The 144,179-nt window shown below is 35.7% G+C and overlaps 3 protein-coding genes across 5 annotated transcripts; 1 reads left to right on the plus strand and 2 right to left on the minus strand.

The window, feature by feature from the left end:
• Nucleotides 1–4,355: 4,355 nt before the first annotated feature.
• LOC131073317 (cx9C motif-containing protein 4, mitochondrial) lies at nt 4,356–47,352 on the plus strand. Of its 2 annotated transcripts, none has more exons than XM_058009726.1 (2): nt 4,356–4,534; nt 46,997–47,352. In XM_058009726.1, exons 1-2 carry the CDS (start codon nt 4,452–4,454, stop codon nt 47,103–47,105), a joined length of 192 nt encoding a protein of 63 aa, XP_057865709.1. In that variant the 5' UTR covers nt 4,356–4,451; the 3' UTR covers nt 47,106–47,352. The 2 variants fall into 2 exon arrangements, 1 of the variants encoding a protein (XP_057865709.1); XR_009112860.1 differs by lacking the exon at nt 4,356–4,534 and adding an exon at nt 4,567–5,093 and having other exon boundaries at nt 46,997–47,213.
• Nucleotides 47,353–86,314: 38,962 nt separating this feature from the next.
• Nucleotides 86,315–88,025, minus strand: LOC131073269 (uncharacterized). 2 transcript variants are annotated; one of them, XM_058009677.1, is made up of 3 exons: nt 87,466–88,025; nt 87,187–87,235; nt 86,315–86,530 (listed from the first exon to the last, which is right to left on the minus strand). In XM_058009677.1, the coding sequence occupies exons 1-3, from the start codon at nt 87,618–87,620 to the stop codon at nt 86,510–86,512; spliced, it is 225 nt and encodes a 74-aa protein (XP_057865660.1). In that variant the 5' UTR covers nt 87,621–88,025; the 3' UTR covers nt 86,315–86,509. The 2 variants fall into 2 exon arrangements, with proteins under 2 accessions (XP_057865660.1, XP_057865659.1); XM_058009676.2 differs by lacking the exon at nt 86,315–86,530 and having other exon boundaries at nt 87,048–87,235.
• A 20,385-nt stretch (nt 88,026–108,410) lies between these two features.
• LOC131073270 (uncharacterized) lies at nt 108,411–110,276 on the minus strand. Its single transcript, XM_058009678.1, has 3 exons — nt 109,695–110,276; nt 109,388–109,441; nt 108,411–108,674 (listed from the first exon to the last, which is right to left on the minus strand). Exons 1-3 carry the CDS (start codon nt 110,100–110,102, stop codon nt 108,612–108,614), a joined length of 525 nt encoding a protein of 174 aa, XP_057865661.1. The 5' UTR covers nt 110,103–110,276; the 3' UTR covers nt 108,411–108,611.
• Between the last annotated feature and the right edge of the window lie 33,903 nt (nt 110,277–144,179).

Genomic DNA, 144,179 nt, shown 5'->3' on the forward strand with positions numbered 1-144,179 from the left:
AACCGATTCAATATTTGAATGGGGATCAACAAATTTACCAACCAAAGAGCATTCCATAGCAAAGATACCCTTATCCACAATGCAGTTTGAAATCAAAATAGAAAAAACCCCAAAATTAGGATCAAAAGAATGAATCACAAGGGAAAAGGAATTCTTTCCTTTCAAGCACGAGCCAAAAAGTTTTGACCACTTCAAATTTTGGTTAGCTGACAAATCTTGAATCTTCCACTTACTAGCATCCAAAACAATAGAGGAGGGGTCTTCAAAAACATTACCTGCAAAAGACGGCCATGGGATTATGGTCGAGACACATGATCACTCGTACCTATACCATTGGGTCCCACATCGGCCAAAATCATAGAACTTTGTCTGAAGCGCTGGCTTGCTATTGAGAAAATGTGCGTCCTCTACTTGGTACCTTGTAATCAATTGGATCAAAAAGTCGTTACCACCTTCTGTCCCCATGGTTGACACAACATCTACACCGTTCTTGCAATCTTCCAAGATCCTCACCTTACTTGAATTCAAATTCTCCTTTCCTCCAAATGACAACTCCATTGATTCATGCTTCCATTTCATATATTTTGATTGTTACTCACTACTACATCAAGAAATCAATGATCAATAAACCAAGAACTATAAAATCAAAATAAACTATTTTAACCATCTCATTTTCAATTTAATTTACAATTTGAACTCTTTATTTAAATCTAATTATATTTATTATTTATATAAATAAAATTAGCCTCACAATTATATTATTTTCATACTATAAATATAGATTTATTAAAAAAAAGAAGAAGCTTCAATTTAATAATTAGATTATTATGCTGAAGGCGTACCTTATATGAGATGCACTACTTGACTTTTGAAATCTACAATTGAAAATAAAAGAAAACCAATGCAAGACAATTGGAAGCATATCCTTCGTTCATCACTTTTTTGTTATTTTTTACTGTCACATTTTGTGGTTGCCTTTCACTGTTTTGCTTTCTATTGGTTTTTCGCTTCCTCTTTACTTCGCCCACCATTTTACATTGTTTCAAGTGATGCTTGTGTTGGCATATATGATTTCCAATACATTTATATACAATTTCAACTACTTTAATTGCTTAAAAATAATAAAAGTACATTGAATATGCAAATCTTTAAAATGTCAAAAGAGCCTTTGATTGGTTTAAATTGTCATTTGTAGATTCAACTTTAATCCTTTGCATTTTAGCCCTTTTTTTCAAAATGTAAGGCCAAAAATATGCGATGGGTAGCTTGCATAAACAAAATTTTTCAAATGCACCAAGCAAAGTTTTTCACTCTTGCCCAAAGGATTAATGAATTGTTGTGTCTACTTTAAATTGGACAGCCCATAGTCTAAAATGGTACTCCAAAGTTTCTTTGATCTAATGTATCAAATACAAATACAAAATAAATGGTTATGGAATTTCAACAAGCTTGAGAGGACTGAAAGGAAAGGATAAAATTGGAAAGTACATGAAATTCAAATGGTATAAAGTATATTGGCAAATGTACTCTTGTAAGCAAATTTGAACCCTCACTATTAAAAGAGCATTAGAAACAAATGTAATTAAAAAAATCACTTTCAAAATAGTGTCATAAAAAATTAGATATAATTTAATTTCAAACATATAAAGAATTGAGTTAATAGAGATTTATATTAAATTATTTGAAATGAAAATGAAAGAGATTAGAATTTAAATTTTATTTGATGGAGTGTTTAATATAAATTGTAAATTGATTTCAAATTAAATAAAGGAGGTGATTGAAATTAAAGAGGTGACTATTGAGAATACAAGTGACAACGATCTTATCTAAGGTGAGAATTGATCTTGAATTTTATGATTATATTTTGATCATATTTAATTTTTTGGTATTTGTAATATTTGTTTACTTGATGATAATTGAAATAAGAAAAAATATTGGTGGTGCTAAGGAGCACTCTAGAACTTATATGCAAAGATTGAAATCTAGGTTGTATTTACAATTTAGCTAAGTCTCGAAATTAAATTAATAGTAAAAATGAAAGCTATAAAAGGTGGCAATACATGTCAATTTAAGATCTTAATGAATGTTGTTGAATTTTTATTTAATTGTCAATTGTTTATATAAGTTGATAAATGACTATGTTCTAAGAAGCATATTGAATTTCGCTTGATTATTCGTTGAAAGGTTGATTATTTCTAATGTTTGACATTGGGCCACTGATCATTGGTTCACCAACTAAAGAAGGCAAGATTGCATGCTTTTGTCAATGTTGTCCAATCATTATGTGATTATTGGATCTTCACATCAGTTGAATCATTATTAATTGTTAATTGTTGATTGTTGATATAAGTTGATAAATGACTATGTTAGAAAGTGTACTAAAAGTGTGCTTTAATATTGAATTTCGATTGATTATTGGTTGAAAGGTTGATTATTATTGGTGTTTAAGAAAGCATCACTAATCATGGATCCACCTTCTAAATGAGACAAGATTGTGTGCTTTGTGAATGTTATCTAATCATTATGTGGTCATTGGATCTTCACATCAGTTGAATCATGATTAATTGTCATTTGTTGATTGTTGATGCAAGGCCAAGGAGATGAAGTTCTCTCTCTCATGCTTTCTCTCTATATAATATTTAATTATACATTAATTTAATATGTTTAATTTATATTTATTATTATATTTTATACAATAGAAATTATTCAATATAAATATAAATATGGAAAGGGAGAGTGAGGGAGATAAATAATGAGAGATGGAGTGTGATTGTAAGAGAAAAAAATTGGTGTTTAAGAAAACAAGAAAGAGAGACCAAGAATTCTTACCTTCCCTCTTTGTCTCTCCCTCTTTCTAAATCTATTAGAAACCTTCGCTTCTCCCCCCCTCTCTCTCTACTATATTTCTCTACTTAGATCCTCTATCCTCTCTATTTATCCCCTAGTTCTCCCTTCCAATCTATCTATTTATATATATCTATTTGCATCTCTTTCACTCACACACACAATTACTATTTCTCCCTCCTTATCTCTCTTTCTATCTCCCTCTTCTCTCTATCTCCTCCTTTATCTCTCTTTTACCCCCACTATCTCTATCTCCCCATGTCTCCCTCTCCCTCTCTATCACTATCTCTTATTCACTCCATCTATCACTCTCTTTGTATATATTTATCTCCCTCACTCCCTCTATCTTTCACATTTTATATCTATCTCTATCTCCTAGTTCCCCTATACCTTCCCAGCTCTCTATATAATTCTCTACCTCTCTCCCTCTCCTTCTTCCTCTCTCTATATTGATCCATCATACTCTATCTCCCCTCTTCTCTCTCTCACCCTCCTCTAATTATCTATCTCCCTTTCTCAACCACCCTTTTTATCTCCCTCTTTCTCTCTATCTCTCTGTATATCCCCCTCCCTCACTCCCTCTCTATCCCCTACCTATCTCTCTATCTATATGCTTCCCCCTTTCTCTTCTCATATATCTCTATCACTCCCTCTTTCTCTCTTTTTCTCTCTATCTCCCCCAATTTCTCTCTTCCTCTCTCCATATATATTTTTCTATCTCCACTTCTCTCTATTCAAGTATCTCTCTATATTTTTGTATATCTCTATCACTCACTACCCCTATATCTCTCCCTCTCTCTACATCTCTCTATATATCAGTTCCTAGATCTCTATCTTTCTATCTATCCCTTTCTCATTCTCTTCCTATCTCTCACTCTATATATTTATCTCTTCCATCTCTACCTATCCCTCTCTCCTCCCTCTTTATATATTCCCCTCATTTCCATATCCATCTCCATCTCTATCTCTATCTTCCTCTTTACCTCTATTTCCTTAAATCCCTCCATCTCTCCCTTTTTCTACCCCTACCCCTCCATCTCTCTATTGCAAACATAACATTAGCCTATTGGTAATGGAGCTTGATTATCTTCTTAATTAAGAGGTTTTGCTTTAGTTATTCTTATATCCCTAGACTACTTGTATAGTTGATGTGAAGATATCATTTCTCAATTGAGACCTTTATTGCACAAACAACATCATTTTCTAAACGGTGTACCAATTGATCTCATATACTATAAAACTGTATGCAAAAAATATACCAAATTTTTTCCTAATTGACATTCCACACCTCTTCGACGTACCCATTACACACCGAGATGCAATTGCTAGTAAATATTTTTTATATTATCTAAAAATGACGACCGAATAATCTATAAAACAAAAACAAAAAAATTATTAACAATATTACTTTATATAATATCCATTGTCTTTTTTAATCTTAAATCTTCTCCTATAAATATTGATAATAAAAAAAAAGCTACCCGTTTTATCTAATCTCTAATATCTATAGTTTTATAAGCAATATGTACAAGTCTAGAAAGTATTTCTGAGGGTAACCGTAAGCTATATATTTAACCTGGGATGGTTATTCTTCTCAACGACTCAGAATGCCAAAGGACAGGGAACCTTGCCAGCGAGAGGCGTGTGACATTCAATCTTGTCTTACCAAGAACAATTTCAAGTCTGAGAGGTAAGTAAATAAAATCCACCTTTGCAAAATTTCATATTCTCCATTTGATTTGTGCAAATTTGAATACCATAGAACGAAAATTATAAAATATATCATATAGGTCAAAAACACCAGTAATCCATGGAATTACAGGACGCAAAATATAGCACATAGCAGACCAATGAGTAGATTATATCGTTGAATCAATACAGAGCCAAGGATACACAAAAATGTCACCATAAAAGCAACCCAAAAGTCCCACAAGATCTTCCTCATTTCCATATAGACAACTTACATAGGCTGTAGCTGTTTACTTTTTAGCATCATAAATCTTTTCTTCAATACCCTAGAGAATGGTCATATAGGAAGCACTTTCCTTGTTGATTCATGTGACAGGTTCCCAAATAATAATTTCTCGCTGTAAATTTTCTCCATTATCAATAAGGCTCTTTATTTTCAAGGAGACCTAGTTTGGTCTTTTGGCTGAGGACCTATATCTGCAAATGTGAAGTTATGAGTTTTATTCAACTTTATCCCAGTGTGCACATGTTGCATCGAAAGTTACTACTACCTTTTTCAGGTAATGCTTGTAAATGAAGTAGCTGAAATTAAAATGTAATTGCTTGTAAAATTAGGCAAGTGGAAAAGAAATGGAACTTCACATGCCTGCATATCAGCATCTCATATTACCTTGAGTCCTCCATTGTAAAAAATGGATGCATGTTTATTTGTAGGCAAAGTAAAACTAGTCTCTGAGGCCTACCAGGCATCAACAACTGGTTATTTGGCAATTGATCATCATCGGTACTTTCTGTCAGAAAATTGAGTTTACGTGGCAATTGATCATCATCGATTCGTCTTGTAAGAAAAATGAATTGGTGGATGCAAGCACTGACTGTATACAGTTCATTATCCTCTCAACTGGTCAATATTATTGGCTTCATTCATCTTGCCAAATATTTTTTTAAAGGACAGAGAGCAAAAACTGGTCAATGTTCTAGAGGGTGTCTGTTTCTGTAACCCCAAGTAACTGGACTTTACTATATACTTTATTAGATGCAAAGATTGTTATGTGGCCTAGACTACAAACATCCTAAAGGACACTTGGCTTGTTAAAGCTGGCAATATGAGTAGATGAAGAATTTGTTGATGTGTTGCAGTCTGTCTTCAAGCTTCGTTTAATCTTATACTAACACAAAGTTGCATAAGTAAATTGACAAAAACATTAGGTCTGAACTGTAATGCTACGCTTCTATGGATTTAGTTTACTTGCATATTTGCAATATATTACAACCCTTATTGTAGCTTTGAATTAGCATCAAATGAGTAGTAAATTGCATGGAAATATTACTAAACCTGAGGGCAGATGATTAAGAAAAGCATTCACCATAAAATTGAACAAATATAGCTTAAGACCCTAGTGTGGAGAAAATTAGCCTGACAGGATCTTCATGACTTCCTTAAGTTTAATATTCAAGTACAAAGTGGCTAAAGTGGCTATGGCACTTCGTGTAAGCAATAGAACTGAATACTTCATAAGGATTGCTCTTTACATTTTTCATATTTTGCTTTACTTAACTTCATTCATAAACTCTCAAGAACATGAGGAAAAGTAATGCATCAATTCCAATTTAAAGTAAGGTGTAGAAGTCGGAAAGCCAACTAAGTGACCTTTTCTCCTCCACATTTAACCTGGATTAATAGACAATGAAGTTCGTTGTACATTCAACTTGCATGATTTACATCACATTTACATATTTAGATGGGTCTACCTAGAACATACTTCCCATATGATGAGTTTTTTGTTCCCTAAAAATACTGTTGGACTAAAGGTGAAAAATAATTCCATCGTCTTTCCCTTGTCCATCCGTTTGGCTTGTTTGGGGTGTTGTCCCTTGGGACTTACAGGCCAATGCTCTTTTTCCACTTTCCTTGATGGTTGCTACAGGTTTTGGAGTAAGGTATTCTGTTCAACAGGTCTATAACTATCTCAAGCCAAATCATCAACATTAGGTAAAAATTTGCTGTTCATTCTCATCAAGCAATGTGTCATAGCCTCAATCTGACATACAATGCACAAAATGAAATTATCTTACAAAGTAAGACTTCACAATTTCATCAAATCGTGTATCTTGTTACAGTCGCCATCTCCAGCAAGTCGGGATATCGCAGGCTGATTAGGGGAGACATTCAAGAATGAACCTCACTGTTAAGTCTCATTTCACAATCAATCGGGTCATTAGTACTAAGTAAGGAGCGTCGATCTCTGAATTTTATACATCAATACTAATTAATAGTCACTTCTGGAGGCAGTGGCAGTATTAATACTTACTATCTTAACTAAGTCACTAAGTCATGGACAATTGATCAAGGCAGCGATAACTACATAATTAATAATCATGATCTTTAAGGCAGCGCTCAAGTTGAATTAAAAGCCACGTCTCTTGGGAAAGGAGATCCCCATCAAAAGGGGTGCAACACTTCAATTGGATATAGACATATAAAAGGAAGATATATTATAGGAAGAAAGGGCATCGAAGGAGAAAAAGAATAAAAGACATGGAGTCTGTATTTAGAGGAAATCAGGATTAAAATATTATCAGCAGCAGAGCAGTAGACTGGTATGCTGTATTGTGCTTATGATCATATACTTGTTCATTTATGTTGTGATATGTCAGCCCTATATATAAATGTAATACAAGTTATTGTATATTCTGTTATAAATACATACAAAGAAGCATTGTCAATAAGATTGCATTTGATCATAAAAATAGATTAGATTTATACTTAATTTCTTATACATTCACAATGCATGAAAGACTATATTATCAATGGCCTAGTCTTTAATCATTTGCTATTGCCTGCGAGAGGATAGGTTGGTGTGTGTAGGGAGAGGCAGAGTAAATCCTCACAGGATAGTTAAGCCCAAGATGGGGTATGGACGGAGTCCCAAAACCTTGAGGGAGCCTACTTGTAGACTGGCTTCCAAGCGCCCTATGACAGTAAATCCCTGTCCTCCATCAGGGTTAGGAAAGAAGTAAGGATGGGGCTCAAATATAATAATTATTGACTGTATTATGAATAATTTTTTCTCTAGTTTTAATAATCTGATTGAAGGCATGATAAGTGTGGTGATATACGGTTTAATTATGGGAAACAAGCTTACTCCCAGTAGGGGACATTACACAATGAAGGTTGAAACCATTTCAAATCCTTTAGATTTATAATTGAACGTATATTTCTGTGTGGGGGAAAATAAAGTCCAAAAGCATTAGCACCAAACCGATTTACTATTTGAAATTGGCAATTATTGGCAGGCATATTTCACCAGCATGCCATTGCCAATTTCCAAGGAGAAGAAGAGTTGATCAAGAATTTATGATGAACCTGGCAGAGAGATCACACAATGAAGAAGAAAAGGGTGCGCTAACTATGGGATAATTGAATTGCAATGAACATGTGGACTATAGCTAAATGCCACTTGCTATGAAGATCATGAGACTGTTGCCCTATAGCTGTTTGTTAAGGTCAGGGATTGTTTGAGGGATGATCCCATGTGTAGCTGGTGAAATCCTAGTCACCTAGGATGCCTATAAATATCCATGAACCTTCAACTTGTATGGCAGTGATCAATGGACCGACTGATTGACTAAGAGGTTAACATGATTGTAATGCCCCTTTTTGTAAAATGCCCCAGTTTTCCCTAGATTACAACTCTTAGTTATTAAGGGTGGGTTAGAGAGGTAATTCCTTTATCTCTTTAATGAAAAACAAACCCTACAAACAAGTTAGGAAATCAATCTATAACATATAAGTGATTAATAATTACAAACATACTAACTATAAAACAAAGAAAGACTGATTATGATCCATAAAGTAAAGAAGCACTAACTATGATGAAACTGCTGGAATCAAGGAACACTGGGAGGGGGGAGGGTGAATCAGTGTTTTACAATCTTTAACATTATTAATCTGATTCTTCAACCATTTGATGCAAATCAACAAAAGAAAGATGCAAACACATACAACAAATATCCACAACACCATAACACAAGATTTATATGTGGAAAACCCGGTCAAGGGAAAAACTACGGTGGGATTGAGACCCTCAATATTAATATACTCTGTCAGAAGTATAGAAATATTACATAAGGGAAATGCACATGCATTCAGGCACACTGCCTAGAGCTCACTGCTCAAATTACAATAAGGGCTACAATCCTGGAAGGCTCACTGCCTTACAAAGTGATTACAAAAGATAATTGGGATGTCTGAACTGATAAACAGCATCTGCAAATGCCAAAATATAGTTTCGGTTAAGCACAAAGTACATAATCTTACACTGCTCTGCTATGCTGCTCTGTTCTGCTGTTCTGCTATATTCCGGAGCACAAATCCTTTACTTGCGCACAATCGCTCAAAAATACTTTCCACACTACCACCGATATAAAAAATGACAATATCAATCGCTCTTATATATTTGCAACATGAAATTAGGTCTTCTACATGTCAGCCCAAAAATGCATAACACACAAATGAAACGTGTTCTCCAAGTTGGCTGAATCCGAACCAAAACAATCATGTGGATCAAAAAGAATTGTCCACATGCTACCAAAATTGTCTAGCAACGTGCCACGATCACACAACTGAGCACCAAAATCAATCCACATAATCTGCACAATGATTATTTACACAGGATTGCTGATGAACACTGTTCTGCCTAAAAACCTGTATACTGGATCTTCTAACTCACTCCAGAATCAACACCAGAGGCCACAAACTTGGAATATGGTAGATAACATATCCATAATGCTTCCCTCAGATCCGCAACACAAAATATTCAATAGAAATGAAATGCCAACCAAATTACTGCATACTGCCGGATGACCTGTTCTATCTCACAAGACCTAACCAAAACTCAATCACTCTTCCGGTATGAACAAATCATGAACTGCAGATGCGTGCATTAGCATTAGTTGCCATCAATGACAACATCTGACTACCTGTGTAGTGTCTCTTGCCAACAGAAACTTAAATAATTTTGCAAACAACACTGTAATGTAAAGATCAGGATTCCTGGGTCATAACCATAGGAATCCTCATTATCTTGATAGGGTGCCTTAGTAACGGTTCTCCCCAATCAAGTCACTTTGTGAGGGTGCCTTAATAACGGTTCTCCCTCAATCCTAAAGAGGGTGCCTCATTAACCATTCTCCCTTTGTCTAAGAGGGTGCCTTATTAATCGTTCTCCCTCTGTCTGAGAGGGTGCCTTAATAGTGGTTCTCTCTCTAGAGATAGAGTTTAGCAGTATCATAGATCAGATTCATAAACATGAATATATTGCCAACCAAATATGCAGAATGTTATCAGCATCAGTCATAAATATGCAAGGTATTAATACTATGAATATATAGATATTATCATGCAAAAATTACCATGTAATTCATCTACAGTTTGCTATATATAATTCCTGGAATTCATACTAGTTTGGATATCTGGCTGAGTATATTTGTGGCAGGTATTAGGCTTTTGTCTTACTGCTTATTTCTTCCTTTTCTTTCCCTCGATTTGCATGGAAAGTTATGTCTTTCCAAAACGGTCACTATCCTTGCAAAGGCAGTGACTCCTCATATCGTGTCTTTTGCCTTAACTAATTAATCTGCTGCTGATTATTGCACCTAATCAAGGATTATTAATAATACTTAATGTAAACACAGTTCTTATTGTTTCCTTAATCCATTTGCTAATATGCTAATGCTGTATTGATGTATAATAAGATCTCTGCCTGGGTTGGCATTGCTGCTCTGTAATAATTAAATGTGCCTTTTTGTATAGTGTTTGTTGTTTTTAGATCATCCTATGCGTCACCCTTTCACCAAGAGACTCACCCTTTCACATATGCCTTTGTTTGAGTATGGAGACAGCCCGTGAACTTCATAATAGTTCTGATCTGATATGATCAATGATGCTCTCACTGGATGCTTTGATTCCTTTCCTTTATATCTCTCAATGAGAGGGAGGGGTCACACCTCTTCATCATGTATGCCCTTTGGCAAAAGACTCACCCTTTCACCATCAGCACCCTTTGAAAGAGTGCAACTCTTCATTATTTCTGCCCTTTCAAAGGGACACAACCTTTCACAACCAGATCTTCACTTCTTATTTAAATCAGATCTGCACTTCTGATTCCCAAATTATCCCCTCTCAAATGAGGTTCTCTTCTCCCTTTTATATCCCATGTTTGAGGGAATCACAACTTTTCATTCCATGTCTTTTGACCATTCATTAACTTAATTAAATTTTAATTATATTTAATTATATTCTTTTATATTTGAATTTAAATTTTATTTAATTTTTGTTCTTTTCAATTTCAATTTTATTATTATTATCATTTACAATTAAATTCTATTTCAAAGTGGGGACATTACAATGACAATACAGATTGGGCATCTTTGCAAGTAGACTATAAGCATTGATAGTGAGCTATATATTAGTCTTTCATAGATAATGGAATTGTCGCCAATTGTGGTTAACACTGTAAGCCTCAAGTCATGGGTGGAGAATAATAGACTGATATGTATAGTGACCGATCACAGATTATGATCTGTCAAAATTATGGTGGATATTCCATTTTGTAGTTACTCACATCATAGATTAACTTGGAAGAGAACTGTAGCATCGATGAATATGAACATGAAAACATCAAACAAGCCATAAACACAAAGACAACAGATTTATTCTGGAGAAACCCATGTATGGGTAAACTCTAACAAGAGTGAGTTCTGATGGCTCCGCATTGACTATCTTCATAACTGAAATTAATCTTAGGCCTTGTAGGGGAACTGTCACCGGTCTGAACAACAATGAATTCAGTCCCTAAGATCTACAGTTTTGTCAGTCCCCCTGTGTAGATTTCAACAAACAGTATTAATACCCAAACCTGGGTGAACAATGCATGGTATAGGGCCGACTAGGGCAGAGGGAAGTTAGGGCCGACCTAGGGATTAAATGGAAATAATAAAAATCATGGGCTGACTCGGGCTGACTCCCCTCCTGAAGCTGGCGCCCATTTCTGGGAAGTGTTTTTTTAAATTAAATAAAAATATCTAAGCTGGCTAACCCCCTAGATGCAAGCACTCGCCTTGGCAAAGTATTTAAAGATAATTAATAATAATTAAAAACATATTTTGTAATGTTGCTGGCCAACCTATTTGAGGAGCTGAAACCTTTTGTGAAGAGGTGCTTTATTGGCAGGTATAAATAAGAGATGTTTGAGGGGTATTTCAAGAAGAATTCATGGAATATCATTCCTATTCCAGAGCAGATCGAACTACAGCAGAAGCACTCATTCACAGCAAACCGATATGAATGGCAACATATCTGTTCCTTGTGGTATGCAGAGATAATTGTCCCATAAATATATATGTATTTGTAACAACTATACGTGGATAAATGTATATATCTAATTAATTTATCTTGTTGTATGCAGAGGTAATTGTCCCATAAATATATCTATGCATCTATGCATTTAATAATATATGAACAATTATATGATTCTCTACTGCAATAATCGATCATGATAGGGTAAGGGGGGGGATGCAAGGAGGGGGAACGGCTGTGGATCTCTTACTGGGTACACCACCTTATGAAGATGGTTAAGGACCACATGAGGCCAAGGGGGACGGAGTTTCTGCCCTTGGGCCTAGGGTAGAGGGTCATTTTAAGGGCACCCTATTGCAGTCTCCCCTACTAACCCTATATTGATCAATTGTTGAGGTGAACTAGAGGGGATCCTCAATCATAAAACGAGAGAATGATGGCATGATAGAGGGGAAAGACATACAGGCCTCACTAGGTACACCACCTCATGAAGTTGGTTAAGGACAACATGAGGCCAAGGGGGATAGAGTTTCCACCCTTGGGCCTAGGGTAGGGGATATTTAGGGCACCTTATCATGTCAAACATCTCAACACTCATTATGGTTGAACCCCCACCTATTCATTTAGATTTGTTTAATGTTATGTATTATAAATATATATATTACTTAACCCTAGAAATGGATGTATCTCATGAATTATATCTACATTTTTATCTAACTCAGTTGTAGGTTTCCAAACAAGACCTATCTCATCTTATTCTTGAGCGAGGATTATATCTCTGACTATATTATGCTCTTTGCTTCGTTTTGGATTTGGGAATTTAGGGCAAAGTATAAGGTGATCCAAGAAATGGACATAACAAGTTTAATCAGTAGCATAACAACATTCTCTTCAGTTTGCGACTGTTTGTACAACAAATCGGAAACATATTCAGAATATCACAATAGGCATCTCATATAAATGGCCTCTAAATGGGTCTGTAATGGATCTTCCAGGATCTTTGGGGCTTATATGATCATTCTGCCTTGTTCCTTGGGTTCACACAGGATCTTTCTTGACTTCCATGATGTCTGGATCTTTCAAGACCTCTAATGGAACTTAGATGCACAAGTATCTTCCTCTAATGCTTTCCCTCGCCTTTTTTCTCGTCCCTTATGGCATGATATATATATATATATCTGCACAAACCCAAAGGGAAACTAATAATCAAAGGAAGCAGTTGAACGAAGTGATCTAGAATTACACAAACTGTTGTCATCACATATTGAAACTGCTGCTTTTGAACAGTTTAAAAACCGCCTTGGCAATTTCTAAACCACTGCTTCTGAGCTGGAACGGCCTTGGTCGTTGTGAAACTGCTGCCTATGCAAGACTGGCAGGTTTCCACAGAAACCAGAAACAGCTTATTTTTGAGATTTCTTGATTGCCAAAGCTGGTCCTGAGATTTCCCATTCTATGCAGACACTCACCAGCAGCATTAGCCTCAGGCGCTGTCCAAAATTTTACTTCCTTCACCTGGAATGTCTTCATGAACTATGTTCTCCTTCATTTACAGCAGTACTGCATCTTGAGCTCTTTTCTAGGACTCTTTTTTTTGGATCACACCTCCTCGATTCAGGTACTCTTGATTCTCAAAATCTCACTTTGCCACGGAAATGAGAAGTGGCCTTTAAAATGTAGTAGTTGCACCCAAAGTCTATGCACAAGTAGATGGAACTGCTCTGGTACCACCTAATCTGTTAAAACTAGGATGTATATTCAATATTGTAGTTCCCTACATCTCAAATTGACTCGGAAGAGAAGAAGAACTGTAACAGCAATGGAATGAACTTGAAAGCATCAAAACAAGCCATAAACATGAAAAACATATTTATCTCGGAGAAAACCACATATGGGAAAAACTCCAATAAGAGTGAGGTCTAATGGCTTCCTCATCTACTATCTCCATAACTGAAATTACATCTTAGGTCTGATAAAGGGTGCATGACTAGCCTGATGTCATGCCCCCTCCTTGATCGCTATATGTATCCTAAAAGAAGCAATTATTATTAACAATTAATATAATAATTAAACAACAAATGATTATTTGAGATTTATTTATTTATTAAATATTATTATTTAATTAATATTTTTCTAATAATATTCTTAAAGTTTTATATTATTATTTGATTAATATTTAATGGTTCTGGAGAATTTCCTCTGTTATCTTTTGGTATTACCAACTATGGGAATTCTACAATAAATGATTCCTCACTGCAGGCAAAGTATCGAGCTATGCTAAAAACCAAATCTCCTTCCGTATACCACCACCAAAGATTCATCCGATGAAGACCCGTCACATACATGGCTGGAGCAAACTGGCTAAGCATCGATCGTCATACATATGTGAAGGTCCCGGTACCGAATTAGTATTGATAGGGAACAGTGATTATGGATAAATACATTGTAATCGCCAGAAGATCAATTAACGTGGCACGGAGGAAGGTTAATAATAATCCTAGCAACTCGTATAAGCTATCTAATCGATAAATAAACTCATCAATATAATGCAACGTTAGTATTACCAAGCATAATATTGTTACGAAGAAACGCAATGTTAATGAAGGAAGTGCGATTACGGAAGGAACATGCCCATTCCAACCAATGGTTGCAACTGTCCGATAACCACAAGTTATATAATGAGAATCGATTGGGGGAGAAATGACTATTTTATTTTATTCTAGCAGATCGCTCAAAAGGAGAATATGGCAGTAACAGGCAGTAACATCCTAATTCTCGGGGATATGCATAGGAGAGGTGTTTAGTATGTATGCTTAATGTAAAGCTTGATAATATTCTTATGCAGAACTTAGTAGTAATATTAATAATATTAGTATAGACTGCAATATGTATGACAGTCATTCTTAATTCTGTATACAGTGGCAGACCAGATCCGACACATGTCAGATCTGTCTGCTCTTACAACCACTAAATATAGTTAGTGCTTTTAGGCAGTGGTAGAATTAATAATTTATATGATAGGTTATTAGATAACACATAAATTATTGGTAATATTGTTTAACTCGTCTACTTATTTATGTATATATCTACTCAAATCTAAATAAGGAATAATATAAGGATTGTAAATATAGATATTGATAATAATAAATATTAATATAATAATAATTAATATAATAATAATTAATACAGTACTTCTATAAATTAGTGATAATCCATATAACTAGTAATTAATAAATACGAAAATGATTTATAAATGAATCAGAATAGGATTAATTATTTAGTATGGTAAGTTAGCAAGTACTTGATAGACTAAAGAAAGATAGAACATCACAGATTGGATTCATGTTAAGAAAGACTTGACCATTAATCAAGTTAGTATAAGTCATAAGTACTTTGAAAATAGATTAATTATGGTTAAAATCGACCAAACCCTAGTAGGGGACATTACACCTGAACAACAATGAATTCAGTCCCTAAGATATGAACCTCAAAGCCACTCTCTTCTGCTCACTACAGTTTGTACAAAACATTGGAAGCAGATTCAGAAGATCACAATTAGCATATCATACAAATGGCCTGTTAAATAGGTCTCTAATGGATCTTCTCGGATCCATGGGACTTTGATCTTTGCAGCCTATACCTTGGGCTTACATAGGATATTCCCCTGCCTCCATGATCTTTGGATCTTCCAAGGTCTCTAATGGACCTTGAATTTACAGGTATCTTCCTTTAATGGTTTCCCTTGTCTATTTTCTCCTCCCCTCTACTTCATGGCATTTTAAACAGATATATGGACCTGCACAAACTTAATGGAAACTAAATAGTCAAAGGCAACTGAGCTGTTTTTGTTGAATATTGAAACCATTGCTTTTGAGAAGGCGAAAATGTCCTAATGGTTTTGTTACCACCATGGCGATTGTAAAATTACCATCTATGCAATATTAGCAATTTTGCACAAAAACCGGAAACATCTTTTTCAAACTTCTTGAGTGCCAAAGTGGTGTCCCATACCATTCTAATCTTCTCCAATAACCTTATGCTATAATTTATATATCATTCTAATGTAAGGTTATAAAACCTTATGCTATAAAGCATATACCATTTAATAATTAACAATCTAACAAACTATTAGATTATTAATTATTTATAAATGATAGTTTTGAATTTGTACATCTTGTAATTCTCATTTTATTTATCTTCCATTCTATGTGTGATGATTAATAATCAAGATCCTAATTTTTAACATGGTCTCTAATCTTGCTTGAGTGCCATCCCCTTTATTTGTCTTGACCCCATTTTACCCACCATTAATAGTTGATTTGAGAGATCTACTAAGTGGGTTTCCAGTGTTTTGTGTTGTTTAAGGATTTTCTTTCAATATGTCTTGATCTACAATCCTTAGTAAACTTGTTTTGTGGGGTAACCCTACGGTCAAATTTATCTTTGTGTTGTGTTGGTGGTATGTTTGTTCTTCCTTGGTAGGTTCTTGGACTCTCACAAGACTTGTGTACTTTTACATCAGGTCTTGATATTCCAGTTTACCTTGGAACCTCATTTCCTGCTCCCATTCTTCCCCCTTTTCCTTAGTGGGTCTTGGGCCCATGGGTGAACCTTAGATTTTGGCATTCGATCCCTTTGTATGAGCTCCACTTGATGATCCACCTCTTGCATTCTCTCCTCTTTGTGTGCTTTCCCATGCGCCATGGCATTTAGTTTCCTTGATCTTTGGTTCTTCTTGTGCCTTGAGCCCCAATTCAATCCAAAGGGGGTGATTTTCTTAAATGTTGGTCAGAGTTTTTAGATGTTCAAGAACATCTTGAGTCTTTGGCAAGGTTCATAGTTATTCAAAAACTCTGACAAGATGATATAAAAAGAAACTAAATAAAAGTCTCTTAGCGAGTTCAAATTTCCTCAAACTTCTTGTCAAGTTCAATAATAGGCTAAAACTCTGACTTGGGGCATGAATGAAAAGAAAGCATGAGAATTGGCTAAGGAAAATGCAGTGTTGGTGGGTTTAAGAATTATTGAATTTGCTGATGTGGTTCAAAAGTGTTGAAGTTGTTGACATAGTTCATAAGAAAAAGAAGATGAAGACAAGCTGGGGAGTTTACAAGTTCTTGAACTCCCCAAATCTCTGGCAAAGTTCATGAGTAACCAAAAGCTTTAGTTGATGCTTATGATGTTTTTTGGTTAAGAGGTTACAAGGTTTTTGAACCTCTTGTCCCCCCTGGCCCCCTCAACCAAGGTTCAAGACATGCCCCTATCCCTGCTCTCCTCTCATTCCTCTTCTTCGTTGGGTGTGGACCCTAGATGGAACCTCAATACCTTAGTCCTCATTTGATCCCCCGATCCATGACTTGATCCTTCCTCCATCCTCTCCACCTACGTCCATAGTCCCTCTTGGGACTCGACCCTTGGCCTTTCCCTTTTCCCAACTTCTTTGTGCCAATCCCTCTTGCACCTTTTGTCCTCAACTCCATTCATTCGTTAGTTCTCGTTCCTTGTTTCCTCCTTAGGTTTGAACCTTGATTGTACATCCTTTGGAGTTGATGCTTTAAGCAACTCCAGGGTCTTACGATTTGAGATGAGCAGATCTCCTAGATTATCAACAATAGGAGCGACTTGAGGTATCAAGCTTTCATGATTAAGGAAACCTTCAAAATCCCTCAAGTTCTCCTCCAGGGTTTGTATCTTATCAAAGGGGACCCTAAGAGTAGACTCATTGTCAACAATGGGAGGAGACTCAGAAGGGGAATTTGCTTGAGAATTAGATTGAGAATTTGATGTCGAAGAGTTCCCAAATATTAGTTGAGAACCAAAAGGATTAGGATTTCTAGAGAATGTTGGGCCAGGTCTAGTGGAACTATAGTGGTTTGGAGGTATGCTAGTGTTGATGTGTATTTTGTACACGATCAAACACAAAATAAAATACCTAAAGGTACCTTATCCTCTTTTGAGCAAAGTTCCCGACTGCTGAAGATCTCGCTGAAGGATCAGTCGGAGTAACTCCAAGGTTCTGTTATGTAGGATCTCTACGTGTGGATAAGCTCTCTGTGGTATGATGTGATTTTGCTGGAATCATAAGGGGACTTACACTTGACGACCTAAACGTCTGATTTGCTTTGAATATTGCTGGAACACGGGATTTCACTAGCCTAGATTTTTTGAAAAAAGGAAAAAAGGATGAGGGCGAGGGAAGGATCTAATTCTGATACTAAGAATGTAGGAGCAATGAATGACCTTTGATGAAATTCTAACTAAGTCTTGTCTTGACATCCCAGGACCATCTCCACAAGGTTAGTGCGATCTTCGGAGGAAAGCTTTATGATGTTCAGATCATCGCTACGGGCATAGACACCATCAGGCTGATGCATATCAATGAAGAAGCGACAATTGAAGTTAAGCTTAAGCTGAATGATTCCAGTTGACTACACAAGGCAAGTCTGCAATCAACAAACTGCTAGTAGTATGGATATACAAATTTCACCATCAATCAAACACATTTCTTCCACTCATCTAATAACATGAAATCAAATCTGAGAAGTATAGAGACCATGCAAATTGTTGAATCGACCCATAGATTTCACCATTTCTTCAATGAATTTTTACAAGTCTTTTACAACAACATCTTGGCAACAATCTTTGCCTTCTCTTTCTATTCTACTTTAACTGCTATTCTATCAACTGACTATTCACTATTAGCTAACTATTCACTTACCATCAACTATTGACTAACTATTCGCCTTTACAAAATGAAGAGCTAGGCTTATATAGTGCCCACCATACAATTCAATGGCTTAGATCAATTTGAGATCAATGGCCGAGATTTTACAATGAAAACCCTAATTAGGGTTTGTTACAACAAACTTAATTCTGACCAATGAAATAATTGCATTATTTGGACACACGTCTTCTCTGGAATATTCAACCAATGGATAGCCGGGGTAGGTACATCGAAGTTAGTGCCATCTTTTGATAAGTTAGGTACATTGAATCTAGACATGCTGAAGTGGACTAACTCGACTGGAGGAGTGATGACTGGGATGCCACCTTGTCTGACACTTGGTTGATGCTCAATTTGGTGATGCTGAGAAGCTAACTTTAATTAACTCTTCTGGAATTGTCTGCTTCTTCAACAAACCCTTGCTTTAACCTCCTTTGCCTTCAATGTGAAGGATGGATGGTGTACCTTTCCTTCAAATGCTGGACTGGAAGAGGCCGTCCCTGATGATGCTGGACCGGAGAAGGCCGTCCTTGATGACGCTGGACTGGAGAAGGCCGTCCTTGTTGATGTTGGACTGGAGAAGGCCGTCCTTGTCTTGGCTTGATCTTCTTTCATCTGCAAAAACAAATCAAAAGATGATTAAGGACATAATAAATTCATTTCAACATAGTATTTTACACCTTAAGTCATCAACAAAAGATATTAAATGGAGCTTGCTCAAGATTTCCCAGGGATAGGCCCTATAAGAATTTTGCCCTGGACCCTCTGGAAGGATCAGGAGTGAAATTTGCATTCTTGGCCAATTTACACCTTTTTTCAACGTTACCTCACAACCAGCTCCTTGCCTGGCCCAAACAAGGTGAAAAATAATAGTTTCAAAAGATTTCGCCCTGGACCCTCTGGAAGGGTCAGGAGTGAAATCCAAGCTTTAGGTCTCAATTCCTCATCTCCTTCACTTCAATTCATCTTGCAGGGCAAAGTAACATCATTTCAACCTCAACTACGCGTTAGGACTCCTAGTTTTGACTTGACACAAGGAGGAAATAGGCTGATGAAGAATTTCGCTCTGGGCCCTTTGGAAGGGTCAGGAGCGAATTTCTTGTTTGTAGCTCATTTTTTCATCATTTCAACTTCAATCCACCTCACAAGGCAAGGAAACACTTTTCTTCTCTCATCCAACCCAAGTTTATCTTGATTTTGCAAGGCAAAATAGGTGATTGAAGGATTTTTGCCCTGGACCCTTTAGAAGGGTCAGGAGCGAATTTCCTCCTTTGGCCTAAAATCATCACTTCTGGAGACAACCATCAACTCAAGGGCAATCACAAGGGCATCTTTTACCTTGGTCTAGGCATGGTTTAGCACAAATTTGAAAGGAATAGGTAGATTTTGGGATTTTCGCTCTGGACCCTTTGGAAGGGTCAGGAGCGAAAATCTTGTTTTAGGGTTATTTCCTCATCCTTTCAACTTCAAATCACCTCCAAGACTTAGAACACCTTGCCTCCCTCCTTTCTAGGCCATAAAAATCAAAATTTTACCTTGCCTTGCAAAGAAAATAGGTGGAATTGGGATTTTCGCTTTGGACCCTTTGGAAGGGTCAGGAGCGAAAATCTTGACTTGAGCTTACTCCTTCATCATTTGTCCTCAATCAACTTCAACAAGGCAAGAACACCTCTCCTCGCACCCATCTAAGCCATGAAAACCTAACGTTTGACTAGACTTGCAAGGAAAATAGGTGGTTTTAAGATTTTCGCTCTAGACCCTTTGGAAGGGTCAGGAGCGAAAATCACTTTTTGGCCCAATTCCTTCAAGTTTGATAATTATTGACCATTCAAGGACATGCCTAAGGACACCTCCAATCTTGACCCACACCAAACTTGGCATAAATTTGAGGGAAAAGATAGGTTTTGCAAAATTTCGCTCTGGACCCTTTGGAAGGGTCAGGAGCGATTTTCCTTTTCTAGCCCAAAATCATCATTCTTTCAATCCCAATCTTCTTTACAAGATACATTTCATCATTTTTCCTCCAAGGAACAAGGATTGAAGCCTAAGCAAGGTCAAAAAACTAGGTTTACAAGGAATTTCGCTCTGGACCCTTTGGAAGGGTCAGGAGCGAAATTTCCTTTCTAGGCTTGAAATTTCATCTTTTGTTGCTTTCCATCATTCCTCAAGGCAAGAATATGCTTATCCTTCCTCCAACATGCCTTGGACACTAAGGACTTGGTCTAACAAGGAAGACAATGAGGTCCATGAAGATTTTCGCTCTGGACCCTTTGGAAGGGTCAGGAGCGATTTTCATGATTTGAGCTTGATTCTCCATTTCTCCAACTCCAAACCACCTCAAGAGGCAAAAACATGCTATCCCACTTCCATCTACGCCATAACAAATCAAAACTTGATCTTCTTCATTGCAAAAATAAGAGCTTTTAGGAATTTCGCTCTGGACCCTTTGGAAGGGTCAGGAACGAAATTTCCCTTTTGGTCCAAAATCCTTCATTTCTCAACACTTTCAAACACTTCAAAGGCAACAAGAATGTCCATCCTTCCTTCCAAGATACCCTGCAAATAAAAAATTAGCCAAACTTAAGAGGAAATGAGCTTCAAGAAGATTTTCGCTCTAGACCCTTTGGAAGGGTTAGGAGCGAAAATCTCATTCTAGGCTAGATTACTCACTTTTCAAACTTCGAACCACTTCAAGAAGCAAACTTAGATCATTTTCCACTTGAGGAAGAAGGTTTCAAGGTCAAACAAGGTAGCAAATGAAGTTTACGATGAATTTCGCTCTAGACCCTTTGGAAGGGTCAGGAGCAAAATTCTCCTTTAGGCCAAAATCTTGTTCTTCAAAATCAATCAAACTCCCTCTCAAGGCAAAAACATACCCATTCATCTCCCATCAAGCCAACGCCTAGCCAAAATAAGGAAGAAAACAAGAGTTATAAGGATTTTCGCTCTGGACCCTTTGGAAGGGTCAGGAGCGAAATTCACATTCTTGGCTAAAATCTTCACCTCATCCACCTTTACTCACCTCCTAAAGTTAGAACATGTCAAGACACCCCCAAACATGCCTAAGGAACTATGAAATTGGTCTTGACAAGTGATAAATTGAGGTGCACAAAGATTTTTCGCTCTGGACCCTTTGGAAGGGTCAGGAGCGAAATTCCTAATCTTGGCCAAGATCCTGACTTCATTTTCACATTTCTTCATTCAAACAAGCGTTTTTGCCTTCATTCAAGCCTAGGAATGCATTAGTTCTAGGTTTTGGTCAAAGTAAAATGTCTTATGGAGAATTTCGCTCTGGACCCTTTGGAAGGGTTAGGAGCGAAATTTGACATTTTGAACTTTCCGTCAAGATCATTTTATGGAATATAACATTTAAGTATAAGTGATTTAAGTTATATTCCATATATACTTTCAGGATGTTTGAGAGTGGTTTTGGACCTCCAGGAGTTATATTGCAAAATCTAGTTTTTGGAGGATTCTTTGGTTTTCCAGACTTAGTCAAATTTCAGGATCAGGACATTCCAGACTTAGCCAAATTTCAGGATCAGGGCATTCCAGACTTAGCCAAATTTCAGGGCATTTGAAGATCAGGATGACATTCCAAACTTCATCACTCACCAACTCGACCTAACTCAGACCTTCAAGGATGATACTCACTCACAAAGCAAGACACAATTAGCAACAAGATCAAAACCAGGCCCTAAGGAAGACTCTCAAAGAAACCCTAATTCTGGGGCCCTGTGGACTCACCTTGGCTCAAGCAAAGCCTGTAATCCAAGGATCCCCTCGACACTCAAAATGCAAAGGCTAACAGACAAACCCTAAACACCTAGAAAGCGAACCCCAGAAAGCAAAAAAAGTAGGGGTCCCCATTTGCAATGGGGTGATGTGTGAATACGTCACAACAGCTAGTTGTCGAGCTTCTTTTAATTACGTGTCTAGAAGTTGTAGACTGGGTTGTAAATCTCACAGGAGAGTATCATAGCGTGCAATCTTGCAAACTTTAAAAAATGAGAGAAGAGGACGCAAGAGAAACAAAGAGTTTTAAAAGTTTAATTGTTTGAAATTTTTTTTGCAAAAGGCGAGTTCACGTCGGGTGTACCAAAATGTAGAGTATGAAAAGTGAACTGCTACAAAGGATAATGAAATCCTTTAAGGATTCAAATCTCAACCCTCCACTTAGACAAAACTTCAAATAACTACGACCTTCAAGTTTGTCCACTACTTAACTAAATGTGTGTTTTAACTAAGCATATAAATTATCTAGACCCTTTAGACTTCAGAAATCGGAAATACAGACCAAAGAGGTCTCTTGGGCAGCTCGGTGAGCTCTTGGTCTAGGACGAACATGCGGGTCTAGGATGAACACTCTGGTCTAGGATGACAAAGCAGCATGCTAGCGTTCTAAACAGACAAAACAAAAGAGCTACCACAGAGAGATACAAAATGATTTGTATAATGTCTCATTGTCTTGAATACTAAAGACTATAAAAAACAGTGCTCAATGAATATGAAAGACTTAAATATAAATACTAGATAAGATTAAATAAGGAGAGGTTTCAAACAAAGTTGAAATACTCGGACTCAACAAAAACTCCGCAAGGCTTGAAAATGCAACTTGGCAACTTAAAAAATTGCTTAAATTTCATTAGAAACATTTTTTTGTTGTTGCAAATTTCAATGAGATGCATCCCATGAATCAATAAACGAGTACATAAAAGAAACAAGCTAAGTCGTTATATTTGATTGATTTAAATGCAAATTGTGTACAAACCTGGCGGTCCCTCACACACCTTCCTTCTAGAAGTGGCCCTACCCTTCATGAGGGTGTAGACCAAGATTTAGGACTAGTTGCCATTTGAGCTTGGTGTTTAGAATCTACACAACTCTAGTTGGTCACACACTATAGGTACCTCTTAACTAGCATGACCATTTGACCAGGAGGTGTATTTGATTCATGTGAATTGATGGTTGCATGCAAATTATTGTGCCACCTTGGCCAAGGTTTAAAAGTTGCAAGCATGATTAACGTGCTATCAGTATTCACCACCCTTACTTGACTTGAACATTACACTCGAGCCCAACTGACTCACTGGTTTACTAATCAACAAGATAAGCCAACTACTTAATGTCTACTGATACTAACGGCCATTAACGATCTTCAAAGGAACAATAACCACTAACAAGCCAACTACTCAAAAGTTACTCACTCTAACGATTTCATTGTCCATTAAGAAAGGTTTCTAACTAAATTAGTAGATATATCATTATTATTTTATTGACATTCTTCTCATTCAGCTGAACATGATTTAACCACCATGGGCATCTCAAGTCTTAATTGTTTGATTTGTAACGACAATGCATTAGATATCATGAAGACAAATCCGTTAAATAAATTCATTTATTTGAGCAAATATATGTGATTGTACTGTGTCTAGGATTCAATGACCCTTAAGATAACGTTTATACATTTATAGAGAGGTTTTATACTCTTCTATCAATATGTCTAGATGTTGTGAGCCCGATCGGCTCTGCAGAGTTTAATGACATATACACAATATTAGGACTCAGGCATCATTTCTTTCCAATTAACCAACGGTACCCTATTTGGGTTTTTTAACGAAATACAAAAGTTTCAGAGTCAATGACTCTCCTTCGATTATAATTATGCTGGACTCAACATGCATGGTATTACAATGAACAAAAATAAGAGATCGATCCTAGTGATCTCACATACAATATTCTTCCTTTTTAATTTCTCTTACATTGACAAAAAAACAACATACCCGATCTTACGATTCCAAAATTGAAAGATTACTAAAGGCTTGAGTGTAAGATATAAAGGATTCAATTGACTTGATTATTATATGCAATCATTCGATCATTGATATATTGCAGGCTATGATTGAAGAATTTACAGAATAGGCATAAAAGTCTAATGGTAACTATTTAAATACTGCACAAGACAAAATGCAACTTGCTTGGTTCTTGGCTGAGGACAAGAGCTATATAGTGAATGCTCCTTTCACGTCCCTTCATCCCAATTACTTATATTGTTACAGTGAGTTAATGAACAATAATGATGGCTCTACTTTAATTTTGCAATATTGAAAAATGTGAATGATTCTTGTGTTGAGAGCATAACCTCTCATACATTTCTGAACATCCATAAATAAGCTTCGACCCCCCCAAAGTAACTTACGATCTTGGTTGTTACCCACAAGGGGTGGTTGTTATGTTGCAAAATTACACGCAACATAACAAAATTTGTCAAAGGTGTTAGGTTGTCAAAGTTGTCAATGTTGTGAAGGTGTAGGATGATGTTTGGAATTGATTATCAAGTGAGTAATGGCAAGGTTGCTTGCAATTCCGTCAAGAATTGCGAGCACAATGCCCTAACGTCATGAAGTTCAAGTTTGTAGTTGTGTAGGACCTAGGTAGGCAAACGAGTGTAAGAATTTGTCTGAGTAAAGGATCAACCCCCTTGTGGCATGTACACATTTGTGCAAGCTCTAGTGTCAAATGCGCTCCTAGGGTTAAATGTTGTGCTAACCTACACCTCTTATGCGCTCATAGGTTAACCTCATGGCATACTTTGTGCAACCATAGACTTCATACTGTTAATTTTAGTGATCAGAATTAGTTAAACTCAGAATTTAACTAAAATGTAAACACACAAGAGACACAACACCAAAATACCCTGGGAAAACCTCCCTCTTGGAGGAAAAACCCAGTATCAAAGATCCAGATCAAAATCCTTTAATCATGAGCAAATTACAAGTACATTGAAGATCAGATCACTTATCTGATTAAGTCACCAACCTAGGGCAGAGCTTTGCCCAATCTAAATCACTGATGTGCAGGCCCTAATTTGCTGATCCCACAAGTAGGGTTTCAGCACCACAGAAGAGGATGATCGCTGCTCTAAACTGGTGAGTTAGACAACTCAATATCGCTCAGCATAGTCGCCCATAATTTGCACAAGTCTGCTCCACAATGGTGATCAAATTCGGGTCTGGAATGGAGCTTAGAATGATCAATAGTTCCCTCAGATATAAGGTAGATTCACAACTCAGATTCCACACTAATTCGCCCAGCCACAAGAACAGATTCGCATTAATTAGGATGACAAATTCGCTAGTAGAAGACCACGGATAGCAGAGCAAATATTTGCTGATGATGAAATTGTATTTGGTTGACAAGATTGAGTCTTGTTATTAACAAGACTCAATCAATCCTTTGCTCAAGTCGGCTGGCCTAATTTGGCCGACTCAAATTCATATTTCCTTTTTCTATATTGGCGCCCAACCTTGGGATAATAAATTGATTACACATTACATTGTTTTCCAGTTGGGCCCAGCCCAATAATTTACAAGTAATTTGCTCATGATAATATTATGATTTTTACAATATATATTTAAATTTTTAATTGCCACTTAGGCAACATTAAAAATTTAATCCACATAATCCGATTCTAGCTATCAAATTTCAACACTCCCTCTTAGCTAGGGAGGATTATAGCAAAACACATTATATTGTAATAACACATCATGGATCTTTGCGTTGTATCCACCTTGCATTGCCCGTAGAGGGTGGAGGAGGTCTTTCACCTCAACCTTCTCCTTGCATTGCCCGCAGAGGATGGAGGAGGTCTTTCACCTCAACCTTCTCCCTGAGAAGGATCCAATGTCACCTTGCATTGCCCACAGAGGGTGACTCCACCTTGCATTGCCCGTAGAGGGTGGAAGATGCAACTTAGTGCATCACTGGGAATGAGACTCCCTCTCAGCCAAAGCTGTGTTCTCAACAACTCCAAGTCTCTCTCTGAAGTACTCAAACTTCACTCGAGCAAGAGGCTTGGTGAGATTATCTGCAATTTGCTCATCAGTGCTGACATATTTCAACTGAATGACACCTCTCTGTACCATATCACGAACATAGTGATAATGAGTTTCCACATGTTTTGACCTGTCATGAAACACAGGATTAACAAACATTGTAATACAACTCTTATTGTCACAATGAATGACTTTGGGTTCCCAAGGTTGTCCAAACAACCCAACAAGAAGCTTGCGAAGCCATACTGCTTCTCTTGACGCCACACTTGATACAATGTACTCAGCTTCTGCAGTACTCAAAGCGACTGAGGACTGCTTCCTGCTGGCTCAGGAGATCACGACAGAACCCAAACTGAAGCAAATCCCTGAAGTGCTCTTCCTATCAGTTACACTTCCTGCCCAATCAGAATTAGAGTAGCCTTCTAGGGTGATGACACTGTTGATTGGATACTTCAGCCCATAGCCAACTGTGCCTCGCAAATATCTCAGGATATGGTTGGCTGCAACAAGATGAACATGCTTCGGTTTGTTCATGAATTGGCTGAGGCCACTCACTGCATAACAAATATCCGGTCTAGTGTTAACTAGATACATCAAGGATCCAATCAATTGCTTGTACTCAAATGGATCTGCAAAATCAGAGTTAGCTGCAGATAAATTCAATTTCTTCAAGTTAGTTTCCATAGGAGTAGACATAGGTTTGCAATCCATCATTCCAAATCTTTTCAATAAATCAATAGTATATTTTTCTTAACTAAGGATAGTTTCATTAGATCTTTGCCATACTTCTAAACCTAGAAAGTAATGCATTAGGCCTAGATCCTTCATTTCAAATTTTGTAGCTAATTCTTTCTTACATCTAATGATGAGACTATCTTCACCAATTAGAAATAAAAGATCCACATACAAAACCAGAATTAACATTTCACCATCAAATACTTTAAAGTAAAGGTTAGAATCAACATCATTCTTACAAAATCCTAAACTAACTAAATACTTATCAATTCTTTCGTACCAAGCTCGAGGGGCCTGTTTGAGGCTGTAAAGAGCTTTCTTCAATCTGCACACATGATATTCTCTATTATGAATCTCATATCCTTCTGGTTGCTCAATATAGACTTCTTCCTCAATGACACCATTAAGGAAAGCAGTCTACATCCATCTGATGTAACTTCTAGCCCTTAGTTGCAGCAATAGCTATAATAGTTCAAATAGAAGTATATCTAGCAACAGGTGCAAATGTTTCCTCATAATCTATGCCTTCCTTTTGAGAAAAACCATGAGCTACAAATCTAGCTTTATATTTCTCAATACTTCCATCAGCAGTATGTTAAATTTTAAACAACCATTTAGAGCTAAGTTACCAGTTCGGGTTTAGATTCAAGTACGGATTAAATAAATTCCTTGGGTACGGGTACGGGTACGGGTACGGGTTCGTCCATATATATATATATATGTTTGAACATCAAAATTATAAAATATAATTATATAATTTATAAACTATCAATACCATTATTGATTATTACAATGATACAACCCATACAAAAATGAAATATACAATGTGACTGCTGCAATGATATATTACAGCAGTTATAAACATATCAGACATTACAGAGAATAATATAATACAACATCATTCAACCATGAAAAAAGGATCTTGAGTTACAACACGACAGAGATGAATAAGAATAGAATTAGGACAAAAGGATGAACAGAATAAGGACATAAATAAAAGCATATCTGCAGTAGTCTAGAACAACTTGGTGCGATAGAACAAGAGAATATATGAGCAGCCTTATGTAGAGGATAAGACCAGAATTCAGAGCAGACTGGTGAAGCATATTGGAGAAGATTAGAGAGACATAGGTTTACATGTTAAAAAAATATTAAAAAAAGTGTTTTTTTATTGGTTTTTGTGTTTTTATGACCCATAGGCCCTGTTTTTGGGAACCCATGGGCCTTGGTTCTCCTGGGTCTGCCCGAGTTCTCCCTGGGTTCTACCCAGGTCCTGCCCAAGTGGATGGGTTCTTTGTGGGTCCTTCGTGGCAGGACCCACATAGAACCCATCCACCTGGGCAGAACCCGAGTGGAACCCAGGGAGAACCCAAGGAGGACCAGGACCGGGCAAGAACCAGGACCCGGACCCAGTCTAAAAATTTAAGAACCGGTATCTTAGATTTAGAGGAAACGACAAAATTACCTTTAGGTCTAGGCACAATATCCCAGACATCATTCTTGATGATGGATTGATATTCTTCGTCCATGGCTAGCTTCCATGCTTGTTGGTTCATAGCTTCTTCTACACTTGATGGTTCAGTCTCAATAATGTTGCACATCATTGCAACATAGTTTGAGAACTTCTGAGCTCTCCTGCTTTCTCTAAATGTTCTTTGGGGAGCTGAAAACTTTTGAGCTTCTTGAATTGTGTTCCTAACCCAAAGTGGTCTCTTCTTGCTAACTGCAATATCTCTGGGTCCATCAGTTGGATCCAAAGGCTCAGAAGGATCACCATGCTCAATAGGTTCAGGAAGCTCAATAGACTCCCTTTGAATCTCAGGGTTAGTATCAACATCCATATCTTGATTACCATTAACTTCTTTATCATTATCAGTAAGGGAACCTTTAGATTTCTTAAAAGCAATATTTTCCTCAAAAGTAACATCTCTACTTACCTCAATATACCTTTGTCCTAGAACGTAGACACATAATGCTTTGGAAGACTCATTGTATCCAATAAGAATACCTTTCTTCCCGGATGGCTCTAGCTTAGTTCTCTTTTCCTTTGGCACATGAACATAGACAAGACTTCCAAAGATCCTTAGGTGACTGATGTCAGGTTTGACTCCAGTGAAGGCTTCTTCAGGATTCATGTTCTTCAACACTCGATGAGGGCATCTATTCTGAATATACACTGCAGTCTTAGATGCCTCGGCCCATAAGAAGGTCTGCAGATCCTGATCATGAATCATTGCCTTAGCAGCTTCAACAATGGATCTATTCTTCTTTTCAGCCACCCCATTTTGCTGAGGATTGTAGGGAACACAAAACTCCCTCTTAATCCCTGTCTCTTCACAAAAGTCATGAAAACTACCTGAGGTGTATTCACTTCCATTATCGGATCTTAACACTTTAATTCTTTTTCCAGATAGATTTTCAACTAAAGCTTTAAATTCTTTGAACCTACTTAATACTTCATCAGATTCTTTAGTTTTCAGAAAGTAAATCCAAGTCTTTCTAGAGAAATCATCTATGAAGATTACATAGTATAAGAATCCACTAGGTGAAGCAATAGACATAGGTCCACATAAATCAGAATGAACAAGTGCTAACTTTTCTTTAGCCCCACTTTCACTTTTATGAAATGGACTTTTAGTATTCTTACCTAAAGCACAACCTTTGCAAGTATTATCATGAAGGTGACTCAGTTTAGGCATACCTTTGACCATCTTCTCAAGTGAGGGAAGTGCTCGGAAGTGTAGATGACCAAGCCTTCTGTGCCATAGTTCGCTGGACTCAGGAGTCTTCATGAATGAGGGCTTGAACTGGACGAGTTGAAAGCTTATATAAACTATCATATCTATTACCAATGATACGAGCAAATTTAAAACTAGCTTTCTTATGCCATGCAAGTACTCTACCCTCAGAAAATGCTACTTGACAACCCTTATCTTCTAATGCAGAAATGGAGATAAGATTCCTTTTAATTCTAGGTACAAATAAGATATCACTGAGATGTATAGAGAAGCCAGAATCTAAATTTAAGGAAGTATTACCGAAACCTCTTACTGAATATCGAGCATCATCACTAATTACCACATGAAGGTTAGATTCTTTCTGTATCAAATCTGAGAGGTGTTCTCGATATTCCGTGATGTGCTTAGAAGCGCCACTATCTATTAACCAAGTGTTGCTATCAGTCGACACATTGCTTGATAAGGTAGAAATGAAGAGGAAATCTTCATTATCCTTTGGTTCTACAACTTCATTCAGGTTTGCTTCTCCTTGCTTAGGCTGATTTTGACATTCCTTCGCATAGTGACCAAACTTGTCACATCTGAAGCAATGAATGCGTGAAAGATCTCTTGGCTTCTTTCTTGAATCATGACTTGCTGAAGGTCTGAAATCTCTATTCCTCTTGAAGTTGCCCTTCTTCCAATTTCCACCTTTCTTCTTGACTAATTGGGTTGCAAGCATGTGATGATCTCCTCCATGAGAGCTTTTAATTGCTCCCTTGGCAGCCAGTCGAGATTCTTCTTGAATGCAATCTCCCCTCAATCATTCAAACTTGGGAAGCTCGATCCTAGCATTGATTCCTTGAATGAATGGTTCCTAAGCTGGAGGAAGACCATTGAGGGCAGTCAAGGTAAGATCGCTGTCTTCAACTTCTTTCCCAATTGCTGAAAGTTGATCATTTAGATCAGTCATCCTCATGAAGTAGGAGGTGATGGATTCTCCTTTCTCCAATTGGATGTGAGTGAGTTGATTCCTTACGGCAAGAATGCGGCTAGTGTTGTTGACTTCGTACATCTTCTCCAATGTGCTGAACATCTCTCTAGCGGGCTTCATCTTGGAGATTGATGACACAATATGATCTTTGACGGAATCAATGATCAACCTTCGAGCCTGAAAGTCTTTCTTCTTCCATTCTTCCTTTTCCTTTTCATCAGTAGGTTCTTCAGCATCCTTGCTAACATATTCATCAAGATCATTCAAGGCCATCATCATTCTGACCTTCCATGAGGTGTAATTTGCAGAACCTTCCAACTTGTCTTCAGCCCTAAGAGAAAAAGCCATGTTGTCTAAACTTTGAATGGTAGGTTAGACTAAAAGACAATAAAATTGACAAATCTGATCACAACTATTTTACGAACCAAGCTCTGATACCATGTTAATTTTAGTGATCAGAATTAGTTAAACTTAGATTTTAACTACAATGTAAACACACAAGAGACACAAAACACCAAAATACCCTGGGAAAACCTCCCTCTTGGAGGAAAAACTCAGCATCAAAGATCCAGATCAAAATCCTTTAATCATGAGCAAATTACAAGTACAATGAAGTTCAGATCACTGATTTGATTAAGTCACCAACCTAGGGTAGAGCTTTGCCCAATCTAAATCACTGATGTGCAGGCCCTAATTTGCTGATCCCACAAGTAGGGTTTCGGCACCACAAAAGAGGATGATCGCTGCTCTAAATTGGTGAGTTAGATAACTCAATATCGCCCACCATAGTCGCCCATAATTTGCACAAGTCTGCTCCACAATGGTGATCAGATTCGGGTCTGGAATGGAGCTCAGAATGATCAATAGTTCGCTCAGATATAAGGTAGATTCACAACTTAGATTCCACACTAATTCGCCCAGCCACAAGAACAGATTCACATTAATTGGGATGACAAATTCACTAGTAGAAGACCACGGATAGCAGAGCAAATATTCGCTGATGATGAAATTGTATTTGGTTGGCAAGATTGAGTCGTGTTATATACAAGACTCAATCAATTCTTTGCTCAAGTCGGCTAGCCTAATTTGGCCGACTCAAATTCATATTTCCTTTTTCTATATTGGCGCCCAACCTTGGGATAATAAATTGATTACACGTTACGTTGTTTTCCAATTGGGCCCAGCCCAATACTTTACAAGTAATTTGCTCATGATAATATTATGATTATTACAATATATATTTAAATTTTTAATTGCCACTTAGGCAACATTAAAAATTTAATCCACATAATCCGATTCTAGCTATCAAATTTCAAGACATACCTGCTCTACCTCAAGGTGTGCATGATCAAACTTTGTGCAATGATAACTCTTGAATGTGCTCATAAGTTGTGCACTCATACCCCTAATTGCCACCCAAGATTGTGTAAGGCCACCTTGCTTTTGCACTCAGGGAGGAATGTGGAAAGATTTTAAGTCAAGATGGCCAAGATGAGATCAAGTTGTTTAGACACCTATCTTAGATGTACTCTGCGCTTATTTTATGCACAACTACCTCTTAGGTGCGCTTACTTCTTGCCTATACTTACACACACCTAAATGCTGCTAAGGGTTTTTGTGCAAACCCACAACTTGAATGAGCCTATCCTTCAACTTGTGCAAATACATGTCTAGAATGCGCCCTTGCATTGACTTGTGCACACAACCTACTAAAACCCGCTCAGGATACTCAGTGTAACTCCTTCAAATCTTGTCCTACACCAAAGTTGTGCAATGACACCCTGAGATTCTGCCCAAGGATAGGGCTTGTGCTCGAATGTTACCTTAGTGTGCCAAGATTTTTGTGCATGTAACCATCCAATATGCACCCACTTTCAACTTGTGCAAATACATGTCTAAAACCTGTTGTGCATGCATAACCCTCAAATCCACACATGTTGTGCAAAGCAGCCCCTAGATCCCGCTTTCTTATTTGTGCACTCATTCTCCTTAGATGCGCTCAGCAATCTTTTGTGCATCCAAACCCTGTAAATGCGCTCTATTGAGAAATACTCATATGCGCTAAGACTTTGTGCAAGAAGGGCTTTCAAATCCACTCAAAAGTCATGTGAGAATCAAACTTAAAAGATGGAAAACATGAGCAATCAGTCCAAAGAAGGTTAAAATCGGTCACAAGGAGATGAAAATCATAAATGCAACACATAAATCAGACCTAGAATACAAAATACAGAGCAAAGTACTTGATGTGAAGGGGATTGTGAGTTATGAGGGTAGTGCTTGGCCCTTTTATACCTCTTGCTTGGTGCAAGGCATACTTAGCCGACTTCATCAAGGGAGGTAACAAACCTTGAACTCAGCCGACTCACTATGCTTATCATTTTGTGCACATAAACCCCTAAATCCCGCTCAGCATTGCTTGGACAAACATGGTCATGAGTCCCACCAATGCAAGCCTAGGGTCTGTTTGCGCCCAAAGAGAAAATTGGAAGAAATTTGTTGAAGTTAGGTCGGTTGTCACAATTCAAAAAAATGTTTCAACACAAGATGCAAGGTCAGCCTAGGTTGAAGGGGTGTGACCTTAATTTAGATTGTCTATATAAGGGGGGGTTGCAAAATTCATCCTTTGACATCAAAATCAATGCAATCAAATGCAGTTCAAGACAAATAGGGAGAAGAGATTTAACATGTAGACAAATTGCAGCATGGTAGAAGGGTGCGAACCCAATAAAGATGAAGTGCAATCAGCAAATACACAAGTTCAGATCTGAGTGAATTAGAACTTGAGGATGGAAGGAGATTGGACTTAAGGGATAAATTTGTTTCACAAATTATGATTTTATGCAATGTTATTGATCTAGCTCGCAAATGTTTCTCTTTCTTATGAAGTTTCACAAGAGGGAGGCAAATCAACATTATGGAGGACTTGTACAAGAAGGGACTCACCAATGTGGAATTCAGGATCAACATCAAGGATATGGTTCACCTTCCAAGAGGCAACATCAATACAAGGATCACATGGAGAGGGAGATCACAGGATAGGATGGAACTCATTAAAAGATGCACATTCCGAACATCCATAAAGAAGACATGGTGGAGAGCATCCTAACATTAAGATTCAAGTATTCTAAGTTTTCACTACAACGTGAGGATGATGAAAGCTCGACACATTTGAGGATGAATTTTGAAGAGTAAGAGCAAGATATCACAATGATAATGAAGGAAATGTTCCAATCATCTAGAATTTCCTTCGGAAAGGCTCTACATCAAAGAGTCACATCAAGACAAAGACTTGAGCATCATCACTTCAAGGTTACAATCACCACATGGAGGTTGTCTTACAATGTCTAGATGTTCAAGGCGTGGTATTGAAATAAGGAAACTGTACAATTATCTTGAATATCCTTTGGAAATCCAAGATTCAAAGCCAGTACAACATGGAGATACCCCACATCAAGGCAAGGAATTCAAGTCTAAGAAGAGATTCAATATAAGGTTCAAGGTGAAATACTATACAAGGAAGAAGAATTCCCGAGTGTTAGAAGATGAAATGCAAGAGTGATCAAGGAATGCAAATAGTTTCGAAAGAATGAATCAAAGTTAGACGGTTTGATTACTTAAGATGATACAATTGGGGATATGCCTCATCATCATCACATTGGGCTTGGAAATGTTGAGTATCAAGAGATATTGCCCCAACACAAACAATTCTTTGTGATGGTCTACAAGACAATGGGCTGAGGTGGCATCACCTAATCATGTTGTGCCACATCAACATGTCCATGTACATTGAACCTGATTCATCTTGTGAAGGAGCAAGTGGCACTTGGCAATGCATTGAAGATCACTCAAACATACCTAACCTCATTTCTTATTGGTCCATATTCAACTAAGGACATGTGTCCATTGCAATGTAATTATATCATTGGTCAAAAGGAAGTTAGTTGTAACCAGCCCTAATTAGGGTTTTTATCATGTTATCTCTACCATTGATCCTGAATCAGTTTGAGCCCCCGAATTGTATTGGGTCCTCTATATAAGGCTTAGTCCTCTCATTTGTAAAGGTAAGTAGTGGATAGTTAGCAATTAGAAGTAGAGTAGGAGGAGGAAGCTCAAAGTTGTTGCCAAGACTTGTTGAAGTTAATACATGATTTCTATTGAACCATGGTGGATCTTTATGTGTTTTTCTACATTTTGCATGGTTTCTTGTTACTTCTCAAATATAGTTGAAGTTCATTGATCTTAATGGAGAAATGCAATGATATGTGATGAATTCTTTGGTTCATACTTTTTGTGGTTTGCTGATTGTAAGCTACAGTGTAAAGTTAGCTTGAACCTTATTAAGCACTAGTTCGGTTGTGGATGTTCACTTGAATTGCACCAATATTGGGTATTAGAATGAATATTTACAATAAGAAAATTCTTCATTATCCTTTGGAGATTGCATCAATTTTGTGCAGTTGTTTTTGTATGGTGAAGCAAGGCTTGATTATGGAATTTGTCTATCAAAGCATCATCTATTATCATCATTGTTCTTAGGATTAGATTAGATCTCTTAACCTTTCCCTTTCGTCCTTTATTTTCCAAGTTAAGTAAGACTCCATGTTCCAGCTATGTTCAAAGCGTAAGTCCCTTTGTGATTACCAACAAGATCACATCATACACTAAGTCTATCCAAAAATTAAAGTCGATTGTTTGCATTGTAAACCTTGGAGTTGTTTCATTTGATCACATCGTTTAGCATATGAGGTTTGTTTGTTCAAGATAGGATAGAATACTTGGTATTTTATTCTATGTTTGCGATGTCCTAAGAAACACATCAAGCTTGCTTAAAATGCATCAATAAAGATGTCTCGACTATAACAACCGTTGTTTGCTTAATCCCAATTCTTGCTCAATATATTCTTATGCAATTATATAATAAAAGGTTGAATTTATATAATGTCTTGTTTTAGTTCAATTTTTACAAGATAAGTTTATGGTTTCGATTCTTTATATTTTAAATCATTAAAGATGATCAAAAGAATAGACCAAGAACCGACTAACTGACAAGGTCACAACTTAACTACCCTTACATAAGGAAACAATAGACCCTAACCCAAGGCCAACTTATTTCAAGGTTCATGGCTCGATGACAATTTCGTCCTCTTCCAAGTTCTACATTCCTCTCCTTGATGATACTTTCCCTCCCTTCCAAGGGTGTTAGTTATCTAGCATCCACTTAGACACAAAAAAATGTAGTTAGGACAAATCTTAGCCTTCCAAGATTCCTTAAATTAAATAAAACATTATCGTCAACATCATTATAGATATTCATGCCAATAATTTCATCTATTTGATGTTCATATCAACTTGCATATGCTTGCAATATAAATCTCTAAAACAACATAAAATCATTCATAGTAAAGAGGGATGTAACACTATTTGAATTTAAATTTGAACTTTTGAAGTTACCTTCACAATCTCATTAGCTCTTTGTGCAAATAGGTTGTCGAAGACTATTGCATGCAACACTTTCCCCTTCAAGCTTCAATGAATAAGTTGAGTCTAGCCATACTTGATTCACAAACATTTGTTTCAAAGCTGTCAATGAACCAAGAATGCTTTGCAACGTTAAGAAAATCGTTGCAAATCTTGTGACACCTGATTTTACTATGTCTTTCCCTTGGGTGTGTTCTCTCATCAAGTGAAGAACCTAAGGGTGATAGTAGATATATTTTGTAATCCTCCTTGCATCTTGTACAACTGGTGTCACCCAATCAAGTTTTCCTATGTTCTCCAAAAGAAGGTCAAGGACATGTGCTGCACAACGTGTCCAAAAAAGGGAGATGGCTATTCTCCATACAAAACGACACTTGATCAAAAGCACAAAATCTGCAAATCACAATGGATTTTTATGCAATTTCTACTTTCTCGATCTTCTTAATTTGCCTTCGCAATGCTGTAAAAATGCAAAAAATCTGTTGAAAAACAATTGTGTTATGCAAATTTGTGTTTTTACAATTGTGCCATTTTGTATGGAGTATAGCCGTTGCCCCAAAAAAGTGTCAATGAGAAGTTAATGAATGGTCAAAAGACATGAAATGAAAAGTTGTGACTCCCTCAAACATGAGATATAAAAGGGAGAAGAGAACTTCATTTGAGGGGGGATAATTTGGGAATCGGAAGTGCAGATCTGCTTGTGAAAGGTTGTTTCCCTTTCAAAGGGCTGAAATAATGAAGAGTTACACTATTTCAAAGGGTGCTAATGGTGAAAGGGTGTGTCTCTTGCCAAAGGGCATACATGATGAAGAGGTGTGACCTCTCCCTCACATTGGGAGATATAAAGGAATCAAAAGCATCCAGGGAGATCACCATTGATTAGATCAAATTAGAACTGTTATTAAGTTACTAGCAGTAATATCCTTGTTCTTGGTGGTATGCGTGGGGATGTGCTTAATATGTATGCTTAATATATGAAGCCCGATGATGTTCTTATGCAGAATTTAATAGTAATACTATCATAGACTGCAATATGTATGAGAGTCATACTTAATTTCAATTGTTTACATATTTATTCATAATACATTAGAAGTGTATTCACAAACTAATTACTTAATCATTTCTAGTTTATTAAATATGGTTATCTAGTTTATTAAATTAATTTAAGGCATGATAATATTAAGTAATGGGTGTTGATTATTGGGAAATTGGCATCCTTCTAGTAGGGGACATTACAGTGAAACCAGTGAGTTTTCGTCTACTAATCCGTACCTTCAATGTGTTTTCATCCAAGAAGGAAATGTAAGGCATAAAGCTTCTATAGAAAATTGTGATGTAGAAATGATCGGATGACAAAATGTGAGTGAATTGCACATCTATATAATTCTTGGCCAAATTTGGGTGCCCAATTCCCAATGCCTCTTGGAGGGAAATTTATAATAATAGTAAATGTTGTATTTCCTACTTCCAAAGTTGCTGGTCAAAATAATCAGAAACTCCACTACCAATGCCTTACACCTTATTTGGAGCATGTCCCAATAATATTGAAATTATCAAATTCCATCAGAAATATAAATAAATATTGAAATTATTATTTCGCTATTAATTTACTCTAGCCCTGAAAATATTGGAATGGACTATTTAATTTTCTAGAATAAATTCTTGAAAGGGGGCATGACAAGTCTGCCCTCCCAAAGTTGTTTGTCCCCAAGCAATGCAAATTTGGATGCTCCAAAATCTCGAGCTCTTCCCTTGTAGCATCTCTTGTAGGCAAATTTTTGCAACAGATAAGATATTCTATTATGCTTCTTTTTCTTTTCCTTACTTCGGTATCAATCACAACTTTGAGAGTCAAAATTAATCTTCATCATCTAAAGGAGGCAAATCAATTGAAGGAACAACATGCAAACTAAGTGACTTTTTCAAACATGAAACATGGAAGATATTTTGAATTTCACTGCCCTCTAGGAGTTCTAGCCTATGTTACATGGGGATGCGTCCCCTGCTCCAAAACCTGGCGTCCCTATCCCCTGCTGTTTTGGGGACAGGGGGACGCCAAGGTGTTTAGTCCTTAATGTGAGGTTGGTAAACTCATAGATAAAACAAAGATATCCCCCATGTACCAACAATTCATGTAACAAAACATTCATATATATCAAAGCATGAGTAACAATAACAAAACAGCTATAACAAAAGAATGATATCTTTATTGAATTCCCAAAATATGCCAGTACAATACCATCCTTGCCGAGGTTCCATCCATATCATATATAGACTCGACGGTTGGCCAAGTTGCCGACCATCACTAACTACCAACTACCCCACGGGAACCTCTCAGCGACTCAAACATAACAAAACATAAACACCCAAACCAACTACCAACTAACATATGTTATTGATCCCTAACACAAGGGACATCCCCTTGCCGTCCTCACTTGACCAAAAATCCCAGGAAACACTAGGAAACGTCCCCAACCATTTGGGGACAATTTAGTTGTCCCCGAGATGGCAAGGGGACATCCCCTTGGGGTCCCCCCATCCTCAAAACAGCTAGCTGTCTCTTGTGACTGGGAATGATTCCAGGGTTACAAAAACAAAAACAATAGTTTTTTTTTTAATTTTCTTTGCTTCTATTGGTCTGTGGGGGGCCCACAAGGACTTCTAAACCACAAAGGAACCCTAAAATGACATAAAGAGTTAAAACCAAACAAAACACTAACCCCCAAAAAATGTTGGTGTCTTCCTAGTGGAGTATCATGAAAAGCTCTCAAGATTTTCTCTTTGGATTTGGACTCAGCCCCAAAAAATTCTATTTTGTAAAGGATCAGCCTATCCACCCGTGTACCATTCATCTTTCATCACCTCATCAAGAATATTAGCAGCAAATTTGTTCTTAGCATACTCAAATATAATAGAAATTTTCCATTCAACAATAGAGTGAAGAGAACATAGAATAGGCTCTTATAAAGAGCATTAACTACAACATTTTTCTTTCCCTTCATGTACTCTATGTCAAAGTCACATGCTTGTAGCTTACTTATCCACTTCTATTGGTAATCATTCAAATCCTTTTGTCTCAAAAAAGAATCTCAAACTGTTGCAGTTAATTAACAACAAAAATACCACAAACCAAATATTGTCTAAATTTCTCCAATGTAGGCATGATGGCCAACATTTCTTTGTCACAAATAGGATATCCTCTTTTTAGATTATTTATTTTCCTACTTTCAAATGCTATGGGATGCCCCCTTTGTGATAGAATAGCCCCAATACGTTCCTTGAATGTATCACATTCTACTACAGAAGGTAACGAAAAATCGGGGATCACAAGTACAGGACATAAACTCATTAACTCTTCAAGATCTTCAAAAGTCTTTTGGACTAATCCAGACCATTGAAAAACTCCATTCTTTATCAAATCTGTTAGAGGGGTAGCCAGTTATGAGAATCCTTTTACAAATCTTTGATAATAATTGCATAATCCAAAGAAGCATCTTAGTTGTGTCAATGTGGTAGGAGGTGGCCAATCTAAACTAGTTTGGATCTTTTGCTGGTCCACTTGTACACACTTTTACAGCTTTGGCACTAATGGTATGACCCAAATACAATATTTTTGTTAAACCAAACTCACATGTGGATGGCTTAGCAAAGAAATATTGTTTTTGATTAGGGGTCAAACAAGTTTTGAAGGGACCTGAAACCCATTACAAACGGATTTTGGAAGGATCCGGAACCAACAAAAAGAAAGCTGCAAGAAGATGGATCATAGACAAACAACAGCCACTAAAAGAAAGCTGCCAAAAGATAGATCACAGACAAACGACAGCTAAACAATAGCCAACCAACAATAGAAAAGAGCTTTTACAATATCAAGACTATAACCAAACCATTAACCAGCTCAAGGATACAACCATCCTGAGCCCTAAATATAACAAGAAAATCATTAAGAAGCATAGTCTTTTAGTCGCCACTTTCCTTCAATGCAAAATCACGAGACCTCCAGTTTCCCAAAGCTCCTCCTTTATAGGAGCAACAGAGAGAAAACTGAAGGCACCACTTGAACAAAGAGCGGCAGCAAACCCGTAACTGTAAAGAATCTCTTCACTTGTAATACCCGTCTCCACCTCAATAGGAAACAAAACCACCTCTATAGGAAGGGTAGAAGAAGATACAATAACCAGCTGCCAAACCTCGAAATAGCACACCTTATGGGGATTGGAAGATAAAAAGCTCAAGGAACACTCCACCTCTAAAGGAGTAAGCCAAGTTAGAAACATAGGAAGCTTCCCCATATCCACCCCCTAACCAAAGACTAAAACCTGCAATAGGGCCAGAAAAGATAGTGACGACCATTATAGCTAACATGGAAGACACATCAAGCAAAACCAGGGAGACAAAAACACTCAACCATCCCCTCAAAGCAAACAACACGAAAAATAGGGTGAAGTCATAAGATAGGCAAGAAAGGACTCTACCCTCCAAAAACAGGGCAACAATTTTAGGCACCAAGACATGGGGGGCTCTCAAAGAAGCAAAAAAAGCCCCCAAAAGGCACAACAAAATAGAACCCAAAGCTAAGGAAAGGGTCTCCCAAGCAAAGGAGAACAACATAGAAAACCAGACAAAAGCACAAGAAAAGTCCTTCCAAGTAGCAACGACCAAGCTGAACTGGGGCAGAGAGGAAGGGGAAAACCAATAAGAGAAACAATAGGCCCAAAACAGCTCACATAACCCCACTAAAGACCCCCTTGAAACCAGCAGTAAACAAACTGTTTACAAAATAGCACACCGCTCAAACCACATTTGAAACCCCCACACAAATGGAAGGTCCAACTCAAGGTGACAAGACCCAGAAGACTCAGAAACAGGATCCCTTTGGTGTAGCAAACAAGGGGGGAGAAGCACCCACCACAAACGGCGAGATCCACACACCATGCCACTCCAAAACCTTTGAAAATTCTGCTGTAAAAACGCAAAAGAAGGGAATGTCTTTGCAAACCACAATAGGCAGAGGACAAAGAAACACAACCACCACGAACACAAGCCACACTGACCAAGGAGGAGGGCGGCCCCCAAATCCAGGGCAAAGATCCCATGCCACATCATAGTGATCTTAGTGAAAGGAACCCCTTCACCAACAACCGCCAAAGGCAAAACCAACCCCATGAACACAGGGAAAACCGTGCAGTGGACAGCAAGAAAAGCGACAAGAGCGTAAAGGGAAGAAGCCACCATTGCCGCATAAAGCACACCCAATGAGGGATCATCATCATCGTCATCGTCCCCATCCTCCCTTGCGTCGGCACCTCCTTTCGAAACTGTAGCCCCCCCTTTACATGCGCTCTCCATTAGCAAAGAAATATTGTTGCTCCAAAATGCCCAAAACTATATCCAAGTGCTTCAAATACTTTCCTCATGTTTTACTATAAATCAAAATGTCCTCAAAGAAAACTAGCACAAATTTTCTCAAATGCTTGCCAACTATGTGGTTCATGCATGATTAAATGGTGGTTGGAGCATCAATAAGTCCAAAGAGTATAACCAAAACCTCAAAGTGTCCATAATGAGACCTGAAAGTTGTCTTTTTCTCATCTTCTCTCAGCGGATATAGTGATATCTTGATCTCAAATCAATCTTGGAAAAGTATACTACTACATGTATTGTCCTTTTCTACAAGAACCATTGAAGATGCAAATGGACTAGAACTAGGCCTTATGTAGCCCATCTCTAGGAGTTCTTCTATAGCCTTTTCAATCTCCTCTTTATACCTTTTTGGTTGGCTCTATGGAGTAGTTATGATAGATTTTGCATCATTTTTCCAATTCTATAATGTGTGCATACTCCTTTTTGGTGGTAATGCTGGTGGCAAATCACTAAACAACACACTATGCTTATCTAAAATCTTTTGAAAATCAATATGATGAGATTTTTTTTATACTTGTGTAAGAATTTGTGGGTATTATCGCACAACTTATTGCTCATGCAACTTGGCCTTTGAGATGAAGGACATGACCAGAGTTCCTTATGCAAGTGCTCTAGGTAGTTTGATGTATGTTATGGTCTATACAAGGCCAAACATTGCCCAAGTAGTGAGAGTCCTTAGTTGATTTATGGCTAATCTTTTACAGGTGCATTGGGATGTGCTAAAGAGTGTTTAGATATTTATGGGGTACATTTGAGTATTCATTGTGTTTTCATGGTTATTCTACCGGATCTCAACATTTCGTGAGCATTCGTGGATATGTGGATTCAGATTGGGTAGGACAAAAGAAGATCCACAAGTAGTTATGTGTTTATGATGTTTGGTCGTGCTATTAGTTGGATGACTAAGTGGCAAGTTGTAGTCGCTTTGTCCACTATAGAGGTAGAGTACATGGCAATTACTCATGCTTGTAAAGGGGCCATTTGGCATAAATGATTGTGTTCAAATATTGATTTTCATGTTGGATAGATTACTGCCTGTTGCGATAGTCAAAGTGCCATTTGTTTAGTAAAGAATCCTAACTTCCATGCTAGAACAAAGCATATTGATGTACAGTTTCACTTTGCTCGTGATGTGGTAGAAGATGGTAAGGTGAAGTTGGAGAAGGTTGATACTTCGGCAAATGTTGTAGATGCACTGACAAAGCCAATGTGCACAAAGAAGTTCAGACGGTGTTCTATTTCCATGGGCCTTGGGGCCCTAAGCAGTTGATGTAGTTGACTCTTGATAGGTCTTCAACAAGTGAGATAGTCCTAATGATGATTTATTTAATTAGGTGATTTATATTGATTATATCCTAAGTTGCTAACTTTTATTTTGTCATATCACTTTGTGGGACCTCTTGGTGAGGTGGGATCCTATGTGGTTGGTGATGACTATGGCAGTTCGTATTTTCTAGGAAGTTGGCACCCATCTCGGAGGACCTATATTTTAGGTGGCAAGTGTCATAAGTTGCTATGTCGGTTCTATGATAAACTATGACAACCTGCCATAACAATTTTATGAGCTGTAAGAGTTAATTGTGCAAGTTTCTAATTCATGTTAGGAATGTGTAAGAGTTTATATTTGGTAGCTAGCTATGTGCAAAGGGAAATGTCTATTCTTGGATTTAGCATTTGCTATGTAGAAGGTGCCTTGCATGTGGAAAGTTGACCGTTGATGAAGAGTCAGGTGTTAGTTTTGGAAATTGCTATGCGCAACATGTCTTGTATATGACAGCATGCTGTTTTGGACTCCACTTTACCACCTAGGTATTGAAGATGGCTTTGGAAACCATGGGTGCTTACTCTTCATGTGTGAGCTCTATAAATACTCAGGGCCTTAGAGTATTTTGTATGACAGGTTGAAGCTTTTTGGAGACGTTACATTGCTGGAATCGCTCTAGAATTCTTTGTTGTTGTAATTTCTCCTGTAAAGCATTGGCTCTGTGTATTGTATTGTAACTCTTGTTGCTGGTAATAGAATTGAGCTTTATGTTTTGGAGTTTAGGTTTTTTCCTGCATAAATTTGGTGTTATGGTTTGCATTGCTTTTAATCTATATTTTTTTTTATGCATCTAAACTGTAACTGTTAAGGGGTTGTAAGAATTTTTGCATTCACCCTCCTGATTTGGTTAGTGTTGGAAGTGTTGTCCACATCTCAGCTTCCTTTCACTAAGACCATCTCAAATCAGCCTGACTTCAGCAGCCCCTACAGAAGGAGAATGCCCATATTTATGCTAGCACAGTGTTGTTTGATCTTCCCGCTAGTGCAGGAAATCCTTTACCTGCTACGTTTTTGTAACTGAAGCTCAAAGATCTTATGACGCTTCAGCTTGTATCTATGTGATTTCTGATTAGCCAGATATTTCTGGAACACCTTTATGAGCCACTAATGTGAGACTGTCAATCTGCAGGGTTTGATGTAAACTGACAAGGTCTTTCTTGTCTTTGATATATTGTCCTCCGAATGGCTTCTTCACATATCCACTCTGTCTTGGTTTATCCTCATCATTTGAACTGTTTCAATGTGCTTTCTCAGAGTTGGAATTTAGTCCCTTTCTTTGAAATGTCTGCTAATAGAGGGTGAGCTCTTCTGAACAGGGCATTATGTGATTTTCACCATTTTTGTTGGTAGTTTTGTATGCATTCAGCATGAACTCTTGTTAATGGATGCGTCCTAAACCAGGCTGTTTTTCCTTGGATGCTTCCTGTTTGATATGGCAGCAGGAAGCTCCTGGACAAGTTTAGAGTACTGGATCCCAAACCATTGCTTCACCTTGGAGAGTGACTTCAATAAACCAGATTTTGAAGGGAAGATTTATTATCACATTTCAACAACCTACTTCTAATTTTGTGCCTCAGCAGCATTCTGTGAGCTTACAGTTAAGGCTTCAATTCAGTGGCTTGCATTAACTTTTGGCTATTCCTTTGTCTTAAACAAGATTTTCAAAATGCTGTTTCCTGTTCATACAGATCACAATTTGGTAGACTTGAAAATGGAATTTATGCTTCATTTTCTGGACTCGTGCATGTTGTTGGGGGTTGGATTATCTGAACTTGAAGTGATTCTGAACTATAAGCCACTAGTTTAAACTCATTTGATTTTTTGATATTTTTTTCTTTCCAACACGGGTAATGGATTGTTTCGAATTCTGTGGTCTTGAAATATATACAAAGATGGGAATCAAATTCTCTTGGAGGACTTGTTCATAAACCTGCAATTGTAGTCTCTGAAGCATAAGTTTAAGTAGATTAGGTCTTGAAATATCAGAATGTGCTTGAAGATTCACTTAAGCTAGACATAGATAACATCATACTTGCTTCACATGTCCAGTTCTCATCTCCAGTTGACATCAAGGAAGCTACAAGGGACAACCATAGAACGAGAAGCAACTAAATACTATCCCTGGAGTGAAATGTATCAATAAGTGCTGCCTTATCGCTTTAGTGTTTTCTCCTAGAAGATATTTCACACGTTTATATATTGATATCTTTGCTTTGATGTTTTGAAACGTTTCTATTTTCATTGAATAAATTTCATTTTCGAGGAAAAATCTTGCCACATGGGCTTCAAGTTTCAAACTGAAAGACAAAACAGCCATGATATCATTGAAAAATTAGACCAGGGAAGATTTTTGTTTCAGGACTTGAGAAATAGACTTGAGAAATAGATCTCAGCAAAGCTAAAAAGAGTTCTGTATTTAGAATACTACATTTAACAAATGGCGGCTACTTAATCATGTATCCATTCTAGCTTTTCCTATAGCTGGTTATTGGTGTTCTGGGTTTCTGTGATGAAATTAAGGCTATTTGTGGCAAATTGGACTTCTGAAGCAAATTTTGACAATAATTTTTCCCTAGGCCAGAATTGTAAGGAGTAGAGTGAAAACCCGACTTCGGCATCTGGAAATATACAACTCTCTAAAAACATCTCAGAACTTCCGGAAATGTTTCTGGGCTTTGCTTTGAAAATAAATGTTTCTAGATTGTTTTCGAGGCATTTCCAACATGAAAAATTGCTATTTCCAGCTGCTTTGATGTTCGTATATTAATGAATTGCAGTCCCTTTTCAAAATTTTTACACTTTTAAGGAAATAAAATCTCTAAATCCAATCATAAATGAATTTCATCAAAACTATTAGAAAATGAAAAATATGTCTTAAATATTCTTGAAATATTTTTAATATAATTATTAATTTTCTTTTGCAGAATTTTTTATCATATATTGTTAAAATAGTTATAATGTTTCTCGAACAATTAATAGGGCAAATAAATGTTTTTTGTCATTTCCTTGACTTCATTTATGTGAACAATTATCAGGGCAGCTAAAAGGCAGATATTTTGAAAAGCATACAGAATTTGTATAAAAGTTTTAAGTATGAATTGCAGAATTAGTGTAAATTCTAGAAGGCCTCTTGCCATAACTAAGAGATGCACAATTCTAAATTACCATGCTCACAATAATTATATAAACACAATTCAGGATAATCCATTAAACGAAGTTAATAGCAACTGTCGTGGACTTCAGAGGTATTTCTTAGAAGTGCTGCTATGTCAGGGGAGTTTGTTTTTGGAAACTAGTTGTGTAACTATATGCTACACTGATCTACCTACAAAGTCCAAGTGGGAAATGTTGGTAATTAGATTGTCTCTTTTTATTTTTAAAGTTCCCTGTTTCCCCACTTCCTCATCGGTATTACCTATTTCTTGCAGTTATGGGAGGATAATTATTTTCTAAACTTTATTTAGTTCCTCTCTGTTACAGCTATAAACAAAGATTTGTAATATAAGAATGTGAAATTCTTGTTGCAACTCCGTTTCTTTGTGATTTGCAACTCCATGTCTATCTTGTGATTTGTTCAAACTTCAAACAATGTCTATCTTCATGATTTAAGGCATTGACAATGTCTATTCGCATAAGTGGATGGATGTAGCGTATAACTTTGGCAAGTACACTAGGTAACAGAAATGCCGAGTGTTCTCAAATTTTAAATGTATTTTTGAATAAGGACAACCAGAACTTGTGTTGGAAGAATAAAGTTTCTATTTCAATGTTATTATCGTATTTAAACAGTTGTGTGCTACTTCTAATATGGCAAGTTTTAAATTGAGATAAAGTTATCAACTCATAATAGATATTCTGATTGTGTGTTGCAGGTGTCTGAAGGTTATAGAGGCCCTACAGTCATGCTGTGAGAAATGTAGTTACAAATCTACACATTGTGCATCCGTATCTGGGCTCTTAAGGACTAAGCCAAAAAAGTGATATACTTTCCTTGAACGGTCTTATAGCATATTAGTATTAATTTTATAATTTTGTACTCAAATCCATTGTATTGTTAAATATCACAATCTGAACATCATTTAGTGCCAACCGTTTGTGTGACTTTCAGTCACCCTTGCATTATGTTACTTGTTATAAGCTGTTCTAATAGCAGCCATTTCAAATGCTTCCATGATATGGGTTATTTGCTTCTTGTGCAACTAGTAAATGCAGCAATTGATTTTGGTTATCTCCTTGGCCATGGTAGCAAAATTTTTCAAAGAGAACAACAAAACTTTGTCCTTGTGAAACTATAAAAAGATGTATACGAATTACAAATGAAACTTTAGTATACTAGTAAAGTTAAAACTATTAAACATTAAAAACATGGCAATGATTGAATTTAACTTTAACAATGATGGGTGAGTTTCGGGGGCAAATCCCCTAGTAGGGTCGAAGGGGTAGATCTCCCAATGGCGTTGAGGAGCAACACAAATTTAGGACTTCAAGATCACACTTCATGGTGAGACATTTCACAGTTTTATCACTTTTTTTTGCAATGACAAGTTGCTTAGAAGTTGGATGCCCACTTTTTAAATTTTTGAGTGCTTGGGGTTTGGGTGGAGCCCATAGATAATTAGGGTTAGGGTTTGTGGCATGTAGATTGAAAATACTTTATGATTTTTAAAAGATATATTATTTTTAATTTTCTTGATATGTGAGATGCTTGGAAGTCTCTGGAATGGTTGGGAAACTCCTCAAAGCCCTTTGGACATTTCAAGGACGTCATGGAGTCCCCAAGTCAAACCCAAACCATGGGACATCCCAAAGCCATCCCTTCCTTGAGTTGGACATCCCAAAAACACTCTTAGGTCTTGAGCAATAGTGGTGGGATGGTAGAAGGATGTCCAAGTACACATGGTTATGTAAAGCTTTACTTGCCATTTAAAGTTAAGTTGGTTTACATATAGTTGCCTCATTATTTTTGTCTTAAATGGTTTGTTCTTTTCCATAAGTAATGAACATAAGCAATTTGCCATCTAATTGAATTTGTTTGAATGGTCACTTTGCCACTCATGTTTTTGCCCATTTCTTATTAATAGTGGCATGAAGACAAGGGCACTATATAAATGACATTAGCCTTGTTATATTGTTCCTTTGTTGAGTTTTCTTAATAAGCTATTTGTAAAGTTTTCTTTTGTATCTTATTGGAGGAATGAATGCATAGAGTTAGAATTGGATGAGACAATTCAATGAGTGTGGTTTATATTCATTAATGAAGGGAATAAGTTATGTTAGTGTATGTTTTTATTTTCCTAGAATACATTTTTCTTACACTTACATTTTCTTATTTTAATAAAAAAGTGCTAGTAAAAAGTACTAGTGCGAGTTGTTGGTATCTTAAATGAGAATGCATTTTTCTATTTTTGAGTCTTTTGGTGTATTCCTTCCATTGGACATATTTGCCACCACCTTCCTCTCTCTTAGCCTATTTACACTCACTCTCCTAGCTTGTTTTTATACATTCACGTATTCATGCAGTTTCATGCATTTGAAATCTCTCAATGCTATTTTAGTTTTTAAAGTATTTGCATTTCTCATGTTGGATATTGACCATATAATACCATTTTTATTTTAAATCATTAGTATTTGCAGTTATTGTAGTTTCTATTTTTCACACTAAATCTTAAATGTGATGTTATTGTATCATGAAAAAAAAAAATGCTTGTGTAAAAGTGCATTACAACACTATATCTTCTTAAATTGATGATCTATTACTAAAAGGATAGGTTATATTATTCCAACATCCCAACATGAAGACTTCATAAATGATAGCCTAGCACAAAACATATATATTGTAAATCTCATAGTTGAACTTGAAGGTTCCACAATTAGAGTGTAAAATAACAAGTTTAGTAAATTATATATTGATTAACATAGTAACATCGAGAACAAAATAAAAACATCATATTTGTCCATTACGAGCAATCATCAATTATTTCAAGCAACATTTCTTATTATTACTTTCATTTTAAGCATCAATCTATAAAATATCAAATGGGGGGAGAGATAATGCTTCTACTATCACTATTGTCAAAATTTTGGTTACTAACTAATAGATCAATAGCCTATTCTATTTCTTATTCAACTATGAACCCATATTTACTTATTTTATAATACTCCTTTTGGAAATCCATATACTCTGATAAGATTTTCATTTGGTTTCTTGATGTTGTGTGGCCAAAATTGGACTTGATATCAAGCTTGTAGATTACAAAAGGGTCTTCATCTACAATTTTCATTAACTTATTTGTAAGGATTCCTAGAGTCATATGAACCTATTCAATAATATAAAAAAGGGCGAGTCTAGTTGAAGACTTTGTAAGGTGCTTCTTCTTTGTCTTGGCAAACCTCTTCATTTCTTCTCCTTTAAAGAACACATAAAATCTTAGTAGAAAATATAAGCCAAAAAATATTAAAATGAGAACTCAAATACTTAACATATCCAAAAGGAATCTCATATGAAGAAAAAAAATCTACTATCTCGACAATTATATTTCCCATAAACATGGACCAAATCCACTTAACATAAGGACAATAATAGATGAGATGTTCAAATTCTTTCAGGGACATTACATATAGAAAAAATTAAAGTACAAAAACTATCAATATGAAAAAAATAAAATAAAAGTAACCATATATATATGAAGTAACCATTTTAAACATGGCCTTTTAAGACATTTACTCCAACAAAATTAAACGGTTTAGACCAAGTGCTATCATCCAAGCTAATATTCCAACTTTTTTAGATATCGGTCAAGACCTAATTGGAGTTAGTTAGGATTCCACACAACTTGATAGCATCTATCTTGTAAAAGGGATTGCCATTAGACCATTTAAAAATTTCAATAACTTTAGTATTGAATTTAACAACAATAAAGAAGTTAAAGTCATATAAATCTCTCTTAACTACAAAAAAGTTCTTTACGATTTTGGTAGAGAAAATCTTACCTTTGAACTAGACCAATCAACAATGTTCCTAAAATTAAATATAGAACCAACATCTAATATTCCTTTGTTATCCCAAGTTCTAATGGAACATCTGTTTAGGGGAGAGAGGTTTATTTTTCTAGTGGAAATTTCACCAAATAGATATGAAGCTATAAAGTCCATTCTTGCTCCCTTTTTGAGCCTCACAATTTAAAGTCCAGGTGCATCAACAACTGCTAAAGGGGTCGCCAGCCAAACAACAATAGCATGGATCGTAGGAGTCGAGGACCCCACACAAGGAAGGGGGGGGCAAAGCAGAGCCCCAAACATCCACAACATAACCAGGGGTGTTCAAAAAGAGAGAGGCGAGAGAGCTGTTGGAGGGAGGCGGGAGAGCCATTTTTTTTGTTAAATACATTAGAGTTTGAGGATTTGATTGAACATTTAATAAAATAATGTCACCAAGATGTTCCATATTTTGGTCTTTTTAGGTAAACAATTTGAATATTATTTCTAACCAAGATCTTTCAAGGTTCATTGCCAATGAGAGTTTTACCAAGCCACTTTGTAGTTAAGATCACACATTGAATTTTTAAATTTCTTAAGACCTAAACCACCATTGGTCTTACTAGGATAACATTGACTTCAATTCACAACATTTTTTTTGCCTTTACCACATGACAAAAAGAGATCCTTGATCAATTTATGAATATTTTCAATTTGATAACTAATAAAACCCTAAATACGAGCTTATAATATATTATATGGAGAAAGAATCCTTTGGCACACTTGGACCTCCTGACCTTGGACAAGCAATGTTCCTTTTAGAACATTTCTTCTCAATATTGTGATAGCTAACAACTTTGGTAAAATATATTAAGAGCTAACAACTTTTGTAAAATATATTAAGTTGTTAGCTCTTAATAAATAATGCAGGGCATCATATGTGAGGTTGTTCCGGTTTCAATAGACCTAGTTACTTCAGAACTCCCAATAGCTCTGCTAACTATAGATGACAAAAGTGTAGGCGCGAGTGAATGACCATCTCTAATAGATATTTGGAGAATAAAAGGTTCAACTAAAGATCCATTCATATTAATTTGTATATAAGTATCTTTAACAAATAATTTTGTATAATTTCTTGGGAAAGCCAAAAGACTCTAAATTAAGCACAATTAAAGACCACTCCACTTTTATCATATGCCTTTTCAAAGTGTAATAAAAAAATTCCCACATTTTAGACAACTTTTTTGGCCCACTCAAGAGCTTCCTAATTAGTGATGAAGTTTTCGAGAATGTATCTTCCCTTTATAAACCTTGTTTGGGTGCTATTGACAATCTTAAGAAGAATATTAGTGAATCTTAATAACAAAACCTTAGAAAATATTTTATATGAAATATTTAATAAAGGTATGATCCTTCAATTCTTGATGCTAGTTTTATCTTCTTTTGGGAGAAGTTTAACAATGGCTATGTTGACATGTTTATCCAAGGAGCCTTTTTTATTAACCTCTTTGGAAGTGTTTAAACCTATTCTTTATTAGATTTATAAAATTCATTTGGTAGTCCATCAACATTAAGAGATTTTTATTTTAAAACCTAAATAACCAATACAATATCTTCTTTTACTCATATCATTATCAAACATTTGTCTCTCCTTAAGCTCTTCATTTTCTAGCATATTAAAAAATATTCGAGCCTCTATTTCCTTGCTCTAATCCTAGCTCCTTGAGCTTTTTAACTTTGCAAATATTTTAAATTGTATTTGATCTTCCCCATTTCCTCAATTAAATCCACATTTTTGGAACTAAGCTAAATGCAAATTCAATAGTAAAAAGTTCCTCTTGAAGCTTGTTTTCAAAGCTTCAATCCCTAGCATACTTTTGCGTAATGGTTTGAAAAATGGCTTTACAATCATTAAATTATCCTAATAGGTAATACTTGATTTAAAATGTCCAAATAATCTTTATTTTTAATAGCTCAGTGTTTAGTTTGAAGAGATTATCTTTTTTGATCTTATCAACATTCCTAGTACCTTTAATCAAGATATTAGCCTCAATTGGATGATGGTCATACAAGGTACATGGAGTGACCTGAATGCTCTTACTATTACTATCATCATTTTGAAAACAAAAATTAGTTATTATGTGAATAGAATATATCCAACCTTGAATAGATTGTCTATCCATCTTTTTGATTGTTGCTTCATGTGAACCAAATTCCTTTGTTGTTGTTCTTATTGTTCTCCATTGGGTCAAAAAGTTTCAACATTTTTTTTCCCAAGCCATAAATATTGTTCATTACCCTTCTGAACACGAGGAACATCCCTAACTTTATCTTCATCATGTTCAATTACATTGAATTCTTTTCCAACAATCCATGAAACTCTTGGTAGAGATGAGGCAATCCAATTCCATATTTCTATTCTTTCCCTATAATCATTTGCTACATATATAGAGAAAATACAAAAAATAGAGTTATTCCTATAACTAACAACCCAAATTCTTCTCTTGCATGGGGAATAGTCAAAATTAACAAAAAATCTTGGACTAGACGTCTCTTGTTGATAAAAATGGTAGTGCTAACTTTACCTTTGGAGTGCTTAGAAATATATAAATCAAAATCATTCCAAAGAAGCTTCACAATATTATTTATTTCAAACCCAATCACTTTAGTCTCTTGTAGAAGCAAAAAGTCTTATTATTATAGAAGTTGCTCACATTGCATTTTTTGTTTGGGGATTCATGTCCTGGAAGAGAGGGAGGGAGAAAGGGGAGAGGGATGAGGGAAGGAGAGGAGGGGAAAGATGGGGGGGGAGAGAGGAGGGGGAGAGGGGGGAGGGAGAGGTAAAGGGAGAGAAAGAGAGAGAGAGAGAGAGAGAGAGAGAGAGAGAGAGAGAGAGAGAGAGAGAGAGAGAGAGAGAGAGAGAGAGAGAGAGAGAGATGACCTCTCACAAAGAAACGATGCAAATAAAGGCCTCAAACCAAGCAAACTGTTGGTCTAATCCCAAGTATATCATTCAAGCTCAACAAAGCAATGACTGGAGATTGGCACAGATCCCACATGCTTAAACAAGAGATTGATGCATGCCAATAATCACCATGACAAAATTAGTCAACATTCTTCCACTTATAAACTATCATCAGTTGCTCTTGAAAGAAATAACCAATACCTATTAGAAACATGCAATCTACTGCAACAAAGGCGCATGGTTGACAATTGAGGGCAAGGAAATTTGATCACCAAACAAAGACAAGCCACCAGTGAATGAAATCGTTTGACCACAATTCGACACACGAAGGCTGATCCAAGGATGAGGCACTTTAAAAATTGAATGCCTCCAATAACTGGACATATCAAGACAATTTGGGACCTCAAAACTTAAAAGTGACGGAGACTATCAAAATAGGAAGGAGTTGTAGAATGGGAAGCTCTGATACCATGTAGGTGTCTCCACCCAACCCATGAGACAATCTGCATAACATCGTCCACAACTAAGAGAGATTCAACACACAAGATTGTATTGAAATGAGATGAGTACAAATGCACAAGGAGTCTTGCTTAAATAGACAAGAGTAGGTGATGAGAGTACACAAGATTTGAACAAGTGTCTCCATCTGGAAGAGTTAGAGTCCAAATATAACTCTATAATTATCCATCTCCCTAATAAATGTTGTTACCTAAGTTAAAACTTAAGGAAACATAAATAGTCAAAACTATTTACTCCAACTAATTCATTATAAATCTTAAACCAAATTAAACCTTAACCCTAACACCAAAGAAAATTGAACCTACTAAACCAAATTAAAGCCTAACTCTAACCCAAACCTGAATTACACACTTACATTTGTAAAACCTTAACACAAATTAAACACTAATCTTAAACCTAATTGAACATTAAATTGAACTATAATGCTAAATCTTAAAGCCATCATCATCAAGTTTATCTATTCTAAGGTTTAGAGTATTTGACTTTCCAAAATCTACTGCCATGTTCAATGAATTTTGAGAGTCATTGTTAAATTCAATTAAGTAATATTAAATAAAAAATAAAATCATGTTATAAATGGAACTGATAGAATATTTAGTTTTGTATATAATATGATTGAATCATGAATTAAGATTGATTGATTATCATAATCAAATATATAATACAATTAAAATAGTGATAAGGAAAGAGCATAGAGAATAGTGATTAATAGATTGAGATTGATTAATTGTTCATTTGAAAGAAATATTAAATTAGATTCTATTGCTAAGTTGTAGGTTTTATTACATTCAATTTCTTGCATGTATATCTATCTTGTAAATAAGGCTGGAATGCCAATGCAACATGGGTTTTATATTTGTTTTAATTGTTTTAAATAGTAAATCTTGTCATTTGTTTATATTTATGAATGCTATTTTTTTTTTAAATTTGATATCTCTCGATGTCCTCTACATGAATTTTATTTATAAAATATAGGTATGCTAGTCATGATGGATTGATAGGATTCTCACATTTGATTTAAATATAATGTAATTCTTGAATAGTAATGTGAAGCAAATAAATATCTATTTTATTTATGATTGATTTAAAAACATATTTAAATTTAAGTAATATTGTTTGTTTAGGTGTAGAAGGTATCAATTCAATTAAAACATCAATCATGCTCCTAAAGAAGATTATTTTAACCACAAAGAGCAAATGATGCTTCATCCAAGTTCATAGATAGAAGAGAAGATCCAAAAGGCAAAATTCAAGAGGACAAGCATATAATATCAGGTTTGATTATTCTTTTTCTAGTTACTATTTAAATTGCAATCAATTTGGTCTCAAGACAATGGATTGTAGAAAGTTTATTGCAAGGAGAACTAGTCTAATGAATCAAGATAAACCTCATAATTATGACTTGATATTAAAATATCATAGGGGTTATTTATAATAATTAATGAATGAATATGTGTAATGGCTAAGCATATAGATTAACATAAGAGACCTAATTTTTACATAAAGATGCCTATTCCCAAGTGATCATAAGTGATAGTTAAAATAGGTATACTATACTCAATATCCCTCCTAGGTGAACTTAGTGTTTAATGAACATTAAGAAGATAATGGAGTAAGTATATTCCTTTGTAAGTTTCATTACCATATAAACCTCGTAATTATGACTTGATATTAAAATATCATAGGCGTTATTTATAATAATTAATGAATGAATATGTGTAATGGCTAAGCATATAGATTAACATAAGAGACCTAATTTTTACATAAAGATGCCTATTCCCAGATGATCATAAGTGATAGTCAAAATAGGTATACTGTACTCAATATCCCTCCTAGGTGAACTTAGTGTTTAATGAGCATTAAGAAGATAATGGAGTAAGTATATTCCTTTGTAAGTTTCATTACCATACAAATTACAATCAAGAAGGATTTATTGAATTGTTATCAATGCAATTAAATAATGAGAACTATGAGTGGTTAGGAGAATCATAAACTATGCTAATAGTAAGGGGTTATATTAAGGATTGTGATATCATTTAAATATCTTTTTCTTACTACTTATCTTTCTAAACCTTTTATCTCATATACCAAATATAAAGATCAAACCTTGTGGTAGATATATTAAATGTAAAAGACAAAGACGAGGGAAGTTATGCTATTATAAAATTCTTCTTTGCCAATAGCATTATAGAATCCATTCCACATTTATCTTTCTCCTTATTTTATGAAGGCATTGACTCTTGTGATAAGCTTCTAGTTGGATTTTCTACGAAGTTCAATTTAAACATAGGAGTTGATCCAATCGAAGGTTAGAATGGATTTTGCAAAATTTTACTAATTGATGAGGTTATATTGATGATATGTCAACTACTATTAAAGTAGATGTTTAGGAATAAAGGGTGAAGACAACGTAGGTTCCAAAGGCATTGCTAGAGATGCAAGGCTAAGTAGTGTGAATAGATTGGGAAAGGTGCATCAAAGCTATAGTTAAATTTGTCAAAAAATTTGAATCATGTTAGAGAAAGAAAAATCTAATAGAGATGAAGCAAGATTTAGAAGACTCTAAAAACAATGGTAACATTAGATGCGGTCTTGAAATAATAAGGGAACAAGAAATTATTTGTTTCAAATTGGGATTTAAATTAGAGTCACTACTACTTTGATACAATTAAAATAACAAATCATTTTCCTTAGGAACAATGAGAAGATTGTGAAATACCACAACAAAATACAAGGACAAAAGATAGGGAAGAATTTCAGAAAAGTACCCTTGGGAAGAATACACTATAATCAAATAGCTTATGAATGGGTAATAAAAAATAAGATTGGTATGCTTGCATATATACACATCTAATCATTATAATTGACTATACCAATGCACTTTTTTTCTAATTCAATCCTAAATCCAATATCATCCATCATCTTCAATCTTAATTCCCATTCTTCTAATCTCTCATTTTAATCTTCATTCCTCCTCCAAATCAGAATGCAACTCTCTCATCCAACATTTCCTTCATTAGAATATTTTCTAATCCCCACCCCATCTGCAATCAATCCCAAAACCTCATCTTCCAAATTTTATTCGACAATCCAATCCAACATTCTTACCTTCTACCCTCTTACCATCTCTTTATCCAACTTTTCTACTAATCCAACTTTACATTCAAATTCATCTAACTCTCAATCATTTATTCATCCATCCTTCCTCTTATAACCCAATTCATAATCTAAATCCTATCTTTAATATAACCATCCTTCATCTTCTAATCCTACATGAACTATATTCTAATCCACTCCTCAAATCACCCCTATCCTTGTTCTATTCTAACCATCTTATCCCAAATTTGAGTTTAATAAAATCCAAAATATGAGATTTACCCAATCAATCAAACCGTGTAATATATCCTCCATCCAATGTAATTTTTGGACTAATCCCCTCTCACCTATCCCTACCCATTCCAACATGATGAATCCATACCCTACTCCAATGAGGCCTAAAATCATAATCAAGGGTAACCTTAATCACATTGATGATGATAAGGTTAGTCTTATGATTAACCCAAATATAATCCTTTATGATGGTAATGATAGTCATGTTAATCAAAAGGAGTTCCACCCATCAACCAAACTTTAAACCAAAGCATCCATTAGTCACACTTTTAATTCCCATGACCCCTTAAATTTCATCCTCGCTTACCACTTCAATAATGATAAAGTTGCCATGGATAGATACGTCCTTATTATCAGTGCCAAGATTCCATCCCTCCCACCTCTATCAAATTATAATTCATCTCTTAGTTCTCACCCTTCCCTTTCCTTTGACAAGGAAAATCGACCCTTTATCCAAATTTTACCTCCCATCCCATCCAGATCCCAAATCCCCATCCCCAACTCCTTTTCAAGATCCTCATCCTCATCCTAAATTCATAAATCCATTTAAACCTATACTTTTTATTCCACTTGCTTATCTCCCACATCCTTACAATTGACATCACACCAATCCTACAAATACAGTTCATCCCATGTCTTTCATAATTTATTCTAAGAACTATTAGGAAAATAACCCAACTCCCCATGTATACATAAAGTTGTATAATCTTCTTATTTCATGCATCCACATCCATCCCCTCCAAATCAAGACATGCCCCAATCCCCTAAGCCTCATGAATCTCCCATTCCTTTATCTACCCAAGTTGAAGAATCTAACTCTCCTTTACCATCACACCATACACACAAATCCAAACATGTCAAGACCTTGTTCCCAATCATGTTAGCATAGATTCCTCTCCATCTCTAGATAAAAGAATCCCCCATCTCATAATCCACTCCCTTCCACTCCATCTCATGATCCCATTCCAAATCAAGGGAAAAGAATCCCTTCCATTAAATCTCATGATCCCTCTCCAAATCAAGATTGAAGCATCCCCCCATCTCATGATCCACTCCCTTTCACTCAATCTTAATATCCAAACATAAATCCTAATGCCCCACACACTCCACTTTTATCTCAATAGAAAAGTACACCTTCCACTGCATACTTCCTTGTACGTGTATGAGAATATGTGTATGAGTATATTAGAATACAAGTATGAGGAAAATATTATGATAATATTCTTTTAGGGTTAGGGTTAATTTTAGCTAACTTTGTATGTTGCCCTAAAATTGCATGTTAGAAGCAACTGAAATGTAAAAAAGACATTGTAATGGTTTTGTACTATTTTAATGGATAATAAGAAAAGATTGGAGGACTGTGTTCTTTGGATGTATCCTATATTGGGTGAACCATGCTAAATCTCCGTGTTATTTGTGTTGTGTGGTGTTTTTTCATCTTTTGTGTATTCAAATCTGCATATAATTGTTAATTTGTATTTGCTCCGAATTTGCGAAAAACCCTAATAGTGGATTCTTGAGGGGGTTAGAAAATGATTCCAATGTGATTTAAAAATATTAATTGAAACTTGACTATACAATTCCAAACTAGAAATCATACTGACTAGTTATTTACAAAAATTATAAACAAAGAGAATAAACATGATATAAAAGAATGAATAAATAGAATGGCTTAAGGACTTTATATGGGACTTGATGGAGCTTGGGCCATGTAAAACAAGGAAAAGGGGAGTGAAACCTCCACATGTGGTTAGGGTCGCTTGAGCTTCATTTGTTCATATAGAAATATTGAGATATTCATTGAGGATTCACCCTAAAAAAAAAGGATTTTAAGGAGTTCATTTGTAATCTAACTCAAGAAGCTTGCTCATTCAATGGCATCATTTAACACTAAAAATGTTGATAATGTAAATGTGTCACAAACCTCTTACTTAGAATATTCAATTTTTTTTTTTGATTAATTTTGGGTAAGGTTGAAATTGAATAAATTAAAAATCAAATAATAAATCAAATAAACTCAAAATTTATAAATGCACTAAATTAAATAATTCAATATAATAGTTACTAATATATATAGAACTAATTTTATTAGAAGACCAAAAAATTTAAATATTCCTTACATTATAATAATAAATAGATGCAAGTAATTAAATACTTATTTTACATTTATTTTAATGCATATATTTTTTAATTATGCACATGGTGTAGGAGAAAGGGGAAGGCCAAGTCACTTGCACAATAGAAGAAGAAAGTTATTATAAGCATATTCTATGACAAGTGGAAGTTACAATATTTATTTATTTTGGAAGAAATAAATATTATTTTAGCAAATGCTATGACATGGGAGTTACAAATTAATTCTATGACAAGAATATCTCTATTCATGGTATTTATGTGAGAAAGGAATTACAAAATTCATTTATGATAAAATGAAATAAATAAATAAATTGACAAGGGAGTTACAATTTTATTTTTGGCATATTCTATTAGAATTATTGATTGCAAAACCTAACCTCTCTAATTTGAGAATTACTCTTAGTGATGGTAAAATGATTTTTTTTACAACTTCAAAATCTATAAATATGGAGAATGTTGTATGCAGGAGACAAGTTTGTTTTTGGAAGACTTTTTTTTAAAATGTTGTTTTTGGAGTTCTTCTTTCTAGATTTTTGTAGGAAATTTTACTTGAGAATTGAAGAAAAGTTAAGATTTTTGAAAGGGAACAAGAGGAGATTCATGAAGAAATCAAAGTAGTTAGAAGATCTTCAACAATGAGGAAAGATTTACTAGATAAGTAAATTGACTCCAGTGCAAAAAAATTAAATCATAATATTAACTTTATCTTGAAGAAATATTGGTAAAACTTCCTTTGTATTTAATAAATTCATAAAATATAAATTTGATTTATTTGTATTCATAAGAAGTAGTATATATAATTGTTTTGAAAACAAAGTTATAAATTGGGGGGTTTCTAATTTTATATATATTTTAAATAAATAACACATTGAATTAAATAAATAGATTAAAAATTTGATTTTGATCCATTATATATATAGTCATAAATTTTAATTTTAAAAGAATAAAATTAAATAAATAATTTTATATTATGAATATAAATTTAATGTTATAAATACTATATTTAATATAACAATTATAATATTTTATGTTTTAAATTTTCAAGTTACAATTTTTTTTTGTATTAAATATAAGAAGTAAAGCAGTACATAAGTATGATACAAAAAATAGTGGAGAGCCAAGGCTACTTGGCCATAAGTGTCATACAAAAAATAGATCCACTTGAATAAACAAAATAGAAGAGAGTACGAGCTTTTGTCCTATACAACAAATACAAAAGGGACCCTATACATACCAAGTCTGCAGACCTATACAAAAGAGATTAAACATAAGATCTTTAGTATACCTTACAATCCATCAAAACAACGTCTATCATGGAGCAATCATCAGGGGTTGATCCATGAAGTCCACCCCAAAGGGCCTTCCATCCATATCGCCGTCCTGCCTTCCTAGAATATAACTGGGATGACAACAAATGTTTGTTGTTGGTTCTATCTTTTGAAGTAAAAATAAAATAAATTAAAACAAAAGTTAATAAAAGGGGCAATGGCCCCATTAATGGGGCCACCACTCATAGAGAGATGTGGACCCAATAATAGTGGGGAAGCTCATGCCCTATATATAGGGATAACCTTTGTTTATTTATTATATATATTTTTTAAAATACGTGTTATTAATTTAATTTAAAAAATAATGTTTTAAGTTTTAATATATTTTTTCAGAGTTTTAATATTTAGAATTATTAATAGATATAAAGTTCATATATTTATTTAATGGTTTTAAAAAGGTGATTTGTAAAATTAAAATAATTATATTATATTATTTTTAAATTTTTTTAATACGTTATCTAATAATTAATATATATTCTAAAATTAGAAAAATCTCATATGATTATTAAATATTAAGAAATAAATTCAAACAATAAATTTTTTATTAGGTTGAAGAAATTAATTAGTTTTATTTCTGATTTTTTTTTTGGTTGGCAGGTTTTGAACTGGCCTGAACTAGGTGGGGCCACAATCAGGGGGCCTCCTCCCCAAGGAAATTGATCATTAAGGAGATCAGTGAATACATTGCTGATTTAACTCCCCCCTTCTCTTGAGAGTGAAGGGTCCTACTGATGAATACTAAGAGGGGGGGGGTGAATTAATATACCAAAAAATACTGTACTTAAACTCTTAAACAATTTAGAAGATAACCAGTATAATAGATTCACTAATAAACTGGTTAAGATAAATGCAAACCAAATAGAAAATAAAACATTCACCCACAAGAGCACAATCACCATAACACAAGATATTTGACGTGGAAACCCAAATGGGAAAAACCACGGTGAGCAGAAACTCACAAGTAACTATCTGCAGAATAGAAACCAGACCGGTTAAGGTCATACAATGTTCTTCACCAGAACAAATCCTGTTAGGAATCTAGATCTCTATTAGGAGATAAGTCCTGTTAAAGACTACCTTGTGAGAGGATTTCAAATCCACAGTTGTTAACCACCTTGTTAGAGGATTTACAAAGGCTTTGCTAGGCCTACCTGATTAAGGGTTTCAGACTTGTCGAAGATGTGAGTAATCAACAAGTGAGTGATCTAGATACTAGCACAGTATGCTTGGTTATATCCTTGATAGCTCATTGTTAATGCATTTCAACATTACTTTAGTCTTCAATATCTCCACACTCTAACTCTTCACACAGACCTAATCTTCTCTACAAAGATCACACATAACCTTCTCATACATCATACATCTCTCACATATGCAAACCCTAGACATGATGTCCTTATAAAGGAAACTGATTTCATGTCGGTCCAATAGGATTAAACTACAAGTTCCTAGGTTCAGTGCATCTAGACACATTTGGTAACATGACACAAAATCACTGCCAAAGTGTCGGTGGATGATAACTCATCACAAAAATACTGGTTGGTAACTCATCACAGAGTAATACCGGTTCATACAATATATCGATTACTAGTTATAAAAAATGAAGACTGGAAAATGTTAACTACCACTTTGTTCCTTCGTACCGCTTGAGTTCCTCAAACCGCTTGAGGTCTTCATACCGCTTGGGTTCTCCATACCGCTTGAGGTCTTCAGTCAATTTGTGACCGGTAAACATCTTCTGCAAAATATCGATAGTCTAAAGACTATAATACATAATACCGGTTGGAACAATTATCGGTTGAGCATAACTCATATATCAAGAAAGTGTGTGTCCATCAATGACAATCAAAACATCATCAAAATGCCAACAATCTCCCCCTTTGGCATTGATGGCAACACTTAGGAAAATTTTGACATCTAAGTGTTTTTACAACAAAAATATGCCATAACTAAAATTACTCCCCCTAAGCATATACACTATTCTTTTTGCAGAAATTACAATGTATACTACTCTCCCAAAGTGGTAACATGAAAGTATACATGAAATGGTAACATTCACCAAAATTTTAAATACTACTCCCCCTTTGCCAACAATGACAAAGTAATGCAGAATAACCCATGTTTCCTTATATATAAAAATAGAGTAAATGTTTATGACAATAAGGAATAAAACTTATCAAAAACAAATTTACAATCCTGCATAAAAGTTTTCATGGCCAATGTCCATGACTCAAGTAATGAGGTAGCAACCTCACTTTTTGTCTGCATCTGGAATACCAGTTCTTCCATAGCACCAATGATACTCATCTCTTGAGTTACTGTGATGGCTTCCAGATTGAGAAAACATTTCTAAAGAATCTACAGTCTGGGTAATAAGACCAGTTGAAGCTCCTGCAAATCTTTTGTCCAGTTGCAGATTTCTGATTCCACCCTGGCAGTCTGCAACTGATAATGATGAACCGTTTGCCCATATGTAGTAAATGAATCATATGGCATCTTGAAGGTGCTGATGTATGCCTGGAACTCCGGTTGGAGTTTATCTTTCTGCTTAATCACATCATCACAAAATAGATGGGGTTGGCAGATTTTAATCAACAATAATTTTCCCTCATCCATAGCACCCCTGATATCCTTCTGCTGCTTCAGAAGTTGTGACCAAAGCTCATTCAGTTTCTTGACTAAGGCAGTGTTGAGTGCCTTTTCATGGTTCTTCTTGGCAGTGGCTGCAACAACATCTTCCAAGCATTGTACCTGGTCCTCCACTACGGTACAAAGAAGTTTCAGCTTGGATAGAGAGGAATCGGTACTGGGGAGGTTAGTTTCGGGAATCAGATTGGTAAGGGTGTCAACCACAGTCTGTATGACATCCCTTTCCTTCTTCCTTTGCAACTCTTCCAGTATTTCTTGTGCCAATTTGATGCCTCGCAGCAACTCAGACTCATCTGTTGATTGAAGGTCAATCGGACTAGTGGTGTCAACCGGTTTGGCTTGACCACCGGTTGCCTTAGGAGTCTCCATTTGTTTGGTTTTCTCTGCTTCCTTCTCCTCTGCTGCTCTTTTCTTTTCCTCTTCTTTCTTCTTTTGCTCCTCTTTTTGTTTCTTCTTCAATTCTTCCTTCTTCTTGTCTTCTTCCTGCTTTTTCTTTTCTTCCTCCTTTTTCTCCTCTTCTTTTCTCTTCTCTTCTTCTTGTTTCCTCTTCTCCTCCTCTTTCTTTTTCTCTTCCTCTTTCCTCTCGTCTTCCTCTTTCTTTTTCTTTTCCTCTTTCCTCTTGTCTTCCTCTTTCTTTGCTTTATTTGCTTGCTCTTTCTTCATTTGTTCTTTGTCCTTCTTCTCTTTTTCACCTTTTTCCTTGTCCTGTTTCTCTTTCTTTGCTTTTTCTCTGTCTTGTTTCTCCTTCTCTGTGTCCGGAGTGACATCCTCAACATCTAATGCATCGACATCAATGGGATCATTTTTCTCTGTCACTCTTTCCCCTTCACTGTCAAATGCTTCATCTGGTTTGCCTGATGTTAGATCAGGTGCTTGTTCAACCTTCAGATTGGCCTCAGACACTTGGTGTAACCGGACAACAACTTTGGCATGTAAATGTGTGTCCTTCTCCACTTCAGAAGCTTTACCTTCTAGTAGCCCAAGTCTTCTTCTTCTCATGAAGAAGAGGCCTTTGTTCTTATCCATTATCTCAAATAATTCAGAATTAGAGGCATCGGGAAAGTATTGTGCAAAGACTCTCTCCCTTATTTCCTATTCCTTTTCAATGGCAATGCACCATTTATTATTTAAAGGATTGTACAAAGAATCTGTTGTAACCAATATGATTTCAGACGGCGATCGGTCATTAACACACAAATGTTTGATAACTTCCTGCTCTACTTCTTCTTTCTCATTATCAATGAAATCATCAAAATACTCTTTTAAATCATCAAGCACTTTCCTCTTTATATTCTTTAAAGTCCTCTGACAATGTGTCATTGGCTTATAAGAGGAAATATCTATATTTACCGGTGTGGAGGTTGTAGGAACATTACCGATAGACTTGGCTTTCTTGCTTGTTTGCCTTATCTTCTTCGGTTGGATTTCCGGTTCAGTATCCTCTGACTCCGGTGAGCTGGTTTTGGTTTTCCGTTTCCTCTCAAAGACTTTAGCAGGAATAACCTTCAGTTTCTTCTTAGCAGGTGACTGCTTGGTCACTTTTGGACTAGCAGAGGTAATTGGTGCAGATACCAATGACACTGCTTTATCTTTTTCTATTTTGTTTCTTCAACCGGTGTTACCCTCTCCAAGTAGGTACCGGTTCACTTTTTCTTCGCATCTAATGGTGAGGCAAGTAGGGTAGAGGCATACCCGATCAACATATCATACATGACTTCATACCCCATTGGTTCAACTGCTTCCTTTCTCGGTTCCACTACTTCCATTATGCAGTCATCAATCCTTATTGTGAAGCAGATGTCATCTTCATATTTCTTCACAATATCACCAGATATCCTCATTCTCTGGCTCATTTTCCGCTTGAATTCATCAAAATATTTATTAAGAACCTCAGGATATCCGTTCCCCACTGCTTGAAGACTTTCCCTAATTTGCTTGGAGATCAGTTGGTCAACAGACTATTGAACATCACCTACTCTAGGGAAATAGCCTTGAAAGTAGAAGAATAGGCTAACCAAAAGTTGTCCAAACCTGAACCTTAGAGCATTGTCCTGTTTGATGGACTTCAGGTTCAATAACAGTTGCTTCTACAAACAGGTACATAAGTCAAATGTAGTGCCTTCCTTGATCATCCGGTAAGCGACATTCACTGCGACAGTAGGGATAGAGTTCATTCTACTGGCATAGAATATCTGGTAACCAATCACCATGCAAGCATACTTCACCAGATCATCTTTGATGGTGTTGACGATCATCGCTCGTTGGTCACTTAGAGAACCGGTGAGCTTAGTCATTTCAATCTTGGTGACCTTCCTTAGAGCTAGCACCTCTCCAATGTTACAAAAACCAGTGACAATATAAATTGCTTCCGGTGTGATGTCATGCGTCCGCTCGAGATACATTTTATCACCATGCACTCTGCTAAGGATGACGCGAATGTGATCTTCTGTGTATTCTTCTAGAAAATACACCTCATTGTGCAGTTTCATCTTCTCTCTAGGATGCTATATTCAGGTTTGATTTTCTTGTCATCCCCACAGAATAGACCTAGCTAGGAATGAATCACTAGGGATCCTAGGTCTTCCAATTTACAATCAATATATCCTGAAATATCTTCCTCAACTATAACTCTGACAGGTATCTGGGATAGGGCATTGTATTTCATCTTCTTTTGAATAAATTCAGCTAAATCTACATGTGCACTAGAACTAGAGTGAGATGCAGATGCCATGATAAGAAAGAAATTCGAGAAATATCTTCAGAAACTAAAATTTAGGGTTTAGAAATGTCTCCCACAATACACCACTTCAGTTGCTCGATTACCGCTTAGTGTTCTTCACTCATAGATCCTTTGCAAGATTTTTGAATTCACTTTGAATCGCTAGACGAATCACTCTTTGTTGCTCTGCTCTTGAAATTTTTTTCTTGAAAACAGATAAGTGAAAATGATGACAAAAATCCCTTTTAAACAATCTTTCACCTACCATAATAAATGCATCACCTTTAGGGTGCAAACCCTAATTTTTCCTTTTACCACTTCAAGTCTTCTGCCGATTGATAGGTAACGTATACTGGTTAAGGTATTTACTGATATAAATTGGGGGTTCAAATATTTCACCGATATGCTCCCCCTAAGCTCTTCTGAAGCTCAGTTTGCTAGTTGAGAGACTTCCACACTAGGTGCAGAAACCGATTCATCCTGTAACACTTCTTTAGGTTTCTTTTTCCAAGTTTCATTCATTCCCGATTGAACGGTTTCAACATCAATCTTCCCTTCTGGAGTGATCGGTATATCATCCGATAGGTTCTTTCTCAATCTATAGGTTTTGGCAGTGTGTCCCAGTTTGTTGCAATCATATACCATTCCAGCTGTTCTCCATGGTCCATTATTCATACTACCATTCTTCCTTCTGCATGTTGCAGCAGTGTGACCACTACCATGACAAATCAAACATGTTTCTCTCCAACCAGTTGCCGCTTTATAGCCACCTGACTGATGCTCATACGTATTATATCGATTGGGATTTCAGTTCACAGAGGGTTCCAGGATAACTCCTTGAGTCCTTGGAGGGTATCTCCCAGTGTTGTGGAAAATAGACCTGCATTCAAATGCTCTATGCCCAAACTTGTTGCATGCATAGCAGTTTCCATTGAATCTATTGGATCTAGGCTTATTGTTTAGAAAATTAGGAAAATTATTTTAGGCCTTGCTTCTACACACATTAGCAGTATGTCCTTCCTTGAGAAAATTGAAGCAAACAGATTTAAACTTTTGCTTACCTTTATCCTTGGATATGGGTTGCTTCTTTGATGCTTCAGCTTTTGTTCCAAAGGTCTCACCTTCCTCATACCCAGAGAAACCAAGTCCAGTGGTATTCTTTACCGGTTTTGCCGATTCAAGCTTTTGCTCTAGCTTAGTAGTACTCTGATTGAATTTGGCAAGTATCTCCTTTGACTCAGTAAGTTCCTTGGAAATAGAAGCATTGGATTCCTTCAAGGTTGCATTCTCAGAAATAGCCATGTTTAGTTCACCTTGCATTTCTTCTTTTTCCACTTTACTCTCTTGGAGATGAGCAGTAAGGGCATTGATTTCTTGCTTCAGCATGGAGATCTCATGATCTTTGTCTTTTACCAAATCTTCAGCTTTCCTTTGGTTCTCAAGCTCTTGACACATTCTGATAGTCATTTTTTCCAACTTCTTTCTCAGGTTGGCTTTAGATTCATTCAGTTTTTCAACTTCTTCAACTAAGGCATCCATGTCAGCTTCATCAGAAGAGCTATTTTCAGTAACTTCCATCAGTTTCTCAACATGCTCTCTTCTCTTGGCCAAAGAGGCTTTATACTTGACTTTGAGTTCATCGTAGGCTCTCTCAGTCTGAGTGAGATGATGAGTAAGTTCCCTCATAGTGTATTCCCCCATATCTCCTTCCAAGTGGTTAGACCTATAGAAATGTTGGCTCTGATACGAATTGATTAATACTAAGAGTGGGGGGGGGGTGAATTAGTATACCAAAAAATACTGTACTTAAACTCTTAAACAATTTAGTAGATAACTGGTATAACATATTCACTAATAAACTGGTTAAGATAAATGCAAACCAAATAGAAAATAAAACATTCACCCACAAGAGCACAATCACCATAACACAAGATATTTGACGTGGAAACCCAAATGGGAAAAACCATGGTGGGCAGAAACTTACAAGTAACTATCGACATAATAGAAACCAGACCGGTTAAGGTCATACAATGTTCTTCACCAAAACAAATCCTGTTAGGAATCTAGATCTCTATTAGGAGATAAGTCCTGTTAAAGACTACCTTGTGAGAGGATTTCAGATCCACAGTCGTGAACCACCTTGTTAGAGGATTTACAAAGGCTTTGCTAGGCCTACTCGGTTAAGGGTTTCAGACTTGTCGAAGATGTGAGTAATCAACAAGTGAGTGATCTAGATACTAGCACAATATGCTTGGTTAGATCCTTGATAGCTCATTGTTAATGCATTTCAACATTACTTCAGTCTTCAATATCTCCACACTCTAACTCTTCACACATACCTAATCTTATCTGCAAAGGTCGCACATAACCTTCTCATACATCATACATCTCTCACATATGCAAACCTTAGACATGATGTCCTTATAAAGGAAACTGATTTCATGTCGGTCCAATAGGATTAAACTACAAGTTCCTAGGTTCAGTGCATCTAGAAACATTTAGTAACACAACACAAAATCGCCGCCAAAGTGTCGGTGGTTGATAACTCATCACAGAAATATCGGTTGGTAACTCATCACAAAGTAATACCGGTTCATACAATATACCGATTACCGGTTGTCCAAAATGAAGACTGGAAAATGTTAACTACCACTTTGTTCCTTCATACCGCTTGAGATCCTCGAATTGCTTGAGGTCTTCATACTGCTTGGGTTATCCATACCGCTTGATGTCTTCAGTCAATTTGTGACCGGTAAACATCTTCTACAAAACACTGATAGTCTAAAGACTATAATACATAATACCGGTTGGAACAATTACTGGTTGATCATAACTCGTACATCAAGAAAGTGCATGTCCATCAATGACAATCAAAACATCATCAAAATGCCAACACCTACTGCTACTCTCTTCCTTAACCCTCTTATCTTGCTTCCTTTTAACCTCTATCCATCCTTCCTCTCTTGCACTCTCAAAAAAATTCAAATTGGATACCCGCAACACATCCTTCCCCCCAACCTCTAAGATTTTTGGATCAATATGGTTCTTAGTAGTCACCCTTTTGATGCATCCCATCTTTGAAACATCATTCCACATCGCTTCAAAATCCCTTGTCTTTCCTTGCTTTGCCTCCCAACTCTTTGAAGGACTAGAGCAATTCTTATTCTCTAGCTCCTTTTTGATGACATCTTCGTGCCCACCATGCAAATACTGAGAGGTATTATGCTCCACCACTGCCTTCTCCATTGTGTAATGTTGAGGAGCCTCCTCCTTCCACTAGGTTGTTGGTCTCTCCACTCGACGCCTATCACATGAAGCAACAACATGCCCAGTTTAAAGCATCTCTTGCATCTAAAAGGAGCTCCTTCAAAGTCCATCAACCAAACCCAACTACCACTTGAGGATTTAAGAGAGATCTTTGATGGAAGTTCTTTAGACACATCCATCTCTAGCAGAATCCAAGCAAAGGTAGTATGTAACTAATTTAGAGAACTTTCATCAGTTATCAAGAAATTACCTAAAGAGTTCCCAATAGCTTCAAAACAAGAATCAAACCAAAATTGTATTGAAAGATTAGGAAGCCTGCTCCGAATAGGAATTTGGTTAAAAGATTTTGACAAAGGGTTAAAGGCCGGATGCCATGGTTTCAACATCAATGACCGACTATCCTCCCAACACCATTGACAGTCACAAAGGAGCTTGTCCCTATCCTTCTCATTTTCAAAAACTACAACAAAAAACCCTTGAGAATGCGGATAAATTTGCACACAACCATCCAAAATGGGTTCCCAATGAGCAGAAATCCATTTATGCAGGTCACCAAGACTTGGCCACAATCCTCTAAAGCACCCAATTAGCCCTAACCTTGAGAAAACCCTTTCATTATGGTCCACCTCTTTCTCTACCTCCTCTGTCTTATTAACTATGATAGGCTTAGCCATCAGTGACATAATCATTGCTAAGGGACCAACCAAAGAACTGACTCTATGAGACAACCCCACCATTTTTGATTCAAGCAGAATTTTCTTCCGACTCTACTCACACCCAATCTTGGCTCCCAAAGAACTTCCTACCCCTGCGTCATAACCATGTAGGGGCCGTTTCCCCTATCCTTTCCACATTGTAGTAAAACCCACACCCGCACCAAAGTAGGAGACGTTGAGATCGAACCCAACACCATCATTTCTTCCCCATTTGGAAACTGCTATAAAATCATTGTGGAAACAACCTTAGCGAGTCATGACATCCTAGCTTGCACGCCCTCTGAACGAAAGATTGCCCGCAGGAAGCTTCCAGGCCTTCGAAACCCTAGCGACATGAGCGATACTCAATGCCATTATCTCTTTCCATCTCCCTTTCTTTCAATAGTCCATTAACAAACCATACAATAACAAGGAAGAAATTAAAAATAGTTACTAATAAATTAAAAGAAGAAATTGATTGGAAATGGAAAGTAAATCTTATTCTAAGAGAAAAGCTATGAGATTAAAATCAATATTTGAATATGGTTTTACTCATTTTATACAACTCCAAATATTTGTTTTTAATAGGCAATATAATTAGAAATACTACCTTTAAAAAAAAACATGTACTCTTTAGAATCTTTATATTTTGGTTTTTAAACCTTTCCTTAAATCTACTTGTCCAGTAGCTTGATTTTTGCATGAAATTAATTACATTATCTTTGAACACACAAATTAATTTACTTCCAAGCAATTGAAATAATTTCTTTTTAGTAATCATTTTCATAGAAACCTTCATTACTAAGTATTTGAAAAATTAGAATTAGTTAAATTTAGAATTGATATGAGTAATCATTATACATCTATACTAATCTATTGAATAGTTTAATCTCAACTGAAATTTGCTAAAGACTGTTAAGAGAAGGTAATTTTTAAATCTATTGGATAAGGTTCAATGATGCAATTATCAAGAAATAGTCTATTTTATTGTGTAAGTAAATTAAATAGTTTAAACCATTTTATTAATTTAGAGTTTGTTTAATATGAAAAAAAAAGTAAACTATTAATGAGATTATATTACAAAACTAGTAAGTACTTATTTCTCAAAATTTATAATTAATTTTATCTCTAAACCCCAAACAATCTTCCAATAAACAATTTGCACCAAGGACCACCCTTCAAACCAAAAAAGGTTATACAAAACTAGAGAAAGAAAACCCCTTGCACATCTCTTCCCGATTCTCTAGCACAAAATTCAGATACAAAAGGTAATGGGAAAATTTCAAATGATACAGCTAAAGAGGGTAGCCAGGTTCTAGTCAGGTTCCAGTCTCGCCAAAGGTCACGGTGTTGCTAATACTGGAGAAGCAGGCAAGTCTGAGGGTGTGTATAAGATCGTTTTGTCGGACCACCTTATTTAGCCTCAAATAGATCTGTTATGCGCCACAACCCTAATTGGTAAACTTTATTCTAGTATTTCCTTTATGCAATTTTCATTTTGGGCTAAACAGAATTGGCTGGGTTTGAAGGATATTTTTTTGATGGATAAGAAATCTCTCTTTTTCATTGCCATTTTTGATTCCAAAGAACATAGAAATTGTGTTCATAGATATAAGGGGTGGTTTTGTAAGGGTGTTGGTATTATCACTTTGGCATGGGTTCCAAATTTTAGTCTGGATTCAGTTCCCCCCTTTTCATGCCTTTTTGGATTACTCTTCCAGGGCTACTGCTTGAGTATCATGATCCAGATATTGTGGAAATTTTGGCTAATCAAATGTGTATTTTTATCAAGCACTACCTTATCCCATATGAACTTGCCCATTTAACCGTCAGGTTAGGCCTATTGCTAAACCTCACAAAGCCACTTCCCAAGTCTATTTTAATGACTTCATCCATAGGGAAATGGAATCAAGACATTTGCATAAAGGGTACTAGAAATGTTGATGACCATATAGATAAATTGGGTCATTTTAACTCGTAGTGTCAAGGATCGGGTATTGATGCTGTTAGGGTTTGAAAGGATTTTGCGACTGATTTTCATAAATGCTCCTTTTATCAGTCTGTTGCATCTCCTTCTTCTACACCAAGTGGGACAACAAGTGTGGCCGACTTATCAGAGAGTCATGTACCTCTGAATAATGTTGATAATGTTGCAAGACCTTTCTAGGTTGTTCAGTTTCAGGTAGATCCTCCTCTTTCTTTGATTCCTTCTCAATTTTTTTCAGGCTGTATGGCAGACATTTTAATTCCAACATAAAAAAGAACAAAGCCCTCCAATTGGAAGAGTTCTCCTCAATATCAGGTTGTTATCTCTGGTTCATGCTCTCTGTAAAAATTTGTGGGTAGATACAAGAATATATTTGTTAAGATCCACTGCTCTTCAATCTTGGTTGATTGGTTGTATAAGAACATATTTTCTCCCTCTCTCTTTAGGTAGTTCACTTCTTTTTTGAGTTTAACTTCCCTGGGACCCTCAGATTCTCAATTCTAGGAAATTTCTCTTTCACAGAATGCAAAGGATAACCTAGTTCATAGCTTGATGTTTAATTGCCAACCTTTCCATGTGGTTGGTCACAATCTTCCCACTGCTGGATCCTCATTGAATGCTCCAAATATCAAGTTAATGGCACATGATATCCTTATCTCTATCACATTGAACTTGATTGATGAAATTTCTCTCGAGGAATTCCTGAAAAATTCAGGATGTCCCTTTTGTTGATGCTATGCTTCTCGCTCTTAATTCTTCACCACCCACTTTTTCACCCCTATTGGAATCTAGTCATGCTGATCACCTTGTGACTCAAGATAATTCATATCAGCCCTTTCAATCGGGACACAACTAAACTTTGATTTTTCTCAGCATCTCTCTCTTGCTCAATCAGTCTCTTCATCTCCTTTGTTATCTAAAACACCTAAAAAAAGAGGTCGGAAGCCCAAGATTCCTAAAATCCAAGAAGAGATCGCAGTTGGTATCTAGTCTACAATTGTAGACAAGTTTTCACCCCATTCAAGACCGAGAAGAACATGTTGTCCTTCTCAGGTGCAATGAGGATCATATCTTGGAATGTCAGAGGTTTAAATGCCTCTGACAAGAGGGGGTAGATCAAGCAGCAACTGGATTCCTCCCAAGCAGACATTATTTTATTACAAGAAAAAAATCTTTCTGATGAATCCTGTCAAATGATTTAAAAAAAATGGAATTTATGGGATTTCATACATGTTCCTGTAGTAGGGGCTTTTGGTGGTATTCTGACCTTGTGGAATCCCAAGACAATCAAAGCAGAAACCTTGAACCAAGGGACAAATTGGCATCTTATTCTTATTGAAAATTTTGATTTATCCTTTCTCCTCTTTAATATTTATGGTCCAATAGCTCCTCATGAGAAACATGCTCTTTGGAATACTTTATCTTGTCAGATCCATCAATAGGGAGTTCAGAAAATCATCTTAGGAGGTGATTTTAATGCCATTTTGTCTCAGGATGAGAAATAGGGAGGCAACCCTACTGCTTGTAAGGTGATTGATGACTTTAGATCTTTTGTGTCTGATAACGTCCTTTCTGAAATTTTACCTTCTAATGGTCAATTTACATGGACAAACCAGAGAACTTCCCTTCAAATTGCAAGCAAATTGGACAGGTTTTTCACTTCATATGAATGGATCCTTCATAAATATACTTTCAGCTCTAATATTCTATCTTTCTTTGGATCTAACCATTTTCCTATCTCATTATGCTTGGATAAACATGAAGTTTCTCATCATAGACCTTCTTCTAAATTTGAAATAATGTGACCCACACTTTCATGCTCTGCTTCGTTAATGGTGGGTAAGTGCCCCTTCTGTAGGGGGAACAAAGTGTTTCAACTCTATATGAAAATGCAGTTTGTAAAAGCAAATATCAAAGTCTGGAATATGGAAGTATTCAAAAACATCTTTGCAGAGAAATCATATGTAGAGAAGGAATTAAAGGACATCAATGAACTTATCGTTTCTAATGGGATTAATCCTGAAACCTTCTCAAGGCAAAAGCATTCACAAAGCTACTAGGAAGAATTGTGCTCTAGAGAGGAGGAGTATTGGAGACAAAAATCAAGGGAGCCATGGCTAAAAGATGTGGATAAAAATACTAAGTTCTTTCAGGCATCTGCAAAGATTAAGCAAGCTGCATCTACTATCTTTTCTATCAATGCCTCTTTATCGGGTGTAAAATTAACTAATGAACAAGAAATTAGGGAAGAGGGTGAACTCTTCTTGCTCCCTCTCCTCCTTTTGTTCTTGAGGATTCCAGTGTCGAGGTATTGTTAGATTCCATCCCTTGTCTGATTTCACAGCGTGATAATGATTATCTGATGCAACCTTTCTCTCTTGCTGAGCTCCAAGAGGTGGTAGTTTCGATGGCTCCTGACAAGTCTCCAGGTCCTGACGGTTTCACCATGCTATTTTTTCAAAAGTGTTGGGACGTTTTAAGTTTTGATCTTTTAATGGCTTTGGAGGAGTCAAGACAAAAAGATTTTATTCTCAAGAACTTTAATTTAACCCATCTTGCTCTTATCCCCAAATCCAACAACCCTCAATCTTTTACAGACTTTAGGCCTATCTCCTTGTGTAATACAATTTACATGATCTTCACAAAAGCTATTTATCTCCGGTTAAAATCCTTGATTCCTAAAGCAATATCTCCTCAACAAGGAGGTTTTGTTCTTGGTAGGGAAACATTAGAAGGTGCGCTTGTGGCCCATGAAGCTTTGCACTTAATTAAATCTTCATAGTCCCCCACTTTCATAGTTAAATTAGACATGTTGAAAGCAATTGATAAAGTATGTTGGTCTTTTCTTTTGAGAGTGCTTAAAAAGTTTGGCTTTTCGGATAAGTGGTGCAAATGGATAAAAAATTGTCTCTCTGGTGCACATTTCTCAGTTATTATTAATGGTAATCCTTCGGGTTTTTTTCGAGCCACTCAAGGAGTTCGACAAGGTAACCCACTATCACGTTTTCTCTTCATTATCATGGCAGATTCTTTTAGCAGATTGGTCAATAAGCAATTGACTTTGGGTCTTTGGAAGGGGGTATGCATCCCTAACACTTCAATTTCCATCACCCACACTTTATTTGCAGATGATACACTTTTATTTGGTTGTTCCAATATTCAAGAAGCAAGACATATTAAGAAAATGTTGGACATATATACTTCCGGATCTGAGCAGAAAATCAATGCCCAGAAATTTAAATTATTCATATTTAATACTTCTGAAATGGTATCTAACAACATTATCTAGACCTTGGGCTTTCCAGTGGATTCTCTTCCATCTTTGTACTTCAGCATCCCTTTCTTTATGGGAGCAGGGAAACCTTCTTTTTTGAATTCTGTGATTGACAGATTAAAAACAAGAATTTCTATGTGGAAAGCTAGATGGTTATCTTTGTAAGGCAGAATCCTTCTTGTCAAAATTGTTTTGGCTACAATCCCAAACTACTACATTTTTTTCCTTCAAGCCCTGAAATCTATTGTTTCCCATATCAAGAAAATTATTCAAAATTTTATTTGGAAAGGTAATCTTTCAAAAGATAAAAAGATCCCGCTTGTGTCTCTCAACAAAATGACTCCCAATAAATCTATGGGCCGGGTTGGTCTACACGATCTTTCAAAAAGGAATAAGACCTTTGGGGGAAAGTTGGTTTGGAATATTTATGTAAAACCACATGCCTCGTGGTGTGAAATTATGCAAGCAAAGTATTTAGATACTCCTACCCCATCACATATTTTTACTATCCTTGATCCTCCATCAGGGTCTGCAGTTTGGAACTTCATGATGGCTTCTAGGAATGTGATTACTAGATATTTATCTTGGCAAATCTTTGCAAGTACACAATGGCAAAGATGTCAACTTTTGACATGATTCCTAGAGTGGTCTCCCCCCTCCTAATCTTGAGGAATCTCTAGTAGATGCAATCCCTATATTTATTACTCAATGGGGATCTTACCTTTATGCTTACATAGATGACCTTAAGAAGCCTTCAAACTGTGTCATTTGGAAGAATCTAGCTTCACTCCCAATCTCCCTGGATCAAAAGGTAAAGTTTTGTTTGATTCTCAAGAACCGCATTATTTTTATCTCTAATGGTTTGGACAAATTGATATGGTGCCCTGCGAAGAACAGAAAGTACTCTATCAAGGAAGGGTATACGACAATTCATCAAATGTCTGTTCAATCTTATTCACAAAGAGCTTATAACTTCTATTGGAACAACAATATTCTTCCCAAGACAAGAATGTTTTCTTGGCTTGCTCTACACAAGAGAATACTTAATAGTGAGAGACTTGATAAATTGAATATTGCACATCCATTTACCTGTGTACTTTGTGGTGAGCATAATGAAACATTAGATCATCTTCTCCTCCAATGTGATTTTGCTCATTATTGTTGGATGTTTGTGCTTGCTAAACTTTCCTTTAGCATCACTCTTCTAAATAATGTATTGGATTTGTTCCAGTCTTGGTCAGTCTTACACTCATCCTCTCTTTTTGCATGCATTTGGAAAGTGATCCCATCGACAGTAGTATGGTCACTTTGGTGGGAAAGAAATAAGCGTATTTTTAGAAAGCAAACATCTCCTCTTTTCGATGTTCTCAATTACATTGAAAAATCAGTATTAGATTTGGTTAATGCTCATGTTTCGAATCAGTTCAATCCAAATAGGGAATTTACTTCTTGGGATGGCCAAGTTATTAATTGTTGGAAGGGCATTTCTATTCCTGTATCACCTTGCTTTCCGAGAGTGAGAATTAGTAAAATCGATAGAAATAAAGTGAAATGGTGTCCTCTGGATTCGACGCATTTCAAATTGAATTTTGATGGCTTCTTTAAAGGGAACCCGAGTGATGCAAGAGTAGGAGTATGCATAAGGGACCACACAGGGTGTGTTTTTGCTTTACAATCTGTTTCCATTCCACCAGCTACTAACAACTTCACAGAGGCATATGCTTTGCTTGAAGACATTCTACTAGTTAAAAAATTGAACATCTCTATATTCACATCGAAGGGGACTCAATTATTATTATCAACGCTTGCATGAAGATAAATATTGATAATTGGAAGATAAGATATTTGCTTGAACAAGTATGGGCACTTATTGATACATTTGTAAACTTTGCCATTTCACATGTGTATAGAGAAGGGAATTGGGTTGCAGATCATTTGGCAAATACGAGAAGTTCCAAGGTGGAACTTAATATGATGGGTCCGAATTGTGATCTCGATTCTTTTCCAACTCTTAGAAAAATAATTTTGGAGGACATGTGTATAGAATAATATTGCACATGGCTATGTAGTTGTCCTTTTCATAATGATAAAAAGTTTGTATGTGAGGTATTATAATTGTAGGGTTCCGTGGTTTTGCTGTATCTAAATGATGTGAATGGATGTCGATTTGGGCACCTATGAAGAGTGTTGGACTTCAAGCTGCATAAATGCATAAGTTAGGTAGTCTGTGGCCTGCTATGTAAATGTATACAACTTTCATGATGTTTTGGTTCAGACTTCATCTTGCTGAACATATTCCAGGAAGCATTCGATACTTGGGGATGATTTGTGGCATTCGATATTTTGGACATTACGAGATATATTGTACCTTTTTGGCATATTAGGGATTTAAGTTTCACAATCTTTCTATGTATTATCGAGCAAGGATTAGAGTTTTTCTTTCTGGTTCTTTTTTCTGGGAGCTCTTTGAATCAACTTTTGTAAAAAAATATATAAATAAAATATATTAAGTGGCACTGCCACCTTTTAAAATAAAAAAATAAAAAATGAGTAGTTTGTATTAAATTACAAAATCGACATTGCTAAGTAGTTAAAGTTGGATCAAATTAATTTGAAGGATAAAGATAATTATAAGTAATTAAATTATTCGATAATAATTATGGATATACCACAAAAAAAATTAAAGAAATTAGTTTATTTTTGAAATGAAATTAGTGAGTTTGATTCTATGTCACTAAGGTAGATTTCAAGGGATGGAGTAATAAAGGCAATTGAAAAGGTTAAAAGACATTTAAGATTGGTTAATGGTTAAATTTATTTTACTAGGAAGCTTTTTATTAAGAAATTATTATAAGCTATTTTCAAAGGTTTTAGTATTAATTAAAATTAACATGGAAATAAAATTGGTGGAAATTAATTCAATTTTTTTTTGGTTGAATATTTAGAAGTTATAGACAACCAAATTCATTGACTTGAAACTCGTGAAACAAAATCAAAATATGAATTTATTATTTTAAATCTCATAGATTAACTAGTGACTCTTAAACTAAGAAGAATTTGGAGGAGCAAACCTTTCTTTTTTACATTAGATTATCAAACTTGACTTACCTTGTGGATCTCAAATTAAATACCTACCTTTTGTATGTAAATGACTAATGAACTTAGTTTGGAAGTTGAATAAAAAGTTAGATTTCGTTGATCTAGATTTTTGGATTCTTATCTTAATCAAGCAAATGAGTTTCGATAAATCTATCCCATGACCACTTAGAAAATCAAATAATAATTTTTATGAAGTAAATTTTAGAAGCAAACATTAGCTCATTTCTAAGAATTTGGAATTGTTAAGTTCATCATTTTTAGGATATACCTATAGATAAAGTTAAAGTTACTTCTAGTGGAAGAATTAGTTAGTTCAACCATTATAATTTTTGCAAAAGAATTTGACATTAGTCTCAAAGCAAGTAGAAGTAGATTGATTAGAAATTATTTTTGAGAAATGAATTAGATGAGTTTTATTTGCAAGTATTTAGCCTTTACTATTTAAAATTATTTAACATGTACGTATTTAGACATTAAGTATTAGCTCGCTTTTAATTCATGTTAGTTTTATTTTTTAAGACTTTATCTCAAAACAAGAAGCATTCCAAAAGTACTTAGATTCTTTACAAACCTTAACAACTAGTGTTTTTGCAAGTATATAGATCCACCTTTCAAGTAATTACTTAATATTTCCTTTCAAACAATCTCATTCTTAGTACTAGTCAGTTTTTCTTTTAAGAAAATAGAATTGTTTATATTTCATGCAAAGTTACATTTCAAGAAGTTAGATTAAATAGTCCTTCCTTTTCAAACAATAATAATTTCCAAAGTAGTTGATTTGTTTATTTCCATTCTCATCAAATGTTCCTTTCAAATATTTATAATTGAATTCCTAGTTAGACAACTAAACAAGATGAGTTGAAACCAAAAACTTAGCAGTGTTCAGTATCTATAGTGTCTTTGGGTCATTCTTTCGGGTAATGTCATCATGTTGAACTACTACACTTAACGCCTAATAAGACTGCAACAACGACGTCTGTGATATCGTCCCTATAAATTGCTGAGGAGAAATAAGGGTCATTTGGAAGTTAAAATCCAAGGGACGGGTAATCCCCCTTGGACCGATAACCTAAAAGGATAAATTTAAAATGAACTAACATCCATTTAGTTAAACTTTAGAAAAACCCATTAGGGTTTGGTTGTGCATGAGTGATGGTTTTGAAAATTATTTATCTTGATGAAATTCCGAATGATAACGAGTCAAGGGTGATGTATAATAGGAAATAGGGCTTAGTTGTTTTAGGCAATAAGCAAAAGGCCACCTTGAGCCTTTTTGCTATATAGCTACCATCGTGGGTAGCAACTGCAAAGAAACTGTTTGGGATATTGACCCTAGAAAGGGGTGCGTACCCACCAAACAATTTACATTAAACATAGATAAAAACCAGAACTACATATTTCACACCTTGATCCCGTGCTGAAACGGGTATGTAGGCAATCTAGGGACGAAGTTGTCTTTAGTGCTTAGGCATTCAGGGATGGGGATTAGGATTTGGTTAATGATGTGTTGTTGGTTTGAAGCTCCTTTGTCCTTCAACCAAAGGGTCTAGATAATTATAATTGAAAGATTAAAATTAATTCAAAGCATACTCGGAAGGAATCTTATATGGATTCCCTTGACTTCCCGAGGCTTTAGGCAGAATTCCGAGGCGGAACTCAAGCTTGTTTAAATAATTATTTTCATATACCCCTAAGGATGACGACCTCGGTGCATTCCTAGTAGGGGAGTGTAGTCTTTAGAAAGTGACTTAGGAACATATGACCTTGGTGAGACAAAGTATCTGGCCAAAGCATTTCCTATTCTTTGTGAATAGATGCCTACCCCATTTGGGTAGATGCCTATCCCAAATTGGATAGATGAAACCCCCTGTCCCGTATGGATGGATGCCTAACCCATATGGTTATATGCCTGTCCCAGTTGGATGGATGCCTATTCTGTTTGGATAGAAGTACCCGAGTATGTGATTGAATCAAACACAAGTAAGAATAAATAAATAAGACAAAAAAATAGTGATTTTTTTTGGGTTAAGCTAAGTGGGTTATTAAATGTTATGAACAAATGCCTACTCTGTTTGAGTAGATACCTATCCAAATTGGACAGATGAAACCCTCTATCCTGTATGGATAAATGCCTAACCCATATGGTTAGATGCCTATCTCGGTTGGATGAATGCCTATCCCATTTGGATAGAAATACTAGAGTATGCGATTGAATCAAACACAAGTAAGAATAAGTAAATTAAAAAATAAATAAAAAAATAGTGAAAATATTGAGCTATATATCGAGGATTCGCCCTCTCAAAAAAAGAAGAAATACTGGATTTTAAAGAGTTCGCTTGCAATCTAACTTAAGAAGCTTGCTCATTCAATGACAACATTTAATACTTAAAACGTTGATAATGTAAATGCAAGGCTATTGACATTAAATGTTGATAATGTGAAAGCATGTATGGCATTGACATTAAAGACCACCTGAACAAAACAATATGATAAAATAACTAAAACAATGGTGAAACACACATGACAACTTCATCATTAAACTCTTAAATTGATAATGTAAACACAAGAAGTAAAACAATGATGAAACACACTAAGACAAATTTTTCACTAAACTCTTAAATTGAAAATATAAACGCGAGATTATTGACACTAAATGTTCATGATGTGAAAGCATAGACCAATAACATTAAAAGCCACCCAAACAACACAATAGACAAAACTAGAACAGTGGTGAAACATGGATGCCAACTATGATCCTTCCCTTTTGTATATGATCCATGAAACTAAACTTTCCTATCCAAATCAAATGGGCACTTGTCTAGAATAAAACCTTGCTTTGTCTCCATCAAAAAGATGTTGACTTTCACCTCTCACAAGCATACTACATTGAAGGGACCAAACCATTGACAATGAACCTCAAGACTATTGTCATTAAATCTTGATAACGTGAAAGCACATGCCATTAACATTAAAGACCAGCCAAACAAAACATGATAAAAAAACTAAGACAATAGTGAAATATACAAGACAACTTCATCATTTTTCTCTTACAATGTTGATAATGTAAACACAAGATTATAGACACTAAATATTGATGATGTGAAAGCATAAACCAATGCCATTATTAATCACCCAAACAACACAAATGACAAAACTAAAACAGTAATAAAACATGAATGACAACTACACTCCTTCCCTTTTGTATATGATCCTGAAACTGAACTTTCCTATCCAAGTCAAGTGGGCACTTGTTTAGAGTAAAAACTTGCTTGTCTCCAGATTGACTTTCACCTCTCCAAGCATTGGAGGAAACTAACCATTGACAATGAAGCTCACAAATCATTTACTGTCTTCTTCCCCAATTCACAATTTCTATATATATACTTATGATTTGCCAGATGACCCCAAAGTCCTTTGAGGCGTGAGTGGCCCGGCACTTCCTGTCTGGTGTTAATACTGCCATGGCGCCAACTTTAGTTATGACAGGCAAGAGAAATGTTGTGAGCAAGAAAAAAAAGAATGCATGTGGGAAGGACAGTCCCATCATGAGTTGTGAGCATCCGCTCTGTATTCATTTGCTTCCCACTCGCCTTACACAGTACACACCATGTGCTGCCCAGCTGCCCGTCTGTATTCACAAATGTTCAAAAGTCAGCTGAATGATATCCCACTTCTCCTTGACCTTTGATAAACTCAAGAGTTGGTTTGGCATGGACTTTCCTCTTTAACTTTGAAAGCTTCTTTTTTCATCCATCTTTGGAAGGTTAAGATTAACTTCAATTTGGTTGGCTTTGGCGGTGTTTGGGAAAACAATTATGCAATTTCTAGAATGTACTAAGATATCGTTATCCTTTATATATTATAATAGATGTTTGGTGTATTCTAGGGGCTGGATAACCATTCCCATGTTCGGGTTATCAAGATCTTCTTAAAGGGGAACTTCCTCATCACCTAATGTTTAGTTATCTAAAACATGTCTTATGATTGGCTCAATACCTACAAAACATATTTTCGTAGGCTTGTTCTCAAGATGGAAGTGAATGGAAATGGATCCAATCTTTTCTCCCCATCATTACCATCTTCAAACTGTCAAATGGAGAGTTACACTCTTTTGTGGTGTTGATTAATGGGTGGAACATCACCCGATGTTTAGTTATCCTAAAGACCTATTATGATTGGCTCAATACCTTGAAAGATTGGCTCAATACCTTGAAAGCATATTTTCATAGACTTGTTCTCAAGATCAAAGTGAATGGAAGTGGATTCAATCTTTTTCTCCCTATTATTACCATCTTAAAACCATCACATGGAGGGTTACTCTCTTAAGTGGCGTTGATTAATGGGTAGAACATATAATTTTATCTTAGACTTAATTTAAAGTTTGTCTGTCTATATATATCATTTTAAGATGAACTGTTATCATAAGCTTTTTCTTTTTCTTTTTCTGTATTGTAGAATATTTGAACTCAAAACCTTCTCTTAGCATGACCTCCAATCTTTTCAATAGATCAAAATAAAGATCGAAACTTTTCTATTTAAAAACAAAAGATAAATTCAGAAAACTATTTTTAGTTCACATATTTCAATATAGATCACTTCACTGTAACAATAATAAATATTTTTTTATAATAAAATCACATCCACTCACAAGATTATTATTAAGAGGACCTATCATATTGTATGGTATCCAACTACTATATACTCACCCTTCATTAATATTTCAAATTCTATAGCTCCTATATGGACATCAAGTCTATTTTAAATATGTGCTTACATTTTTTAAGAGTTAATTTTGATTTTTTAAACGGAAAACAATAAGTAAATATCAAATATTATAGGATATATTTATAAATGTTAACTATTAATTAAATAATATTAAATTAAATTTAATTTTACTAATTAATGTAATTTATTTTTTAAAATTTGTTTTGAAGACATTTATTGTAATTATAATTAATATTAGATGTTATTTTCAAAAATAATTTTGATAATATTTTTAATAATTGAATTGTTTTGATTAGATAAGTATGAGAAAGGGTTTAGACGTGTTACAATATAAACAACCTTAAAGACAAGCAAGACTAGTCTCACTAGTTGTGGGACTGGGAAAACCAACCAAACACAAAAATGCTTTTGACCAAAACAAATAATGGATGAGAAATAAGGGTCACGACCCTATACTAGTTAAAGAATTCTCTTTCACAACACTAGAAAGAGAATGAGATGAGGTAGAAGGACCTTTCCTCCTTTGACTAACTATAGTCCAAGTAATACTATCATCCAAGATCCCACTACAAAAGGAAACAAAAGGTGACCCCCCACTGGGGAACCAACAACAAACAAAAGGGGAACAATACAAGGTGAAAGGCAGTCATCAACCATATAAGAAGACTGAAGCTAAGAGGGAGTCATTGATACAACAATAGGAGAATATGTAGTAAGAGGGATCTCAATAGGGACCTCAAGGCACAACACAACCACACTAGAAGTAAGACACTCATCAAAATCTTGGGAGGCACCATCGTTTGAAGAGATTGGATCTTAGACAATCAATTGGTCATTTTTAGCATTCTTCTACCAAGTAGCAATTCCTTTTTGATACGAAAGAGAGCAATCCGAAGCCAAGTGACCAATAGCGAAGCAACAATGACATTTGAAGGGGAGACCCTCATCTAAGGCCCATCTCCAATCATTAAAACCACATCCCTGTGAAGAGACTTAGAGATGTCAATATCAACCAAAATTAATAAATGAATTGTTATATATTAATTTTGTGTTTAAATAGTTTTTTAGAAAAATGATAAAGAGATTTGAATATTTTATCTCTATTTTTAAATTAATAGGAAAAAATATTTATATATAACACACGATAAAAAATTAGTAGCAACACTCTGTTGACACCTCTGTTTGTAACCCTGCGGGGTCCCTTCTGGTTGATCTCTCTTTTGATGGACCTATTGACAACATTGCCTGGACTGTGGTTGCTTGCAGGCGGAAGGGGAAGTATTCACCCTTGCCCCTAACCCCTCCTCATTGGGGTTCGGGTGGCTCCCCCCCACTTGAGTGGGGTCTTTTTGTCCTCCAGTTTGATAGGATTCCTTGCCTGTTTGACTGTGTTTGTTTGTCACTGCCTTTGGGCTGTTGTTCTTTTTGCCAACATCATCTTTCTTGATGTTGCTTGTTTTCTTTTGATAGTTTTTTACTATGTTAAGTGCCAGCGCCCTAGTTAACGCTACTTTACTAATAAAAAACACACAATAAAAAATAATATGAATTAAAGAGATTTTTAACATTACATAATATTTTTGTGAAATCATATCAAGGGAAGATTACTCATTAAATTTTTAGGTTGTTTTCAAAAACTTTAGTAGATTTTTTATATTGTAGGAAAACAATTATAACAAAACCAATTTCACAAAGGAAAAAATAGTTGAAGTCCATAAATAAATATAAATAAACAAACAAAATTATAAAGTAGCAAGAATAATTCTAATGCTGGACGAAGGAATCTTGTGCATTAACTAGGGTTACAAGACATGGACTTGCCTCAGGCTTGGCAAGTTGATTCTTGACTCGGACTTGGACTTGGTATCTAGACTCGATACAGACTCAAAAAATTGGAAAACTAAGAGATTTCTAAGGATTTAAAACTTGTTTCACGAATCCTTTAATAAACAAATCTTAAAGACACAATAACCTCATCAAATAGAAGCTACTTTGATCACATACACAAGTATACATTGATCACATAAGTATAAATACAAATTTTAATTGAAGGAAATAACACGTTTACATATAAAAATATTGTCAAACTCATGGAATATGAAATCTATGACATCTAAACAAATATCAAAACTAAAAATGTCTATGGCTTAGAGGAGTCAACATTACTCATACCAACATCACGACGAGTCATGCGTTGGCATCTAAGATAGGTCGTAGATAATGATGTAGCCATGATATTTGCTTGTGTCTCAATGACTATTGTGTATTTTGAGTTGAGTAATTATTATTAAATTTTTCTTGAAGCTTTCAAGCTCATTAACAAAGAGGAATAGCTAAGTAAAAAGATAAATGGTTATGTTCTAGTTTAACCTTGGCTAGATTTAATAGATGAGATTGTTTAATGAGTTGTTTGTGCAAGTTTCATTGACATTTCTGCATTATGAAAATGACATTTCTTGCCAACTAGGACTTAGCTTGTATTCAATAGTACAATGATTGTAGGATGCCAACTTTGCCTGTGACAGTCCTTGTATACTAAAAAAGATGCACAATGTATGGAACAAGATTATCTTTGATTGTGGCTTTGACTGTGAAGATGCAGAAATTTGCAACAAGGGGTATGTATTTTATAGATTTTATGATCATGATTCATCATTGGCCCAATACTTGCTTAGACTTATAGTTTGATGGGGGTTTAGGGGCAACAACCAATGAGGTTGAGGGGTAGCACCCCTTGTGAGGATTTGGGGTGGTTCCTCCAATGGGGTTGAAGAGAAACACCCCTTGTGGGGTCTGAGGGCAGCACCCTTGATGTGTTCCTTGTTGTGATATAGGGCAAGGTTGAAAGGCATAATCCTTGCCACCAAGCCCATAAAGACCTTCAAAACCATAGGGACCTTCATGGTGCACACCATTTTCATATTTTTTTATAAATCCTAGATGAGTATGTCATAAACCAAACAAACATTGAAAGGTTGTAAGTTTTTTTTTTTAAAGTAACTTAAATGGTCGAGTCTATCTTGGTGAACTCACCTAGAATCAGCGAGTCTTCTAGACTAGACAAGTTTGGCAAGTCTCCCAAACTTTGTGAGTCTTGTGCGTACTCAGCAACCATGTCTTTTAAACTCAATGAGGGTCACTCGCCTTGGAACTTGCTGAATCTAGGGAATCCTGGAGAGTCTTGTAACACTAGCATTAAGACCCTCCCACCCTCCACATGACAAATTTTTGTTATATCCAATCATCATACAAGTGGATCTACATATCCTCAACAGATAATTTATTTTAAATAATAATAAAATTTATATTTTTATATTTACAAAATCGTGAAAGTAAAATTTAAAAGAAAAGTAAAACAAAAGGGAGCTGATAACATCTGGTCTTTTGAAGATAGTGTTTAATTCATAAAACATCTAATCTAATATTAAAGAATCAAAAGTACAGATATTCTGAGACTGAACAAATATAAACCACCATTTAGAAAGACTGCTGGATGGTCCTTTTCAATCATACATTTGGCACTTCTTTAGCTTACACAATACTCTCAACATCCAATGAGGAGAGAGAGAAGCCAAGCCTATTCTCTGATTGCAGTTTTTTGCTTCTAACTTTACAATGTATTACACGCTATCTTCTTGTGGTATGCTCCATTCACTCTCAAACTCTATCAAAACATGGCTGCGTGCAAAATATGAAATTGTTCTCATTAGATCAATATGTAATTTCACAGATTATTTTCTTATATCACCTGTTCAAATTCAAGAAACCTCAACTATAATAATCAGAGCGTCTAGATTATTCGTTCCAAAGAGTTCATATATCCAATGCAATTCCTACAATTTCTCTCAATTTTTGCACCAATACAATATAGCAAGATTTGAAAAATGGATGATAATCATCTGAATATATAAAAAAATCTACTTGAAAAGTCATATCAGATCTTGTCTCAGTTGAAATATAGAAACCATCTAAGAAACCTTAATAGATACATGAAATCTAATCATGCGGATATATTATGTGATTTTGCATCATTGGGTGTCAGGGACTGCAAGGCTTTCAGAGGCATACTCATCAAGAAAATAAATTGTTTATGGTCTCTTATTTTGCATGATGTTTGAGCTTATTACACATGATCTTTGAGTGTAATCTAAAATGTCAATAAAAAAATATTTATAACTGATTGTAAAACAATATTTTAGATAAGATAAATAGTTGAATGCAATCTAAAATGTTGATAAAAAACATTCATACCTGATTATAAAACAATCTTTTAATAGATTTATGATATTCCATGCTGAATTCTTGGGTTTCTTAACAGACTGGAAAACCCTTACCTCAAGATCCACAAGATATTCCCTACCATTGACTTCACCTTTCAAAAGCCTGCTCTGCCATGAAGGACACTGACCCAGTTATATATAAAACATGTATTTGTATCAGAGGACGAGTATTGAAGATTCTGTATTCATCCTCATCCAAGACCCTCAAACCTCAATACTAGAGATTTCAAATGTCAAAAACATTTAACTTAAATTTCAATTGGGTTGCTGCAATCAGTGGTTTTTTTATTTGATATTCCTAGGCTAATAGAAATGCTGAAGTAAAAAATCTACCTCTGAGCTCTGGACAGAAGAGCTTGCAGTGTCTTGAAGAGAAGAACAAATCTCAGCCTCCTCCCTATATTCAACCCTTCTGAGCTTACATTTTCTAGGATTCCCATCTGTAAAGGAACAAGATGAAACATGATCCAAATCCCTTTGTCTACCATGTAAATATCTTATTCTTGTTGGATATGATGCAGACGCTTGCTGTTCTTGTTCTTTATCAGGCAAAGGCAGCTGCTGGGGACCAGATGAAGCATCTGAGATCATTGAGGATTCCTCGTCTGTATTTACTGCATTGCCTAATGCCTTCTTAAAACTTGTAGACACACTATCAAAGTGGGTGGTACTTTTATAAGTAGATGATTTGTCCAAATACCTTGTCCATCCAGACTCAGGTATGTTTTTACTGCTACACATTGTATCTGCACCTATATTTGCAGATACATAGATATATAAGTAGTTTTCAGCTGGAATGGAAGAGACTTTGTAACACTCAACTATTACTTATACACCTACTATAAGTATGGCTCATCATACTACAAGCAATGAAATTGTGGTCCATATTTCTAAACCCAAATCCTAGCAATTCACAAGGCAAGAATTGTATCTGAATCCTCTTACACGCTTACTCTCTGATCTTTCAGCTGTCCTACACAATTCTTTTGTCCCTAAGTTACCATTTAGCCCTAATTTTTTGTCATAATTTTGGCTCTGGACCTTACTTTTATCCAATCTTTTATGTTTTTCAGTTTACAATGAAAGTAAAGATTTATATTTCAGTGTTCTAATGTTTAGAATTAGTCTAACATATTGTAGTGTCCTAAAATTGCACCTCTTATAATTTTGATCGCATTTGGGGACCTCACCTTAGTCTTCTCATCCCCATGCTTGATCAAGATTCATTTATGACTATATCATGCAATAAATGTCCACCTTGCATTGCACTTTAACCATGGTCCAAATATGGGGTAGGACCAGGGCGTGGCGCCTTGGTCCTCATTGGGACCATGGCACCATGTCATGGTCCTCCCTAATTGGGGCTCAATTGAAACCCTTTGCCCTATCCAAAATTTGGGCGGGAATCCCCTCCCCATGTCGGCCTACGTCGAAAAATTAACATAATTGATGATGGGAAAGTATATAATGAGGTCTTCCCCCCTCATTTGGAGGGAGAAGGCAAACACAAGGGAGATATTGGGAGCACTATAATCAAGCAATCAAGCGTTCAAGTGTTGAAGTATTCATCATTAAGCATCTCTAAAGGTCTTCAATGCTACATATTTTTCATCTATTTATTGTGGAGCAACTTTACATCATTCTTATGCAAGCATGTGTGTGCGCGCGTGTGTGTGTGTGTTTTAGGGTTTTGTCATGTTCATGACATTTCATACAACATATGTGATTACATTCAAGAAGCAAAGTATCATTATCATTCATTGCAAATCTGAGGTATACCTTTCAATCATTTATTTCAAATATTTACAATATTTCATTCAAGGTTGATTCCAAATTGGGATTTGACTTAGGCAAATCCCTATTCCCACCCTTTTCCCCCTTCTTTCTGTGTGCAGGAAATAGGTACAAAGCTATACTCTTTAGAATAAGCTTTGTTCACAGAGATGAATCATCCCCTTTTCGCGTGCAGAAAGTTCGGAGGACCATTGTGATGTGCCATGGTCTCAAATTTTTAGGAGCTTTTTGAGGGTCAGATCCGGCTCGACTTATACTGCTCAAATCTAGGTGCACACGAAAATCTCGCATTTGTAGCTCACTGTTATCTCAATTTTACCTTCATTTTTCAGCACTTTACCTAATTTATGCATTTCAACTTACAAAAGAGGAAATCAATTTAACCAATCCAATCGATTTAGTATTCAGTCCTTATCTGATTTGCAACTGAATCTAGTGGATTCTAACCCGCTTTTGAATGTGAAGGTCCCAAGTCAAAATTGATTTAGTGGTTTCTCCCTTCTATGTTGCAATTCACTAAATCAAATTTCCCCCCTTTACACATATGTTTCTTTGAAATCAGATTGTTTAGTTTTCATGAATGCACAAACATATACTAACATATATACATTTCCATACATTCTGCATAGTTCATACTCATTAATCAAAGATGAAAACTCAGAAATTATCATACCCATTGTTCTACAAATTCACATCTATATATTTCAAATGATAAATAAAAGTAGGATTCCCTAGTTGGAAAACCACGACAATTTGTGATGAAATCTCAGTGAAGAATGATAAAAAATGATGATGAAATGTCTCTAGTCAAAGCATATGTATTGATGTAGTTCCTCTCTATGCTTGCTACAATCCCCCTATAGCCTCATTTTTGTAATGATAGCCTTCTATAGTCCTCCTATGCTTATCAAATCACCATTGATAGCTAAAGTGCTACTCAAAAGTTGTGACGAACTCATCCAAGTCTGGTTAAAACCATATGTCTAATAAGGAAAAATGATTTGTTTGTTTATGTTGTTTTGTGAACATTGGTTTCAAAGTAAATCAGAATCTATAGCTTATTTGAGGCTTGGATATAGATACACATGTTTGATGTATATATATGTGTGTGTGTGTGTGTACGCATTTTCATATTATTCATACATATACATGAATGTATAGTCATGCGTGTGTATTGGATACATACATACATAGATATATACGTATGTATATACATACACACACACATATAACATACATACATACATACATACATACATACATACATACACACACACACACATACATACATACATACATACATACATACATATTTACACACACACAAAAAAAACACACACACACACACATGCATGTACTACACATGCATGTATATGTATGGATAATATTAAAATCTGTGAATGTATATGTACTATACATGCACATATATACATGTATATAATCTTATAGACATGCATATACTTATTATATGGGTATATAGATATGCCTACACATGCAGATATTTTCATATAATCCATACATATGTGTGCATTTATAGTCATGCGTGTGTGTGTATAAGAAGGCATTTTACTCATGGATATCAAGTATCCATTTTTCAAGCATGAGCATATATGAAACATAACCATTTTAAGGAAATCAAAGATAGCAATTTCATTTCCATAGAAAATCGTCATGTACTTGTTATCAAAAGAAAACATACAAGAGTGAATACAAGGTATGCAAATTTATCTCATTTTCAATTAATTGAAAAAATGACATAATGGTTATATGTATGTATTATCAAATCATTCAGAAAAGATCCATTATGTCATTCAAATGTAAGTTCCACATGAAACTTTGTGGTGTGTGCAATAGGTATCCATCATGTCCATACTTTACCAAATTGCTGGATTCCTTTCCTCAACAATTCTCCCACTTCAAGATTCATACTTGCGCTCAATCACATTCATTTGTACTTCAATAGATTAGCTTTCAAAACTATAAGCAAAATATGCACATGATAGGGAAAACATAATAATATCATAATTTGTTCACCATCTTTTCATTTGCATTTAAAGTACAACATTATTTCTAACATCTTTAATAATTTTAAATTAATTAAAGTTAACTAATTAATATCAAAATCAAATTTATTTCATTAATTTAATCAAGCCAAAAAGATGAGATGTGACAATTCTTCAAAGATTTAGAAGACGATTCCACTATGATTTAAAAATATTAATTGGAATTTGACTGTACAAATCCACATTAGAAATTACACTAACCCGTTAATTACAAAAATTATAAGCAAAGATTAAAATAAACATGTTATAGAAGGATTAATCTATAGAATGACTTAAGGATTTTATATAGGCCTTGATGGAACTTGGGCCATGTAAAACAAGGCAAAGGGGAGTGAAACCTTCACATGTAGTTATGGTTGGTTGAGCTTCATTTGTTCATAAAAAAATATTGAGTTTTATATATACTGACTTATTAAAATATAGGGAAGGTACTTTCATTATCTTTCGAAGCTCACCCTCTCAAAAACAGAAAAAGAAATAATGGGTGTTAAGGAGTTTATTTGCGATCTAACTCAAGCAGCTTTGTTCAGTCAACAACATCATCTAACACTTAAAATGTTGATAATGTAAATGCAAGACTATTGACATTAAATGTTGATGATGCTAAAGCGTATGCCATTGACATTAAAGACCACCCAAACAAAACAATATGATATATAAAGAACTAAAACGATGGTGAAACACACATGACAACTTCATCATTAAACTCTTAAATTGATAATGTAAATACAAGAACTAAAGAGATGGTGATACACACGTGACAACTTTTTCATTAAACTCCTTAATTGACAATATAAATCTAAGATTTTAATACTAAAGATAATGTGAAAAATTGACCAGTAACATTAAAAACCACTCAATCAACATAATAGTCAAAACTAAAACAATGGTGAAACATGGATGGGAACTACACTCCCTCCCTCCGTTTTGTATATGATCCATGACACTGAACTTTCCTATCCAAATTGAGTGGGTACTTGTCTAGAGTAAAAACTTGCTTGTCTCCATCAAAAAGATTGACTTTCACCTCTCACAAGCATTGGAGGAAACAAGCCATTGACAATGAAGCTCACAAATAATTTATTGTCTTCTGCCCCAATTCATAATTTCTATATATATACTTGCAATTTGCCAGATGACCCGAAAGTCCTTTGAGGCGTGAGTGGCCTGGCACTTCTTGTCTGGTGTTAATACTGCCATGGCGCCAACTTAGTTATGACAGGCAAGAGAAATGTTGCGGTGACACATTTTAACAGAAAGAAAGAATGCATGTGGGAAGGACAGTCCCATCATGAGTTGTGACCATCTGCTCTGTCTTCATTTGCTTCCCACTCGCCTTACACAGTACACACCATGTGCTGCCCTGCCTGTCTGTATTCACAAACGTTCAAAAGTCAGCTGAATGATATCCCACTTCTCCTTGACCTTTGATAAACTTAAGAGCTGGTTTGGCATGGACTTTCCTCCTCAGCTTTGGAAGCTTCTTTTTCAACCATCTTTGGAAGGTTAAGATTAAATCTACTATCCAATGTGGCTGGCTTTAGTGGTGTTTGGGTTATCAAGATCTTTTTAGAGGGTCATTTTCATTTAATGTTTAGTTATCTAAAACGTTTCTTATGATTAGTTCAATATCTTGAAAGCATATTTTTGTAGGCTTGTTCTCAAGATCAAGGTGAATGGAAGTGGATTCAATCATTTTGTTCTAAGATTAAAGATAATGGAAGTGGTTTCGATCTTTCTTCCTGATTCTTTTTTCAACCATCTTTGGAAGGCCTAGATTCAACCTAATTTGGCTGGCTTTAGTGGTGTTGGTTTATCAAGACCTTCTTAGAGGGGAACTTCCACATCATATAATGTTTAGTTATCCAAAGACGTGTCTTTTGATTGACTCAATATCTTAAAAGCATATTTTTTTTAGGTTCGTTCTTGAAATGAAAGTGAATGGAAGTAGATTCAATCTTTTTCTCACTATCATTACCATCTTCAAACTATCAAATAGAGAGTTATGCTCTTTAGTGGTGTTGATTAATGACTGGAACATCATTTGATGTTTAGTTATCTTAAGTACATGTCTTATGATTAGCTCAATACCTTGAAAGCATATTTTCATAGACTTGTTCTCAAGATCAAAGTGAATGGAAGTGGATTCAATCCTTTTCTCCCTATCATCACCATCTTCAATCCATCACATGGAGGGTTACTCTCTTTAGTGGTGTTGATTAATGGATAGAATATATAATTTTATCTAGACTTAATTTAAAGTTTGTTTTTCTATATATATCATTTTACGATGATCTCTTATCATAAGGTTTTTCTTATTATTTTCTTGTATTGTAGAATATCTGAACTCAACATCATTTAGGTGCCTACAAAATGGACTTTGTCATTTTATGAAGTGTACACTTCTCATGTGAGAAGTGTACGATCTTACATCATCTTATATATTGATCTACTTATAGACAGAGATGGTTACTCTTCAGTTTATTAGTGGGCCTCTCTTAGGGCATGTCCCCATGCTGCTGCTTAGCTTATTTTGGCTAGCAGCAACTGCTCAGCTTTTTTAGGAGTAATTTGTGGAGCAGGTGGCCCCATGGAAAGTAAAATTGCTGCTTACTTTTATGCAATCATCTTAAATTATTTTTTAAGAAATTATTAGTAATATTTTTCAAATAAAAATTGTAGGCAAAATTGTAGGCAAATAGGATGGAGAGGAAACAAATATGGTAAAGCCACATGTTTATTTTTTCAATAAGCAACCACTGCTTATTTAAGCAACTGCTGCTCCACCAAAATAGGGGAAGATTCCAATTTATCCTTTTGCCTAATTAAAATTTTACATGGGAACACTTTGGGTGCTTAAATTTAAGCAGAAAATGTTGATAAGCGGTTGCATGGGGACATGAGGTTATGCATGAGCTAGTGGGTTTTAGTTATCTTGCTCCTTTTCTTATTTTTAATTTTTTTTTGCATTGCCATTAATTGACATGATGGATGAGAGGTGTAGATGTTTTAAACTAGGTTTCTCTTCAATTGAAAAGTAATTCTCCTTCTCCTCTTGGTATAGTGGTGTGTGCTTCATGTTTTTTAAATGGTCAAACAAGAGGATATTTTAAGGCCTTGAAACTTGTGATATTTTGGTGTCACCATTCAGATGATTTGTGAATACTCGACAACCACCTTTTTTTATTGTAAACCACCATTAAAATTTATTTTCCAATCTTTTATTTTTTAATAATGGTACAGGTGGATTTTTGAAAAGAAGCAAACCCTTTAACAAAAGGAAAAAGATAAAAGGAGAAAGATAATGTGATAAAACTGACAAAACAACAAAAAAAACACCACTACAACTTTTTTACATGAACAAACAAATAGCAAATACCAAGTAGGAAAACCACCCACATGCTAAAGGACAATAACAAAATAATACATAATCATGATCTAACTTTCTAATATAAAAATATATAGTTAATAGGTGAGTAGCCCTCTCAATGATATACATAAGAAACCTTCTCTTAGCATGACCTCCTATCTCTTCAATGGTCAAAATCTACCCATTCTTTCATTGATGAGTATCTAAAGATCAAAACTTTTCCATTTAAAAACAAAAGATAAATTCAAACACTATTTTAATTTGATGTATTTCAATATCAATTACTTCACTATAACAATAATAAATATTTTTTTTTAACAATAAAATCACATTTTTTACAATAAAACCACATCCACTCACAAGATTATTATCTTTGTTAAAAGTACCAATCAAATTGTATGGTATCTAACTACTACATACTCACCCTTGATTACTATTTCAAAATTTGTAGCTCTGATATAGACATAAATCTATTTTAGATGTATGTGATTATAATTTAAGAGTTACTTTTAATTTTTCAAATGAAAACAATAAGTAAAGATCAAATATTATAGGATATATTTATACATGTTAATTGTTAATTAAATAATTTTAAAATTAAATTTATTTTAGTTTACAAATTAATGTAATTTTTTTTGCAAATATGTATTAAAGACATCTATTGTAATTATAATTAATATGAGATTTTTTTTTTTCAAAGATAAATTTGATGATATTTTTAATAATTGAATAGTTTTGATTAGATAAGTATGGGAAAGGGTTTGGATGTGTTACAATATAAACAATCTTAAAGGCAAGCAACACTAGTCTCACCTGTTGTGAGACTTAAAAACCCAACCAAAGACAAAAATGCTTTTGACCAAAGAAAAATAATGGATGGGATACAAGGGTCCCAACCCTATACTAAATAATTCTCTTTCACAACACTAGAAAGAGTATGAGATGAGGTAGAAGGACCTTTCCTCCTTCGACCAACTATAGTCCAAGTTATATTATAATCAAAGATTGCACTACAAAAGGAAACAAAAGGTGAACCCCTCATTAGGGGACCAACAAAAACAAAAGGGGAACACCAAGATGACAAGGTGAAAGACAATCATCAACCATATAAGAAGAGTAAAGCTAAGAGGGAGTCATTGATACAAAAAGAGTAGAACATGAAGTAAGAGGAACCTCAATAGGGACCTCAAGACACAACACAACCGCACCGAAAGTAAGATGCTCATCAAAATCCTAGGAGGTGTCATCCTTTGAAGAAACTAGATCTTGGACAATCAACTGGTCATCCTTAACATTCTTCTACCAAGTAGCAATTACTTTATGATGCGAAAGAGAGCAATCTGAAGCCAAGTGACCGATAGCGAAGCAACAATGACATCTAAAGGGGAGGCCCTCATAATCTAGCGGTTGCATCTAAGGCCTATCCCCAACCATTAAAACCACATCCCCCAGAAGAGACTTGGAGATGTCAATATTCGCCAAAATTAATAAATGAATTATTATATGTTAAATTTGTGTATAACTAGTTTTTTAGAAAAATAATAAAGAGATTCAAATATTTTATTTCTATTTTTAAATTATTAGAAAAAGTATGTATCTATAACACACAACATAAATTAGTATGGATTAAATATATTTTTTAACATTCCATAATATTTTTGTGAAATATATCAAGGGAAGGTTACTCATTAAAATTTTAGGTGGTTTTCAATTTTTTTTGTAGATTTTCTATACAAAGAAAACAATTATAAGAAACCAATTTCACAAAGAAAAAAATAGTTCAAATCCATAATTTAAATATAAATAAATAAACAAAATTATTAAGTAGCAAGAATAATTCCAATGTTAGATGAAAGAATCTTGTGCATTAAGTAGTTTTACAAGACTTGGACTTGTCGGTTTTACAAGACTTGGACTTGTCGTAGACTTAGCAAGTTGATTCTTGACTCGGACTTGGACTTGGTATCTAGACTCAATACAAACTCAAAAAATTGAAAAACCAATAGATTTATAAGAATTTAAGTCTTCTTTCATGCATCCTTTAATAAACAAACCTTAAAGACACAATAACCTCATCAAATAGAAGCTACTTTGATCACATACACAAGTATACATCGATCACACAAGTCTAATTGCAAATTTTAGTTGAAGGAAAGAACACATTTAGATATATAAATATTGTCAAACTCATTGAATATGAAATCTATGATATCAAACCAAATATCAAAACTGAAAATATGTCTATGGCTTAGAGGAGCCAACATTACTCATACCAACGTCACCACTAGTCATGCGTTGGTGGCAAAGATAGGTCCTAGATAATGATGTAGCCATAATATTTGTTTGTCTCAATGACTACTGTTTTTTTTAGGTGAGTAGTTATTATTAAAGGTTTCTTAAAGCCTTCAAGCTCATTAACAAACAAGAATAGTTAAGTAAAAAGATAAATGGTTGTTCTAGTTTAACCTTAGCTAGGATATTAATAGATGTGATTGTTTAATGAGTTGTTTGTGCAAGGTATCATTGACATTTTTGCATTATGAAAAAGACATTTCTTGCCAACTATGACTTAGCCTGTATTGTCCTTGTATACTAAAAACATTGCACAATGTATGAAACAAAGATAATCTTTGATTGTGGCTTTGACTCTGAAGATGCAGAAATTTGCAACAAGGGATATGTATTTTGTAAATTTTATGATCATGATTCATAATTGGCCTATTACTTGCTTAGACTTATAGTTTGATGGGGGTTTGGGGGCAACATCCAATGAGATCAAGGGGTAGCACCCCTTGTGAGGATTTGGGGTGGTGCCTCTAGTAGGGTTGATGATCAATACCTCTTGTGGGGTTGAGGGTAGCACCCTTGATGTGTTCCCTGTTGCGATATACAAGGTTGAGAGGCATAGCCCTTGCCACCAATCCCATAAAGACCTTGAAAACCATGAAGTCCTTCATGGTGCACACGATTTTCATATTTTTTGGTAAATCCTAGATGAGTATGTCATAAACCAAACAAACATTGAAAGGTTGCAAGTTTTTTTTTTGAAAGTAACTAAAACGGCCATGTCTATCTTGGTGAACTCACGTAGAATTAACGAATTTGTCGAGTCTCTTAGACTAGACAAGTTTGGTGAGTCTCCCAGACTTTGTGAGTCATGCGAGTACTCAGCAACTGCATCTTTCAAACTCACTGAGGGTCACTCGCCTTTGAACTTGCTGAGTCTAGAGAATCCTAGCAAGTCTTGTAACACTAGCATTAAGACTATCCCACCCTCCACTTGACAAATGTTTATTATTGTCAATCATCATACAAGTGGATCTACAAATACTCAACAGATATTTTATTTTAAATAGTAATAAGATTTATATTTTTACAATTACAAAATTGTGAAAGTAAAATTTAAAAGAAAAGTAAACCAAAAGGGAGCTGATAATATGTAGCCTTTTGAAGATAAAATTTAATTGATAAAACCTTAATTCTGATATTAAAGAATCAAAGTACAGATATTCTGAGACTATGAACAAATCTAAACCACCATTTAGAAAGACTGCGGGATGGTCCTTTTCTATCATACATTTGGCACTTCTTTAGCTTACATCATACTCTTCTCAACACCCACCGAGGAGAGACGTACCAAGCCCATTCTCTGATTGCAGTTATTTGCTTCTAACTTTACAATATATTTCTTACTTGCTGTCTTCTTCTGAGCTGCTCCGTTTACTCTAAAACTCTATCAAAATATGGCTGCATGCAACAGAAGAATTTGTTCTCATTAGATCAATATGTAATTTCACAGATTCATTTTCTTACATCAGTGTGCTCAAATTCAAGAAATCTTAACCATAATAATCACAGTGCCTAGATTATTCGTTCCAAAGAGTTCATATATGCAATGCAATCTCCACAACTTCTCTGAATTTGTGCGTGCAAATAAAATATTGCGAGATTTGAAAAATGGATGAGAAACATCTGACTGTAGAAAAAAATTACATGAAATAGATACATGAAATCTATGTGATGATGGATCGTCATATAGATACTCTCTCATTCTGATGATGGGTCATAGTATGTGATCTGAAACGTTGATCAAATTTAGAAATTACAAGTTATCAATATGAAATCTAATCATACAGTATATATATAAATATATTGAGAGATTTTGCATCATTGGTTATGAGGGACTGCAAGGCCTTAAAAGGCATACTCGTCAAGAAAAAAATTGATTATGGTCTTTTATTTTGCATGATGTTTGAGGTTATTATACATCTTAAATACCTCAAACATCTTAAATCAATATTGTGCTTATTACCCTCTTTCTGATGACAGATTGCTGAATGTAATCTAAAATATCAATAAAAAAACATTCATAACTGATTCTAAAACAATCTTTTAGATAGATTTATGATATTCCATGGTTTCTTTAACAGACTGTAGAACCCTTACTTCAACATCCACAATAGATTCCCCACCATTGACTTCACCTTTCACAAGCCTGCTCTGCCTTGAAGGGCATTGATCCGGTTATATATAAAAGATGTATTTGTATAAGAGGACATGTATTGAAGATTCTGTATTGATCCTCATCCAAGACCCTCAAATTTCAATACTAGAGATTTCAAATGTCAAAAACATTTAACTTAAATTTCAACTGGGCTGCTGCAATCAGTGGTTTTCTTAATTGATATACCTAGGTTAATAAAAATGCTAAAGTAAAAAGTCTACCTCTGAGCTCTGGACAGAAGAGCTTGCAGTGCATTGAAGAGAAGATCAAATCTCAGCCTCCTCCCTATATTCAACTCTTCTGAGCTTACATTTTCTAGGATTCCCATCTGTAAAGTAACAAGATGAATAATGATCCAAATCCCTTCGTCTACCATGTAAACATCTTATTCTTGTTGGATATGATGCAGAGGTTTGCTGTTCTTGTTCATTGTCAGGCAAAGGCAGCTGCTGGGGACCAGATGAAGCATCTGAGATCATTGAGGACTCCTCCTCTGTATTTACTGCATTGCCTGATGCCTTCTTAAAACTTGTAGACACACTATCAAAGTGGGTGGTACTTTTATAAGTAGATGATTTGTCCAAATACCTTGTCCATCCGACTCAGGTATGTTTTTACTACTACACAATATATCTGCAGCTATATTTGCAGATATATAGATATAGAAGTAGTTTTCAGCTGGAATGGAAGAGACTCTGTAACACTCAACTATCCCTTATACACCTACTATAAGTATGGCTCATTATACTACAAGCAAATAAATTGTGGTCTATATTTCTAAACCCAAATCCTAGCAATTCACAAGCCAAGGATTGCATCTGAATCCTTTTACACACTTACCATCTGATCTTTCAGATGTCCTAAACAGTTCTTTTGTCCTTAAGTTACCGTCTAGCCCTAATTTTTATCAGAATTTTGGCTTTGGACCTTACTTTAATCCAATCTTTTCTGTTTTTCAGTTTACAATGAAAGTAAAGATTTAAATTTCAGTGTTCTAATGTTGAGAACTACTCTAACATATGTTTCCTTGAAATCAGGTTGTTTATTTTTTCATGAATGCACAAATATATACTAACATATATACATTGCCATACATTCTGACCATTGTTCTACGAATTCACATCTATTTATTTCAAATGATAAATAAAAGTACGATTCCCTACTTGGTAAACCACGACAGTTTGTGATGAAAACTCAGTGAAGAATGATAAAAAATGATGATGAAATCTCTCTAGTCAAAGCATACGTACTGGTGTAGTTTCTCTCTATGCCTGCTACAAGACTCTTATTTCTTTAATGATAGCCTTCTATAGTCCTCCTATGCTTCTCAAATCACCATTGATAGCCAAAGTGCTACTCAAAAGTTGTGATGAACTTGAATGCAAGTCTGGTAAAATTCATGTCGAATAAGGAAAAATGCTTTGTTTGTTTATGTTGTCTAGTGAACATTGGTTTCAAAGGAAATTGGAATCTTGTGCGTGTGTGTGCATTTTCATATTATTCATATGTATATACATGAACTTATTGTCATATGTCATATGTGTATATATGTGTGATGTATGTATGCACATATATATGTATGTATATATATATGCACATACACATACATATATATGCATGCTTTTTACATGCACGTATATGTATGAATAATATGAAAATATGTGCATGTATATGTACTATACATGTACATATATGTACGTATATGTACGTATATACATGTATATAATGTTATAGACATGTATATACACATTATATGGGTATATAAATATGCCTACACATGCACACATTTTCATATTATCCATACATATATGTGCATGAGCATATATGAAACATAATCATTTTAAGGAAATCAAAGATAGCAATTTCATTTCCATAGAAAATAGGCATGTACCTGTTATCAAAACAAAACATACAAGAGTGAATAAAATGGTATGCAAATTTATCTCATTTTTAATTAATTGAAAAAATGACATAATGGTTATATGTGTATATTATCAAATCATTCATAAACGATCCATTATGTCATTCAAATGTAAGTTCTACATGAAACTGCGTGGTGTGTGCAATAGGTATCCATCATGTCCATCCTTTACCAAATGGCTAGACTCATTTCCTCAACCATTTTCCCACCCTCAAGACTCATACTTTCGCTCAATCACATTCATTTGTACTTCAATAGATTAGCTCTCAAAACTATAAGCAAAATATGCACATGATAGGAAAACATAACAATATCATAATTTGTTCATTATCTTTTCATTTGCATTTTAAATACAACATTATTTCTAACATATTTAATCATTTTAAATTAATAAAAGTTAACTAATTAATATCAAAATCAAAATTATTTCATAAATTTAATCAAACCCAAAAGATGAGATGTGACAATTCTTCAAGGATTTAGAAGATGATTCCACTGTGATTTAAGAATATTGGTTGGAACTTGACTATACAAAACCACATTAGAAATTACACTAACCTGTTAATTACAAAAATTATAAGCAAAGAGTAAAATAAACATGTTATGGAAGGATGAATCTATATAATGGCTTAAGGATTTTATATAGGCCTCGATAGAACTTGGGCCATGTAAAACAAGGTAAAGGGGAGTGAAACCTTCACATGTAGTTCGGATTGGTTGAGCTTCATTTGTTCATAAAGAAATATTGAGTTTTATCTTTACCAACTTATTGAAATATAGGAAAGGTACTTTCTTTATCTTTCGAAGACTCACCCTCTCAAAAAAAGAAAAGAAATAATGGATTTTAAGGAGTTTATTTAAAATCAAACTCAAGTAGCTTTGCTCATTCAACAATATCATTTAACACTTAAAATGTTGATAATGTAAATGCAAGACTATTGACATTAAATGTTGATAATGCGAAAGCACATGCCATTGACATTAAAGACCACCTAAACAAAACAATATGATAAAATAACTAAAATGACGGTGAAACACAAATGACAACTTCATCATTAGTCTCTTAAATTGATAATGTAAACACAAGAACTAAAAAGATGGTGATACATACATGACAACTTTTCATTAAATTCTGTAATTGACAATATAAATGTAAGATTATTGATACTATGATGATGTGAAAAAATAGGCCAATAACATTAAAAACCACCCAAACAACATAATAGACAAAACCTAGAGAACAATGGTGAAACATGGATGACAACTACACTCCCTCCCTTTTGTATATGATCCATGAAACTGAACTTTCCTATCCCAATTGAGTGAATACTTGTCTAGACTAAAAACTTGCTTGTCTCCATCAAAAAGGTGTTGACTTTCACCTCTCACAAGCATACCACATTGAAGGGACAAAAGCATTGACAATGAATCTCAAGACAATTGGCATTAAACGTTGATACAGTGAAAGCACATGACATTGACATTAAAGACTACCCAAACAAAACAACATGATAAAAAGCTAAGACGATAGTGAAACACACATGACAACTTCATCATTAAACTCTTACATTGACAATATAAATACAAGTATTATTATATGAAAACATAGATTAGCAACATTAAAAACCACCCAAACAACACAATAGACAAAACTAAAACAGCGAGGAAACATGAATGACAACTAAACTCCTCCCCTTTTGTATAGGATCCATGAAACTGAACTTTGGGCACTTGTCTAGAGTAAAAACTTGCTTGTCTCCATCAAAAAGATTGACTTTCACCTCTCACAAGCATTGGAGGAAACAAACCATTGACAATGAAACTCTCAAATCATTTACTGTCTTCTTCCCCAATTCACAATTTATATATATATATTTGTGATTTGCCAGATGACCCCAAAGTCCTTTGAGGCGTGAGCGGTCCGGCACTTCCTGTCTGGTGTTAATACTGCCATGGCGCCAACTTTAGTTATGACAGGCAAGAGAAATGTTGTGAGCAAGAAAAAAAAGAATGCATGTGGGAAGGACAGTCCCATCATGAGTTGTGAGCATCCGCTCTGTCTTCATTTGCTTCCCACTCGCCTTACACAGTACACACCATGTGCTGCCCTGCCTGTCTGTATTCACAAATGTTCAAAAGTCAGCTGAATGTTTTTCCACTTCTCCTTGACCTTTGATAAACTTAAGAGTTGGTTTGGCATGGACTTTCCTCCTTAGCTGTGAAAGCTTCTTTTTTCAACCATCTCTGGAAGGTTAAGATTAAATCCAATTTGGCTGGCTTTAGTGGTGTTTGGGTTATCAAGATCTTTTTAGAGGGGAATTTTTCCATCATTTAATGTTTAGTTATATCTAAAATGTGACTTATGATTGTCTTCATATCTTGAAAGCATATTTTCATAGGGTTGTTTCCAAGATCAAAGCGGATTCGATCTCTTTGTTCTCGAGATTAAATTTAATGGGAGTGGATTCAATATTTCTTCCCGATTTTTTTTCAACCATCTTTGGAAGGTCAAGATTCAACCCATTTTGACTGGCTTTAGTGGTGTTGGGTTATCAAGATCTTCTTCAAGTGGAATTTCCACATCAATATCTTGAAGCATATTTTTATAGGCTTGTTCTCAAGATGAAAGTGAATGGAAGTGTATTCAATCATCTCCCCCCTATCATTACTATATTCAAACAATCAAATGGAGAGTTACACACTTTAGTGGTTTTTAATGATGACTGGAACATCTCATATTTAGTTATCCTAAATACATGTGTTATGATTGTCTCAATACCTTGGAAGCATATTTTTATAGGTTTCTTCTCAAGATCAAAGTGAATGGAGGTGGATTCAATATTTTTCTCCCTATCATTACAATCTTCAAATCATCACATTGGAGAGTTACTCTTTTTAGTGGTGTTGATTAATGGCTGGAACATATGATTTTATCTAGAATTAATTTGAAGTTTATCTATCTATATATACCGTTTTATGATGGTCTCTTATCATAGGATTACTCCTGATGAGCATTGCATGTTCTTACATCATCTTATTTACGGATCTATGTATAGGAAGAAATGTCTACTTTTTAGTTTCAACATCCTTAATATTTGCTCAACTATAAGAGGAGAAAAAATTGTACCATGAATAATATGCAACTTAAGATTCCTCTCCACACCTCTCAATGAATGGGCCCTTGAAATCACAACATAAGCACTTTCAAAGTCATTTGAACTTTGCAAGTTTTTTCTTCCCTCCCAATAAAGAGGGTGGACTTTAATGAACACTTAGAAGAATTGTCCCACCATATTAGTGGGCCTCTCTTATGCATGGGCTAGTGGGTTTTAGTCATCTTGCTCCTTTTCTTATGTGTATTTTTGCAGTGGTTCTTGAGGGCATTAATTGACATGATGGATGAGAGGGTCTAGATCTTTCAAAGTGGGATTTGAAGCCCTAAAAACTTGTGATATTTGAAAGCCTCAAAACTTGTCAAATGAGATGATATTACAAAAAAGTGGGTCTAGATCATATTACAAGTACAAAAAAATGAAGCACATGGATGAGAGGGTCTAGATTTTTTGTAATTGTCAAATGAGATGATATTTTAAGGCCTCAAAACTCGTGATATTTTGGTGTTGTCATTGGGATGATTTGTGAATACTTGACAACCACCATTTTTTTATTGTAAATCATCATTAGAATTTATTCTCTAATCTTTTTTTTTAATGGTAAAGGTTGATTTTTGAAAGGACCCAAATCCTTTAACAAAAGGAGAAAGATAAGGTGATAAAGCCCAACAAAGCAATGAAAAACAATCAACACTACAATTGCTTTACATGAACAAACAAATAGAAAAGACCAAGTGAGAAAACCACGCACACACTAAAAAGAAATAACAAAATAGTAAATAATCATTATCTAACTTTCTAATAAAAAATATTTAAATAAGTGAATCACCCTCTCAATGATATACATACAAAACCTTCTCATAACATGACCTCTTATGTCTTCAATAGATCAAAATGTACCCCTCTTTCCTTGATAACTATTTCAAAGATCAAAACTTTTCCATTGAAAAGCAAAAAAATAAATTCAAACACTATTTTAAATTCACATATTTCAATATAAATTACTTCTATCATAACAATAATGATTTTTTATTTTTTTAAATAAAACCAAAACCACTCACAAGAATATTATGTTTATGTTTATTAAGAGTACCTATCACATTGTATGGTATCTAACTACTCTATGCTCACCCTTCATTAATATTTCAAATCCTTTAGCTCCTAATAGACATCAAATATATTTTAAATGTATGTGCTCACTATTCAAGAGTTAAATTTTAATTTTTAAAATGAAAATAACAAATTAAATTAAATATTATAAGATATATTTATAAAAGTTAATTGTTGAATAAATAATTTTAAATTTAAATTTAAGTTTGATTTTTAAAATGAAATACAAATAAATATAAAACTTGAATGTAATCTTATTTTATTGTATTGATTAATGTAATTTATTTTTTAAATATGTTCTAAAGATATTTATTGTAATTATAGTTAATATGAGATTTTAAAAAATAAATAAATTAGATAATATTTTTAATAATTGAATTATTTTGATTAGGTAATTATTGGAAAGGGTCTATATCTATTACACTAAAAGCAATTTTAAAGATAAGCAAGACTAGTCTCATGAATTGTGAGACTAGGAAAACCAACCAAAGACAAAAATGCTTTTGATCGAAGGAAAAAACATATGGGAAACAAGGGTCCCAACCCTATACTAAAGACTTCTCTTTCACAACACTAGAAAGAGTATTGAAAGAGGTACAAGGACCTTTCCTTCTACAAAAACTATAGTCCAAGCAATACTATCATCCAAGATCCCACTACAAGGGGAAACAAGTGGCTCCCCTCGCCCACCCCATTAGGTAACCAACAACAAACAAAAGGGGAACAACAAGATGGCAAGGAAAAAGGTAGTCATTGACCATATAAGAAGACTGAAGCTAAGAGGGAGTCATTGGTGCAACAAGAGTAGAACACCTACCAAGACAAACTTCAACAAGGACCTTAAGGCACAACACAACCACACCATAAGCAAGACAGTCAACAAAATCTTGAGAGAAGCCATCCTTTGAAGAGATTGGATCCTGGACAATCAAGTGGTCATCCTTAGCATTCTTCCACCGAGTAGCAATTCCTTTTTGACACAAAATAGAACAATCCAAAGCAATAATGACATTTAAAGGGGAGGTGCTCATAATCTAGTGGCTGCATTCAAGGCCCATCCCCAATCATCAAAACCACATCCCCATGACGAGACTTAGAGATGTCAATGTCCACCAAAATTAATAATTGAACTGTTATTTATTAAATTTGGATTTAAATAGTATTTAAGATAAATAATAAAGAAATACAATTTAAAAAAAAAAATTAATAGGAAAAAATATTTATATATAACACATAATAAAAATTAATATTAATCCAGTTGAACTTTAAACTTCAAGTTGAAATGCCTATTTTTTGACAGGCAAGATGTAATAAGTTTTTTCATACTTTTAAGTATGGGGGGTGGATGTGTGGGTGTTGGTTAGTTTTGAAATCTAGCTTTTGGGAGGGTGGTGATGGTAGTGTCATGGATGTCTTGTTTTGGGAGTTTTTTGATAGTTCATTATCTTTCCGAAGTTGTAATGCTTATATCTCAATTAGATAAAAATATATATTTTACCGATAATTTTTTTTTTAATATGAATTAAATAATTTTTTTAAGATTCCATAATATTTTTGTGAAATATATAAATGGAAGATTACTTATTAAATTTTTAGGTCATTCTAAAAAAAAAAATTAGTTTTTTTTAATAGTCTTTAAAATAAGAAAAACATTTATAACAAGACCAATTTCACAAAGGAAAAATAAGTTGGAATTCATAAATAATAAAAAAGAAAAAAAGAAAATTATAAAGTAGCAAGAACAATTCTAATATTGGACAAAGGAAGGAATCATGTGCATTAAGCAGTGTTACGAGACTTGGACTCACCTTAAACTTGGCAAGCTATTTCCCGACTCATACTTGGACTCAACATCTAGACTTAATGTAGATTCAAAAAATTGAAAAAGTAAGATATTTTTAAGGATTTAAAAGTTGTTTCATGCATCCTTTAATAAACAAACCTTAAAGACACAATAACCTCATCAAATAGAAGCTACTTTGATCACATACAAGTATACATCGATCACATAACTATAAACACAAATTCTAGCTTAAGGAAATAACCCATTTAGATATATAAATATTGTCAAACTCGTGAAATATGAAAACCATTTCATTGAAACTAATACCAAATAAGTCTTTGGCTAAGAGGTGCCCCCATTACTCATCCCAATATCATGGCAAGTCACATGTTGGTGTCTAAGATAGGTCTTGGATGATGATGTAGCCATGATATTTGCTTGTGTCTCAATGACTAGTGTGTATATTCAAGTGAGGAATATATTATTAAAGTTTTTTTGAAGCCTTCAAGTTCATTAACAAAGAGGAATAGTTAAGTAAGAAGATAAATGGTTATGTTCTAGTTTAACCTTATCTAGGATATGAATAGATATGACTGTTCAATGAGTTGTTTGTGCAAGGCATGATTGACATTTTTGCATTTTGAAAATGGCATTTCTTGCCCACTATGAATTAACTTGTATTCAACAATGCAATGATTGTAGCATACCAAGTTCGCTTATGTTAGTCCTTCTATACTAAAAAGGTTGTGTAATGTATGAAACACTTGGTAATCTTTGATTGTGACTTTGACTGTGAAGATGTAGAGATTTGCAACAGGGGACATGCATTTTGTAGATTTTATGATCATGATTCATCATTGGCCTATCACTTGCTTAGACTTATAGTTTGATGGGTGTTTGGGGGCAACATCCCAATGAGGTCGAGGGGCAACATCCCTTGTGAGGGTTTGGGGCAGTGCCTCCAGCGGGGTTGAGGGGCGACACTCCTCATGGGGTTTGGGGGTGGCACCCTTGATGTGTTCCTTGTCGTGATATAGGGTGAGGTTGAGAGACAAAGCCCTCGCCACCAAGCCCAAATGAAGACCATCAAAACCAAAGACCTTCATCGTGCACACCATTTTCATGTTTTTTTTGTAAATCCTAGATGAGCATGTCATAAACCAAACAAACAATGAAAAGTTGTAAGTTTTTTCTTAAAAAGTAACTAGAGTGACCAAGTCTATCTTGGCTCACCTAGAATCAGTGATTTTGGTGAATCTTCTAGACTAGACAAGTTTGGCAAGTCTCCTAGACTTCGTGAGTCTTGTGAGTACTCTACATCTATGTTTTTCAAACTTGCAGAGGGTCGCTCGCCTTGGGACTTGCTAAGTATAAGGAATCCTAGTGAATCTTGTAACAATAGCATTAAGACTACCCCACCCTCCACTTGACACATTTTTATTATTGTCCAATCATCAAACAATCGGATCTGCAAATCCTCAACAGATATTTTATTTTAAATAATAATAAGGTTTATATTTTTATAACTACAAAATTATGAAAGTAAAATATAAAAGAAAAGTAAAACAAAAGGAAGCTGATAATATGTAGTCTTTTGAAGATAATATTTAATTCATAAAACATCTAATCTAATAATATTAAAGAATCAAAAGTACAGATATTCTGAGAATGAACAAATCTAAGCCACCATTTAGAAAGAGTGCTGGATGGTCCTTTTCTATCATACATTTGTCACTTCTTAGCTTACACAATACTCTCAACATCCAATGAGGAGAGAGAGACGCCAAGCCTATTCTCTGATTGCAGTTTTTGCTTCTAACTTTACAATGTATTACTTGCTGTCTTCTTCTTCTTCTGGACTGCTCCATTCACTCTAAAACATGGCTGCATGCAACAGAAGAATTTGTTCTCATTAGATCAATATGTAATTTTACAGATTCATTTTCTTATGTGTGTTCAAATTCAAGAAATCTTACTAGAATAATCAGAGTGTCTAGATTATTCGTTCCAAAGAGTTCATATATCCAATGCAATCTCCACAACTTCTCTGAATTTGTGCAAGATTTGAAAAACGGATGATAATCATCTGAATATATAAAAAAATCTACTTGAAAATTCATATCAGATCTGTCTCAGTTGATATAAAAAAACCACTTAATAAATCTTAATAGATACTTGAAATCTATGTGATCCTATCATAAATTCTCTCATTCTGATAATAGATCACAGATTGTGATCCGAAACATTGATACAAAAAAATCTCACAGAATCAAATCAGAAATTGCAAATTATCAACATGAAAAGTAGTTATGCAGTATACATATATGTGATTTTGCATCATTGGTTATCAGGGACTGCAAGGTCATCAAGGAAAAAATTATTTAAGGTCTCTCATTCTACATGATGTTTGAGGTTATTACACGTCTTAAATGAATATTGTGCTTATTACTCTCCTCTTTCTGATGATATATTGCTAAGTGTAATCTAAAATGTCGATACAAAAACATACATAACTGATTCTAAAACAATCTTTTAGATAGATTTATGATATTGGATGCTGACATCTTGGGTTTCTTAACGGACTGGAGAACTCTTACCTCAACATCTACAAGAGATTCCCCACCATTGACTTCACCTTTCACAAGCCTGCTCTGCCATGAAGGACATTGATCCAGTTATATATAAAACATGTATTTGTATCAGAGGACGTGTATTGAATATTCTGTATTCATCCTCATAAAGACCCTCAAACTTAAATACTAGAGATTTCAAAGGTCAAAATCATTTAACTTAAATTTCAACTGGGTCGCTGCAATCAGTTGTTTTCTTATTTGATATTCCTAGGCTAATAGATTTCTTATTTGATATTCCTAGGCTAAAAGAAATGCTAAAGTAAAAATCTACCTCTGAGCTCTGGACAGAAGAGCTTGCAGTGTCTTGAAGAGAAGAACAAATCTCAGCCTCCTCCCTATATTCAATCCTTCTGAGCTTACATTTTCTAGGATTCCCATCTGTAAAGGAACAAGATGAAACATGATCCAAATCCCTTTGTCTACCATGTAAACATCTTATTCTTGTTGGATATGATGCAGAGGCTTGGTGTTCTTGCTCATTGTCAGGCAAAGGCAGCTGCTGGGGACCAGATGAAGCATCTGAGGTCATAGAGGATTCCTCTTCTCTATTTCCTGCATTACCTGATGCCTTCTTAAAACTTGTAGACACAGTACTAAAGTGGGTGGTACTTTTATAAGTAGATGATTTGTCCAAATACTTTGTCCATCCAGACTCAGATATGTTTTTACTACTACACATTGTGTCTGCAGCTATATAGATATAGAAGTAGTTTTCAGCTGGAATGGAAGAGACTCTGTAACACTCATCGACTGTTCCTCATACAACTACTATGGCTCAGCATACTACAAGCAAAGAAATTGTGGTCCATATATCTACACCCAAAGCCTAGCAATTCATATGGCAAGGATTATAACTCAATCCTCTTACACACTTACCCTCTGATCTTTCAGCTGTCCTACACCATTTAGCCCTAATTTTTATCAAATTTTGTCTTTGGACCCACTCAACAGTAATAAACAAAACTAATAATCATTCTCTGTCATGATCCAACCTATTCCATCTACTTCTGGTACATAAACCCATCTGCTGAAAGCTGTTCTTATTATTGCCAGTACTATGAAGATGACCTATAAATTTGGATTCTTATAGGAAATTAACTAACCCCTGAATCATCGCTGCGATAAACTGATCCACTGAAGGGGAAATATATTTAAGAAAATTAACAGTGTTTATTCATTACCCTTAGGTGGAACCAAATGAGCTTGTACAACTCGGGTGCCTTTGGAAAGGGTTTGCTTTTCACATACGGTAGGATAAGGTACAAACAAGCAACAAAAAAGCAAAGTAAAAATAGGACGTGTCTATTTTGGTTCCAAAACGATTACGAAGAGTGTTAGTAGTGTGTTTTACACTGTCGATTTTGCAATTAACAGCTGCGATTGACTAACCTGTCGCTAACACGCTGTACGAAAGGTCCATTTTAGAGCCAGAATAGACACAGCCATAAAAAATAGCAGATCTATAAATGTTCTAACATAAAGCAAAGTAAAAATACGGGAATAGCACCAATAGTTAACATAGTTCCAATACCCTTACACTTATTGCCATATTGATCCCCCAATAGACATCATAGTGAAAACACCATTAATAAATTTGTTTTGTCCCAATAGCCGATCATTTTTTGTAATTTTTTGTTCATAATTGGCCCATTTGTGCACCACTATTGGAACATTTGTGCAAAACTATTGGAACATTTGTCAACAAGTACTGGCGATTTTGAGTGGACGGTTACTGGAACATCTTTAGTTAGGTATCGTGCGACACTTTGAAATGTGTACTTTTTGACCTTTGTGCGCATAATTGATTCCACAACGTACATCGTTACTACCCAGAAGCCAAATCAATAGCTATAAGCAGTTAAGTCGCATACAACGACAACTAAAAAAGAAAATCAAAATCCGATGCACCGTTTAGGATCTGTGGGTGCGTGAAATTAGCTATGACGGCTATTGGTTCTCTTCCCTTAGCAGTTCTAGAAATCTACAAGTTTAACCAACTTAAATTCAAGCGTTTAGGGTTTTAACTAATAAAATTGAAACTGAAGGCACAAGTTAGACTCTTTAGGTCATTTGATTAACTTGTGCATTTTCTATAAGACCATTTCATTTCATCTTATATTGGAATATGTCCTAGTTACCTAATCTCGAGTGCTTAGAGTTTTTATAATTGTCTTTTAACAATAAAACCAAAAGCAAAGGTAGAAATTATACTTCTAAAGTGGAGGGCCTAGACATTTTGTCATTGCAAAGAGGAAGAAGATATGTGGAAACACCTCTTCATTACCAATATTAAGGTTTGAATGCAAGCCCATATGATATAATGGTGAAAGTGATGTGATGGCATGATGATTTAGTTTCAATTTTTTGTTTGCAATATTTTCATGGTTATTTTGTTAATAATTAAATGACATGCTCTTTTTGTTTATAATGGAGATCCTTTGTGTTCACTATTGTTCACACCAGAAGCTTGTTCTTATTAGTCTATATTACATACATTGTTGCAACGCCGTGACTTCATTTTTGTTCTATTGTTAAGCAATCCAATTTTAAGACCTTTAGCACTTATAAATATTGGTACGAAGGAAAAATGCCATGTGTAGGGTGAAACACTTGATAATTAATAGGTACACATCTCTTAGGAATTTGATTTTCTTTACTAGATCTTAAAACTTTTTACCGTTTTTTTTTTGTGCTTTAATAATACCAATGACTCCACTTTATTGTCTTGTTTTGAAATTAATTAGTAAGTGCAAGTTACTTGGTTTTTAAGTCATTTTTTCACAATGCAAATGTGGCCTAGATTGGGTAACAAGACCTTGGACATTGGTCTAGGTGGTCTCCTACACTTGCAACGATGGTTGAATGACCATTTTTGCAATATTACACAAGCTACATGTTGCAATATCAACTTTCATGACCCAATGGGTTGGTTAATTATCATATAGTTTATGTCTTGATAGATGACCTATCACTTAGTAGTGACGTGGTTGGAATACAAGCATAAACTTACATTTGATTACACATCAACACTTATTAATACACAACATGACCTAATTGGTTGAGGCAATAAAAAGGTATAATGTAGAAATTTATAACATAATAGACTAATGAAATACTAACATGTGGACTATGGAAGGGTCATCTAGGCAATATTTTTTGTGTCAACACACTAAAGGTGTTGACTAGGGAAGGATTACGTAAGGGGACACACACTGACACCATGTGTAAACAACCATGGTAAAAGACATGCACTTCATCTTGAATGGTTAAACTGCCACTATTGGATCCAATTATATTTTACCTCATCCTTGATCTTTGATGGGAATATTGAACTAAAATAATTAGTTTGATTTTTTTTTTGTTAGCTCACCTTTATTATTTGGAACTGTAACAAGTTTTGTAATTACTTTACTAGGTTTAGGTGAGACAAGTTTAAATTCATGTTGTTTAGTTTTATCTTGTCCTATATGAGTCTTTAATAGATACATAGTTTAAATCACATTTGAAGAGTTGAAATCAACAAATCTTTAGACATAGATATGATCACAATTATCATTAGTTGAATGCATTTGATTAAAACTATGATCATTTTTCTATTGCAATTGTGAATCTAATTTTAGAGATTAGTGAAGACTTGAGAATCACATGATTGCAAATGTTTCGCATTAAGGTTAGATTTCATTTTTCTCATTGCTAGCACACTCCACAACTAGATATCTCCATCAATATAGATGATAACTATTCTACTTCGATCAGAGTATGCCCAACATGTATATGCTATGCTTTTCTCTTTTTCAAGATCTTTGCTTTGAAGTGCAACAAAGGATTGAAGTTCTCCTTTATATTTTTGTAAGAACTTCTCTTTAAATCAAACTTTATTGCCTCCATCTGTAGGAAACCTACTTAAATGGCTCAAATAGTGCTTGCATGGACTGTGGATACACTTGCATCTCATTGAAACAAAATTGCACTTTGCTCTTTTTGAATTTTGAGCTCTTTATCATTTGAAAAATGGTCCCTAAGCATATAGCTTTTGATTAATGGTATAAAGGGGATGGGTGGCCATAAAGGCTTCCATATATATCCAATTCAACCTAATATAGGCTTATCACCACACCATTAAAAAGTAACTAATCCTTTCATCATTATTAGTGAAATAAGCTGCATGAGGGGGCCATTAAGGGATTTCATATAAAGAAAATTGATGAGTTAAGATGGGTCCACCACAATACCATTCAAAACATTAATTAATTACTTATTTTTTTTCCAATACTACTAAAACTCCGCCATATTCATTTTCTAATCTCTATACATCATATTTCACTACATGTGTAATTATTTCAGTGGCCAACGATGTTTTTACTCTATGTTGCACTTATATGTCCATGCCTACTATTAAGTAGAATTAGAACACATTTTATTGCTTTGTTCAATATCACTATATGCTTTATATCAAGTATCTTAACATTTTGGTCAAGTTTGAGTAGATTTAATGATAAGGGTTTCTTTGATTTCAAATAAATGATGATAGGATACTGGATGGGAGAAAATAACATGGTATTTTCCTCATCCATTAGAAGGATATGAATATGCAAGAAACACATGGCTCAATATACTTAATACAATGAATAATAGACCATTATGCTATTGATAGGAAGATTTAAGTCTAGAAGAGCTAGTTGCTGCAATTCCATTATTAGGCAAAAAGATTACCTCAATCTTATAAAATAACTTGAAAATTTTGTACACCAAGAATCAATGGTCAACAATCAAATAGACCCAAAAACACATGAGCAAAGACATAGTTCGATGCGACTATGAAATTGACTTAACTACGGCTTTGAATCCAAAGAAAGACATAAGATATCGAGCAAGGTGGTTATTGTTAAGATTAAGGTGCCATCTACCTTGTAAATCCTATAATATGATTCCAACATCCTTGGAAAGTGTCCTAAGGTACTTAGGATGTATTGGGAAAATAATTTGTAATACTCAATTCTCACCATTGTTTGTAATACATTCATAAGGGCTGATGGGTTACACTAGCAACGGTAAAAGTGGGTTGTGAACACAAATATTTAATATTGCTTTCTCCACTTATGGATGTCTAGAATAAGATATTTAATGACTTAAGAAAGCGGAAAAGGAGTGACCTATGGGATTCTCCAAGTGGGAGTATGGAAGAAGTAGCATGTGTCTCTTGGTTTCCGATTATTTATTACATTTAATGTAATGTTTATCTTGCAAGTATAGATTCCCATGTTGGAGGGAAGGTATTGGAAGCTAAACTAATATTTTTTGAGTTCTGTGGAGACATTGCAAGGGTTGTGGTTATGAGTAATGGAGAGTATTCTTTGGGAACCTTTATCGGTAGTTTTGAAGCTCTTGCCATTCTATAAATTCAACCTTTGGGTGTAGATTTTATGTGCAATAGAATGGGGAACATTTGAATATAGGTTTCTCTAAGGAATGAATGATAGATGAGAGACATAAGGAAGTTGTTAACATGTTCATAGGTGCTAATATGGTGGAGAAAAAGAGGAGAATGGAAGTGATAATATTGTAAGAACTTTTATTGTTGTTAATACAAGCTTGTCCTCTCTTCTTGGTGGAGTTTTTTCAGCAAGGGTTTCTCCATGTAGATCTTGTGTTATGTGTGGATGTTATGTTGTTGATTTATGCCTTATTGCTATTATCTTATGTTGATGTTAATAGCTATTTATTGTTGTTATAAGTTCACAAAAGATAGGTTTATTAAGCATGGTTAATAGGCTAATTTTTTTCATCATAAAGAAGAAGGATTAATCATGGCTTTTCCACAATTAAAGCAGCTTTATTTTTCAGATTTGCATGCGAGTTTCAGATTTTCATGTTGTTTCTATCCAAGCCTTGAATCTCATCCTTTAATTAGTTTATTGGGTAGAGATTGATCTTCACAATTTTTGGTATTGAACCTGTTTATTTCCCAACAATTATGCGATCTCAATATGTTGTTAAAAAAATTATGGATAAAAATAAAGGCTAAAATTTTAAACCTAGAGGTATGGTGCATATTTATGAGGGAATAATTTTAGCTTTATAAAAGTAGAAAGATAAAATATTAGAGTTGTGTGCAGAGTTGAGGAAGTAAAAAATTAAACCTAAATATGTTTTTGTAATGGTATTGTTTTTGCAAATGGTATGTTCCGTTACAATCATATTCTCATATATACTATTAAGGACATAATTACTCATAGTCATTATGTTATTGAGGACCGTATCTAGGAGATTTAGATTTGATTACCACAATTTTGTTCTAGAGTTTGAGATTCATACAAGATTGAGAATTAAGAATAACATGGAATTAAAATATAATAGGAAACCAATAAAATGATTCAACAAAAAAATTAGTGGTTGATGACGATAATTTTTTTATTAAGACTATGCAATATTGTTATATTTTTTGTTAATTGACTATCCTAGATAGTTTGATTTCAAATTATTTTCATATAATTATTACTGATGGTTTGCAAATGGATGTTGTTACCACAACCACCATTTTAATTGGTTTCCTCTATTTATCGCATTTACTCATTGTCATAGATATTAGGTGGAGTGATTTGGAACTGTTAGATGTTCATAAAAATTTCCATAGACAAGTAATGTTAATTGAGATAGATTCTAGTTTATTAACCCACATCAAGTTTCAAGTAAACTCATACTAATATGAAGTTTTCATTTGCTCTTTGATCTTATTGGTCATCATATTTTGAAATTACACTATAAATTTTTTCTCTCCATGGCACAACTAAATAAAGTAGTTAGTTTTTTGTAAGGTATCATATATCAATTAATATTTACTATTTCTTTATGTAGTTACTATTAACTATACTATCAACCATGTTGCAACTTCTCTATCATGGTAAGGTAATTACAACTTAACCAATGTACTAACACATGTACCTATGTAAACTAGTCACTACACAACTAAATCATTTTAAGGGTAAAATGTTATTAAAAATCACTTTTAACATTGCAATATTAACACACAATTAATGTAACAATGGCATAAGTAAGGCTAAGCCATGGAAGGAAGGAAGTGGGAATTAGGAAAATCTATTTATGGAAGGTGAGAAGGTATTGTTTCTATAGCTGAAAAAAGTAGGAAGTTGGTGGAAAAAGGGATGGAAGGTGGTAATAAGGTGACACAACTAACACAATGGATGCATCAAACTCAAATAAGCATCACAATTCAATGGATGAAAGAATACATTTTTAGTGTCCCCATATGGTAGGAATTTCAAAGGAAGAGGACAATGGAGGTTCTAAGGTTAGTATTGGTTCTTATGCATTAGTGGGAGTTAAAGACTATGGGGTTACAATGCACATATAGACTTCATAACAAGGGAATTAATAAATTTCTAAAGGTTAGCCCTTGGGAGGGAACTATTTTTAGGATTATGGATCCCTTTTGTGTGCCTCAAGATTGATGGGTGTTAAACTTAATGGTAAAATATCTTATACCCTATTTTTTATGGAATTTGATTCAAGTTTAGGTGAGCTATTGTTATTGTTCTTGATATTTTTATGGACAAGGGAGTGTTAAAAATGGACATGTCACTAGTTGGACAATTGAAAGGTTTGTAACCAAATGTTGATAAGGGCTTGGTTCAGAAGAAATTGTAGTCACATAAATTTGTCCATTTTAATTAAATGAATATTTCGTATTTATTTGATTAAAAATCCACTAGCCATCAATTAATTAAATTAATATTTAATTAATTCATCTTCAAAACATTCTCCTATTAATTAAATAAATTATTCAATTTATTTTAATTAATTCATTATACCAAATTCAAATCAATTAAATGAATAAATTCTATTTATTCAATTTAATCCCCTTTCCTCTTTTAAATAAATTAAATTAAACATTTATTTAAATCATTTATCCCCCCCCCCACTTGCATTTTTCCTACAAATGCAACTTGCACACATTTATTGAAATAAATTAATTTAGTTTAAATAAAATCCTTTTTTCCCTCACCCACCAACTTGCATTCCTAAACCCCCTTCTAGATTCTTCTAAGCCCTTCCTAATTAGCCTAATCCATTCCCTAATTATTTTCACATTCCTAAGCAACTTGGAGTCACTTCTCAAAGACTTCAAAGTCTTTGAAAAACATTTAATGCTTTGTGTGTTCAACAATTTAACCTCCAAAGTCTTCCAAACCACTAATGGCTCTTACATGACCATTTATGGCTCTTACATAACCATTTATCGTTATTTCAACTTGCACTCATGGGTCTCCTCAAGCATTTATTGCTTTGACCATGGTTATCCCTTTTGCCTTTGCACAAGAGTTTATCCATTGGATAAAAGCTTTATTCTTTGAATAAAAAAATTATCCATTCAACTAACCTTGACCTTAACTTCCAAGTTAACCTTCAGGTCATGTCAAGCATTTAATACTTATTCCCTCTCCTCTCAACCTATCTCACATTGACACTTGTCATCCTGGGATTGGGTTGAAAGCCCTCACATGGATCTCAAATCATTCAATCTTGACCTTTGTTGAGATTGCTCAATCTCAACCATCCATTGCTCCATTTTTCCTATAAATAGAGCCCATTTCTTCATAATCTAGATCTTGAAAACTTGTATGCATTTAACCTATAGTGAATTTTAGAGAGCATTTAGCATAAATAACTCATATATTGTCATCTTGGACTAAAATAAATCTTAGTTCTTTTTCATAATATGTTTTATTAGTTTGTTTTACACTTGCATAGCATAAGCTTGAGATCATTTACAATCTTGAATCTCCATAAGCATCCATAGTGCAAAAAGTTGCTGAGAGCTACACTATTTTGGAACTTGGAGAGGAGAGGAACAAAGGAGAAGGAGCTAAGAACATGTTAAGAGGCATTTGGAGATGCCTTCTTACATTTGTGTCATTTGTTAAATATGTTAGCATGATCTTAGTATCTCTTTTGATATGCCTGCTTAGATTAGTTCTTGGTTGAATAACACTAACTATTTCTTGTGTGTTTTCGTGTGTTATACGATCACAGGTTCTAGTCTAACCCTTGGGTCTTTTTGCAGAGCATCATTTGGTGAACCCGATGTGAATCCAAGCACCCAAATTTTTTTTTAATAAAATCAACTAACATGTTTGAATGTTGGAATTGACACACAGGTTGCGCTTTAGCGCTTTTGATCGCGTTGTAGCGCTATTGCAACTTGTTATTCTAGCGTTATTGTTCTTACAATAGCGCTATTGTACCAAGTTTGGCGCTATTGACATTGTTTTAGCGCTTTTGAACTTGTTTTAGCGCTTTTGAAATTGTTCTGGCACTTTTGCATTTGCTGTCAAATTTTTCTTTTAGCGTTGTTGTCTTTATATTAGTGCGTTTGTGTTAAATAGCGCCTCTGTTTAAACACAGAGTAGCGCTATTGTAACAGAACGTTGTAAAAAATACCCTGTAACCGAAAAAGTAAAATTTCTTAGGCTTGTAGAAGCCCACCATAGGTTTGGTTTTTACTAACTGTTCACTTTTTGTGCAGGTCTAAAGCTAACTAACTTAAAAATAAAAAAAAATTGTTTTTGGTGTTTTAAAATTGAACAAGAACAATCTTCCATTTCCTTGCAAGTTAGGATCATTTGTTTTTAGTGCTTTAAAATTGAACAAAACAAATTTGTTTTCTTGCAAGTTAGGTTCACTTTATTTGGTGCTTAAAAAAAGACAAGACAAATTTCTTTCTTGCATCAAACTAAGAATTCACAATCCACACTTCCATTTTGGTGCAAATAAAATTCACAATCAACTTGTTTCAATTTTTGCAAAGCGATTTTCCTTCATGCATACGTGCTTCAAATTAAGTTGACCAAGATTTTCAAAATTCTAGTTTACTGAAACCTTTGCATTTGAAGTTAAAAAGAACACCATGGTTGTTGGAACAACATCTCCAAATAGTTAAAACACATTGCGATGACAAGTTAAAAAGAACAAGTGCATTTCGTGTTTGGCACACTTGTGCAAAAGAGTTTGTTGAGTGGTCCTACTTCTAACACACACTATCCTCTCCCTTGGCTTTCGTGGTCCTAGGTGCAAGAGAAAAGTGTTAGTAACACTCAAGTTTTATCTTTTTAAGAGAAGCCTACCAAGAGACACATCACTCTTGGGAATGATCTCGTGCGGTAAATCTTTCGAGCCGCTATAGAAATCAGGTGAGAACGAAAGCTGTAGCCTTAGGTATAGTTGTTCCTACAGTGTAACTTGCCGAAAGGACAAACGGACCCCACCACAAGTTACAAGGCTCTTAAGTGAGTCACTGCAGAATGAACTTATGTCCAAAAACATCAAAAATTACTAAACACCTTTAAGTAGAAGTTCACCCGTTCTATTGATTAAGAATATTTGAGATACAATTAAGTGCAAGAGCATAGATGGTTTTGCTCCCAAGATACTCACCATACATATTTCCTTGAGTAGAAACATAGCTTTTTGAAAAGTCACTTATGGCTTGATGAAAGTGGTGACTCCCCCATCATAGGGATCATCTATTTGTTATGCTCGCGCAAGACTTAGTATATCACATCCTTACCTACCACGACGGGATTCATAAGGTATGTAGTACCAAAGTTGAAGAAATATCAAGATGTGGGCTGAATTTATCACAACTGGCCATTTGACCTTAGGGATAAAAAGCATTTGAAGTATTTTCATTTTAGTCAAAGACCAAGTACAAATTGAGCCGACTTCAGGATTTGGAAGGAAAAACACCTAAAAAACACTTAAAGGGTCATAAAAAGTCCAAGGATTGGGTTGATCTAGACCCATACTCATTTGTGCCTTTGAGGTAACATTCTTGTGTTTGTGTGCTTGCTTTGTTTTCTTGTCAAAGAAACATCATAAAATCCAAAAATCAAAACAAGTATTCATCCAACCAAACATTTTTCAAAAACAACCAAAAGATCAAAAACAAATTACAAGAAAAGTATCAAACTTTATGACCATTCTTCACATCTTGAGAAAGAAGAATCTTCATCAAAACATCAACTTAAAAAGAAGACCATTGAGCTCAAAGACTTTGATCAAAAGAAGGAAATTCTTCTATCTAAATAGATAAATCTTTGTCTCTCATAGAGCTTTTTTACGTCGCATGCGTCTCTACCTTCAAGGCAAATCAAACAAATTTGATCCAGAGTCATTAAACCGCAAAGCTTTTATGCAATATAGAGCTTTGAGTTATCACAAAAACCAAGGAGGCAAGATCAATCCCAACTTCTTCCCAAACATTTGTATCACATACAACATAGCTCAAGAAATGCCACCAACGCCCAAAAGGGAAGAGGTAGAATTTGTTCCATTTGTGACACAAAGCTTTTATTGAAGTTAAAACATTTCATCCATTATCTCATTCACACATCATCTCTTCATCTTTAACTCTCGAAACATTAAGAGGTTCTTGTCCTAAGTTCTCTTTTGGATATTGCTTGAATCAAACATATCACATCACTTTTAGATTGTTTCTACATCTAGGATAAGCTCATCCTAAGAGACATATCTATGTAGGTTAAAACTAGTTTATGAGTGAATCCTCTCATTACTAGGTAGTTAAGTCTGTAACACATCTCAGATTTCTCTACACCTTATCACATCAAATCTTATAAAAAACAACAAGCAATTCAAAGAAAGAATTTCGATCACATCTACCTTTAAAGTGCTAGAGATCCACATGCAACACAATTCACCAACCATCAATCTTTCATTTCATCAATAACTCATCATCATTTTCACCCAACTTGAACAAAAACTTGTAAACAAAATGGCTCATACCCGATCACATTCAAGGCAACGAGAAATAGAAATTGAAGAAGAGGAGGAAAATATCAATGAATTTCAAGAAGCACTTGGAGGAAATGTGAATGATGAAAACCCAAGTACTCCTACTCCTGCAACAATAGAAAGGGCTCAGCACAACCCTCTCTTTAATAGACTTTTTGATGAAATACTCAGGAGCAATGCAGATACTCACTTTTTAAAGCTTTCTCAAGTAGGGGCCAAACTCCCCTCTGACTTTGATCTTGCACAACTAAGACAAGCATCAGAATGACAAAGTCGCCATGAAGAAGAAAGAGGTAGAGATCCCATCAGATATAACATTCCTTGAGGTAACCCACCACCTCCTCCTCCAAATGAAATAGAGATGTTGCGGCAACAAGTTGAAAATCTTGCCCAACAACTTCATAGTGGTGTGAAAACTAATCAATTTTCACTCAATGACATTTGTCCCTATCCCTTTGATAGGAATCTTTATATGCCACCTTTTCCATGAGGATTCGAAACACCCAAATTCGAAAAGTATAGAGGAAAAGGAGATTCTCGCGATCATGTCAGAGAATTCCATTCAGCTTGCCTCGAAGTGGCATACGAGGACACATACCTAATGCGACTTTTTCCCCAAAGCTTGGGAGGAACAACCACATCATGGTTTTCCCGACTACCAAGTGGCATTAGGACCTTTGAAGAAATAGTTTAGAAGTTCTTGGCACATTACTCTCATAACATTGAACATGATATCACCATGGCTGATCTATGTAACACTAAACAAAAACCAGGTGAACTATTCTCAGTATTCCTGCAACGATGGCATCAAATGTCTAGCAGACGTTCTCTTCAGTTACCTGAACAAGAACTAGTGGAAATATTTATTTCCAACTTAAACGAAGAAATGGAATTTCACCTGGATGTCAAAGACACAGGCTCTTTCAATGACATGATCACCAAAGGATTAAAATGTGAGCAAGCTCTCATCAAGAAAGGACTTATCAAAATTTATAATGAACCAAAGGATGGTCCTCACCCACACTTCAATAGTGACAAACCAAGCTTCTGGAACAAAAACAAAAATGTTGTCAACGATGAGGTTGTGGATGCAAGAACTATCAAAAGTGCACAACCTGTAGTTCGATTTGTAGCACAGAATCCCCCACCTCAAACTAACACGGTTGCTCCTCCAAATCAAGGCTGCATCACATCTCACGATGAACCCAAACCGCATCAACAAAAACAAAAGCGAACATACACTCCCTTAGGGGAACCCATCAAAACAGTATTGTGACAACTGGTTTCTCAAAATCTAGTAACCCTACCTAAAACATCAAACTATGAACCTCAAGTCAAACCTACATGGTGGAGAGATACTGAACATTGTGATTTCCATCAAGGGAGAGGACACAAGACAAGCAATTGTCACAGATTAAAAGATCTTATTCAGGATCTTATTGACCGAGGTGAAATCAAAATCGAAGGACATGACCCAAAAACAACAAACAATGATCATCTGATGTTCAAAAATCCACTTCCATCACCAGATCAACGAGGTCCTTCCCCTTCTAGGAGAGGCACTGATACCACTGATTATACGCAAGCCGCATATAATTATACTATAAATCACCTATACGATGCCAGTGAACAAATTGCAACTATAACCATCAAAAATCCCAGCTCCACTTGCAATGTTGTTACACATCGCAGCAAGATTACCATAAAAGCAGCTCCACAAGGCACCCCATCTATCCCAAAGTAGTACAATCTTGTGGAACAATTAGACAAAACGCCTGCACTGATATCCATTTTAGAGCTATTGCGCCTATCTCCATCTCATAAAACAATCTTGGATCAAGCTCTCCAAGAGGCGTCAGTCCCTGCTAACTTGAATACAGATCAGTTCCAAGCCATGGTTGGAAGTCTAAAGTCATCACCTTGTCTCACTTTTTCCGAAAGTGACAACTCTTCCTTCCAGGAACCTCATAACGCTTCGCTACACATTGAAGGATTTATCAACCAGCATAGGATCAAGCAATTCTTGATCGATAATGGGGATGGCCTGAATATTTGTACACTACAGTTGGTCAAAGCTTTGGGGTATGTGATAGAATCAGTGGATCCTCACAAGAAGATCACAATCAAAGCCTATGACAATGCAGAGCGTTCATCCAAAGGAGTGGTGGTACTACCAATCCGAGTGGGCCCTGTGGTGAAACACATCATCTGTCAAGTTTTGGACCTTCCTCTGCCATACAATCTATTGTTAGGAAGACATTGGATACATGCCATGCAAGTTGTTCCATCTACCTACCATCAATGTATCAAGTTCCCACATAATGGTGTAGAGATCACAATCCTGGGTGATGCAAATCCCTTTGCATATTGTCATAATATTAGTCATCAACCAAAGATTACCGTTCCTAACAATAGAGAAGCCATTTCTTCCACATCATATATAAGTCCAGCCTCTCTTGCCAGTTCAAAGACCACTATTCCCAAGAAAGAAAAGCTTAAGATGAAAATAGCAAAGGAAGGTCTTGGGGAATACAATTTGAGTCAACTCTTTTGTGTAGGACAAATGCCCACTTCTCCTAAAACACATGGCAAACCGCAGTAATTACTTCAACAACCACTGGTCACGCCAGCATGTGCTTTGACGCCTTTCATCCTTGGGAAGAGTCAAGAAGAAGAAACCAAAGATGAGGACTTAGCAGAATGGATCTATAAAGATCCTATCACCACTGATATTCCGTAAGCTCAGCTTCCCATAGATCAATATGGCAAAGGCCTCCTCATTATGCAAAGAATGGGTTATGATGGTCAAAGTGCTTTGGGACCTTGCAAACAAGGGAGACATGAACCACTACTGCCAGAATTAAAGCCCAAGGATAATATAGGCCTAGGCTTTGAAAAGGAGATCTTTCCTAAGCTCATATTCAAAGGAAAACCCAACAAACCACTCTATCAGCCTATTGCAAAGAGGACACCTTTTATTATCAAATCAACATCAAACACCATCACAACTCCCTCGCCAAGGCTCAAAATCCCAACACAACCATCTACAATGCCAATCATCCCACCAATCAAACGAGTGATCCCATTAGCAGCAACAATAACATCAAAAGCACCATTAGCAGCAGCGACTATATCAAAACCCCTAGCAGTATCTATGACACCAATGGTTCCAGCAGAAGCAGCAGAGTCAACACTACCAATACTCTCCGTATCAGATTCATTGATCCCCATAATCCTTCCTACAGCTCTGATCATTTCATCTACAAAGGTACATCAACCGATCACACCTGCAGTGTTTAACACAAAGGACATCCCAGTATGGTATAGTAATTGGATGCTGGAAAGTGATTCAGAGACTGACTCACATGAATGAGAATTTGATTCCATCCAGCTTAATACTTCAGATGAGGAAGACACATCACCACCTCCACCTCGCAAAGACATCCCTGTTTACAAAGAAGCACAGATAAAGACCTCTTGGGTTCCTAAGCTGGAAACTTCTTCCACAGACCCTATGTCACATCCTACACCTGATTCTGACAGGGATAGTACCATCAACGACCTTCACCATAACATCTTAACCCTCACTGACACATCTAACAAACTTAACCTAATCGATGAAGTAATGCCCATTATCTATCTTGAACTCATTGAATGGAACCAACCTAATCCCCCATGTCTTGACCTTTTCCAAAATGATGAGGCAATCATTGACTTTTTGGAACTACGAGATAACATACCAAGTGGAGATCACAAAGCTCGATTCGCCATTGAACTTAATAGTGCAACATACTTTCAGGCGGATGCCAAACCTTTCAGCTGCAAAAATATAACAATAAAACATGGATCTTCCAATGAAAACCACACCATGGCACTGTTTGATTCAACAAAAGTAAAAAGAAAGAGCGTATCCAATAGTGAAAACCTCTCTAAGGCGCTTGAGGATGAAAGGTTTGACATCCTTCCATGTAGCACACAACGGGAATGATCAACGATTCTTATCGAGGAAACAAAAGAATACAACGTGGGGACTCCTGAAAATCCTCACCACATACACCTGGCATATCTTCTAACTCCAGAGGAACAACCTAAATTTGTAGAGTTCTTCCAGAAGCATCAGATCAACTTTGCATGGTCATATGCAGACATGCCTGGTCTTGATCCCGATTTATTCATGCATCACCTCACAGGCAGAAGGAGCCAAGCCTATCAAGCAGAAGCTTCGCAAGATGCATCCTCAGATTGCAGTACTAGTCAAAGTAGAACTCAAGAAACTCCTAGATGTTGGTTTCATTAGACCAATTGATTATGCAGAGTGGATATCCAATATTGTGCCTGTCGGCAAACCAAATGGGGGCATCCGTATTTGTACTGACTTCAAAGATCTAAATAAGGCATGTCCTAAGGATGACTTTCCCCTACCAAACATCAACATCATAGTGGACCTAACAGCAAGACATGCCATGCTTTCACTCATGGATGGCTTTTCAGGATACAATCAGATAAAGATAGCACCAGAGGATCAACATAAGACAACCTTCACATGTCCATGGGGCACATACTGCTGGAATGTAATGCCTTTCGGTCTAAAGAATGCAGGAGCGACCTATCAACGAGCAATGACCACCATCTTCCATGACATGATGCATACTATGATGGAAGATTGTGTTGATGACTTACTAGCAAAATCACTCACCAGAGCCAGCCATCTAGACATATTAGATAAAATCTTTGATAGACTGGAACAATATCATGTTCGACTCAACCCAAAGAAATGTGTCTTTGGAGTAACCTCTGGGAAGCTTCTAGGATACATTGTCTCAAGCAAAGGTATTGAGGTCGACCCAGCAAAGGTCAAAGCAATCATGGACATGCCACCACCAAAGAACATCAGTCAGCTAAGGACATTACAAGGATGGCTAAAATCCATCCGTAGATTCATTGCACAACTGGCAGATAAGTGTCACCCCTTTACACATCTGCTACACAAAAACATCCGCTTTCAATGGGATGCCAGATGCCAGCAAGCATTCCAGATGCTTAAAGAGTATCTCATGAATACATCATTGTTGATCCCACCAGATCCAAGTAGACCGTTATTACTCTATATATCAGCAACAAGTACAACATTGGGTGTACTATTGGCACAACATAATGCAGAAGGGAAAGAGTGTGTTGTTTACTACATATCTCGCACACTGGTTGGCTATGAACTCAATTACACCCCTATTGAGCGAGCTTGCCTAGCAGTAATCTTGGCAGCCACTAAACTCAGGCACTATTTGTTAACAGACAAGGTACAACTCATTGCAAAGATTGATCCACTCAAATACTTACTCAGTAAAGCAGCATTGACAGGCCGCTTGGCCAAATGGGTGATGATTCTTAGTGAATTTGACATTGAGTATGTGGACCGTAAGGCTATCAAAGGACAAGTCATTGCAGATCAGTTGGCCGATGCACCACTCATAGGTGATCATCCTCTCATTTCCAATTTTCTAGATGAAGAGATATTCATGATCACAACAACACAACCATGGAAACTATACTTTGATGGTTTGTACACAAGACATGGCTCGGGGGCAGGCATTCTGTTTATCACACCTCAAGGTGATAGCATCCCGAAGTCTTACAAGCTCACATTTCCATGCGCAAACAACATATTAGAGTATGAGGCCTTGATCACAGGACTCAGGCTAGCCATACAATGGAAATTACAAGAGCTACAAGTATATGACAACTCCCAACTAGTCATTTGACAAGCAATAGATGAATATCAGACCAAGGATGACAATCTCATGCCATACAAGCAAATGGTGGACAAATTAAAGGCATCATTTACTACTATCACCTTTGAGCAGATACCAAGAGATCAGAATCGAGCTGCTGACGCTATGGCTACCATCGCATCTCTCCTAGATCTTCCACAGAATTCAACACGCTATGAGTTCGTGGTAGAACAACTTTGGATTCTCGCTTATGATATCCCTGAATCTGAGATGATATGTCGCCTTATCGGTTCCGAATCCCCATGGTACGATGAGTTCTACACCTACCTCTGCGATCACACCCTTCCTCCTAACCAATCGAATAACCAACGTAAAACCTTCATTTGCCAAACTGCTCGATATACCATTATTGCTAAAACCCTATACCGATGCAATCTTGATGGTACTCTCCTTCGATGTCTGGAACTGGATGAGATAACAAAGGCCTTGGAAGAGGTACATGAAGGAATTTGTGGAACCCATGCAAGCGGTCCGTCACTCGCCAGGAAACTCCTGCGCACTGGATACTATTGGCCATCCATGGAAAAAGACTCCTACTACTTTGTCAGAAAGTGCAAGAAATGCCAAGTTCATGGAGACCTGATACATGCACCAGCACAAGAATTGCAACCAATCACGACACCATGGCCTTTTTGTCAATGGGGCCTTGAGCTTGTGGGTAAAATCCATCCATCTTCATCCAACGACCACAAATTCATTATTACCGCCACTGAATATTTCACAAAGTGGATCAAAGTTGTTCCACTTACCCAAGTTACTGGCAAGCAGATCGCCTCATTCATCCTCAATTACATCATCTGCCGGTATGGTGTACCCATGTTTATCATCACAGATAACGGTCTTCCTTTCAAGAATCAGGATGTCCGTGAACTCTGGGAGAAGTTTCACATCCAACACTGCTTTTCCACCCCCTATTACCCACAAGGCAATGGTCAGGCTGAAGCATCGAATAAAAACATATTGAGAATCCTCAAGAAGATAGTCAATGATGTCGGTCGTGATTGGCACGTTCAATTGAATCTAGCACTATGGGCATATCAAACTAGCATTCGAACCCCTATAGGCGCAACTCTCTACTCATTGGTCTATGGTGCAAAAGCTATTTTACCTATTGAGGTCGAGATCCCATCACTATGGGTTTCCTTGCACAATCTCATCGATGATGAAGCATACAAAGTATCCCATCAGGACTTAGAGCTATTGGATGAGAAGCGACAAGCTGCATACAATCACCTCAAGGCCTATTAGTAGCGCATGAGTAGAAGCTATAATCATCGAGTTAGACCTCATACATTTGAGGTAGGTGATCTTGTTCTTTGAGAAAATCCTCATAACCAACCCAACCGAGAACATCAAGGAAAGTTTGAAACAAATTGGCTGGGTCCATATGTTGTCACTGCTGTATTTGGGTCCGGGGCATATCAGTTGGCTACTTCAGCAGGAGAACCACTAGTAGATCCGATCAACAACATGCACCTCAAACGGTTTTATACATAAGCTGCACAGAGCATCAAGCTCCCATACATATTGGCAAAACACCAAAAACATTCAGATAAATGACCTGAAGAAAATACAAAAAAATCAAAATAGTAAAGAAAAATCATACATCCAAACGGTGAACAACCACTCTGGTGGCACCTTGGGTAAGTACGATGGTGAAAACCTGGCAAACAGTGCCACTCGTAAGGTTATGGCTCCATTGTCTTTCAGACTTGTTGTGATCACATTCATTTCATTCACTCATCCATCAGTCCAACACCATGGCTTGTTATTGATCTGCAATCAAGAAAATGACTTCATGTGTCTTACATCCCACTTTTTCATAGTCATGCCTAAAACTAGGGGCAATGCCCTTAACCTATTGATGGAAGTGGATTCTACATTGTTTCATGATTCATTGAAGTTCTTCATTCAAAACTATCTCGCAAAAATCCAAAAGCATTGGAAAACAATCATCAAAATACCAAAAACATTCAAAAATGTCTCACAAAATACCAAAAACATTCAAAAATATCTCTCAAAATCCCAAAAACATCAGAAAACATCCAAAATCAAACAAAAATAGGGAAACACATTGTACATACTCATCCGAGCAGATACCAAACAAGCATTGAAAAATTCTCGCACAATGACCACTTATCAATCAAACAAAACAATCAATATCAACACTCAAAACTGTCTTCAACAAGGATGCATCCTTCCTTACCAAAACAAAGACAAAATGACGTTTTCTTTGACAAGAAAATTATGTGTTAAGCTATCAAATACTTGGTTGATTTGTGAGTAATTCATTCGTTTATATGTATCAGGATCTTACAACATTGTTTGTGTATCTTCTGTAGATTGTTCCGATGAAGTTCTGGGGCATGTACTAATGGTGTCTACGTGGGAAGTTCACTAAGCTACATGATCTTATGGAAAATGCAGTCATAGATCACTACGACTTGCTGACTACATCGTATACCTCGACCATATGAGCATGAATCATTACCAAGGATCCATATTCTTTATTCTTTATGTATATATTGTTTTGTTTGCATGAATAATGCTCCTTCTTTGGTTCCTCCTCATCCGATTTGGATAAAGGTTTTTGTCTCTTATTAAGGTTTGGACTTGTCTTAGGATATGATCAGCCCAAGATCAAGGAGGATGATCCAAGTCATGCATAAACGAAGATGATCCTTGTCTATTCCGCAAGCAATACTCAGGTCAACTTGACCCATTATATCAAGTTGTTTGTATTAACTTGCTATATCAAATCCATGTAAGAAATACTCTGGTCATTATGAATCATTATGTCAAGATGCTTGGATTTTCTTCCAACATGTTAAAGCTCGATGATGAAAAATCAAGCACTATGGATCGTCATTTCATCCCATCTATATATATATTGCATTTTGTTGCACATCACCCATCCATTCACTCATTCATATGTATGATTTGTATGCAAATGTGAACAAAGTTAAAATGAGTAGTTCTGCAACAATTGAGTTGGTCTTGGATACAATCGCGACCGAGTACTCTGATACATCATCAATGCATCATGCAAAGTCTAAAAATACCTTGCATTCATCATGGTCATATCATCATCATTACATTTAGTTGCATTTTGATTCAAGTACCGTTCATATGATTTTAGTTGTTTAAAATGCATATAGTTCATTATCATTTATTAACATTTATATCATCTCATCATTGCATAATGTTTAGATTCATTCATATAAACCAATTGGCCTTGATTGTATTTGCCATTTATTATGCATTCATTTAGTGTCAGTTATCAATTATCATTTCATCATCCTTTATTATCCTTTATCATTTAGCGTTGCACCCATTTCTTTATCTATTCATTAGTTAAAAAGTGCATTCATTCATCCATTATTAAGTGTCTTATTATGCTCATTCTAAGATTCATTTACATTGCATTCATTATCCTTTTTTTTAATTGCATTAAGGTGCAGTTATTAAACCATAGGTTGCATTATCATCACATTATCATTTTACTTAATCATATGTAGGCATTTAGAATCATAAAAAAACCATTTGTCTCAAACATTGGTTCATACCATTTTTATATATCCATTCTACATATGCATTCATTTAGACATCATCATATAAACATTTGTACTTAACATTTGTTTATCTACATTTCATTCATCTAAAAACATCTAGATGCATTTACATACATATAATCATTCATTCAAAACATTGCATTCATCATTGCATATCATTATCTCATCATTATATCAAGCATAAAGCACATAATCTTGTTCATTAATCATCATAAGCATATATCATCATCATGGCATAACATACCTAAAGCATTACATCAAACAAAACATGCACACATGTATAAACCTGCATTCATATGTCAGTATCCATCATCATAAATCATCATAAAAACATGCATATAGGAATCATCTCATACATGCATACATATACACGTATCCATCTAAGCATAAACTCATAAAATCACCATCCTGCATAGCATCCATAGATATCAAATGCATATCATCAAAATATGGGATCTCCTCATATATATCAGAGTACAATGAAGTCTACAAAATCGGCTAGCAAGAGCCATCCAAGACATAGTCCAAAATAACAATATAAATACATATATGCAAAATGCTCTCTTAGATGCTGCTCTGACCAGATGTTGTACCTGTTGGGAAAAATGGTGTCTCAACCTTGCATTTATGCGAGGTTACTATTTATATTAAGTTTTCATTTGAGCACGAAATGGTGCGAAACTCTCCCTGAAGCTTCTGGTTGGCTAGATAAGCATTCCGGTAAAGTTGCGTCGCAAGGTCACAGCTAGTTTTGAAGATATTAAAGTTTTCGTCTTGGAGGGGTGCGATAAAATGTTTAAACTTAATTTTGGGGGCTTTAGAGGCTCCGAAACGCCCTGATGCGAAGGAAGGTATCCATCAGTTCAAAGGAAGCCCTAACCGTTCGTGGAAGACCTAAGGAGAAAGGCAAGAAGAATGAGAAGCGCGACAAGTCCAAATCCAAAGGGAGATCGAAATCTCCTGGAAAGTCCAAAGTCATTTGCTGGAACTGCGGTAAACCGGGTCACATCCATAAGGACTGCAAAGAAGAAAAGAAGAAGAAGAAAAAGAAAAAGTTCGATTCTGATTCTGAGTCCGACAAGGAAGATGGCGATGCATTTATTGCGGCTTTGGCGACTCATGCAGGTAATGATGCCTGGCTAATTGACTCAGGTGCATCTTTTCATATGACTTCCAATACAGATTGGTTTTCTGAATATGAAGGATTTAATGGAGGTAAGGTGTACTTGGGTGATGATTCACCTCTAGACATTGTTGGTCGAGGTAAAGTTAGAATCAGGTTTTCTGATGGTAGAATAAAAAGGATTAATGGTGTGCTGCATATCCCTGGATTAAAACGAAACCTGTTATCTGTGAGCAAACTGATAGATGCGGGTGTGCAGGTAGTCTTTTCTGAAGCAGGATGTAAGATGATTAAGGGTGCTATGGTAGTTGTTAGAGGTGTCAGGTTTGGCACTTTGTATAAGCTTGAAGCATACACTGTTGAGTGTAATAGCACTTCTGTAAAAAGTAAATCTGCGGATACTTCACTGGAAGATTTGAAGGTTTCACCTTCAGCAGATGGAAATGGTTTTTGGGTATCTAAGGGTGCTCTTTCGTCTGAAGCAAAGTTACCTACAGAGAAGACTATGTTATGGCACCAGAGACTTGGCCACATTGGAGAAAAGGGTCTAAGGACCTTGAAAAATAAAAACCTTGTTGAAGGTTTGAATGATTGTAATCTTGACTTTGATTTCTGTGAGCATTGCATTTATGGAAAACAAAACCGCGTTCAGTTTTACTCTAGTTCTCATAAAACTTGTGGTGTTTTGGATCTTATCCATTCTGATGTGTTTGGTCCAGTAGATGTCTCTTCGATTGGAAAATCCACATATTATGTTTCATTTATTGCTGATTTTAGTAGAAGGACATGGGTTTATTTTCTAAAGAGCAAATCTGAAGTTTTTAGTCGTTTTAAAGAATTTAAAGCAATGGTTGCGTTGCAGACTAGAAAGAAAATAAAATGTTTGAGAACTGATAATGGCGGTGAGTTTTGCTCTAATGATTTTGATAGATTCTGTAAAGACTGTGGAATTAACAGGCAGAAGACAACTCCGTATTCTCCACAGCAGAATGGAGTTGCAGAAAGAATGAACTGGACACTGATGGAGAAGGCTAGGAGTATGTTGAGTGGTGCTGGTCTCGAACAAAAGTTTTGGGCTGAAGCTGTTGCCACTGCTTGCTACCTGATTAACAGGTCTCCTACATCAGCTCTTGTTGATAAAACGCCTATGGAAGCATGGTCAGGTCACAAACCTTCATTGAGACATCTTAGAGTTTTTGGTTGCGAGGCATATGCACATGTGCCAAAGGAGAAGCGAACAAAGTTGGAGAACAAGGCTGTGAAATGTATCTTCATCGGGTATAGTTATGGTGTGAAAGGATACGAGCTTTGGGACCCTGTTGCACAAAAGGTAATTCACAGTAGAAGTGTTATTTTTAGAGAAATTAAGTCTCCTTCTGTTACATTACAGCCAGAACAGACTAAAAAAGAAGATGTGATTCAACTTCCTTCTACACCTGAAAGAGTTGAATCGAGACCCCTAGATAGGCAAGAAGTTGAGGAGAGCTCGTCTAGCTCTGAATCTTCAGAAGAGGAGGAAGAACCTCCAACTCAGATTGTTCGAAGGTCTACAAGACATAGACAACCACCTGAAAGGTATTCACCTAATGATTGGAGATGTATTTTTGCTCTGAATACTAGTGTGGATGAACCGAAATCTGTAGAAGAGGCATTAGGTATGAATGATGCAGAATCCTGGAAGATTGCTATGGAGGAAGAAATGGCAGCTTTGAAAAAGAATGATACATGGGATCTTGTACCATTGCCTGAAGGATGAAAACCTGTTGGTTGTAAATGGGTGTTCAAGAAAAAGATTGGTTCAGATGAAAGCATTGAGAAGTATAAAGCAAGGTTGGTTGCAAAAGGCTACTCTCAGGTTGAGGGTGTTGATTACGGTGAGATATTTTCTCCTGTTGCAAAAATGACGTCCATTAGATTTTTGCTTTCTTTTGCTACTGCTTATGATTTAGAGGTTGAGCAAATGGATGTGAAAACTGCTTTCCTTCATGGTGATTTGGAGGAAGATATTTATATGACACAGCCGGAGCACTATGTGGTGAAAGGCAAAAGTAATTTGGTCTGTAAGTTGAAGAAATCTTTGTATGGCCTCAAACAAAGTCCTAGGATGTGGTACCAGAAATTTGATACATATGTGTTGAGTTTGGGATTTGAACGTTCTAAATCAGATCATTGTGTTTATTATAAATCTAATGGTGATCATTTCTTATTCATTGCATTGTATGTTGATGATATGTTATTCATTGGTAAAGGGAAAGGTATGATTTCAGAACTGAAGTCTCAGCTCGCTGCTAAATTTGAAATGAAAGATCTTGGAGTAGCAAAGCACATTCTTGGGATGGAAATTAGAAGAGATAGGGTGAACAGAAAGCTATGGCTAGGCCAGAGTAAGTATGTGAATTCAGTGTTACAGAGGTTCAACATGCAGAATTGTAGACCATTGAGTGTTCCTTTTACAGTTGGAACGAAACTATCTGTTTCAGATTGTCCTACATCCCCATTGGAGATGGAAGACATGAGTAGAGTGCCTTACCAGAGTGCGGTTGGAAGCTTGATGTATGCTATGGTCTGTACTAGACTAGACATTGCCCAAGCAGTGGGAGTACTTTCTAGATATATGTCTAATCCTGGTAGAGTTCATTGGGATGCAGTCAAAAGAGTCTTAAGATATTTGGTGGTTTTAGCCCATGGTTTTGTAATATCGTTTGACGGTTTCCTGTATTGTATCTCCTATTTATGAGGTGTGTGAGATAGAGGTTGGGTGTAAGAGTCTTATGGCTATTGAGTTGCCTCTGAATCTCTGATTAGTGGTACTCCTGCGAAGAGCTTGCTCTGCAAGTATGTTGTAATCTGTTTTTGATTGCTGAATAAAATATTGAGCTGCTTTTGGAGTGTGGGGTTTTTCTCCCGAAAGGGTTTTCCCCACGTAAATCACTGTGTTATGGTATGAATGCTATTATATCTATTTTTATTTTCTGTAACTGTTGTAACGATCTAAAAAAGTTTTGCATTACCCTCCTCTCAAGGTTAGTGTAGGAAGTTGTTTCCGCTACTTAACTTCCTTACAGTACCACCATCACCACCTGCTCCAGGACTAGTCCCTGCACCACCTGATCTATCTCCCTGTGGAGGACCCATCAAACCCCCACTAGCTCCTGCATCCCTTGATCTATCCCTCCGCAGAGGACCCATCACACCCCCACTGCTTTGCATCCTCTATGATCGCTCTGATTTGGCCTGCCGCATCTGTGAATAGCTCAGTGCCCGCTGACTAGATGGTACCACCTGCTCATATAGGCCCCGCCAATAAGCCACCTCCTCACATGCTCTCCGTACCTCCCTCACCAATGCCTCTACAGATGGCCCCTGTCCCTGTGCTCCCTCCAAAACCCTCACTCTTGCCTGCAATTGGGTCAACCTGTCCACGGCCTGATCTCTCTCCTGCAGCACTATAGTCAACTCTAACTCTCGTGCAAATAGTTGCACATCCCTAGCTGCAACCTCCGCCTCCAAATCCTCCACCTGCGCATCTCTAGTTGCAACCTCCACCTCCAAATCCTCCGCCTGTGTCTCGGCTACTGTAAGTCGAGACTGCAAAAGTACTATCAACCGCTCCCGAATATCTCCACTCGCTCCCTCTCCTATATCCACAGGTGCCTCACTTGTAGCTCCCTTTCTAGTCACTCCCTCCCCTATCTCCATAGGTGCCTCTCTAGTGGCTCCCTCCCCTCTGTCCGTCGGTATCTCCCTCTCCATACCTCGGCCACCTAATCTGACTCCGCCTGGCACCAACAACCCCTGAGATATCCGCAGTGGCAATCCGCCTCTCCCTCTTCGCTGGACCCGACCACCTAATTTGCCACCTCCACCACCTCCCCCACCTCCGTCTCCTCCTCCATCTCCACCATTTCCTCTCCCTCCTCCACCTGCTATCGGTCCTTGACCTCCTCCCCTCCTCCATCTCCATCCCCTCTCATCCTCAAAAGTAGGAATCGACTCTGCTGGATCGGATATCCGCAGAATCGGATGAGCTGCCATATACTGTGTATACTCATCTGACACCCCAGCATCCACCACCCTCGACCGTATATCCCATGGCCTCGCCTGAAGCGTTCGTAACTCTGCCAATGCTCGATCATATGGAAGTACTGGCCCCCATGCATATCTCTCTCGCACCACTCTGGCGTACTCCCCTAATCCCCTCGGCAGTCCCTATTGCCGTCCAAACTGCCTCAGAACCCTTCCTGACACCTATCTCTCTATATCATAAGATGTCTGCTCAATTAGGAACCGGGTCATAAATACATACGGCAAGGCCTCTGCATCATCATCCCAGGGCTCACACTCCAGATAAGGTCTCTAGATCACTGCATCAAGATCATCCAACACCCGCTGCCACCACTCTAACTTCCCCAGGTGGGGCTGACTCATCATGCCATTGTACATGAACATATAAGGTTGATCAACAACCCAAAATCTAAGACTCACTGGTCAAGTCACCGGTAAGTGCTCCCATGCCCAAATGTGCAGCAGCGTCATTCCTACTGCCAAGGAGCCTCTCCCACGATACGCTACCTCATGCAGCTCTTGATACATGTGCACTAACACGCACGGTCCCTAGGCAAATCGGGTCCCCTCTGTCATCATCTGCTCTATAGCCTGTCCCCATCCAATGGCCAGACCATGCGAGCGCCTATCAGGACACAATAGCCCTCCCACGATCCCAGATAAAACTGCGGGCAATGGCTCGTACAACATCGCGATCTCCTCCCAAGCTATGGAGCCATCATCAATAAACACATCCTCATCAAGGAATCGCTGCACTGCTAGAGTCCCCCATGCTGTGTCATATGTGACTAGCTCACCCCGAATGAGAATATGAAGGATACGCCACACATCCTCCAATGTCACAGTCATCTCCCCCTGTGCAAGGTGAAATGTGCACGTCTCACTGTGCCAGCACTTTGCTAAAGCTGTAATCAAACCGTGATTCATCTGAATCATGGGCATATGCATCACATCGTACAACCTAGCGGCTGCAATGCAATCAATCTCGGCCTCTGTCAGTCGATCTCGTAACCCCTGTGTCGCTGGATGTCTCTCGCGTAACTGTAACACGTGTAGATCCTCCTGCACACGGACATCAATCAATCATCATCAGTTGTTTTATTTTCAAACTTTCTTAAGTTTAAACCCAGACTATCAATAGATACTTTGATCAAGTATCTTCGGGTCTCAATAGGTAAGCAATCATGGCACACCTAGACTTCAACAGGCATTTATCCTAATGACCTAAGTCTCATCAGGGCTGCTATAGTTCAAAACAACTCTTACTTCACATCCCTTTTTCATCCATCACTGGCATCGGGAGATTTTTTTGTTCACACAAACTGGGGCATCTATTTTCCTCAAACAAAAGCGCGACTTCCTAAACAATAGCGCTAAAACCCTCACCATGGCGCTAAACCCCTAACAAAAGCACTCAATCAACCCTACAAATGTGCTAAATTGCAAAAGCGCTACAAGTCCTATGCAATAACACTACTTAAAGACAAAAGCGCTCAATTGACCCCTCAATAGCGCTAAACAAACAACAACACTTAAACATACACACAATAGTGCTAAAATTTTCAATAATGCTCAAACAACAGCGCAATAGCGCCATTGTGGCACAAAAATGCTAGTTAATTGGACAAAAGCGCCAAAACATAGTTTCAGCGCTATTGTCTTGACTCAACTTGGACTCAACAAAAAACATGACTAAAATGCGTAAAATCAAATTTGCGTACCGCTGGTCCGTAGTCGTCTGGCCGATGGAATCACCGGACTCGCTCGAAACAGTGCTCTGTAATAGGTACCGACATTCTGACTGCTGCTCGCTCCTCTAAAAACGTCACTATCAGAGCTCTGGTTTCACACTGGTTGTGGTAACAAATGATCATGTTTTCACCCCTTTCTCCCCATTTAAACCCTTCGTCGTCACCATAACTTTCCCCCACTCACCGCTGTGGTCCCCGTGAACTTCTCGAGCCTCCCATTTCTCCATTTTACCTTTGATTTTTTCTATTTTTCACCCGCATTGCTAACATCTTCTCTTCTATCACCCCGCCAATTTTCACTCTTTTTTGAGAGATCGCCCGATTTTTCGAAATTTTTCGGCACATCTCTCTAGGGGGCATACCACCCACTAAATTAACATTTATGGGGCATTTCTTCACACTTGTTTTTCTTTCTTTGAAACGACGCGATAAACCGCACCGCCTCAAAGAGGGGCAAATGTAGTCACATAAATTTGTCCATTTTAATTAAATGAATATTTCATATTTATTTGATTAAAAATCCACTAGCCATCAGTTAATTAAATTAATATTTAATTAATTTATCTTCAAAACATTCTCCTATTAATCAAATAAATTATTCAATTTATTTTAATTAATTCATTATACCAAATTCAAATCAATTAAATGAATAAATTCTATTTATTCAATTTAATCCCCTTTCCTCTTTTAAATAAATTAAATTAAACATTTATTTAAATCATTTATCCCCCCCCCACTTGCATTTTCCTACAAATGCAACTTGCACACATTTATTGAAATAAATTAATTTAGTTTAAATAAAATCCTTTTTTCCCTCACCCACCAACTTGCATTCCTAAACCCCCTTCTAGATTCTTCTAAGCCCTTCCTAATTAGCCTAATCCATTCCCTAATTATTTTCACATTCCTAAGCAACTTGGAGTCACTTCTCAAAGACTTCAAAGTCTTTGAAAAACATTTGATGCTTTGTGTGTTCAACAATTTAACCTCCAAAGTCTTCCAAACCACTAATGGCTCTTACATGACCATTTATGGCTCTTACATAACCATTTATGGTTATTTCAACTTGCACTCATGGGTCTCCTCAAGCATTTATTGCTTTGACCATGGTTATCCCTTTTGCCTTTGCACAAGAGTTTATCCATTGGATAAAAGCTTTATTCTTTGAATAAAAAAATTATCCATTCAACTAACCTTGACCTTAACTTCCAAGTTAACCTTCAGGTCATGTCAAGCATTTAATACTTATTCCCTCTCCTCTCAACCTATCTCACATTGACACTTGTCATCCTGGGATTGGGTTGAAAGCCCTCACATGGATCTCAAATCATTCAATCCTGACTCTTGTTGAGATTGCTCAATCTCAACCATCCATTGCTCCATTTTTCCTATAAATAGAGCCCATTTCTTTATAATCCAGATCCTGAAAACTTGTATGCATTTAACCTATAGTGAATTTTAGAGAGCATTTAGCATAAATAACTCATATATTGTCATCTTGGACTAAAATAAATCTTAGTTCTTTTTCATAATATGTTTTATTAGTTTGTTTTACACTTGCATAGCATAAGCTTGAGATCATTTACAATCTTGAATCTCTATAAGCATCCATAATGCAAAAAACTGCTGAGAGCTACACTATTTTGGAACTTGGAGAGGAGAGGAACAAAGGAGAAGGAGCTAAGAACATGTTAAGAGGCATTTGGAGATGCCTTCTTACATTTGTGTCATTTGTTAAATATGTTAGCATGATCTTAGTATCTCTTTTGATATGTCTGCTTAGATTAGTTCTTGGTTGAATAACACTAACTATTTCTTGTGTGTTTTTGTGTGTTATACGATCACAAGTTCCAGTCTAACCCTTGGGTCTTTTTGCAGAGCATTAGAAATTATAGACCAAATGATAGATGGTATAGTTGCTATGCCTAATTGCTTCTTCTCTTTCTCCTTCACTTGTGAGGAGGATTTTAGTAATGGGTATATGCACGAAGTTGTGGTACCAAAAAGGTGCCACACTTAAATTTTTTTTTAAAAAACATATAAGGCGCATGTCTTATAAGGCACACGCACTATAGGGCGCGCACCCTATAGTATGCATGCCTTATAAGGCATGCATTGTAAACTTCATAAAAACCCTGCTCCGCATTTTGGATACATTTTGCATTCCAAACCCACGTTTTGGCATTTTTGGGTGCCATTTTCTTGCACTCTCCCTTTGTAAAAGCTTGAAATTGGTCACTAAAGTTGTCCATCTCTCATCAAAATGTCGCCATGCCATCGAAGAGCTCGAAGAGGTATGTATTTTTATTTTCTTGTTGTCATTTTTTTAATTAATTTGAAGATTAAACTAGGTTTATTGATTTAAATTTATTTTCATTATTAGGAAATGAGATTAGACAAGAAAATGTTGAAAACACTCAATCACATCCTCATGAAGACCATATTGAAGAAGAAGCACATCAATCACCTCCTCATGAAGACCATATTGAAGAAGAAGCACATCAAAAACCTCCTACAATCCCTAGACATCCCATAGGTACACAAGAAAACCTATTAGGTCAAATAGAAAATAGCCAAAAAGAGCTTGAAGGTTTAATCACAAGGCTAAAAGATCCCACTAGAACAAACTCCCATAGGACAAACCTTGCCAGTTCTTTGCAATCTATTGTATCTCACATACAATCTGTGAGTGGGCAAATAAATTTTTGGTCCTGTAAGAAGGAAGAACAAAAACAATTTTATGCTGACAAATTATCATATGCAGTAGTGAAGAAAAAGAAAATTAATAAATTTGACTTGTGTGCTCTTTTTACGGACCCCCGAACGAATCAACCTTTACACCTTGGATGTAGGAGATTCCCTATTCATTGGTGTCATCATGAAGGGATTAAGAATAATTGTTGGGATAGGTGGTGGATGGTATTTGATCAACCCCCATGCAATAATCATGAGGTACCCTAATACTTTTTGAGAAAACTGTACTGTGAGTTTTTCCTTACTGAGATCCCAAACTATTTTGATTTTCTAGATTTCCAATGTAGAGGTGGGGGTTCCTCGCATGATAGAGAGGGTGCACAATGTGATCCAAATCTCCCACCAAGACCCTTGGCCAGACCTATGGTGGAGCATGTTATTACTCCTTCCATTGTGAAGGAGAGTATTGAGGTCAAAACTCTAGACTCGATCAGCTCACTCACTCAGACCCTTATACAATATGCTACGCCTCTAGTAGAGGGTGATGCGAGTGATGATGTTGATTCTTCTAGGCATCAAGTTCCAGCTCATTTTTGTCGATCTTGTGGTTCTCTGTGCACTTATGATCCTAATAGTTCTGAGAATGCACGTGCACGAGCGAAGTTTGCTACAGAGAACATTGTCATGACAGAATCCTTGTTGAACGAAACATTTGGCATTGATACCCAGGTGAATTTCATTACAAGTTCATTTCATTCTTTTTTTTAAATCTTATATGTAAATTTGAGAATATATCTAAATTAGTAAATTATTATGATAAAAAATTAGGGTCAAAGTGTTCACAATACTAGCAACATTCCTGCAACACCCTTTTTCACTACTTCATTGACTCCACAGGTATACAACGAGTGCAAAAATATAATTATTATATGTAGATAGTTGAACCTTATGTGAATAATTTTCTAATTACTCATTTTGGATGTCAAATAGTTTGATGCTAGAGCTTCAACATCAACACCTCGTAGTGTATTTCATCAACAATCTTTCACCCAAGTAAACAATTTATCTTTAATGTTGTTATTAAATAATATAGATAGTTTTGGCGATTAATCAATATACTTTGTTTAATTTTCAGATGTTGACATCAGAGACTCCTCCTACTGTCCATGCGTCAATGGAGTGCGGTGTTGCTCCAGCAGTAGCAAGTTCAACTGCTTTAACAGAAGTATGAGACATATTTGTAAATTTAGAAAATTTAGCATTACATTTGTTATCTTAATAATATGTTATTGAAAATTTTAACAATACTTGTATTTAGTTTAATTTATATTGTGATTCTTATAGGAGGGGCTTGTCACTCCAAATCATGAACATGCACCTGTTGTGGATGAACATCATGATTATTTGTATGCGGTAAGTGACTATTCTATTATATGTCATTCTAAAATTCAATTTTTGTATATGCTAATATCATTCTTTTCATTGTATCAGGTGGAGTTACAAAAATGTCTGGAGAGGAGGTCAAGTGGACGTACTTGAAAGACACTTGCATCATATACATCTCCATCCCCTTGACAGACAAAGATATCTCGTGATCTGTTTCCTTCCCCTAGAGGGAAATGAATAGAATAGAGTCCTATGTTGTATGCCTATATGGCAATTTTAAACATATGTTTTGTATTACGAATATGTGACATTCTATTGCCATATGGCTTTTGGCAAGCTCCTATTTGACTTTATTGGATACCATGTTGTATGCCTATATGGCAAATTTGAACATATGTTTTGTATTACAAATATGTGACATTCTATGTCCATATGGCTTTTGGCAAGCCCCTATTTGACTTTATTGGATATCATGTTGTATGCCTTTATAGCAATTTTGAACATATGTTTTGTTTTATGAATATGTGAAACCTTAAGTCCATATGGCTTTTGGCAAGCCTATTTGTTTGTATTGGATATATTTGATAGTTTTAACGGTATACAATGTTGCATGGATTGTAGCTTTTTGGTTAATTCAAATCATTTATCATGGTTATCCATAATTGCAGTACAAATGATTAGATGAATAATTGCACAAAGTATTGTTACTTAAGCTTTGAACCTAAATATGTGTTTGTAATCCAAGACACAAGCCACCTCGATGCGTATGAGCTGACGGTTTGGTGCCACAACACGACCCCGCAGGATTGGATGGATCGTTCTTATGATTAACGAGCGCCGAGAAACGCGATGTTGAATATTGACAACTTTGAGCCATTTGAGCACTTGGGCGATTTCGCTGCTAGGGTGTGGCCCGCAACGATCGGGCGAGTTGGAGAGAAAAAAGAAGGCATTCCTAGCGTAAACTCGACCACCCTGATGCATACACGTTGACGATTTGGTGCTGCGACGAGCGGATTGAAATATGGGGCATTGTGCAACTTTTCATTGAACTCATCTGACGCTTTTTGTCGCAACCGAGAAAGAGTCACCATGAGCAACTGGATCCGAGTCTATCAAAACCGAGAGAGGATTTTTTATAGTGCCATAACACAACCCTGCAGGATCAAATAGATCATTCTTATGATTAACAGGCGCGGAGAAACGCGATGCCGAATATTGACAACTTTGAGCAGTTTGAGCACTTGGGCGATTTCACTGCTAGGGTGTGTCCGACAACGATTGGGCGAGTTGGAGAGAAAAAAGAAGGAATTACTAGCATAAAACCAGCCACCCTGATGCGTACGAGCTGACGGTTCGGTGCCGCGACGAGTGGATTGAAAGATGGGGCATTGTGCAACTTTTCATTGAACTCATCTAACGCTTTTTATCACAAACGAGAAAGAGTCGCCACGAGCAACTGGATCTGAGTCTACAGAAACTGAGAGAGGATTTTTTAGAGTGCCATAACATGACCCCACAGGATTAGACAAATCGTTCTTACATGTCACTAACATCGAGAAAAACCATGCCAAATTTTGACAATTTTTTACACTTTGAGTGAATGACAACAAATGAGCATTTTTTACATCTTTTACCATATTAGCAGGGTATACTTGACGAAATGATCCCATGTGATCTGCAATGGTCCAAAATGACATTATTTACATAAAATCACACAAAACAAGACAAAAACACAATTTTTTATATTACAATTCCTCGAGTAGTCAAAAATACAAGTCATGTACATATATCCAAATAAGATTGAACTAATAATTTTTTACATTTACATTTAATCCAATGAATCATCTGGATCTACTCTACTCTTTATCGTGTCTAGTATGGCCTCATGGTCAGACTCACGAACCTTCCATAGGTTCTTGTTTAGTGGTCTACCCCCATATCTAATCAAATGAACATTTGAAGCTACAACAAGGTTAGAATAATGAAGAATCTTCCTATGTGTCTCGAAGTCCTTGAACAACCACAAGTTAGACTTCTTCACTGGGTACCTTCTAAGCCATGTACTAGTAACAACTACTAATCCTGTGGGGTACTCAATATTTTCTCCATCTACCACAGGGTGATCCGATTTCTTTTTTGCGTCCACACGATGACATAGGTAATAATCTGTTCCTTCTTCATTGTCTTCAGCTGCAATTACTGCATAAACATGTCTTTCTTATGGATAGTCCATGAACCTGCATTAGAGCTTTTGAAAGAGTATAGCTCACTTGATCCTGTCAATGTACAACAATCTTCTAATTTTGCAATGTTATTATCATCTACCAACCAAAAAAATCCGTGAATTGAAGACTTACCTTGATTACCTGGACCAATTGTACCATTGCACCATTGAACAATTGATTTTGCATCTTTCAAGTTTGTATTCCCTTTGTACTTTAACTCTTCTCATGCTAAAGCTCTTTTAATACATGCTCTGCACCATCATGCTCCCCTTTTCCATGCCCAGCCTCAGAGAAATTCCACATATGTTGAATAGCAGTC

This window comes from Cryptomeria japonica, chromosome 5 (genome assembly GCF_030272615.1).
Source record: "Cryptomeria japonica chromosome 5, Sugi_1.0, whole genome shotgun sequence".
In the NCBI taxonomy this organism is placed as follows: Eukaryota; Viridiplantae; Streptophyta; class Pinopsida; order Cupressales; family Cupressaceae; genus Cryptomeria; species Cryptomeria japonica.

What these genes read in the sequence shown, in the direction of transcription:
- LOC131073269 (XM_058009676.2), bottom strand. Translation starts at nt 87,873, where the DNA reads ATGTGTAGCAGTAAAAACATACCTGAGTCTGGATGGACAAGGTATTTG.
- LOC131073317 (XM_058009726.1), top strand. Translation starts at nt 4,452, where the DNA reads ATGCCAAAGGACAGGGAACCTTGCCAGCGAGAGGCGTGTGACATTCAA. An exon ending in AACAATTTCAAGTCTGAGAG is followed by an intron (nt 4,535 to 46,996) that starts GTAAGTAAATAA and finishes TGTGTGTTGCAG; the next exon opens with GTGTCTGAAGGTTATAGAGG.
- LOC131073270 (XM_058009678.1), bottom strand. Translation starts at nt 110,102, where the DNA reads ATGTGTAGTAGTAAAAACATATCTGAGTCTGGATGGACAAAGTATTTG. An exon ending in CTTCTGTCCAGAGCTCAGAG is followed by an intron (nt 109,442 to 109,694) that starts GTAGATTTTTAC and finishes CCTTCATGGCAG; the next exon opens with AGCAGGCTTGTGAAAGGTGA. An exon ending in AATCTCTTGTAGATGTTGAG is followed by an intron (nt 108,675 to 109,387) that starts GTAAGAGTTCTC and finishes TGTTGCATGCAG; the next exon opens with CCATGTTTTAGAGTGAATGG.